The sequence below is a fragment of the Acomys minous genome (genome assembly GCF_964271855.1).
Source record: "Acomys minous genome assembly, chromosome: 9".
In the NCBI taxonomy this organism is placed as follows: domain Eukaryota; kingdom Metazoa; phylum Chordata; class Mammalia; order Rodentia; family Muridae; genus Acomys; species Acomys minous.
In genome coordinates, this window is record NC_140490.1 from 59,737,504 (window position 1) to 59,860,008 (window position 122,505).

The window sequence follows — 122,505 nt, forward strand, 5'->3', positions numbered from 1 at the left end:
AATGGTTTTATAAATCTGATGCCTGAAATAACTGCTTTTTAATCTTTCAGTCTCTCCACATACACAACCCACATACACTTAGGTCCTTGGTTCTTTATTCCCTTTGATCCCCAACCCTTTGGCTGTTCATGTCTTCGTAGAGCAACAGCGCATCGGAAGACAGTTCTGACTTTGACTAGGGTGATAACCTGGGCAAAGCCAGACGTCCTTAGCTCACTATCCCAATTCAAAAATCTGAGTCTTTCTGAGTGTCCCTAAAAGGAAATTTCTACACTAGAAAATTTTATTTCACGCCTAAGATGATTTTAAACATTCTTAAAAATTACCTTCAGCCCCAGTGTATAAGGTGTATATCACACATAAATGAATTCCATGAACACACACACAAGCCCCCTGCTTAGGATATTTCATTAACATATAGGCAACTAATCACAAGTAGAAGACATCTGAAATCCAAACCACATCTGGTCTGCCATGTATTTGGATAAGGGGTGCTTTTTGTAATGGCATGAGCCTCATTCCTGGGGGTTCCAGCCTCAGGACCTGACCACCTCCCAAAGCCAACCCTTTAGGGATTAGGACTTCTCAGGCAGTGGCACAGAGATGGGTGCCTGGCTGAGGATCTCCTAGGGAGACAGACAACAGAGGCCAGAGACTGGAACCAGAGACTAACTGGTTTAATCCTCTTTCTAGGTCATACTGAATCATCTTGGGTGGCAGCACAAGGCAGCACATTCCAGCTAGTGCTTCATTTACATAATGTCTTTGCTAACTCGCAGGGTGGCCAAGTAAAAGGAAAGGTGAGCCCCAGCAGTGTGGCGCTCATGATGTTGTGCAACAGGGAAGGAAAGTGACCCGAAGGACTTGGGCTCAATGTCACAATCCCCATGAGGCCGACAGGCTGACAATGCATGAAGACTGGCATGGCCCTTCTGTCTTTTCTCCATGTATGAGCAAGCAAAGCCTCTAGGACAGTGCCTAAATTATGGACGGGGACGAGAATGGGCCTGGAACTCCCCAGTCTGAACAGAAGAAAAGCCAAGTCAAGGTTAACATTTTTGTTTGGTTTGGTTTTTTGTTTTTTTGTTTTTTCAGATAGGGTTTCTCTGTGTAGCCTTGGCTGTCCTGGAACTCACTCTGTAGACCAGGCCAGCCTGGAACTCACACAGATCTGTGCGCCTCTGCCTCTCTGAGTGAAAGTCAACATTGTTAAGCATGCTTGCCTTGAGCTGTACAGCCTGTGGTCCAGAAGTTAGGAGTGTCCAGGGTCCAAGTTTTCAGCAGCAGCTGAAGTCTTTTTTTGGGGGGGGGGGTCCCAATGTCATCAGCCACGTTGGCAGTTCTCCAGTTAATGAGGGGCAGCTGCTAGGCTCTCGCAATGTGACCAGACAATCTGGAGAGGGGGTAATGTGTGTGTGTGACTGTGTGTTTTGCTCTCCTTCTCTCTGCACTGACTGCACATCTATCTGCCGCTTCCCAGACTCACTACTCTCTGGTGGGGACCTGAGTTTCAGTCTGGTTTCATTGTTTAGCCCAAGGAATTTCCTAAGGTTTCCCCGAGGCGCAGGGCTACTGAGAATGAAACCTTTTTCACATCCCTGGAAAATCCTCCTGTCACTTTCACTCTGACACCTCTTCTGCCTGGAATGGACAGTTGTGGGCCAGGATTTCAACTTCTCTAGATGTCACCTACATCATGGTCTAGGAGAAGTCAAGGGACCCATCCATCCCCATGTTATGCATATCTCTTCTGTGGCTTTTTTTTTTAAATAGTCATGATATCCATCACTATGAGTATGTGTGTTTTGCTCAATTTCTCTCTGTTCATCCTGCTGTAATTTAGTGAGTTTGTTTAGTTTATGAATTGATATTTTCATCAAACTAGAAATAAATTGGGGTCATTAAAAAAATCTGCCCTCTTTATTTTCTTTCCTCCTGGGATTTTAATTTTTCTCACAGCGGAACTGAAGGTCTGTTTATTAATGCCTCTTTTCTTCTCCCTGTAGCTCAATCTGATGGTCTCTGTTGAAGTGTCTTCAAATTGACTGCTTTTGCTCCTCTGTGTTCAGGCCTCTGTTACAATGCCCAGGTAAAAACCTCCATTTCAGATACAGTTTTTAGTTCATTTTATTTTCAAATGAGATATAACTCACATGTCACAATATCCATTATTTTACACCTATCATTTGTCTACTTACAGTGTTGGGTTTACTTTAAGTCCTGAGATATTTATATTAGATACGTTAAACAAATTTTTAAAATTTATGTATTATGTATACAATGTTCAGCCTGCATGTACACCTGCACACCAGAAGAGTGCATCGGGTCTCATTATAGATGGTCGTGAGCCACCATGTGGTTACTGGAAATTGAACTCAGGACCTTTGGAAGAAGAACAGTGTTCTTAACCTCTGAGCCATTTCTCCAGACTCTCAAAATCTTTGTCTTATTTTTTAAATTATTTTTAAAAAAATCTTTGTCTTTTAAAAAGGTTTATTTTGTTATTTTTAATTATGTGTACATATATGGGTCTGTGTATGGGTCTGTGGACATGAGTGCAGTGTGTGTGTGTGTGTGTGTGTGTGTGTGTGTGTGTGTGTGTGTAGCGAGTGATGTACAGGTGGATGGGAGCCGCCCAGCGCAGGTGCTAGATTCAGGTCCTCTGCTGGAGCAGTTCCCACTCTTAACCATTGAACTGTCTCTCCAGCAATACAAATCTTGTCTTTCAATAGTGTTTCCTCCTTTATTATTTCTGAATGTTTATTACTGATCACGCTGCCCTTCCTGGGCTTTCCTGTTTCTTTGCATGTCTGGCATCTCCAGGTGGAATGCTGGACATTTAGAATGTTCCATTGTTGACTCTTTGGGGCTTTGTTTCAAGCAGCACATTTACATCTAGATCAACTCAACCTTGTTGCTGGGCACGGTCATGGCAGCTCTCCGCTGGCTGCCTTCTGCCGTGTTCTGTTTTACTTAAGTGGTGCCCTTTCCACAGTTTCACCTCTATGCTTTCAGTTACCTGCAGCCAGTCAGGCTCTGAAGGTATTAAAGACAAAATTTCAGAAATAAACGAGTCACAAGTGTTTAAAACAGTACATGGTCATAATTGTTCTATTTTTATCAGTTATGAATATTAATATCTTCCTGTACCTCAGTTATAAATTAAATTTTATCATAGGTATGTTTATGTAGGTAGTATATTATATGGCTCAGTACTAGTGTGGGTTTCAGAAACCCACAGGGAGATTTTGGAGCATTTCCCTGGGGGTACTGGGTAACTACTGGACTCTGAAGTTCTGAGGTTAGCTTGAGATAGCCCAAGGTAGTAGCTCAGAATGCAGACTTCTCAGGATTTTGCAAGCTTTGATTACCCTGCAGTGGCTCTTTTTCTTGATGGTTGGTCTTTGCGCAGCCTTGTGGAATCTCATCTGCACATATATAACAGCCTAACATTCAGCCAATATTTTCAAAATATTGAGTATATTTATGGATCAGTTTGCTCATTCTTGAACCTTCATAGCTTTCCCTCAGGCATGGTTTCTCTGCAGTTCCACAAGCCTGCTGTGCTCTGATTGGATGCCTGCTCCCTCTACCACAATATGGAAAGGTCCCAGGCAGGAAGTAGACATGATTGTGGGCCCGTCTTACTATGCCCCCCTCCAAAGACTGTAGTCATTAGGCATTTGTTTTCCCAGACTAAAAAGCAATTGGTTGGAGTGTTATATCCCATTTTTTTCATTCTTAGTTACAGAATGGCACATTGTCATCAATTGCTTTTTATACATTCTTCTTCATGAAGCATGTTGTTTTCCCCCCATTATACTGTTAAAAAAAATCAGCACACTGGTTCTGGAAAATATTTGAAATCCTGTCCTTTGCAAGACCATGGATAGACCTGGAGGAAATTGAGTGAAATGAGCCAAGCACACAGAGACAAAACACATGATCTCACTCATATGTGGAAACCTAAAAATAGCTGATCTGACACAAACTGAAGGTAGAATAGCACTTACCAGAAGCTGAGGAGGAGAAAAGAGGGTGGGTAGGGAGAGGGGCCAGCAGATGCAGGTGATCAGAGGACAAAGTTGCATGATTCGACTGCACAGCCGAGCGACCACAGCTGCAGTGCTCAAGAGAAAATATTAGGGATGACTCCATCCAAGAGGCCAGAAGCCTTCAAGCCGGAAAGACCACGAATACAGAACCCATAAGAGCCACTGGTGCAAGTCTCTGAGTCCAAAGGCAGCAGCAGGGAGCAGCCACAGACCACTGTGCTCAGAGCAGAAGGAGCAGAGGTAGAAGAACCTTCCCTCACTTGCATGCTTCTCTGTCCCCATTTGGTCCTCCAGCCCACTGGATGGCGCTGCTCAAATTCTAGGAGGTCCTTACCACTCATTTTGCTCACCCATGAGCTAATGTTCTCTGGAAACACCTCTCAGACACACTCAGGAATAGTACCTTACCAGATCTCCACGCAGCCTGCCTAACACCCCAAATTAACTTTGACAGATGTCCACAAAGAGACTCATTCCTGAGTAACAGAAGCTTGTGGGCAAGCTTTGAAAAGCTTTCTGTCTTTTGACTTAGAAGGGCATAGAAGTAGTTGCCACCCAGGACAGCTAACAAGGTCATGATCCAGAAAGCAGGGCAGGGGGACAGCCCAGAAAGTATTCACACCGTAAACTTTATAGTGGGAACCTGGAAGGAAACATGACACCTCATCAGGCACCCGTATAAGAGATGTCAGGAGAGGGACTACATGCCACCAGTCTCCACAGTGGCCTGGCATTGCTCTCATCCCTGACCTGGAACCCACCTGTGGGAGACGTTGACTGCAGGCCCAACCCACACTGCCAAAGAAAATAGGGGTTCATGAGATAGAAATTAAGTAACAAAATAGGTGAATACTTTTTAGGAAATATTTAGATATTTTTATTATATATGGTACACATGTTTGTGTACTAAAACTTCACGTTCTCCAGCCATGGACGTTATCAGTTTCAAAACAGTGGCAGCTTGATGAACAACGGTATGAGTCAAAGAAAATCTGTGTTCTTTAATTATCAGTGAGGACTGGCAGCTTTAGTATATCATAGAGAAAGCATTCATTTTAAACCCACCACAGTGATATGAACGGATGGGAAAGCAATGCAACTGACACTTACAGCCTTGAATCTGCTGATGAACTCACACGTCACTTGGAAGCCACACTCTCTGAGGACTGAAGATGAAGCTCCAGGGACAGAGTGCTTGTGTAGTGTGCATGGCACTCTGGGTCTGGTCCCTAACACTGAATAAACAGAGCTACTGGCACCTGTCTAGAATCCCAGCGCTTGGGAGGTGGAGGCCGGAGGATCAGAAGTTCAATGGCACCCTAGGCTACTTACATAGTGAGTTCAAGGCCAGCTTTAGAATCCTGAAATCCTGCCAGGGAGGAGATGCTCATTAAACCTTTTGCCCATACTATTGGCTGGATGCTGGAAATAAGGCCAAATCACAAGGCCCAGCGGGACCCCAGCTCCTGTTACTGTCAGCATCATGCTTTTCTTCCTGGACCACCTAATAAAACCAGAACGTAAGCATTTCAACTAGACTCCATATAGACAATGGCAAGTAATTCTCAGTGTTGTGGTGTTTCTTTTTTATACTGAAACTGTTCTCATCTTCTCAGAGGTAAGTGCAATCCCCCCATTGCAGGCAAAGGTAATGTTCATCTTAAAACAACTTCCATTAAAAAACAAAATGGGCACTGGTAAGGTGGTTCAGTGGGTAAAGGTGCTTGCCACAAGCCTGACAATCTGAGTGTGATGGCCAGAGCCCATATGCTGCCAGGAGATAGCTGAGTCCCACAGATTGTTCCGTGACTTCCACAAGTGCCATGTGTACATGCATGCAACCCACATAACAAAAACGTAAATATAATAAACAAAGGAAAAGTAATGGTAGCCATGTCAGTAACCTTACACTCAGGGAGCACAGGCAGGAAGACCGCAAGTTCGAAGCCAGCTAGGGGCACATAGCAAGACCCGGTCTACCTAAAAGCAGAACAAAACAAAAATGTATACAGGATAAAGAATGGTACCAGGGACTAGGAAGATGAGCCACCAGGTAAGGCCCCAGCTGCCAAGCCTGAGGACCTGTGCTCCCTCCTCAGTGCCTACATGGTGGAAGGAAAGAGCTGACTCCAGAAAGTTCCTTTGACCTCATCCTCTTGCTTTGGCATATGGGTGTACACACACACACACACACACACACACACACACACACACACACACTCATGACTGTAATTACAATTTTCAAAAGGCTGTTACCTGAACCACCACTCTAGCACAACTGTTCACTCTGCTTGTGTAACACCATCTAATCCTTGATTGATTACGTATCTTGCATACTCATGATTCTGGATCATGACATAGCTCCCCCAGAATTAGCCATCAATCTGTTAGTCAGTCAGCAAACATCCTACGGCATGGAAACAATGACTTGGCTGCGACAGACTTCCAGTGTCACATCCTTCTCTTCTACTTTTGTCACTTATTCACTCACTCACTTAGTCAGCAAGTGTTTATGCTGCTAGACCCTGGGGTGCAAATATAAGTTAGGCCCTGTTTCTGCCTTTGGACTCCAACAAAAGTCCAGGCGATCAAGAGTGTCATGGACTTTCCATGCCTTTGCCCATCATAGTATAAACTATCCTTTTAATGTTAATTGTACAGAAGTGTCCAGAGATGTGTGAGTAAGGAACTGTGTTAGCTCCTTAAGGCTTTAAAAGCAAAGCCATGGGTAGGCAAGATGGCTTATGGGTAACGGCACTAGCCACCAAGTTTGACAGCCTGAGTTCCATCTCTGAGAAGGAGACAACTAACTTTTTTGTTGTTGTTGTTGTTTCATTTTTTTGTTTTTGTTTTTGTTTTTCAAAACTGGGTTTCTTTGTGTAGCCCTGGTTGTCCTAGACTCAATTCTGTAGGCCAGGCTGGCCCCCAACTCACAGAGATCCACCTGCCTCTGCCTCCTGAGTGCTGGGATTAAAGACATGTGGCACCAACTAACTTCTGAAAGTTGTCTTCTTATCTTCTTCCTCAGTGAATGCACGAGCGCGCGCGCGCGCACACACACACACACACACAATATATATATATGAAAAAAATTTAAAGTAGAATCATGCCAGATGTAGAAGACTTGTGTCCATGATGTGGTATAATCTCAACATAGCACATGTTTCTACTTCCGGCCACAGGAGGGTTCATCAGATAAAAATGTTCCTTTGAATGAGAAAAACAATTAAGCATTGAAATGGGAGAGCAAGAAAATACAAGATTAAAAATAGGCCTTACCAGCCTGCTTTATAGAACTATTTTCTATAAAGAAAATATTTTCATTTTTAGTGAGTGGATTTGGAGGTAGTGTTTTTATTCTTTTTACTCTTTCTGCATTATATATTTATGAGGAAACCAGCATGATGGCCACTAACCACACCATATATTCTAGCTAAAACTTCAAGCTACTTATGAGGAAATATGACTTATACTCCAGCTCTAGAACCAATCATTAACCCTTCTTGGATTAAAAAAAAAAAAAAAAAAAAAAGGAAACCCACAAATCAAAAGAACAACACAGTCAGTTATTGCACACTTTCCTGTAACTTCAGCAGTTACACCTCTCCATGTTTACTGGTCCCCCCTCCGCTCCCCCATCTTGTGTGTGTGTGTGTGTGTGTGTGTGTGTTGCTGAATTATTTGGAAGCAGATTACAGGTATTTTAGCACTTGGCTCCAAATATTCTACCCCACAAAGGCATCATCACCTTACATAATCTTAATGCCTTTACCACACCCAAGAAATGTATATTGGTGTTCAACAGGATCACCTTGTATTTAGCTGCCACCTCTGGGGACCTGTGAGTGTTGGTACTGCCCTACTACCTGGGCACTGAGCCCTTGTCTCTGCCTGCAACTGTCTAGGAGAGTTGGTTCAGATTCACTCTCTCCTGTGACTAAAGAGGGCTGTCTAGTTTGGGAAAGCATCTCTGTAATTTACCACATGTGAATTGGATTTAAGTCCCTGTAACATGGATGGATGGACACACACACACACACACACACACCACACACACACACACACACACACACACACACACACACACACACACTTTTCCAAGCCACACAAAATTTCCAAGCTAATATATGGAGCTGAGACTCTGAGGTGGCTACACCAAGAAAGCAGTGGCTGAGGATAGTGGAAACACAGATCCCAACAAGGACCCGAGGAATAAGCTGACAGTGTAAGATAAGCTGCTTCCTGTAGGCAGATGTGGCAGTTAAAAGCAGGATCAGCCTGCTTGGGCAGGAGGCTGGAGATACAGGCACCACTGGGTCTTAATGCCTGCTATTTCCTCTGGTATCTCCAGGCCTGTTTTTCTCCAGCTGAGATGGAATGTCTTCCTCTTCTCTGACAAGATTCCCTTGCTCCACACTTGATGGCTTCTGTTTCTGTCACACTGCACCCAGAGTACTCTTGCTTTTGCTTTCACCATTGTGTAGTGACAATAATATAGAGAGGTTAAGTAAACAACCACAAGCCAGGTGTGGTGGCTCATGACTTTCATCCCAGCACTACGGGGAGGCAGAGGCAGGTGGATTACTGTGAGTTCCAGGCTAGCCTGGTCTACAAAGCAAGTCCAGTACAGCCAAGGCTACACAGAGAAACCCTGTCTTGAGAAAAAGGAAGGAAGGAAGGAAAGAAAGAAAGAAAGAAAAAACAAGAAAAAAAAACTGACTAATGCCAACACTTTCTAGTTCTTTTAGATGTTTGGATTTTGTACGTGTTCAGATTACAGCATTTAGATCCAGTTCACATATAGTAAACTGCAGAGATGCTCTCCCCATCTAGACAGCCCTCTTTAGTCAGAGGAGAAAGTGAATCTGAACCAATACTCCTAGACGGTTGCATGCAGAGACAAGGGCTCAGTGCAATACACACCTGGTTCCACAACTAAAGTGCAGCTCCTTAGAAATCTTTCTATCTGTGGCCTTTTACCTAGCTAGTCTCACTTTCTCTTGAGCCCCTCCAAATCCAAGATGGCTCCTAAGCTTTCTTTCCTAGAATGTTGTTATACCTGGTTCCGTGAGGGCTCTTCTAAGCCAAGAAGCATGGGGTGGGGGTGTGCAGGGGTGGGGGTGTGCAGGGGTGGGGGTGTGCAGGGGTGGGGGGGAGGCTTTCAAAAGTCCAGTTGCTATGTAAAAAGTTTCTATCTCCTCCTCTACTAAACCTTTGGCAGGCTGACCATGTCACCATGTCACCATGTCACCATGATGGGGGTCAAGGCTCCAAGTCAGTAGGGTCTAAACCATTTCACCTTTATGGTGGGGAGGTTCAAGGCCACCCAGCAAAGACCACAAGACCTCTCTCAAGTAACTCGTCTTCAGATAGGCAGGAACTTTCCATTCTTTAGCATTCTTATCTATGGAGGCTTTCAAAGGCACACCCAAGTTGCTTCTATGTGGGGACACACGTAACTGCATCTGAAATCCATTTACGCTTTTATATTTTGCTAACAATTAGGTTTTCTATGTATGATAACCAAATATCCTGAAACAAGGGAGAGAGAGAAATTTAACCATCACACAAATATTAGGTTAATGGTGGACTTCCTTTTAAATTTGTAGAGGGGCAGAGGAATATAAATGCTTTAAAAGCAACAAAATGTCTATCTGTCTCCAGGCTAAAAACTTCTTTCTCATAGCTCCATAAAGAAAGTGGCCCAGCACTGCTCTCCCCTCATTAAAAATATGTTTAATTGTTTTATAGGTGTGTGTGTGTGTGCTCGAGAGCACATGTGCCCGTCACATGTGCCCATATGTGCGTGCGTGTGCATGCACATGTGCATACAGGAGCCAGAGGTGACAAGAAGGCATCAGATCCCCTGTAACTGAAATTACAGGTGGTTGTGAACTGTGGTGTGGGAACTGAACTAGAGTCTTCTGCAAGAGCAGTAAGTGTTTGTTGTTGTTGTTGTTGTTTTGGTTTTGGTTTTTCGAGACAAGGTTTCTCTGTGTTAGCCTAGGCTGTCCTGGAGTCACTTTGTAGACCAGGCTGGCCTCGAACCCACAGCGATCCTCTTGCCTCTGCCTCCTAAGTGCTGGGATTACAGGCGTGTGCCACCATGCCCGGCTGCAATAAGTGTTCTTAATGGTTGAACTATATCTCCAGTCTTTTATTTTTCTAAGGAAACAAACCTCTTTCTTTCTTCCTAAAGAACTTTCACACATTCTTAACTACTTGTTAATGGCCCTTTTCATTTTAACTTTAGTGAGACTAGCATCAAGAGGAAAGATAAGACAAAATCCTCCTGCTAGTTTGAGAAGACATGATTAAGGGGGTAAAAGCAAAAGATTCACTCTCATTGGGAGTAAAGGTCATGAAATTTCCCATACTCTAGCTAGCAATAATTAAGTCTAAGAGATCCTCCCTTTCAGCTCTACGGGTAACTTTCATCATGAAGTTTTGACAAAAACTACCAAAAAAATTCTCTTGTTGTCTGATAGGCATTAGAGATAAATTCTAAATAGGAATCTCCCTAGAAGAATTACCAGTCTAGAAATTCCATTTTCTAAAGCTAGGGGTCCCTCAGGGGAGGTTATCTGCTACACCCTTTATCATAGTTACTGTTCTATTGCTGTAAAGAGAGACCATGACCAAGGCAACTTATAAAGAAAGATTTTGATTGGTAATTTGCTTATAGTTTCATGGTAGGAATTATGGTGGCATAGTGCCTGAGAGCTCTGTCCTTATCTGTGTGTGTGTGTGTGTGTGTGTGTGTGTGTGTGTGTGTGTGTGTGAGAGAGAGAGAGAGAGAGAGAGAGAGAGAGAGAGAGAGAGAGAGAGAGAGGCTGAGAGAGAGAGAGAGAGAGAGAGAGAGAGAGAGAGAGAGAGAGAGAGAGAGAGAGAAAGAGAGCACTGGACCTGGCATGGACTTTTGAAACCTCAAAGCCAATTCCATGTGACCACACCTCCTCCAACAAGGCCACACCTCCTAATCCTTCCCAGAAAGTTCCATTAACTGGAGACTAAGCATTCAAACATATGAGTCTCTGGGAGACGTTCTTATTCAAACCACCACAACATTCTCTCTTTTCTCTGTTTTGGTTCATCCTGACTTCGGCGAGTCAATAGTCTTCAAATTGCAAATGAATCCCCCAAAATGTTACTGTCTAGATGTCTTCAATTGGGTTTGTTTTCTCTGTTGATTAAAGAATTAAAACAAAGGACACAAGTCATAGCAAGTTTTATCAAAAGTGAAAGTGCGCACACACACACACACACACACACACACACACACACACACACACACACCCAGGAGGCCTTAGGTCTTTTAAGTGTTTTTAGTGGTGTAGACCAGGTCTCCCTCCCTTTATTTTGGACTGGCCAAATTAGACAAAGAAGACTGGGCTGACTGTCTCCTCGCATCCAGGATCAGGGCCTGCCTAGAATGTATCAGGAGAGGTCAGCCAGAGGGAGTCCACCAAAGGAAGAAGGAAGCTTGCCAACTCTTTGCCCTGGGTGACGAAGAGGCCAGAAGAATGCCATCTTGTTGTTTATGCATGGCCTCTTTCCCCGTCTGTCTGCCTGCCAGAGTGTTCTCTGACTCCTGTATTCCCCCAGGCATTGCCCTTTCCCAAGCACAAAGCCGGACTCCATACCCTGTCAAGTCTGGAGGCTTTGCCAGGCACTTTGACCCCACCAATTCCAGGCAGAGTGCACCCTTCCCCTTCCCTATGGGCCGGGGCCACAGGGAGGCTGCTGCAGCTGGTGATTGGCATCTGAACCAGTAAATGAAGATGGGTCTTGTGTATATTACCGAGGGAGATGGAGTTTAGCAACATGCGGGACTTTGAATTCCATGCACATAGGTATCAGAGGGACAAGTGTGTCTCTGCGCCTCAGTCATGGGTAAAGGAAGTACGTTGGGTGGTGGAGGCAGAAAGGCGAAGGCACTGCTGACAGCATGGATGGCAGCTGCCACTTCTTCCAGCTCACCTGGCAAGCAAATTCCTTAAGTTCCAGAGACCATCTTCCAGGGCTACTGGGGAGGTGCACAATAAGCAAAGACCTGGCACTGGGCCAAACAGGATGTGCGACACAGAGACATCCTAGCCCTGTCCCCATCCTGTTCTGGGAACTGGAGAGGACACTGCAGAGCCTTTTCCCATGGGCAGGGCTGGGGGGAGGGGAGGTCTTTCTTTTCTCATGGGTTTCAAAGGGTCCCACCTCACGTGAATAAAGAGGACTCATTCTTGCTCGAAGGCCCCTCCCCCCACAAAAAAAAAGTGAGAGAAAAGGAAAAAGATGGTGTGAATAAAAATAGAAATGAGCTCAGCGTTCTTACAAGTGAGGTTCTCAATGGATCTGGACCTTCAGTGAGTAGAAATAGCTCGTTTGAAATAGAATCCCACGGACAGGCTTCTGGGCTTTCTGTTTTCGCCACATTAACACCCCAACAAAAGGGCTGTGGCATCATTGCTAAGGCAGGAAATGAGGGGGTGAGTAGACACTGGCTGCATTCCCTCCTCCTTCTGAGTTCAGACAGACAGTCCCGCAGGCTGGATGCTGGTTGCCTAGGAAACAGCTTGGATGTGAAACTCTAGAAAAAGCACTATTGGCATTAGGAGATGCAATTACTGTTTTTTTGTTTTGATTTTTCTTCTTATCTTTCTGGTATTGTGTGATGCTGGGGTTGGGGAGGAGTGTTCTTTTAACCCTTCTGAGCCAATTTCTTCATGTATAAGAAGACAATGCATATTCTCTCCCTCCCTCTCCCTCTCTCTCCTTCTCTCTCTCCTTCTCTCTCTCCTTCTCTCTCTCCTTCTCTCTCTCTCTCTCTCTCTCTCTCTCTCTCTCTCTGTGATACTGAACCTAGAAGACGCTTGGTACTTGGTGTGACTTTTTTCTCTTCTCTCCTACCCACCTCAACAGTGCACTTAATAGGCACCAACTGAATAAGCTTAGCAGAGATGTAATGGAGAAATAGGTTTGAGCCAGGCGGTGGTGACACACACCTTTAATCTCAGCACTTGGGAGGCAGAGGCAGGCAGATCTCTGTGAGTTCAAGGTCAGCCTGTTCTACAAAGAGAGTTCCAGGACAGCCAGGGATACACAGAGAAACCCTAACAACAACAACAACAACAACAACAACAACAAAGATAGGTTTAGGTTTAGTAATGAGAACTTAAATCCATTTTTGTAACTTCTGTGATAGTAAAAGCTCAAGTTTCATGATGCAGTGTTTAGAATATCAATCTTTTGCAAATTGAAAATTCATTAAAGATGCAAATGCGTCTAATTCACCACTTCTGAAAAAAATATAGTTATTGTTTTCACTTTGAACATGCATACTGCATGGTGGGGGGATGTGTTGAAGTTTCTCATAAAGTCCCTCATTTGTCCTCTACTCGTGTTTAGACCCAAGTGAGATGGATGTCAATGAAGAGCAGGAGCCACCTGCCTGGGGAACAGCAGTGAGCCTGTTACTACCACCACTCTAACAGGAGAGAAGCTACACTCCAGGCACAGGCAGTGCTGGACCGCCCCCATGGCTCCCAGACTTAGCTTGCAGCCAGGGTTGTGCTCATGCACGCTGTGGGTAGCTAGAGCATCCTCTGCAGACAGGTCACCACCAAGGCCATGCCTCACGAGGAGGAGCTCTTAGTCAGCATGCACTAAAAAAAGACTTTAAAAACTAAAAGTCTGTCCTCTGACTAGCAAAGCAGATGTTGTATAGGCTGCCAGACTTCCTCTTCCAGGCTCTGAGGCTTTCTTTACTTTCCCAGCTGTGGGGAGCTGGGGATCTCAGGGTATTCCTCAGATAGAGAGAAGACGACTGACCTTTATGGCCTCCACAAATTCATGGCCTTGATGGTCAGGACTGGGCAGAGGAAAAGGAAGTATAGGGGTTATATGCTTGCCTCATTTGGGGGCACCTATGATGAATTCACTAGGAGAGCTAATACCAGCACAGGGGGTCTCAATTCAGCTTTTGGCTTCGTTAATCCTATTTCTCCTAGTTTGCGCCAAGCTTCATGTGTAAATCTCCTTTTTTTCTCCAAGGACTGGCTTGAGAAAACTAATTTCAAAGCAACTACACTGCACTTAGATTGTAAGAAGTGGTAGACTCCTCCTCGCCTCCATAAAGAATTGCATCTGAAAACCTGTTTTCAGTCATTTTCTTCATGCATTTAGATGACCATGTTTTCTTCCGTTTTTTCTCCACTTTGTCTCTGTGGAGTTCCTATCCAGCTGGTGTTGCGCCTTCCAGACTATGTTGTTTCTCTCCTGCTTCCCAATGTCTCTCTCTCTCTCTTTTTTTAACTATACTACTTCCTACAACAGTTGTCCAGCTTTTCTTCCAGTGTTTCCACTGGATTTGGTTGACACTATTACATTTTGTGGTTCTCAAGAACCTTTTTATATTTCTTTAATGTTTAGTTTTATTATTTTATTTCAAGACAGGGTCTCCCTCTGTAACTAGTCTAGGCTGGCCCAGATTAACTTTAAACTAAAGGTAACCCTTCTGCCTCAGTCCCCCAAGAGCTAAGATTATAAATGTGAAATCCCACAGCTGGCCAGCTTTTCTATTCTCGCTATTTTGTCTTATCTAAAGATACTCATAAGATTTTTGAGCATTTTTCTTCTCCCTATATGATATCTGCATATTCCCCCTTTCTCTTTGTTACTATACTGGGCCTCCAAGTATAGTAATATCTGATTGTCTCTCCATTTTTTGAGGTGAGGCCTATTTTTATTTTTAATCATGTATCATTCATGTCTGTGTGTCAATGTGTGCATATGAGTGAAGATTCCCCAAGAAGCCAGAGGTTTCAGACCCCTTGACTCTAGAATTACAGGCAGTTGGGTTCTCGGAACTCAACTCCAATGTAAGAGCAGTCACTGCTTTTATGAGTCATCTCCCCAGCCCCGTGCATACTCATTAAAAACGTATTTTAAAATATTGTATGTGTGTGTCTACATGCATGTATGTGTACCATGTGAGTGCTTGTTGCCAATAAAGGCCAGAAGAGGTCATCAGATCCACTGGAAGTAAGTGTTATAGTTGAAAGCCACTATGTACATGCTAGGAACTGAGCTCTGGTCCTCTGAAAGCGTACTAAGTGTTCTTAGTTGCTGAATCATTTCTCTAGTTATTAAAATAGCTTTAAACAATTATATTGATTTATGGAGAAACTTGCATGTGCTGTGGCACACATGTTGAGGTCAGAGGACATCTTGCAGAAGATGGCTCTCTTCTCCTATCATGCGGGGTCCCAGGGACTGAAATCAGGTATGTGGTCAGGTTGGTGGTAAAGGTGCCTGTATTTGCTGAGCCATCTTACTGACCCATGTCCATTCATATTTATCTGAGGTATACTAAAAAGCTGACTGAAATCTCTAAGCCTGCTGGGTCACAGTCAAATCATTTGTGTCTACTTTCAGAGACTCCTGGTGCCCAGCTGTTTGGTCAAACAAAGGTTTACAATGGCTCAAGGTCCCCTAATTTAGATAACTGTAGTAACTCCTACCAATAATATAAACATACTGTCTTCTTTCTTTATCCTAATGATTCTATTACCTCTGATTTGAGTTTTTTTCCCCAGGCACCAGACAGTTCAAAAAGTCCACCAAATGGTATTATATTGCAAAAACCAAAGCAGTTGCAACTCTCGCCACCAAAGCCCTCAAGAAGGTACGTGGTCGGAAGCTCCGGGTTTGGAAGCAACTGAGAAGGCTAAAGTGCAGGAGGCCGTGGTGGATTGCTTTCGGTCTAGGACTACTGCCCAGGTCACCCCTTAAGTTCCCCATGATTTTCATACTTGCCATGCTGTGCTTTGGAAAACGACGATGTTACCAAACCCACTAACAGTACCAGAGGACAAATGAAGTCATATGTTTAGTTCTTAGCAAGTGTCAGGACATGGCCATGCCTTCCTGAGGGATGCTCTCGGAGATGATTGCCCTGTGCTCCCATAGACTCTTCACAGACCTGTGCATCAAGTAGTCACACCACAAATGGGAATCCATCAAACTCCCCCACTCCCCTCCCCCCCACCGCCAGCCCCCGTCTTAAATGCTCCCTTAAGGGACCTTCACAGCCAGCTTCTCAGAAACCTCATATCTGAATTGTATGCTCTCACTGAGCTTCAGCTTTGACATTAAAAAACCACAGCTTTCATCTTAAAGGAAAGAAGAGACAGTTTATTCTGGAGCCATTTTGAGCGACCATGGCCTGGGAGCATAGATTTCGGCTTTCTCAAATTTCATATTCCAGTGTGGAAGCTGTTTCATGAAGTTTTTTATACTTTTACAGAATAAATAAAAATTATAAATCAAGGCAAGTTTGAAACACATTCGTGGGTACAGCAGAAAAGCAAATACATCAAGATGTGGTGGTAGTGGTGGTGGTGGTGGGGCTCCAGAAGCCCGAGCTGCTAACGGATAACATGCTGTGCTCTTTGATTGCTGGAAACTAGGGTTCTGGGAAGTTAATAGATTCTAAGGGTTTGCATCGTAAGCCATGAGCACAAAGCAGACAGAACAACTGGAAGTGGCCAGACTTCAGGTTGACAATGAATCCCATTCCATTGCTAGTCTCGTTTAATAATAGGTTGGGGGAGGGTGATGAAGCAATAAAGAGAAGCCACCTCCTAGCAGCTGCCGGCTTCTTACACATGGCTTTAGTTTCCAGGCACTCAGGTGCCCTCTGTCTGCCTGAACAGCCTCAACAAAGAATCTGCTGAATAGTAGAGAGACAGCACCGTTCCCTGTGTAAGTGACCTGATTTTGCTTCACGCCTTCCCCCACTGGTTTGCCACCCAGCTCCCCCATATCCATGATTTCTGCAAGTCATTTCCCGTAAAGAAACTCCACATCCGTTTCATTCTGGACGCTTACAGGCTACTGAGCCCAGAGAATGCCTCTATTGCAACCCAATACAAATGGAGGCCTGGATTTACATTTTGGTCAGAGCATCATGCCAGGGAGGGTCCTAAATAAATTCTGTTCGCACAGGCACTGTCTAGGTAATGTTAGTCTTATTTCTGCTTATGAGAAAGCAAGTGATAGCACCGTAACTCCAGGCACCGTGGGAGATCTTATCAGGCATCGTGTGTAGCTGTGGGTGGGCATGATACAAAAATGTCTCCCCTTACTCTTTTCCTGTTGGAGGTTCACAGTAGAAGCTGCATCCTAATAATAGCCAGCTGATTCCACGGTTGCACTATTCCTACTGAGGGTCTGTCTCTTCAAATGCATCCATGATCCTATGCTTAAAAACAGAGGCCAGAACGTATGATGGAAATATACCTGTGTAGGCCAGCAAGTTGCTGAATCTGTGTCAGGTGCCTTCGATCCCCTAGTTAGAGACATTTACCCTAGTCTAGAGTGAGAGAACTGCTGCCTCTGCAGTTCTGGGAGGGGATCTGCTGTGCCCACTTCCCTCTCCAGGCTCCTCCCAGCCCAGCATCTGTGGTCACTATATGGCCAATGCACTGCGCATTTCCAATACTCTGCAGCAGCTGCTGCCCAAACACAGAGGGACCAGCAGCTCACTAGGCTCTTGCCTGCTGTCTGACCTAGACAGTTAAACCCTAAGCTGATATGATTTTCTTCATTTCAGTTTTGGGAGGTGATAAGCGATGAGCATGGCATCGACCCCACCGGCAGTTACCATGGAGACAGTGACTTGCAGCTGGAGAGAATCAATGTGTACTACAATGAAGCTGCTGGTAAGGCTTTGGGTGTCAGTTTTGCTTTCCATACCGTGGCAGAGGAAGTGGCCCAGGAGCATGCAAACAAGAAAATGCCTTTTGCATACTCACATAAATGCCATCTGAAAAAAAAATTGCACTTTGCAGTTCCCGAAGACCTGTGCGTGTCTGGTGTGATGAAGCATGCTTTGTGTCTCCATTTTGTTTTTCTTCCTTTGTCTCAATGCTGGGATTTCTGTAATGAATCCTGCTGCTACATCTGTCTCCTTGCCAAGGCCAGCTGTAAGTGAGCTCTTGTCCCCACAGGCAACAAGTATGTACCTCGGGCCATCCTGGTGGACCTGGAGCTGGGCACCATGGACTCAGTGAGGTCGGGACCATTCGGCCAGATCTTCAGGCCAGACAACTTTGTGTTCGGTATGTCGTCATGCCCCGTGAGAGCTGGCCAAATGACTCACTCCCTTCCTAGCAGCCATGGGCTATTTTACAGTTCTGTGTGCAGTGCTCAGCTGATCCTGTGTCCCACAGACCGCAAGTCCTGGCCTAAGCTATGCAGCTGAGGAGACCATGTCTGTGGTCACTCTTGACAGCTCAGAGGAGAGTGTGGGCCTGAAGAGGCTGTGAAAAGCCATGAGGCGTGCCTCTCCGGGGAGGCATGGAGAGGATGGAAGTCTTCAAAGAGGGCATCACAGGCTGTAGGTGCTTTCAAAGGACCAGTGATGCCAGGTAACCACTTTAGTGAGCAAGGTGTAGAGCAAGTGCTTACAGCTTCCTCCCCAGCCTCTTTAATTACACCTAATTAAGAGTCTTTATACAGTGCTCTCTGTGCTTATTTTCATAAGCAGCTCCTTTCCTTCACGTTGTTGAAGACAGTCTCACACAGCCCTGGCTGGCCTTCTTGCCTCTATCATCTTAGTACGGGCTTTGCAGGGCATATGCCACCACATTCAGGTCCTTGGCTTGATTCCAGCCTTTCCCCCGCCCTGAGTCATGCAAAGGTAATTTTTACTTGTAAACCAATATATAAAACCGGAACACTTGAAGATAGTAATGAGGTGCCACACTATATCTGACATACGTATACATTGTGCGATGCTTAAAACCAGGCTAAGCACTTTCATCTCAAACGTTTCTGTGTGGTAAAAATTCAGAATCCTCTCAGTTTCCTGACATGTACAGAACATTGTTGTTACTATAGCAACAGCACAGCAGGCCTTCTCCCCTCGGCTGGCCGTAGCTTAGTAACTGTGATCAACATTTCCCCAACACTCCGGATCTCAGCCTTTTTGAAAGTCATTAATCCACAGACATTTTACCTTTGGCAACGATTATCTGAGGGATCCCAAGAATGTTCCCACTTTGCCTTTCATAGTTTGAGTGATAAACTTGGGATTCCCATGTGTGTTCCTAATATTCTTTTTCTTCCAACAGGCCAGAGGAGCACAGAAATCACTGGGCAAAGGACACTACACAGAGGGCAGTGACTGACGGTGGCATCAGCTGATATGTCATACCCTCTCCCACAGTCTCAGCCACCAAGGTCAAGCCTTACAAAGCCACACTTTCTGGATGGAAAACACAGCTGAAATTTATTGCATCAATGAAGCCCTGTATGACATCTGCTTCAGCATCCTCAACCTGACCACACCCACTTATGATGACCTCACTTACCTGGTGTCAGTCCCCATGAGTGGGGTGACTACTTGTCTGCACTCCTCAGGCCAGCTGAATGCAGACCTGAGCATGCTGGCTGTGAATATGGTGTCCTTTCTGCATCTCTGACCAGCAGTGTAGGCAGCCATACTTTCTCTGGAAATACTGATGCTCCCTGGCGGAGGTCATGTTTTACCTAGGATGCTAGTGTAAACAGTAAAATAGGTAGGTGAGGGGTTAAGACATTGGTACAGCTTGCACCGAGGCACTGATATAATGAAGCCATCTTGTAGCTGGTGTGGTCAGAGCCATCCAGTGACAGCCGTTTAAACGGGTGCAGTCAAAAGAGTGACAACAACTTTGGACTGTTTCTTTGGTTCTGAGTCTAGTGCCTTCCTGGAGCAGAAGGGCTTCAAAGCTCTGCTTCATGGAGGTCTGGGAGGGGCTGAAATATATAGGCCAGGAGCATCAGGATCTGGAAGTAAACATGGAGAGTTGGTGCGACCTGCATGGAACTCATGTGGAATGTTCCAGGCATATGTGAACTGCTTTATGGAAGAGATATACATCTGCAGCTTTATGTACCGCTTTCCCATGGGTGCTGAAGGACAACCATACTAGTTCTGTATTCCTGTGTAGTACGTCACTACAAAATGAGTGGCCAAAAGTGACAGTCAATTTATAGTCTCCAGGGACCAGAAACTCATCAGGACCCCACAGAGGGGACCAGCCTGGTCTACACTATTATCTGAAGCTCAGAGGCCTGCTTCATACATTTCATCTTAGGCCTTCTCATCTCTGTGGCTATTGCCCAAAGGCTGCTTTCCATATCTGGAAGCAGCCAGGCCATTCCCCCCCAACACAGTAGCTTCTCCTTTAAGGTTACCAGGACAACATCCTGAGCCTAATGGTCCAAACCGAAGTGCTCTTCTGTCACCATCTGCACACAACCTTGATTTAGGGGCCATTAGAAATAGCCTACCCTGGAAACCTTAAGGCCAACTGATGTGAAACCTAAGTGCCTATAAAACCCACCTCAGCAGTACCTAGATTAGTGTTTGAACAGTTGGAGAAGGGTCACAGAATCTGCATAGTGCACATGGACTGTGTAGACTGGAAATAGCATGGTCTTTGGACCCAGATAAACCTATGCTTATCACAGGATAAATAGCTTAGCTCATTCGTTAGTAAGCACTATGCTTGCTTTGCCAAATGGCAAAGTTGACCTGGCTAATAAACTTTAGAGAGGTCATATAGGTTCATTATAATGAAATACATATACTTAATGAAATGTATAGGGAAATACATCTATCTATTTATCTATCTCAACCACTGCACTAGCCACAAAGTATTGGTGGTATTAGTACATTAGTAGCAACAACATTTGGGGCTATTAGACACTATTATATCTTGGTATCCAATAGGATTGGTCCCAAGATCCCTATGGATGCCAGTAAAATGGCCAAATATTTGCATATAACCTATACACTTCCTCCTGTTTACTGTGTGCTATCTCTAGATTACTGATAAACTGTGATACAATGGCAAAGCAATATGAATAGTTATTGATCATGGCAAGAAACTGTCTAACCTGTTGAGTACTGACATGTCTCTGCTAACTTTGGATATATTTCACCCATGATTGGCTGATTCCATGGATGTGTCATGTGCAGATATGGGGGCCAACTGTAGAAGAAAATTTAAAAATTCATCTTTCATCTGACACATGAAGATAGTGCTTAGGACTGTTTTGTTCACGTGGCAATGAGGCACCTATAGTGACAGGTGCAAAGGGACACACTTCCAACTAGTCAGGTATTTCTAACAGAACCATAAGAACCAAGAATGATGTGGGGTTTCTCTCAAGATCCTAGCTTCACAGTTGGGAAGGCCCTGGACAGTAGGTTTGTTTGTTTGTTTTTTCCATATCTGAAGTGCTCTGCTCAATAAACATTATTGAAACATTTATTTTAATATTCATTTTTAGCTAAAGGAGGTTCCTTGGTGTTTTGAAAACACTTCCCCTGGGCAGACCTGGGATTCAGCCTCCTTTGCAGACTGCTCTTGAGAAGGCATTATAGACCATGGGAGGGAGGGAGGGAAAGAGGGAAGGAGGGAAGCAGGGAAGGAGGTGAGAAGGGAAGGTTTATTTCCAGATCAGAGGCTGAAGTACAGCAGTGTGGCTGGCACCCATCTCTGAGCCAGGCTCTCTCTCGAATGCTTACAAATATTTGCTGCAGAACTTTCCCCTACACATTTTCAGTAAGGGCAGAATTATTAGGCTCTGTTCAAATAACTGGCTTCTTTCCCTTCAGAAGAAAAGAAAATATTGATGTCAACCTTCCCGAGTTGCTATTTGCCTTGAAAGCAAAAATGAACAGATCCTGGGCTCTGGGACATTCTGGAAAAACTGAATAGTGTTCTTTCTACACCAGCTTGGCTGGGTGGAGGTAGCCTGTTTAGCCCCACCCAAATTCCTTGGCAAGCAAATCTTGGTGAGATGTGAAAGTTGGTGTTCTGTGAATAAGTAAGGAAGGAAACAAATTTGCAAATTAGTGGGAAGGAGGTCTCTTGAGTTTTTGGTACCTTACAGAGCTGGTCTCTCTACTGCCCTGCATGGTGCAAGGAGTTCCTTAGGGACCTGCAGACTCAAGGGGCTTGTGTAGGGAGGAACATTCTAAGGATGTCGCAACTTGCTGCTTATGAGTGCCACTGTTTTGTCATTTCTACAGACCTTCTCATAGACCAAAAGGAGGGATGGTAACAGGAAGATGTGCACACAATAGCATGGAGGGCAAAAGGATGAAAAAGGTTCTCTTAGCTAGATCAGTGGTCCTCAACCTTCCTAATGTTGGAGCCCATTAATAAGGTTCCTCATGTTATGGTGACCTCCAACTGTAGTACTTTGTTGCTCCTTCACAACTGTAACTTTGCTACTGTTAGGATTCATAATATAAATTTGAATGCAGGATAGCTGATATTCTACCCTGTGAAAGGGTCATTCAATCCCCCAAGGGGTCGTGACCCACAGATGGAGATCTAGTGAACTAGAGCATCACACTAGACAGCAGTGTCAATCACCTTATGTCACTGTGACAAAATGCCTGGGATTGGGAAAAAAAAATGTAAGGAGGAAAGTTTTGCTTGGCTCATGGTTTCAGCAGTTCAGTTCGTGATTGGTTGACTCCGTGCTTTGTGGCCTGTGGTGGACATGTACACTATGGTGGAAAGGTAAGGTGAAGGAAGGTGCTGTGTGAAAGACAAAGAGCAGGTGGGGCCAGAGTTGCAATATCCCCCTCTAGGGCACTCTGTCAGTGATCTAAATTCCTTCTACTAAACCCCACCTCTTAAAGGTTCCACCGCAGTCTTATAGGACTAGAAGTTAGGAAACAAGCCTTTAACACTGGAGCATTTGGGTGATATGGAAAATACAAACTATGGCACTGAAGTAAGTTGATTCCAATTTATAAAGGAGCATAGGAGACAGAGTGAATACACACTGAATCCTTTGCAATCAGAAGCCCAAATAAAACCTCCCCAGTTTGTCTTATCAGACATTTTGATACATGGGAAGAATAATAAGAAACACAAGCTCCCTGAACGGGGGAGGGAGAGAATAGGGCAAGGGGTGGTGCTGGGTAATGATCAAGCCAGCTGCAATAGCTCAGATTTGTGTAACATTTGTCATGTGGCAGGTGGCATTGTAACTGCTGTCACACATTAGTCTGTTCAGTCTTGGTAACAGCCCCAAGGGAGGTACAGTTGTCCCTCAGTGTTCATGGAGAACCTTAGGTGCTCAAGGATGGTATATAAAACAACATAGACTCGGCACAGCCTGTGCACAGCCGCCTATGGACTGGATTGTTTCTAGATTACTAACGATGCCTGACATGCCATGTTGTATATCTGTGTGTGTCATATTGTATTGTTTAGACAATGGTAGCAAAGTTGGTGCATTGCCTAGTCAGAAACACTTATTGAAAATGTTTTTAAATCCTTCAATATAGTTAGATGAATCTACAGATGTAGAGGGCTGGTAATACGATTGTTCCCTCTTCACAGATGAGGAAGTAGGCACAGGAGAGGTTAGGCATTTGGGATTTGCATCTGCTCACTCGGCCTAAGTGGCAGGCACTCTTACCAGTCAGGGAATGGGGTGGGGAGGGATCCTTCTGCTCACACAAAACAGCCTTGGCCATAAGAGACGGAATTCAGAGGGTTCAGTAAGGTCCAGGTGATGGGGAGGATGAGAGCAGCTGGGGGAAGCTTTCATATACCTGAGACTTTGTGACATAGTATTTGATTTAAGTCAAGAAACAAGAAGACAGTATTTGTTCTTAATCACAAAGGCATAAATGTAAAAACGATGTTCAGAAGGAAAAAACGCTTCAACCCACAAGTGGAGGAAAAAGGAAGATATTACCATCAAGTACCAGTAGTGAGACACACACATCTAAGGACGAGTGGCTACATTAGATCTTTAAAAAATATATTTTGTGTATGTGCCTATGTGGAAATCAAAGGACTATGTCTTGTGAAGTCAGTACTACTAACTTTATGGAGATTCCAGGGATCCAGCTAAGTGGCCAGGTTTGCTGAGCCATCATGCCAGCTCCTTTTTTTTTTTTTAACTTTTATAACCAAGAAGTATACACATAATACACATGTATTTATGTGGTTAGAGCTTAACACGAGTTCAAGTTTGGCTAGGAGGCTCCTCTTCCATCTCCAAAGGAGATTCATACATACAAACATATATATATGGACCTTGGCACATCCTTGAAGGTGGTTGCAAACTATCGCTACACGCTTACTCTAAATTATCACTTGATGAAAATGGATACATTTGGTGGGGTTAACGCTGAAACTAATGCTTTCAAAATTTTAGGCCCCTTATAAGTGGACTGACTAACCTGTCTCAAGTACGTCTGTCACCTATGGAAGGGACATTAGTCATGGCTGCAACTAACTTGCCATTCACCCACAGAGCACGGGTCACCAAAGCTTTCTCAGTAGGACCCTTTGGTGTGGAACTTGGTGAAGGCAAGGTGAGAAACTGGGCAGGATGAGAGACCTGACTCGAGGCTCAGGCATCTGCCCTCTAGTCTAAATTTTGTCATCATTACTCTACAATGTCTTCAGGGCAGGGGGTGACGCTGGCTACAGCAGTTCTAAAGCAGGAAATGGCCTCTGATTGGAGGATACTGTCATCCCTTACCATTTATCACCTGCCCAATAGCCAGAAGAATAGGCTTCACCTTTTCCAAACCTACTTTATTTGGGGGTTCTTTAAATGCTTATACCTCCCTTCCAACCCACCTCCCCTAGTTAGGAGAGAAAGGAGGTTTAAGGGAACAGGAGAAGTACAATTTCTTGAATTCAATTCCTGAGGACAATTCCCCTGGCATTGTCAGCAGGGTTTCAGCCGACCAGCAATTCCACCAAAGTTGCTGCTGGAACCTGGAACAGCAGCCAGAACCTAGAGCCTCAGCTGGAGCCCAAAGCCTTGAAGGCTTCGCTGGAGCAGTTCTCTCTTGGAGAATCTCGAAGTGGAGAGATGAACAAGCCAACAATACTAAGACCCAAAAAACCCCCAGCCTCCTGTTTTGGGCTCATATATATATCTCCTCTCAGATTCTGTACTAGGATGTTTTTCAGCTGGCAAAAACAGAGCCCCACCCACGAAGTGGTCCTACTTCTAAGTGGATAAACATCACCTGCTCTCTCACAAGTCTGTTCCCTATCCTGTACTTGGGATCGAAACAAAAACATGTTTATATTCCCTACAGAACTGCTCCTTTTAGACAAGAAAAACAGATAAAAGGAGGGAGGGGATAATTGTTTTCCATAAAACAATCCAGAGACCTGTTCTAGATCAGGGGCGTATGTAGGTGGTTCCTGGGCTCATTTCCTCCTGTCATGCACTCTGAGCGTCACAAAGCAGCCTTGCCTTGTGAAAGTGTGATGGAGTATGGCTATTCATACTGGAGAGACAGAGCGAGGAAAGCAGACTCGGCCCTTGGATGAGTCACTTTGGGCAGGGCAGCCATTGTTTAAAAATCTCTGTTTCCCTAATAGACATCAGGGCTGGGCACCCGATGGCGATGGCGGAAGCAGGCTGACTCAGGATAATGCTCAAAGCAGATGGTCTTCAGGAGCCCCTGACTGGCCTGAGCAACACAGTCACTATCCGATTCCATAGGAGCCACTCAGGATGCAGAGCTCACGGGGTGCTGTTTGTCTCTGGGCACAGTACTTCCATCTGGTGAGGTCGGCTCAAAGGTGAGGTGAGCTGCTGGAGGACCTAGCTAGGGAGTGGTAGAAAAGCCTCACTCCCTGCGGTGACCCCCTTTGTCTGCTAGGGGACCTCACACCCCCAGGATCTTCCCTTCACAGCCATAGCCTCTCTTCCTTTTGGTCTTAGACTTCCATTACGAACGAAGCAACAAAGGCTAGTAGGCAACCATCTCCAGGAACCCTTGCTGAAATGCTACAACCAGTGACATTCTCCAGAGCAGAGCCGTTTCTGCAGAGGTTCTGGAACGTCCTAGCTGATTCTGAAGAGCCAAGATGAGGAGCTGGAGGCAGAGTGAAGAGAACATGGAGACCAGTCTTTGGCCGTGAGAAGAGCTATCCGTGGGGACCCAATAGCTTGGGAGAAAGAAGAACATTTAGGACACCCACCCCCATCCTGGGGAGGTACCAGCACTGCCTGCCGGCTAGAACGGAGGGGCCTGGAGATCTGCTTCCTTGAAGCACAGCCCGTGAAGATGTGACTTAGCCCCATGTTAATCATGAGTGAATGGCTTGTGGCTTCCACTTCAGCTAATGACCCAAGATTACCATGGCAGACAAGACCCACATTTACAACAGCATCACCTTGGACTTTATGGAGGCATTTTTTTCTCCATAAACCCAACTTGCTTTCATATATACCTTCTCATTTCCTGCTTACAAAGCCAGCTCCAAGGCACCTGTAATTATTTAATGTTTGAAGAAACTGGATCCCAAGAGGAAAAGGTGGAGGCTCCTGTTTACCTGTCCACTGTTCCAGATGCAAGGAAGGATAACTCCTGCTGGTCCACCCCTCACACTAAGCCTTTGAAACTCATCCAGCCTTTCTGCTAATAGAAAGAATGCATGTTCTTTGGGTTTCTGCCTGGTGGGATTTTAAACCTCACTTTTCTGATGGGAAGAATCAGGCTAGTAATGATGGCTACGGTACAACACTACTACCCAAGAGAAATGTAATGTGAGCCGCACCAGAGCTTTAACATTTTCCTGGTTATCTTTGTTGTTGTTGCTGTTGTTTTGTTTTTAGAGACAGGGTTTCTGTGTTTTAACTCTGGATGTCATGGAACTGACTCTGTAGCCCAGGCTGGCCTTGAATTTACAGAGACCCTCCTGCCTTTGCCTCCCAACTGCTGGGATCAAAGCCGTGCATTTGCTGCCACCGCTGCCCTCTGCTACCACCACCGCCACCACTGCCCAGCTACCTATCACATTTTTAAAAGTGAAAAAGGTGAATCATTTAAAAAATATTTCAAGCACTGAATCCAAAACATGATCACTGTGACCTGTTGTGGCGTTCTTTGGCTAACCTACTGAGCCTATGTGGCCACCTGTGGCTGGTGCACTTGACCTCAGCGCTGTTCTTAGATTTCCCCCTCTTCCCTCCCTCGCACTCCTGTTCCAGAAGGTGCACACGAGCAGAAATTTCGACTTTTAAAAGGCTTTTAGGATCTAACAGTCCAGAGCAAGACAAGTGACACATCTAGTTTCGAGCACTCTTACTTCCCCACACCCAGCAATTTGTAGAACGCATCCTTGCCGTCCTCGAAGCAGCCTTAGACCTCCTCCTCCTAATTGCTACCCCTCCTGGCGTTTAACTCGCCTTCAATTACCACCCACTCTAGAAAGAGAACGGGGTGGGAGTTCAAGCCCCCTGGCCAGGATACAGGCGCCCCTTTTCAGAAGGATTTCTAGTGGAGATGCTTCTTCAGTTTCAGGCTCCATATCCAGGAATGAGGGGACACCTGTCCTGCTACTGGGGAAGCAGGACCCCAATCTCTAGCCTCCAAGTGGTGGGAGTGAGAGGAGTGGGAGAGAAACCGGAATGTGACCTAAAGGTCTCGTCAGTGGACAAGCAGCTCAGGTGAATGTTGAGGGGAAGCCAGCAGAACCTGCCAAGGGGCGTAGTAGCGCTGGGACGCTGGATGCTGGGCGGTACCCCCCGCACCTCGCACCGCGCCCCAGCTCCCTCTCGCGGTGCCGCAGTGCCCGCCGCACCGCCCCTCGGCACTGCCCCCATGACGTCAGCGCAGCCGGGCGGGTCCCCCGGTATAAAAGGCGGAGCTGGGGGAGGGAGACAGGTCTTTGCGCTCCTTTTGCCCTCTGTCCACGCACTACTTCGAGGGCAAGCGCCTCCACCCTTTCTACAGCCAGCACCATGCGCGAGATCGTGCACATCCAGGCGGGCCAGTGCGGCAACCAGATCGGCGCAAAGGTGGGCGCGCCCCTGGGGAGGAAGTTGTTGGGGTCTCCGGCTTGGGCTGGGGTCCCAAGGTTATTGGGGGCGGGGGCAGGCCGAGCCTAGGGGATCCAGCGAACCGGGCTGGTGACGCATTCCACGATGGCTACCGGGCGGGCTGGGTCTTGAAAGAGGGTCAACCTGCCACGATGCGCGAGACAGGGTGTCTTAAATCAAGGTCCATTCCATTGCTTTGAGACAGCCCTTCTACGGGTGCAGTTGGGTCAGGGGTCACTGTTATATGTGTTGAGAACCTCATGTCAAATGTATTTTTTTTATTCTGTCGTTTGAATGAAAAAAAAATGCAATGTCATTGGATTGACAGATGTTACAGAGGCGTGCCTTTGGGCCAACAGAGCAGGGTGTTAGACAAATTCTCTTACAAGGGCTCATCTAGACGTGACATAAAATGCAACCATCGGTCATCTTTCTCCTCAGTGGGACTGTAAGGAATAGGGGCTGTGAGACCCAACGACAGTCGGGAGGCAGCTGTGGGCATTTAACATGGGTGTGGGCGGGTGCCTGGACAAGGACGTGGTCTCTTTCAGTACCGCCATATTGCCCACCCAACCTCCCCACCCTCTTTCCTGCTGCCAAGTCACAATGCAGGCTGCATCCTGAGGATGGCCAGCTATTGCCAGGGCTACCAGGCGCCCTCTCAGGATTATGCTGCCCATCCCCAAACATTCCTAGCCCAGGGTCAATACCCGGAAGCCAATATGTAGGTCAGTGGTATAAAACTGGGTTGGTGAAAGCTGCCATGGAGCCTGTGCCAAGAGCCATTGATCCCCAGAGGCGCAGGGGGGCGGGGCACCTGATCTTCCCTTCTGCCTTCTCCCATCCATCAGCCTGTATGTAGTAACATTCAGCCCTGCCTGGAGTGACAGAGAACTGCTGCCTCTGCAGTTCTGGGAGGGGATCTGCTGTGCCCACTTCCCTCTCCAGGCTCCTCCCAGCCCAGCGTCTGTGGTCACTATATGGCCAATGCACTGCGCATTTCCAATACTCTGCAGCAGCTGCTGCCCAAACACAGAGGGACCAGCAGCTCACTAGGCTCTTGCCTGCTGTCTGACCTAGACAATTAAACCCTAAGCTGATATGATTTTCTTCATTTCAGTTTTGGGAGGTGATAAGCGATGAGCATGGCATCGACCCCACCGGCAGTTACCATGGAGACAGTGACTTGCAGCTGGAGAGAATCAATGTGTACTACAATGAAGCTGCTGGTAAGGCTTTGGGTGTCAGTTTTGCTTTCCATACCGTGGCAGAGGAAGTGGCCCAGGAGCATGCAAACAAGAAAATGCCTTTTGCATACTCACATAAATGCCATCTGAAAAAAAAATTGCACTTTGCAGTTCCCGAAGACCTGTGCATGTCTGGTGTGATGAAGCATGCTTTGTGTCTCCATTTTCTTTTTCCTCCTTTGTCTCAATGCTGGGATTTCTGTAATGAATCCTGCTGCTACATCTGTCTCCTTGCCAAGGCCAGCTGTAAGTGAGCTCTTGTCCCCACAGGCAACAAGTATGTACCTCGGGCCATCCTGGTGGACCTGGAGCCGGGCACCATGGACTCAGTGAGGTCGGGACCATTCGGCCAGATCTTCAGGCCAGACAACTTTGTGTTCGGTATGTTGTCATGCCCCGTGAGAGCTGGCCAAATGACTCACTCCCTTCCTAGCAGCCATGGGCTATTTTACAGTTCTGTGTGCAGTGCTCAGCTGATCCTGTGTCCCACAGACCGCAAGTCCTGGCCTAAGCTATGCAGCTGAGGAGATCATGTCTGTGGTCACTCTTGACAGCTCAGAGGAGAGTGTGGGCCTGTAGAGGCTGTGAAAGGCCTCCGTGGGGAGCAGCCTCTGGGATGGGGAGGGGTGGAGAGGATGAAAGTCTTCAAAGAGGGCATCACAGGCTGCAGGTGCTTTCAAAGGACCAATAATGTCAGGTAGCCACTTCAATTAGCAAGGTGTAGAGCAAGTGCTTAGAGCTGCCTTCCCCTGCCTCTTTAATTATACCTAATTAAGAGTGGTTACAGAATGTTCTCTGTGTGCTAAATTTTAGAAGCTACTGACTATTGTTAAAATGTGTCTTCTTCCTCACACTTGATTCTTTCCTATGATCCCCAGAGTGTTTGAGGTCATTGATACATTGACAATATTTCCTTCCTTTAAAACAGTGTATCTAAAAGACTAAAGAATGTTTTCTAAGGCCAGTTCTCCCTTTTCCTTCACAGTCCAATGACACCACCTTAGATTCCTAAGTGTTTAAAATTCTCTTTCTCTCTGGCAGGCCAGAGTGGTGCAGGAAATAACTGGGCAAAAGGCCACTACACAGAAGGTGCTGAGCTGGTGGACTCCGTCCTGGATGTGGTGAGGAAGGAGTCCGAAAGCTGTGACTGTCTCCAGGGCTTCCAGCTGACCCACTCACTGGGGGGAGGCACTGGCTCAGGCATGGGGACCCTGCTCATCAGCAAGATCAGAGAGGAGTACCCAGACCGCATCATGAACACCTTCAGCGTCATGCCCTCGCCCAAGGTCTCTGACACCGTGGTAGAGCCCTATAATGCCACCCTCTCCGTGCACCAGCTGGTGGAGAACACAGATGAAACCTATTCCATCGACAACGAGGCCCTGTATGACATCTGCTTCCGCACCCTGAAGCTGACCACGCCCACCTATGGAGATCTCAACCACCTGGTGTCAGCCACCATGAGTGGGGTGACCACCTGCCTGCGCTTCCCAGGCCAGCTGAACGCAGACCTGCGCAAGCTGGCTGTGAACATGGTGCCCTTCCCACGCCTGCACTTCTTCATGCCAGGCTTCGCACCTCTGACCAGCAGGGGCAGCCAGCAGTACCGAGCCCTGACGGTGCCCGAGCTCACCCAGCAGATGTTCGACTCCAAGAACATGATGGCCGCCTGCGACCCCCGCCATGGCCGCTACCTGACCGTGGCTGCCATCTTCCGGGGCCGCATGTCCATGAAGGAGGTGGATGAGCAGATGCTTAACGTGCAGAACAAGAACAGCAGCTACTTCGTGGAGTGGATCCCCAACAACGTGAAGACGGCCGTGTGTGACATTCCTCCTCGAGGCCTCAAGATGTCAGCCACTTTCATTGGCAACAGCACTGCCATCCAGGAGCTGTTCAAGCGCATCTCGGAGCAGTTCACCGCCATGTTCCGGCGCAAGGCTTTCCTGCACTGGTACACGGGAGAGGGCATGGACGAGATGGAGTTCACCGAGGCGGAGAGCAACATGAATGATCTAGTGTCTGAGTACCAGCAGTACCAGGATGCCACTGCTGATGAGCAGGGCGAGTTTGAGGAGGAGGAGGGTGAGGATGAGGCTTAAGAACTTCTTAGATAACATTCATTGTGCACCCTTAGTGAACTTCTGTTGTTCTCCAGCATGGTCTTTCTATTTGTAAATTATGGTGCTCAGTTTGCCTCTGTCAGAAATTCACTGTTGATGTCATAGTTGGAACCTCCTTTCAAGATTACAGTATTGTCTAAGAAATCTATACTAATAAAAACGCATGTGTATAAAACCTGTGGTTTTCCTTGACATCACGTTAGTGTTTCAGAAATACAAAGCTTCAGGGTGCAATAGCACTGTTTGTGTTTTAGTTAGCATTCTGTATGCCCCATGAACTTGTTGAACCTAGGACTAAAGCAATAGCTTTTAATTCTCAAGCAATAAAAGTATCTTGCAAATTCAAGACATCCTAAAATACACAAACACTACAGATGATTCCCATTAGACTTATTTGAAAACAAATTATGGTAAGAATTTGCTTTTAAGAGAATGGTAGAAACAATTTAATGGTAAAAATGGCAATATTCATATTTTTACAGCTATTGAAGCTATCACATGATTGGGTATGTGATTTTTCCTGCTTGCATTAGACCATGATCCTTCACTACAAAAGCCCCCAGACACCAGGGCTTCCTGAAGTTTCATTAGAGAAAGTCTTCTACCAACTTGTTGAATTCATCTGCAAAACGTAAGTGCAGGTTATGCTTGCCTTCTGGCATCAGATGCAACCTAGAAACAAACCAAGCTTTCCATCAGTGGCATATTATTAAACATGCTTTCCCTCTTCAGCATCTGATGAGAGTCTTTCAGAAACATGAACTTTCCAAGAGTGTGACTCTTGGAAGAACTCCCTTGGAAGTTCCTACCACCGCACATGTGAACCATCAGGTAACAAAAACAGTGGATTGCTAATTACTTTAGAAATCCATTTTTAACAAACACATTTTTAAACGAGACAACCGGGAGGTGGGGGGGACGATTACAAAAATGATAGGAGTGACAAGTGTAATCCTAGGTCTTTAAAAAAAAAAAAAGACTACAAGACTGAAAAATGGTGAGAAGTCACTGGGTTGCATAGGTGAGTTTATTGGGTGGTGGTGGAGGGGGGTGGTGGGGGGTGGGGGGTGGGGGGGAGGAATCTGCATAGTGGGCAAGGCAAATAGGAATTTTCAGCCAGCAGCAGCCCTCAGCCAAGGTTCCAAGCCACTTGGCCATGTTCAGACTACAGAGCAAACAAGCCTGACTACAGCCAGCATGCAGATGGGGAGATGCCTTAGGAATTTTGAGTGGGTGTTGGGACTCAGTCGCAGCCATGTGTGCGGAACTACCTCTGCAGCTGTTACAGCGTGTCTTTGGTGGACCCCTCCGTCCCGGAAAGGCCTTTTCCATTTAATGTGATTTTGGTCAATGGGGACTGATTTGCAATTTAAAAAAAGCAATACAATTAAAATATATTTTATTTATTAGCTTCTAAAGCGTAGAGATAGAGTTTAAACAAAGCTTTTAGGAAGCGAAGATCAAGTTCAAGCCATGTTGTCTACAGTGACAAGTGGGTGTCAAAAGAACTAGACTGGAGCAAAATTCCAATGACTACATTCTGTACTTCTCTGGTCTTTTTCCCTGAGGGCTGAGAACTCTCAGAAACTGAGTGGGTCATAGGGAGCGCTCCAGAGGAAGGCAATCCTCCTCAGAAGATGCTGAGCCTCTTGCAATTCTGCTGTGCTAGTAGCAGGGGGAGGGGAGGGAAGACCAGGGAATTCAAATGAGAAGGAAATACATACTGCTCTCATCTTTTAGGGGCTGCTGTAAGGTTAACAATGCTATAGACAGTGACCAGACCATTTACATTAAAGTGTGCTTTTAAAAGGGGATGAGTTACACCATCCCCAAAGATAACCCATCTGTACTACACAGGTATGGGGCTGCAGGGATGCTCAAAGCTGCATGTTTTAGGATACAGAAAAGTCTCAGCTTCCCAGGATGCTGAGCTAACAGAAGTACAAGTGTACACCAAACTACAGCCATTTGTCTTAATTAAGCTGGGTTTGGGAGCCAAGAAACCCTGTCTTGACCATCCCGAAGTACATCTAGAGATGCTCAACTCAGCTGCCACCTGTTCTGCCCCATTTTTACAATTTGCCTCTTCCCCACAAGGACAGCTGCAACCCCCTTTTTTAGCTATATAATGAAGCCTGGTGAAGCCTACAGTTTCCTCCCCCCCAGCATCTCTAGATCTTTGGAAAGTAAATATGAGATTCTTTATATTACAAATATGAGAGACCTACTCTAGGTGCCAGATGGATGCATTAGTGGATGCGCGGCTGGGCAGTGGATGGGTGAATGAGTAAATGGGTAGGTGGATGAAGGAACAGATGAAAGTATGAAGAAAATTCTTTTCCTTGATGCATTTTCTTAGTGCAAACCCTCTCTTCACTCTGTGTGGAGCCGACTGTGGATCCTCTTGGGAGCAGGACCAGAAAAGCCAGGCAGAAACACCTGGCCAGGCAGCCACTCTGCTGCTGACCCAGTTTTTACACAGACAACAAAAGAATTCACAGGCCTCACTGAGTGGCTTCCAAACAGTCACGTTCTCCAGGAAAATTAGTAGGAAATACAACCACTCAACACACAGCTCAGATGGCAGTGAAGGGGCCCTACAGAGTGCAAGTTCCTAAGTGTAAGGCAGGGGCCCTGTAGCACGTGGTGTCTTTAGAAAGACTCTACAGCTCTTGGGGAGAAGCTGTTAAATTGGAGTAAACCTGGTGGCCATCTTAGTTGTGTTCACTTCATTATTTCCAGCTTTCAAAGAAACTGTGGGAGCTGTCCAATAATGACAAGGCCATAATGAACATGCTATAGCATCTTCACTCTGAACGAATGTGGCAAAATTCTCAGTATCTTATGAACCTATACATCAGCCAGGAGAATATGTGCACTTTCTGCTTTCCCTGGAGACCAAAGGAGCGGCTGGTTCTTTGTGATGAGCTCTTGTCCATCATGAAAATGGACATTGGCAGCAACACAGGCCTTTTCTTCATCCCTAGATGTGAGAACTGCACGTTTCTTCCAACTGGTGACACTAGCAGGCACCACCCCCAGACTTTATCCTACTAGATTTTTGGGGCTAGGAAACACACATCTCAAGGGGAAGTTTATTTTCTTAAATCTAATAATCATGTCTCATGCTTGAAAAAAAAATTAAATCACTGTGGCATCCCCAATCCACCCTCAATGGAGCGCTTCTGCCAGGTCTGCAGGATTAATGATCTATTGTGGTGCATGGAGGCCAAACCTGCTGAGACTCCAGGGATCTGGCCTTAGCCTACCAACTGCAGTGAAAGATGGACATAAACTGTGGGGGCCATCAGTGGGTGACGGGCTTTATGGAGGCAGCACAGCCTCTACACTGGCAGTTACACAGCCCCCTAACCCCCGTACCCTGCCAACTGAGCCACCACTCTTCACCTGAAAAATGGGGGTAGTAACAGTACCCCTGAGACCAAAAGAAAATGGTAAGACACATGTACTAGTCTGTAGGCATTTTACTGATGTCTGCTGTTGATTTTCTTTCTTTGGTTGGTTGGTTTTGTTTTGTTGTTGTTTTTGTTTGTTTGTTTGTTTGTTTTTTGAGACAGGGTTTCTCTGTATAGACTTAGCTGTCCTGGACTCCCTTTGTAGACCAGGCTGGCCTCAAACTCATAGAGGTCCGTCTGTCTCTGCCTCCCGACTGCTGGGATTACAGGCATGTGCCACCACGTCCAGTGATGGTATCTGCTATTGTTTTGTTATATATTATACTTTGAAAAAGTCCTTAGGAAGGTTCTGAGCACAGGGTATTAGTGAATATTCTGACTCAGGGAGAACATTTGTTCCCACTCGTTGGCTGACATAAAGTCTCCAATTGGAAGATTTTTTCTCCCCTTAAGAGAAGTTTCGCAAAGTGTGTTTAAGATTTGCCTGGCAAGGGTCAGTCTCTGCTCCTTTCGAGTCGAGGAGGCCTCAGCCCTGGGGATTTCTACGCTGTGGCTACCGGGGAGTCTAGCTGACTGCTCTCCTCTGCTAAGGGACCCATCTAGGGGAGAAGTCACCAAGGCATGAGGGAGCGGGAGCTCTCAGCAAGATGGCGTAATATAAGCACAGGCAGCAGCAGGTAGGTACCTTCCGTCAGCCTCTCCCTCCTCCAGGACCCCGGGTCTTGCTTTGCTATCTGGCTGAGTAAAGGAACTCAGAAGCTGCTGTGAACTAGTTCTACCTTCATGCTCCAATTCACCCAGCTCCAGCAGCCTGGGGGGGGGGGGACACCTTACATTGGGGGATAGACTTAAGAGAGCCAAGGAAGCAGCAGACTCCAGTGACTAGGACAGGAAGACAGTAACTAGCCCACCACCTGCCTAGATGGCCACTCCTGCCTTCCCACTAACATAACCGCCAGGAAAGCCACCCCAAGGTCAAGAAGCCTGTGTCCAGGACCATGTGTCTATCAGCTCTTCCCCCACAACCGTGGTTAATTCCACATAGCAATTTGACTGGGTCTCGGGGTGCCCAGATACTGATACTTGTTCAGACATCATCGTGGTTGTGAGTGACTGTGCCGGGGCTGACATTAAGATCTGAATCCATAGGCTGGATAAGGTAATTCCCCCCCCTCCCACCGCCACCCCCCACCCCCGCCCAGTATGAGTAGAGCTGGTTCAATCTGTTGAAAGTCAGGTTGAGAAGCTACCTGGCACCTACATTTTATATACCAGAAAACAAGCTAGAGATCTCATGTGCAATTCTCAAGGGCACAACAGTCAAATGACCCTCCAGTTGCCCTTAATCCCAATGTTACAAGTGCTACTCAGTGTCCTTTCATTTCCAGAGAAGACTCCGTAAGCCTCTCCCCACGGCTGATACAAACCTGCAAAGTCATTCTGTATACATCGATTGTACCACTGTTCTCTTTTGCTTGCCTGGCTCTCACGCCTGCCTGATGATGCAGCTGGGCCGCTGCAGAGTCTGACCTCTCCGTGCCCACGGCTCCCTGCCTGTGTGTATCTTTCTACCTCCTCCCTCCCCCGACATGCACAGAGCCTTTAACATATGCTAGATTATATCCTGAGAGAGCTATCCAGTGAGATGAAAATTAAATCACACACTGAAAGCTGTTTAAAAAGGTATGAATAGGAGCAGGGCGTGGTGGTACACGCCTTTCATCCTAGCAGTGGGGGAGGGGGAGGCAGGCAGATCTCTGTGATCCAGGCCAGCCTGGTCTTCTACAAAGTGAGTCCAGGACAGCCAAGGCTACACAGAGAAACTCTGTCTCAAAAGAACAAAACAAATGTATGAATAAGGAACAATGTAACCAAGTAAGGAAGCTTCCCTGAGGCGGGAGGTGCTGGGCCATGACATAAAAGATTGTATACTGGACAGGCAAGGAGTGGGTGAGGCGCATGGAGGCTTGCTGCTGGAGCTGAAATGCAGAGTCCAGTTTCTGAGATCTGAAGCCTCCTCAAAAACCACTTTCATGGAATGACATCCTCCGGCCCCACCCCTTCCTATGCTGAAATCTCAGCATCTTTAACAAAGTGACTTAGTTAAAAATGTGGTCATATCCTGATCGGTTATGACTGGTGTCCTTATAAAAAAGCAAACTGGGTCAGAGGATCAGAGGAATGATTGTCTGTGAGCTAACATCCCCATCCTGGGCTCTGGAACTGAGAGAAGATGGATGTTTGTGACGTAATGGAATTACGTCTTCATAACTACCACGTGTTGACAATACTGAGGCCGAGGGTGTTGCTTAGTGGCAGAATACCCTGACCTCATCCCCAGCAATGTAGGGGAAAAATACCATAAATAAAAAAATGCACCTGCTGGGCAGTGGTGGGGCACACCTTTAATCCCAGCACTCCAGAGGAAGAAGAAGGCAGATCACTTAGTTCAAAGCCAGCCTGGTCTACAGAGCAAGTTCCAGGACTGCCAGGGCTACACAGAGAAACCCTGTCTGGAAAACCAAAAACTAGAAGCCAAAACCAACCAACTAACCAACCAAAACAACAACAAAATGCACACAGTATACCCATACTGCCAAACCCCACGGCTTAGCCTTACCTACCTTAAACATGCTTGGAACGCTTACATCAGCCTACAGCTGAGCGAAATCGTCTCCTATGCCACGGACCCTGATTTGTAATAAAGTGTTGAGAACTTCATGGAGTTTAGTGAACTCTGAACTGAACATGGAAAGCCAATGGCTGCACAGATGTTCTGATATCAGTGCAGAACCAAGCTAGCTGGTTCACACACAGTGGCTTGACCTAGCTGTGCGGTCACAGTCTCTCCGGTCAGTCCAGCTGGGCTGCCTCCAAGAGCCTGTTCACACCAACTCCACAGTATGAGGGCTGCCACTGACCATTTGACAAGATTTCCCTGATGGGTGCTGGAGCTGCTGCATGCTTTGTAATGGGAAGTGTCCACCCAGAGGCTGTCAGACAGGACAGGCAAGAAGCCTGTTGGCCAGGAGGGAAGTCTGGTATCACAGGAGCCCTGAAACTAGGGTCAGGCCAGGAGGACTCCAAGGACAGGGCCTGTTCACCTCATTGCAGCAGTCAGAACAGCCCTCATTGTGGGTTTTACACAAGAGCTTGTGTGGGAGAATGTAGCTGCCTAAAACTAATCACAACACAGGCCTCTTTGCTTTTAAGAGACTATGGCTCCTCTCCTATGAAGAGAGAAAAGAGGGGGAAGGAGTCAGACTCACAAGGCTGGAGGCTGGTCTACTTCCAAGAAGGTAAAAGCAGCCTTGTGTGACTCCTACATAGTAAGTGCTTCTTGGTAAAAACCGGTGAGCAAGTCTACGTCTAAGCATAGTAAGAAGTGTCTGGCGAGGCATGCTGCTGTCCTGCCTCACATGGCATGGCGCAGATGCTCAGCAGGGACATGCTGTTCCGAGAACCCAGCTTTCTTTGTGCTCCCAAGGAAACCACCCATGGTCTTGCAGGTTCCCACCCAAATAAAGGGCTCTTTTAGTAAAAGGGGTGGAAAATATGGTCATTTTTAGGGATCCGTTGCTAATAATATTTTACCTCCAAACCGTCAGTTCCAGAGAATAACAACATAAGAAAACGATTTTCCACCAAATGCACAGGAAGGGCATGCTTTTCTTCAATATTGATGTATGCTGTTGCTAGGAGATGGGTTTGGGACAGAATTCCTAGGGCAAACTTCCTCAGAGGCAGACGTTTAAATGAGGTTGGCTTTTGAAGGGAAGTCCCTGTATTTATCATGAGGGCCAGTATATAAAAGCAGAAACCACGTCAGGCCACCAGACATAGCTAGCTGTCCTACCATCTCTCTAAGGGCACATTCATAAGAGGCAGTTGTGCTATGGTGAGAAAAAAAAAAAACAACCAAAACCCTGTTTTAGGAAAATTCAGGACTTTCCAGCCTTTACCAACTAAATGGCTTGAACTACTGCTTAAGAACACCAACCAGCCTTGAGTTCTCACCTAAGAAAATGAACTATTTCCCCTAAGTTTGTAGTAAAGTTTAATTAGATATTTTATAAGAGTAAAAGATCTCCAAGCTATAAAATGCTATGTGGGAACATCACATAGCTTACTCTAAATGTATGGAGTTTAAAAACTTAGAAAATGAGGTGCATAGAAAACATCTGGGAGACTAGTAAGAAAGTCAGCTATTTGAATTTTGTGCCACAACCATGGCTTAGTATTATAATTTTTATAATAGTCAAGTTTGAAAATGCCTTATTTACTATGAACTTCTAAATTTTTATAAAAATCTCTATGTTTACCTATAGTGTAATTTTAATGTTACTTCGACCTTTATTCTCCACTTTACTCTACATTCTTCCCAAAGCCGTTGCTATTTCCTGCTCGTATTCTTGTATTTGTTCACCTTATGGTTGAACTGATATTAAAAAAAATGTATGGAATGAAGAGAGGCTTTTGGATGTAAAGAATTAGAAATATATACATATAATTTATATATCTACATATATGAATTACTATGTAACTGTATTTCGCTGTGGAATAAGAAACAACCCCTCCACTTATTTCCAAAACCCAAGGGAAGTGTTGAGATGCACTGAGGAGACTCACCCACAGGCAGTGGAGCTGTTAGGGCACCAGCTTTCCCTTCTGGGTTTCAGGGACTTTGAGGATAGGGACCTAAGCTCAGTGATCAGTGTGCTAAGCAGTTCAGGCCCTCCACAGGCATTAAAATCAGGCACGTGGAGGGTCTGAGGACATACTTAAGGTGGTTATGACTGGTAAAGTTTTACAATATTATTTTAGTGAAGAAAAAGTTTCAGAGGTGAATACAGAATATGACTATACGTATGTGGCTGGCTACCAAAGGCCAATTTACTTTCTTGGCTTGGTTTTATGAGTGTTTCTTATTGCTTTGGTTTTTTAAAATGAACTAAAAATCCTCAGGTATGTCAAATTGTTATCAATGGTTACTACAAATCTGAAGTGATGCTCTTGTTACAGAACGCAGTGCCCAGGAACACACTGGCCTCACCGAGCTCAGAGCTCAGGTCCTCTGTGCCTGTGGGGTTCTAAGCACTGTGGTACTTACTCTCTGACCAAATGAGGACCAAGTGTCCTAAGCTCCACCTCTCCCCCGTCTTTTCCTTCCTACGGCCTCTCTCATTTCCTCAGAGGCTTTGTAGCATGTAGGGGCTGTGAAGCTGTAACAAGACTCACCGTGACCCTTTCACATGCTGGAGAAGGAAGTCTGCATGAAAACGTGGGACCAACGGGTCCTTCTCCCCGTGCACGATGAGGGTAGGGCACTGGACCAGGGGCAGCAAGTGGCGGCAGATGTTACCTGAGATGAGGAGCACAGGGAACAGCCTTAGCACAGGCACTCTGCGGGGACGAAGGGGAACTCTGCAGAGACTTTGGACCTTAATGCTCCCCAAAGGCACCAAAGGCTTCATCTCCAGAGAGGCGCCATTAGGAAGTGGTGAAGGCCTCAGGATGTGGCCTTGTGAGACATCCTTAGTCACGGGAGACATGCACTTAAATCAGATTGTGAAACCCTAGCCTACCCTTTCTTACTTTCTGTTCTTTGACTTGGGAAGTGACTGGCTGCCTCACCACAGACACAAAGCAATATGACCATATGCTCATGGGCTGGACTGTCCAGAACAAGCCAAGGTATGCCTTTTCTATTGTCTTAGGTGGTTTTAAATCTGCGGACACTCACGTCCCTCTGCATTTTGGCTTCCCTGTCAGTGGAAGCTGGTTTGATCTGGAGTTTCTTCCAGTTTTAACATTCTTAGGCTTCTCTCCTCTATTTCTGTGCTCTGTCTGTGTTGCTGCTGTACTAGTAAACTCAACAGTTTTTTCTGAGTCAAATTCATTATTCATGTAAAATGACAGAAAAATCAAATAAGCAAGCAAAACCTCCACAAGTCTTATATTGCAAAGAGATGGCCTGTCAGTCACATGGATGATAGCTGGCATTTGAAGCCTTTTCCCTTGAGATTGTGTCTCAATGGCTAAAGCCTAGCCAGTCCTTGGTGTGGAGACTTCACACTGAAGTCATCCTGACATAGGATGCAAGCTACTCCTCCGTGCTTGTGTCTTAATGACACTCCTGACGACCACATCTTGGTGGCTCCTTGCCAGCTAGAGCTTCCGTCTCAAGCAGCAATAATCACAGTTGCCGTGGCTGTTGCGAGGCTACACATATGGTCAGCTGTATGGAAGGTTCTAGGTGTCTATGCCACTAGCTCCTTCCTTCACTCTTCTCCCATCTCTGCCTGTGCTATAGCACTGAGCTGGCTGGGATCCAGTGCATGAGGCACTACCCACTGGGCACCAGGCCTCTGCCCTTCTCTTGGGCTGGGGGTTGTTCTCCACCAAGGGAGAGTGACCATTTGACTGGGTCTCTGAAGCTCTCCTCCTCAGTCACTGGGCAGCACATACCTGCCAGCTGTATGAGGTGATATTGATGATGCCGGCTCTACAACCGCTTGCTGTGGCAGGACCTGTTAATGCTTACAGCACTTACTCTTTTTGGTTTTGTTTCTGTTTTTTGTTTGTTTGTTTGTTTGTTTGTTTTGTTTTTGAGACAGGGTCTTGCTGGACTGGTACTCACCATGTCTGGTCTCAAACTCACAGATTCACCCGTCTTTGCCTCTGAAGTGTTGTGATTGAAAGCACACACCACCATGCCAGGCTAGCACGGACAGTTTAACTCATTCAGTGCCAACAAACATTTATAAATTAGGTACTTTAAAAAAATACATAAAAGTGATAGCACTTTCATGATAACTAGTGTGTATTATTCCACTTAGTCCCCACAGAACCTCTAGGAGTAGGTAGTAGTATGTTCTTCAGAAACCGAGTCACTGCTCAAAGCCATCCTGGCAAGCCAAGACCTCAAACTCAGGCCTAGGTGACTCCGCCCTGTGCAGTCACCCATGCTGGACCAAGTGTCTGTAAACCTGCGCACACAGCCACGAACAAAAGACTCCTATCAAGTCAGGGAATACAGCCGGGAGATGAACTACATCCTGCTGTCAGGTGATTTCCATATTGGATTCTCTGTATCACAATGTGCTTCTGAATTGTCCATTTAACACTATTTCCACCTCTTCACTGCCTTCTTGCACCACGCTTTGCACTTTCATGGGGGAACTGTCTCATATCATTCTAGTTTTGTTTGTTTGTTTGTTTTTAAGAACACCCCCCTCCATTGTTTTAAGGTGCAAAGAAACACGTTTTAAAGATTTATTACTATGCATGGAAACTGCATTTCAACAGGACCACTGTAAGGCGTGGATTTGTTCTTTTGAACATAAACCAGACATGTGACATTTCCAAAGCCCCTTTCATTGCAAAAGTTTACAGATGCTTCATGCTGGAAAGGATTACCTAATAGATTAAACTGCCCCTTCAGACACAAGCATTCTGTAACCGAACTTCTCCAGGCTTAAATCTTAGCTACTCTATTCTTGCAGCAATTACAAAAATAAAAAGAAGAAAGAGGGAACTAGAGTCATTCCACGTAGCTTGCAGCAGGTTGGATGTTAGCATTCCCCACAGGCTCTCATGTAGAGCGTGTTCCCTCCTGCGGAGCAGACAGAGCAGACAGGAGGTGGCGGAACCTTCAAGAGGTGGGGCCTAGTGAAAGCACATAGGTCCAGCTTATTCCTCTTTCTCATCTTTCCCTTACCAAGCTCTCCTCTCAGGATTCACGGCACCACCAGCCTTAAAGGCAGTCATGGACCAGAAAGAACTAAGTCACAATACACTTTCCTTCTCAGTAAGCTGATTGTCTCATGTGTTTGACACAGTGACAGAAAGCTGACTAAACACAGAGCTATGTATACACTTAAAGAGGTTAATTTTGTTGGAAATCTTATTAATTTTTCAGATAAACAAAAGGAGATATTTATCCACAGCTAAGGTTCTATCACCTGGTTCTGAAGCTGGAAAGAGAACTCAACAGTCTCCCCCACCCCCACCCCCATGCCTACCCCCTGGCTCTGCTGGGGCTGAAGACCATGGATGCAGAGATTTCCTCCTGCCTTGTCCTAGAAGTAAGATGAGTCCCAGGAGGACCCATGCAGACAGGGGAAAAAACTCTCTATGGTGGCTCTCTTTCTAATGAACCTCCTCTTCAATTAGAAAGTATAGACAGAGGTTTCTGGAGGTTTCTGCAGCCACACATGCAAAGGACTTGAAGGAAAACGAACGCTGTAAAAGCGTCAACATGAACCTTTATTCACATGGTCCTGTCTGGCCTTTACACTTATTATACGAGGACTCATATGGTGTATGATAACCAGTCTCTGTCTACACAATAACAGTGTGAGGATAACGGCTGCATTTATTCATCATGGAGGAATGCTGGAAAGCCCAGGGAGGAATTCAAGCCCTGCAATTAGCAAAGGAACCATTAGTCCATGCAACGTACCATCCGGCAGATGCTTAAACTGGCTTATGCTGTCCACCCACTTCTCACAGGTTTTGGCAAGGTAGTCATATCCATATAGGGCTTCCAGAGGTTTCCTTGCCTTCTCACTCCATTTAGAAACATCTCGGATACCTGGAAAACCAAAGTGTGGACAGGAATGAGTCTAGTCTCATACTAAAGTATTTTCTGGAAGTAACCTCAGCCCAGGCCACCTCTGGGCATCATGTTCACTGTCACACCTGCTGGGAAGACCTTTCCCAGTACCTACCTGGCTCACTCACATCCTCTAGCTCCCTACTCAGATGTTAGAGAGCCTCACCCCACCCACATGCCCTCTGTGACTTTCCCTCTCCATCTGCCCTGCTTAGCACTTATGGCCACTTTGCAGGGCCTTGTTCCTGATTGTCCCGCTTCCCCTAGGGATGCATGCCAGGTGCAAGGGTTTTTGCTCTAGGCTGGACCTGCACTGGAATAACATGATAAATCATTAGTGAGTGAATGAAATCAGACCTGAGTTGAATGTTTTCTGCTAAAGACAGTAAAAGGAAACATTTTTCTAACTAGTGTCTCTGGAGTGAGAATGACGTTATAGTTTACTTTTGGTTCCTAGAATGTTTGTATAACAGTTTCCTCCAAGATTGAAGCATTTCATCCTGGAGAAAGCGCCTTAAGCAGGAAGGTAAACTATTCAAAATACCTTCAGGAAGTCCCTGAAACTGATCAGATTAACCAGGTGCCTACCTGCCAGAGTAAGCAGAGTCCATTTCAGACTAACGAAAGCTGAGCTGCAAAGAAGAACCTCAGAGAAAAGCTGCGAAAAAGACTCCGAGACTAGGCCAGTTGCCTACAAGGAGCAAAACCCATCCCAATTGCATGGAAGAGATTTGAACCAACTGAGGTGCTTGGAAAGGACACTCCCCAGCCTGCTGAATTACTCATGGGCTGTGCAGTGTGCTCCAGGTCCCCAGCTTTGTGAGTGGTCACCCATACTGGGGAGGACTCTGGTGATGCAGTTGTCTTGGTGTCATTTCTGTCCCTTGGAAAGTGATATATTGGTATAAAGCTCATGGTTCACCAGGCTGGACTTTAGCGGTGTCCATACTTTGGTCTGTCATGGAATCTGTGTCTGGGGTGAGGAGACCTGTGTATTGCATCTCCCCAGGAACTGTTTTGTCACACAGCATAGGGGGAAATTGTTTCTAGGAACCCCTGTGTGCTCCAGACCCTCTGGATGCTCCAGCCCATGACGCAAAATGGTAGAGAATGTGCACAGTTCCTCCCACATACTTAAACCAGCTCTACATTATTTAATTTCAACTCATGTAATTTAAATGCTATATAGGAATTATACTATATTGTGTAGGGAAATCATGACCAAAAATGTCTGTATATGTTCAAAGCAGAGGTAATGTATTTTTCAGCCATTTTGGCCATGGTTGATTGAGCCACAGATGCAGGGAAGGGTCAGCTTTTTAGAGAAGTTTTTCTGGTACATTGAGAAACAAACAAATGGTACACGTAAGTTCTTCTGTTGAAGAAATAGGTTGTAGAGATAACTACTAAGTCTAAACTATATTATAGGTAATTAATTCATAACCTCTACTTCCTCTTCACCCTCCCCCCCTCCAGAGTTTCTCTGTGTAGCCTTGACTGTCCTGGACTCACTTGGTAGGCCAGGCTGGCCTCGAATTCACAGCAATCCACCTGCCTCTGTTTCCTGAGTGCTGGGATTACAGGAGTGTGCCACCACGCCTGACTAACCTCTACCTTTAAAATAATGCAAAAAATGTGATTTACTCAGCCTGATCTTTTCTATATTTCCTTAAGCACTGTGGTCAAGATCCTGGTGTTCCTGAGCATATTAAACGCTGTGTAAGAAAGCGTTTAGCACATGCACTGTTAAAGGACACACCAGAAAGGTCAGGTGACATCAGTACCACACACTGATGTCAGATGGTAATTTCTGCAGAGTACTGACAGTGGCCAGCACCTGGCGTGCTCTCAAGGTATCCTGGGTGAATGGACATACCCAAGCGAGGAAATCATTGTGATTTACAGCTATACTGCCTTCTGAAGAGGTGCCTGCCTCTAGCTCTGAAGACTGGTCTAGATATCCAAAGGGAAGCCAGGGTGAGTTGACTGCAGAGACTAGAATGGTTGAACTGTTGGGCAAACAGAGAAAAGACTTCAGGGAGTGGTGTGGTGAGATGGGTTAAAAAAACAAGAGGGAACTATCAGGAAGAGGAAGATTTCAAAATAAGGAAAGGGGAATTGGGAAAGCGGGAAAGGGAAAGAAGCTAGCAAGATGTGAAGGAAGCCGGAGTGGAGGGGGGGGGAGAGTTCAATGGTAAAACCCCTAGCACATCTCCTATTCCCCCAAATACAACAACAACAACAGCAACAACAACAACAACTTAAAAATTGGTTGTGGGTACCTACACTGCAGACTACCTGGCAGACCACACACTATGAGGGGCCATCTTGCAATAGAACAACCCTGTCTTCCATGGAATATAGTTATTTTAAAAAATTCTTTTCTGGGGGCTTAGTGGTTAAGAGTACCAGCAGTTCCTCCAAAGGGCCCAGCTTCTACTCCCAGCACCCACATGGCAGCTCACAACCATCTGTAACTCCAGTTCCAGGGGACATGCTGCCTCTTCTGTTCTCTGTGGGCACCAGGCATGCACATGGAGACACGCATGGATGCACAACACTCACACACATAAAACTTTTAAAAGTGTGTGTGTGTGTGTGTGTGTGTGTGTGTGTAGGGATTGTATGTTTGTGGACAGGTGCACCTGAAGGCCAGAGGACAGTACTGCGTGTCATTCCTCCTCATACACTGTCTCCCCTGTTTTATGAGATAGGGCTCATGGGTTAGGCTAGGCTGGCTGGTGAGGGAGGCCTGTCTGCTTTTACAGCACTAAGGATGCACCACTACACTCAGCCTTTCACATGGGCACTAGGACTAGAAGTTAGGGCCTCATGCTGGCATGGCAAGAACTTTACCAACTGAGCTTTCTCCCCAGCCCCACAAAATACAATTCCCGTGCCTTAATAGTCATAGTAACTAGTGAATATGTGTGAGTGACTCCGTAAGAGATAGCAAACTCTGACAACAAGGCCAAGGAGGGAGGGTGAGTTGGTGGTGTGTGTGTGTGTGTGTGTGTGTGTGTGTATGTGTGTGTGTGTGTGTGTGTGTGTGTGTGTGTGTGTGTGTGGCAGTCATCAGTAAGAGGAGCCAAGGTCAATCTGAGTTCATGCTCACTGTTTCCAGGCAAGAGTGACAAGCTGTCACTTGTCATATGGTCTGTGAAGCCAGCAGTCATCAGTTTCATCCACTGGGGCTGGTAGAAGTGTCTCCACCAACATGAGGTAAACCAACCATCCACGGGTAACAGAGTGCACAAACTAGCAGGCAGATTTTCCCAACAGCATCTGTAAATATAACTCATGGGTGGAAACCACAAGCAGCACCATGAAAGAGCCTTCGCAGTGCGGTGGACAGGAAGGGAAGGCAGGGAAGGCAGTGCATACAAGAAATCACAAGTTGTATGGCCTGGTGACAAATCTATGTTGCTTGGGAGCATAAGCCTATGTGACCAAAGCTCAATGAGGGGAGGTGGGGTGAGCGGGGATGGAGCACAGGGAGGAGCTGGAGAGAGGCAGAGGGAGCACAGGGAGGAGCTGGGGAGAGGCAGGGGAGCACAGGGAGGAGCTGGGGAGAGGCAGGGGAGCACAGGGAGGAGCTGGGGAGAGGCAGGGGGAGCACAGGGAGGAGCTGGGGAGAGGCAGGGGGAGCACAGGGAGGAGCTGGGGAGAGGCAGGGGGAGCACAGGGAGGAGCTGGGGAGAGGCAGGGGGAGCACAGGGAGGAGCTAGGAAGAGGCAGGGTGAGTTGGGATGAAGCAAGGATGTCAGCAGCATCTGTCTGGGAGGCTCCAGCAGGCCCACAGATAACATAGTTCAGGAATGCCAGAAGAGCTGAATTAAAATGACTAAATATTATATTTTTAAAAACCAATGAGGAAAAACATGTTCCTTGTGATGTGAAGGCCGAGAGCTTTTGAGAACCCAGAGCTCAGCACAGTGTCCCCTGCTGAAGCACACGGACTGCTGTGGGAACAGCGCTCGGCCCTTTAATACACTGACTTTACGTAGAGTTTTGGAATGAAAGGTGCCTGTGAGAATTGTCAGATCTGCATGAGTCTTCAGGCAGCCTCCCAGATGAGGAGGCACAAGATCTCAGGGCAGGGAAATGTAGCTGCTGCCCGGGAAGCCAGAGGTCTTATAAACAGTGCTTGAAGCAGAGGCTTGGAAGTCAGACGGAGTGGGTAGGAGTCCCAGCTCTTAGATTTACTGTTGTGTGAAACTAGGTAAGTTACTTAACCTCTCTGTGCTCATTTCCTAATCAGAAAATATGAATTATATTAACACTCTGAAATAAAGAGTAAGCAACTACATGAAATTTGCTGATAATAGTGCTTGGCATAGAAAACATACTCAAAAAGATCATTTGCATTTATATATTTACTTCTGTTAATTTATTTCAAGAGGGAGCCATTTCTGTCCCAAAGCATAATAACTACCCAAAATTAGTAATTATGCTTCATAGGAAAATGCCCAGAGTAACCAATTGAATCAAACTGTTTGTTGATTCAAAACAGAATTTGGATCCCCAAAAAATTGATGTGTCCCCTCTCTTCCTTTTAGAACATAAGAGCCATGTTAAACACTATAACCATAATGAAAACTAATTAAGCTAACTCAGTAAGCACCAAGAAAGTCTACTAAGTGCCTGTCCCCACCAATATAAACTTGGATAATGTGGTGGTTTGAATGAGAATAGGCCCTAAAAACTCATATATTTGAACACTTAGTCCCCAGCTAGTGGAACCCTTTAGGAAGGATTAGGGGTGTGGCCTTGTTGGAGGACGTGTGTACTTGGGGTGGCTTTGATGTTTCACAAACTCATGCTATTCCCAGTTAGCTCTTTGTGCCTCCTGCTTCTGGACCAGATGTGAGCTCTCAGCAACTGCTCCAGTACCATGCCTGCCTGCCTGCCTTGCCCCTCGCCAGATGTGAGCTCTCAGCTACTGCTCCAGTACCATGCCTGCCTGCCTGCCTGCTGCCATGCCGCTGGCCATGGTGGTTGTGAACTGGAACCCTCTGGAACCCTGAGCCCCAAATTAAACACTTTCTCCTATAAGTTGCCTTGGTCATGGTGTCAGAAAAATAATGAAGACAGACGGAATATGGCTTTCATCTTAAGAGCCTTACAGCCAAGACCTTGCAGACGGAATCCATGGCACAGAACCTGACCCTGTCACAAGAAACGCTGCCAGGACTCCTGGTTTCTTGAAGCCGCAGAGCTCTGAACTTTACAATGCTGTGCTCTCCGATAATGACATTTATTGCTAAGTAGGCTCAGTAAAAGAGACGGTAATAACTACCGTAAGCCAGAACAACCAGAATACACTGTAGTGGGACTGCCAGCATCGCTCCTCACTGCGTGAAGTGTATTAAGTAAACCAAGCACACATGGAACGCAGGGATGGTTTGTTATCTGGGTGTAATACAGCAGCACCAGGTGTGGCAGAATGTTTCAGGATTCTTCTCACCCTGGCACACAATTTAAAGCTTAATGATTGATTTCTCTGGAATTTTCCATGAAAGATTTCGGAGCATAGCTGAGTGAAGCTACAGAAAGCAAAGCCAAGGTAATAGGTGGCTGTGTTCCAGTCTGAACCCAGTGTGTGCTATGCTTCCGGGTGAATCATTTACCAGGGTAAGACATTTAGCAAGAGGAATAGGCCAAGAGGAAAGACTGAGCTCAGGTTTTAGACATACGGAGCTATCTGTATGGCAAGCAGATAAGAAGAATGAAACAAAGAATCCAATATGTGGGGCTCAGAAGCCAGGAGAAGACAGAGAAGGGCACAGAGTGAGCACAGAGCTGGCGTGGTGGAGTGTGCTTGCAGTCTAACTACAATGGAGGCCGAGGTAGGAGGCCTGCTGGAGCCCAAGGGTTTGAGGCCAGCAGGAGCAACACACTGAAATGCTGTCTTTAAAATTGGGGGAAGGGCTGGAGAGATGGCTCAGTGGTTTAGAGCACTGTCTACTCTTCCAGAGGTCCTGGGTTCAATTCCCAGCAACCACATGGTGGCTCACAACCATCTGTACTGGAATCTGATGCCTCCTTCTGGCCTACAGGTGTACATGCAGATAAGATCAGTCATATACATAAAATAAATAAATCTTTAAAAAAAAAAAAAGTGGGGGAAATGAGGCTTGTGGGATACGTTGCTCAGTACAGGGCTTGTCACACAAGCTTGAGGACCCGAGTTTGATGCTTAGAACCCACATAAAAAAGCCTGAATGTAGCAGTGCACACTTGTAATCCAGGTTCTGAGGAGGCAGAGACAGGCAGATCCCTGGGGCTCCCAGGCCAACCAGCCTCATCTAAGCTGGGAACTCCAGGTTCAGTGAGAGATCCTGTCTCAGAAAACAAACCACACCCCAAGTAGACCACTAGCCTCCACGTACGTGGGCACATACACACGCACACATGCCGGTACACCTACACACACAGACACACAGACACACGCACAGTGAAAGAGGAAAGGATCAGAAAAGAAGGATGACACTTGAGGATCTCAATGACACTGCCCCACGTATCAAAGCCAGAGAGCAAGCAGGGAGAGGCCATGGAAACAGTGGCCAGAAAGCTGACCCAGAGCAAGCCTGAGAAGAGGGTGTGAGCTGGACCACGCACAGCCCGAGACTGCTTTCAATGGCCACAGAGAGGGCGGCAGGCGAGCACAAAGCAGCCAAGGGTTTGGTTACACGGAAGGCACTGTTTCCACTGGACTGCTGGGTCAGAGGCCACCTTCCAGGATGAGGAAGTAGCAATGGCAGTTTGGGGTGGGGTGGGGAGGGAAACGGAGATATCCCAGACAGTGAGGAGTATTGTGGGACTGAGAGAGCTTTTACTTTGTTTCAGAAAGCAGGGAAAGAAAGTCCGAGCCGTGGTGATAGGAAACTTATTCTACAGGGACTAAGGCAAAGGAGTAAAATTTGCCCAGGACTAAGTACTACAGTGTGGGCTGTGCAAACAGGGTCCACGAGGCTCATGGGCTCAGGGGCACCCTCTCAGAGGTGGTACCCTGGGAGCTGGGTATTGGGGTGACTACTGAGAAGGCAGCTCGTCAGTGAAGGATGCCCACAGAAAGATAGAGACAGGACAGTCAGAAGGTGGAGTGGAGCCAGACTGGCGGGTACCGGCAAAGCTGAGTGGACTTCTTTGAAGTTTCTAAAGGTTTTTTTTTTTTTTTTTCAAAGTGGGAGATGGAATCACTTGATTTTTGCCTTACAAAGGATTTTTTTGCTATGGAGGACAGACTATCCCAAGAAGCCAGGGTTCTGAACTAGGAGGGTGAGGGGGATGGTGGCAGTGGGAGATAACACTCAGGAGTCAGTGTGTGGCATCAACAGAACCAAGTCACCCTGGGATGCAGAAGGAAGAGGACTGAGCCCTCCAGGGAGGCGAGGGCGGTCAGCTGAATGACTGGGGAAGGGCAGTGAGTAGAGATGGGGGCGGGGTTCAATTTTAGAGCAAGGTAGTCCATGTCCCAGGGTATAAAATAAACCTTCACTTAAGAGACCTGGAACTGTTCAAATGTTCCCCAAGTCTAGAAGGAATTAAATACTAGTAGCAGGAAGAAATCTAGGAAACCCCAAGTATTTAGAAATTAAACATTACATTTCTAAAGTACCTACAGGTGAAGGCACAGCCTGAAGAGATACTAGAAAAGATATTTTGAAACATCTTTTGATGAGTGAAAATGTAACACAGTAAAGTTTGTAGGTGCTGTGATGGCTAAACTCGGTTGTCAATTGACTGTATCTGAAACCAACTAAAATCCAAGCTGTTAGGGACTCCTGTGAGGGATTTTCTTAATCAGATTATTTGAAACAGGAAGACCCATTCTACACATCAGTGGCAGCTTCTGATGGTAGCCCAGATAAAAGGGCAAGAAAGAAGGAGATTTCTTTTTGCCTGCTTGACTTTACTCTTTCTGGCAAGTCCATCTATCCTGTTGCTGGTTGTGTTGGCTCGTTTTATGTCAACTTCACACAAGCTAGAGTCATTTGGGAAAATGGAACCTCAGTCGAGAAAATGCTCTCACCATATTGCCTGTGGACAAGCCTGTGGTACGTTTTCTTTATTGATGGTCAATGTAGGAGGGCCTGGCTCACTGCGGATGGAACCCCCCGGGCTGACTGAGCAAGCAAAGAGAAAGGAGCAAGCCAGTAAGCAGCATTGCTCCAAGGCTTCTGCTTCAGCTCCTAGCCCCAGCTTTCTGCCTTGAATTCTTGTCCTGATTTCCCTCAGTGACGGAGTGTGACCTGAAAGTTGTAAAGTGAAATAAACCATTTTTTCTTCCTACTTGCTTTTGGTCATGGTATTTTATCACAGCAATAGGAACTTGTAGTGGAAGTTTTGGCTTCTTTAAAAACTCAGTTATGTTATGTAAATATGTTTTAGTTTTAATTCCAAGTGTGGGATATGAAGCTGCCTTAGTTTGTCTATAGCTGATAATTGCCTCACATGGCTCAGAGAGGGGGAGTGGTCCTTGCCATCTGGAGTTAGTGGAATTCTGAAGACTCTGGGAGAGTATAAATATCAGAGCCCAGAGAGAGGAAGGAAGGAAAAAGAAGGCTGCTTGTTCATCCTGCTGTGCTTGCTGTTTGCTGTTGCTGGACTGTTAGATATTCTGGTGACTGAGATTGATATTTTCCCAAAGAACTCGATGATCCTAACCAGCTGGAACTAAGTCTAAAGAGGTCTATGTCCCCTGTCCCTTCTAACCTTCTTTCTCTCCTACCTAGGGCTGGGGATTGAAAGGGAGATAGAGGCATTAAGGAACCCCAAATAAAAGAGTTAAAAACTAGTGCTTACAGGAACCCTAATTAGGACACTGCAGCATTCCTTCATCAATATTCAAGCCACCTTCCACAGAATTCCAGTGTACACTGAAGACCAGCAGTCAACCAAGAATTCCACAGGCCTTCAGAATGGGACTGCTAAGATGTCCAGCCTTGTCAATGGAGACATTACTAGATTCTCAGTTGCTCCAGGGTGAGAAAACCCTTGTTGGGCTACTCAGACTGCCTCCTGTAAGTCAACCTAATCCCTTTATATACACAGGGGCTTAGCTCTAGCAGCTCTAGAGGAAAATTTACATCTCAAATCAATAATCCAAGAGTTTTATTTTGAGATCAGAGGGAATAAAGCAATTCAGAACCCAGAGCAAGCAGAGGGAGGTCAGAAACAATGGAAGACAGGAAAAGAAAACAAACAAACAAACAAACGAAAACAAACCAACCAAACAAACCCTGTGGACACTAAATGCTGCTGCTTGGAAGAGATCAGTGACTGACCAGGCAAAGGAGAGGTGACACACATGTCCAATGTGGATATGGGAGGTGTTTTTACAGACCTTCCAAACCTAGAGAGTGACTCAAATATCTAGAGAGTAGTGAGCCAGTACCACCTACAAGTCCACAGTATCCACTGTCTGTGGCAATATTACACTTGCTATAGACAGAACTATTCAGCAGGGAGGACCAGAAGGACCACAATGCCACTGAAGGAGAGAGACCACATATGCCTATTTTAATACAGTTGTGCGGCAGGATATAGCATAGTGAGGAGGAACAGGAAGGAGGAGGAGTAATGTTCACCTGTTGAGGCAGAGACCAAGGGCCCAGTAAGAGAATGCGGAAGAAGCAAAGCCATCTAGTGCCAGAGGCAGCAGGGGCTTGTGGATGGCAATGGTGGAACAGGCTACCCTGCACAAAGCAGACTCTGAGCCAGGAGGGAGGATGGTGAGGACAAGTGGCGGCCAGATTAGGATTGCTTTCTAAATCATCTGTCATGTCCGGATTTCAGAAGGCTCTAAAAAACAGGAAGAGCACAGAGAAGTAGGATTCCAGAACAGAATGTAGCCTCCAAGTAGCTCACAACAGGAATGGCAGAACACCCGGAAGAGACTTAGCATGAATAGGGCTCCGCAAACTTTTCTGTCTGGGCCAGAGAGTAAATTGTTCAGGTTCTGAAGACCAAGATGCCCATCAAAGACACAATATAGCCACAGTGGAGGAGAGAAAATGTACCCGCTGGGACTGAACCTCTTCTGTTAGGCCATCTACAGTTTAGTAGAGACACAGGAAGCTTCCAGTGAGAAAGAGGGGCTCGTGAGGCAGGGAGGCAGGTAGAAGTGGTTGGAAGTCTGGATAGCTTCTCTTTTGCCTCAGTCACCCCTCCCCCCACCCCCACCCCCCCAGCTCTGGGGAACCCCTCTCTCCTTCTGAGAGCATGATCCTCCCAACTTGGAAGGTATGCTAGAGGTTAAACAATGCCAAGACTGGGTGCCTAGCAATTGCTAACATGCCGATATGCTCTGGCTATTGGTGCAAGTCAGGCAGCGATGCTGGGAGAATAAGAAAAATGAGGAAGAGTTAGGACGTAGATGGCCCAGTTTGGTCTCCATCTCATGAACTAACTTTTCACTGATGCCTCAGATTGACAAAAGCAAGAGGAAGGCTGAAGCCGAACCACCGGCTGCAGGTCACTGGCCCCACTCTTGTGCCCCTAAAAACCTCCAGGAGAAGCTTAGAGTAGACTTTAGTCAAGAAAACTGCACAGACTGTTGGAATCAAAATAGAGGTTCATTTTTCAGCCTAGTGCTTCTTTTAAAACTCATTCTATTTCATGTATTCATTCATTCATGATTTTATTTTAAGACTAGGCCATGCTACGTTGCCCATTCTGGCTTCAAACTCAGGACTTCTTCAGCCTTAACCTCCCAAGTAGCTGAGACTGCAGGCATGCACCACTGCAACCAGCTTTCACATACTTTAAATGAGGCAATGAGTAACACTTCTCAGCGCCCCCTCCTTCCTTCAAGCTCACTACCCGTGGTTGTGACTGTAAACACCGCTTTTCCAGAGCTTTAGCTTGAGTCATCCAAGTTTCACTTCTGGAAATAGAAAAGTATCCATTTCTAGGTTGGTTAAATTATATGACTTTCCTGCAAACTCATTCTTCTTGTGACCTTAGAGCTGAGAATTGGAAGTGGATGAGATGTGACTTGTCAATCAACACATATCAAAACAAGAGATGAGGAGGGGGGGTCGTCATGACAACGTCTAAGGCTGCAGAACTTACCCTGGTAAATCCTGCTGTCTTCCTCACTGACATAGGCATTTGCTCCCCAGATCACCATCTTGTGGATATAGGATGGGTACTTTGCAGCAGCAATAAGCGCAGTTATGCCGCCATCACTCCAGCCCAGGAGGGAGACCTGCTTGAACTGCAGTGCCTGTGGGCGATGGAGCAGAACACAGAACATAGTTACTGCTCCGTCTTGGCCAGCACAGCAGAAAGCATGGCACAGCTGCCACTCCATCTGCTGGAAGAACCTGGGTGGTGATCAAAATTCTCCAAGTCTGCCACCCGGAGGCCTGGTGTCAGTTACCTTTGCTACAGTGTAACTGTCATAGAACCTTGAGAACACAGTATTAGTTTAACTTACTCGGGAATCACATCTTCCGGTTGGATAAAATGTCAAACAGAATCAGCAGCAACCTGCTGTATTTGGGTGTGGCAAGCACTGTGTGTGAATGCTCCTGAGCAAGGCTGGGAGGGCAATTCTGTAGACTGGGGAGGAGCTTAAGATAAAACGAGACAGGGTATCCGCTGAAGCCACAGCTGTAACTGTGGGAAAGAGCTGGCTGCGGACAAGAGGGAGCATGGTGTCATGGCAAAGCTGCATCTGTCCTTGGATGAATTAACCAGGACCCTGAAAATGTGCTCAGCAGAGAAAGTTGACAAAGGCTTCTAGAAGTAAAATGCAGTATCAGAAAAGACTAAAGTTAAGGAGCTAATAAATGTTATTTAGTTTACTTGGTAGGATCACACATGTATGTACATACTTTGGATAATCATTTGACTTTAAGATGCCGAATGAGAGTATGTATTTTCCATAGCCTTGCACTGCCTCTTGCATTCCTTTACCAGGAGACACACTCAGGACATACACAACATTGTTTATAATCACAAAAAGTGGCAAATATTCATAAACAAGTCAGAACAAAAAGTGGCTTTAAATTAACTCAGTCATTTACCACCAGGTGGTGCATGGAATAAAACAGTGCATGCACCTAGTGAAACACAACAGCTCTCTTGTATCTGCTGCGGTTATCTCACCAAGGATCCCTTGTAACACAGATGGTACCAAGAACTAGCTATACCTGTTCATGCAGCACAGAGTGGATATGCCGGGCAGAGGATGTCTTAAAAACTGGGTAGGATGGAGGCAGGAGGGGTGGGCAGCATCACACTTCACTATACCACTCAAAATGTCATAGGATTTAAAACTCATGCTAGAGAGCTACAGATAACATTAATGAGCTTGCATTTCAGAAAGACAGGAAGGAAATATTTGGAAAAATTTTCTCATAAGGAAAAGATAAATGTTGGGGAGGGGGATTGATGCATATAGTTCTCTTGGCAAAGTGTTTGTGGTACAAAGCAGGAGGATCTGAGTTCTCCCCCAGGACCCATGTCAACAGCTAGACTTAATGGTGCATGCCTGCAACCCCAGATGTGAGGGGGTGAAGACAGGAGGCTCCCTGGGGCTTCCTGGGCATCCAGTCTAGCCTACTTGCTGACCTTCAGGCCAATGAGTGACCTTGTTTCAAAAAATAAGGTGTAAAGCAACTGAACAACAACAATTGATGCAACAGACATGTTTAACATTATGCAGGATGGACATGTAATGGAACCTTACTTAAGCCCCTGGCTCGTACAGTTTGCTTGTTTATATTCTAATGTATAAACTAAAACTACACCTAATTTAAATGATAAAGCATTACAAATTATGAAATAATTACTTCTGGACTTTCCACTTAACATTTCCAGACCACGGTTGGCCATGGGTAACTGAAATCACAAAGCACAGAGAGGGGACAATGACAGCAAGAGGAACCAGCATCTCCTTAACACATCTTCAGTGGAAGCAGCAAATTGGAAGAATGTGAGGCAGGTGTGATGCCATCAGTACCACATGACTGCAAGCCCCTCACCACTCAGGAGGCAGAGGCCACCCTGCTACCCAGTGATTGTGAGGCTAGCCAGCAAGGTCCTGACTCTGAAAACCAAAATAACGAAACAAAATATTGTGTCTGCTAAAAAGCACCGACCCATTCCTCACCTGGGCCTGCAAGATAATTAAAGACAGGATAAAAAAATGGATTTCTCCACCTCCATTTTTTATCTTCTTCACTTCGGGCTGGATTCCTGCTCAACTCTGCATTGTAGTAGGCATGTTAAACATTCAAGGAGAATCTGTCTCAAGGCAGGTGCTACCTAGCCAAACTTAATCCCTGCACTGGCTAGTTTTGCTAGAGTCAACAGAGAGCAGGCAGCTTCAATGGAGAAAGTGCCTCCATAAGATCAAGCTGTCGGCAATCCTGTTATAGTATTTCCATAATTAGTGACTTATGGGGAAGGGCTCAGCCCATTGTGGGTGTGCCACCCCTGGGCCAAAGGTCTGGGGTTCTATAAAAAGGCAGGCTGAGCAAGCCTCGAGGAGCAAGCCAGTAAGCAGCACCCCTCCACGGCCTCTGCAGTAGCTCTTGCTTCCTGCTCTGCCTGAGTTCTTGCTTTGACTTCCTTTGATAATGAACTGTGATGTGAAAGTGTAAGTCAAACAACTCTTTGCTTCTCATGTTGCTTTGGTCGTGGTGTTTCATCACAGCGATGGTAACCCTAATTAGGACAAACCCCTCAAGGCTGAAGGCACAGACATTAAGAGCAGTGGTGGCATCTTTTATAATGTCCTGTTCCAGACCTGTGCACACTGTCCTGAGCCTAGACAATGGACAGAACACTCTCCACAGTAGAGTGGAGAGTGGGATATTACTTTCTCACATACTCTGGTGCCTCACCTTTGACCATGTCCCCTGGAGGGGGAGACCTGGTGGCACTCAGAGGAAGGACAGAAGGTTACCAAGAAGAGACTTGATACCCTATGAACATATACAGGGGGAGGTAATCCCCCTCAGGAACAGTCATAGGGGAGGGGAATAAGGGGAAAATGGGAGGGACGGAAGAATGGGAGGATACAAGGGATGGGATAACCATTGAGATGTAACAAGAATAAATTAATAAAGGAGAAAAAAAATGGAAAAAAAAAAGATTCCAGAAGGGCAGAACCTTACACACAGATCAGCCGCAGGTGAGACTACCCCCAGCATGGGCAGTCATGACTTCCTCAGGCCACCTTGCGGAACCAGAACTGAGCTAACAGCAGACCACGCCTTGACAAGACTGCTTAACTATGCAGAGTTCTTGCAGCCTCTCCAGTTCTTGCTCTGCCTAAACCCAAGGCCCATGTCAGTCCCCGTGGATGGGCTGAAAGGCTTCCCCTCCATCTTCTCCAAATGACACTTTTGTTCAAAACGCTTTCCTAACTCTGTACCACCTGTTGTTGCTTTCTTTGGGGTGAGTGCCTACACCTGGCACATTGGAAGCTGTGGGGTTGAACCACAGCTTAGGACTCCAGTGTCATCTGTATAAAACTGTGTGTTTTGCTGTGTGTGGTGTTCCAGGCCTGCAATCCTAGCAGGTCAAAGGCTGAAGCAGAAACGACTAGAACTCACGGCCTACTACGACTACATGATGAAAACCTGTCTCAAAACAAAGGAACGCAAAACAAAACTAAAACTGCACTGACGTGTGCCATGAGACTGGCGGAGAAGGGGGAAGAGCCTTGGTGTCTTGGCAGTAGCATCGTGAGATGGCATTGCCTTCGTAGAAAGAAAGAGCACCAGGAATTAGGACCAATGAAGATGGGCCCAGTCATCTGGCCCCGACTCCAACACTTCTTGAATCTCACCTTCATCAAGTCAACAGCATCCTTTGCGTCCCTTTCAAAAAAGTCCAGAGGGAAATCTCGATCTGGGGGTCTGGACTGTCCGTATCCTCGAGGGTCCCAGGCCACCACCGTGAAGCGCTTCTTATTTAGACTCTGAAGCTGAGGTGCAAAATCGGTCTTTCCGCTTCCTGAAAACAGCCACTGGGTTACATTCTACTGCATGTCCTCAGTGTCGCCAACACAGCAGAGCGAAACAGAAGCAGCAACAATCTCAAAACACAGTTCTTGGTTCTCTTCAAAGCTAGCCAGGAGAACTCTGGGAAAGTTGTCACTCCTCATGGAGTTAGGACCTGCCTCAGGTCTCCCCCTAGCGGTGACTTTGAGGAAGACTTCAGTATCAGTATTTTTTGTAGCATTTTTGATACCCTTTCAGTTTAGTTCTCACACTCAACCGTATTGAAATGAACGTTCATATTTGATAGTTTCTGGGTATCCTCTATCTCTCTTTTCTCTAAGGAAGGTGACTTAGAAATGGTGGAGATCCCAACGACATACAGTTAGAAAGTCTCATACTCCAGATGTTTTTTCATTAAGCTTATATGAATCTCTCTCTCTCTCTCTCTCTCTCTCTCTCTCTCTCTCTCTCTCTCTCTCTCTCTCTCTCTCTCTCTCTCTCTCTTTGAGACAGGTTTCTCTGTGTAGCCTTGGATGTCCTGGACTTGCCTTATAGACCAGGCTGGCCTCAAACTCACAGAAATCCACCTGCCTCTGCCTCCTGAGTGCTGGGATAACAGGCGTGAGCCACCGTGTCAGGCTGATATAAATGTCTCTTAAGAGTTTATATTTTAGGTACAACCAAAACAGAGAAAAGTAAATTAAAACACTGAACCATGTGCCTTTAAGAAATCAAATTGTATTTTACCAAACCAGCATAAAGGAGGCTATGCCAAGAGCCTGTTTGTGGTGGCCCTGACTGGCAATTGCCATCTCACTGGTAGGCCACCAGGGGTGTGGTGTGCTCACATCCACTGTGTGTGTGTGGAAGGTCACTTGCTAAGAGCTCCATCCAGTGGCAAGGCAGCACTGACTGCGCAGTTTGTGTGACTTCTAAGCACTCAGCACTCAGGCCACAAATATACAGGAAACGCTGCCTGACCAGACAGCTAAGCTCACTTCCTGTGGTCAAGGTCCATTGCACAGGTCATTCAAAAACCCAGGCCGAAGGCAGACTAGTGGATTTCCAGACCGAGTATATTGCTCTCTCACAGGAGCTTCTTGTATGCCCCTGAGCTTGAAGGAACCGTGCTGAGGGAAGGGCAGGAAATAAGGGATTCGGGGGAGGGCTACTCACGTTAAAATAAACAGTTTCACAAAGGAGGAAACATTTGGTTTTTTGACCTGTGTGCATGCACCTGAAGACTAGGCCAAGAGTACTAAAACCTTAAACAAGTGTTTCGACGATATACATAATTATTAGTACATGATTCTGAGTGGCCCATGTGGAATGGAGGTCAGGGTAGGAGAGAGAGAGAGACTCCCCCTGTTCCACTTTAAAGCTTTGGAATCGTGGTAATACTTCACAGAAATGAAGAATTATATTGGTAGATGCTCTGTGTAGTTAATGACTGCAATGATGAAATAATAATAATAATAATAATAATAATAATAATAATAATAATAATAACAGTAATAATAAACATGGTAAATTGATTTTGCTGATGACTGAACATAAACTGAACATCAGCTTTTAGAGTAACTATCTCTTCGATTATGACAGTTTAAGATAATGGTGCTAAGTATCCCAGCACTCTCTCACTTGCTGCAGTGGTACTGTATCAGCGGAGGCCCGGCAAGTAGGACCGAAAGTAGCTGAAAATTTTAGCATCTGACTTTTAGGAGAAAGAGGCAAGTCACAACCTAAGTAGGTTTGGTGTGTCCCAAGATCACTGTAAACTCTCTCCGGAACATCCTAAGCCTGGACTGCTCTTCTGTGAGGTAGGACTGAGATCCAGCGGCTTTACTGTGCTCAACACACTGAAGGCGCTAATGTGCTAATGTGAGTTTGATTTTGAAAATGACTTTAACTGGCCAGGTATGGTGGCACAAACCTGTCAATCTCAGTAGGTGAGCTTAGCTTTAGAGTAAGATCCTGTTAGGAAAAGAAAAAAAAAAGGTCTTTTAACAACCCCCCCACCCCCGCCAACTTACTCTTATTAAACAAATCAAAGATAACTGGTTCAGCTGTCTCCTATCTTCAAGTCTTACACTCCAGAGAAGCCCTGGATACCAGGCAAACTAACTGGGGTCACTGCTCCCCACCTTACTATCTTTATCATCTGCTCCTTCTTTGGACCCCCTGTTTCCTTGACCCCTGTAACCCTCCCAAATAGTAGGAAAGCATTTTCACCGTGTGCTTAAATGGGGGGAAGGAAATGGGTAAAGACATAAAAAATTAATACAGTAGAAAGTTACTTACTTTCCTAAACCACTCAACTCTGAGTGACGCAAATATCCCTTTAGAGCTTTTAGCAAGCCCCAGAGTGAACAATCGATGCTTGGCATCTCGCATCGAGATACATCAACGAGAATCTACAGCCTGCAGGAGCAGTCCCTGACGGTTAAAATCCATACATACCCAACATCCCAGGAAGTAGGAGGACTGCATGCTCCCCTTCGCCCACTCGTTGGTAATGCAGGTGAACGCCATTCACAGCTACCTTGGCAGAAGTTACTGCAGTTCTGGAAGAGAAAGAAATTCCCAAAGGAAGACTTATTTATCCTGCCAAACTGACATATTTACTATGACAAAGTAGCATCAGTATCCAACTCAGGCACGTAACACGGCTTTGCTTTGTGCCTCAGTTTTCCAATCCAGGTTGTGTCTTCAGAACAGACTGCAAATCTGAACAGTGTCTTCCTGTTTTGACCACACTGCGGCACCCAGGAGTTTGCCCTCTGTCCTAGTTAAGATTTTTCTTTTTTGTCAACTTGACACAAGCCTGGGTCATCTCAGAAAAAGGAACTGCAACTGAGACAATGCCTCCATTAGATTGGCCCAGAGGCTAGTCTATGGGGCACTTTTTAAACGTTCAAGACTGATGTGGGTGTCATAAAGTTCTTCTTGTAGGTTTCCAGGACCCTGTGGGTCCTACTATTTCCCCATTCTTCCATGCTACTCTCGCCTAAAGTCTCAATAGAATGTCCTCTCCTCTGACCCACTTTCCTGGTAAGTAAAGTTTTTCATGGGACGTATCCTTTGGACTAGTGTTTTGATATAAGTGAGTATATACCGTTTGTCTCTTTTTGCTTCTGGGTGAACTCACTCATTATGATAATTTCTAGGTCAATTCATTTGTCCACAAATTTCGAGAATTCCTTGTTTTTAATAGCTGAGTAGTATTCTATAGTGTGAATGTACCACAGTTCCTTGTCCATTCTTCTACTGAGGGACACTTAGGCTGTTTCCATGTTCTGGCTATTCTGTATAAAGCAGCTATGAACGTGGTTGAGCATATGTCCCTGTTGTGTGTTAGGGCATTTTCTGGGTATATTCCAAGGAGTGGGATAGCTGAGTCTTGAGGAAGCCCTATTCCCATTTTTCTGAGAAAACGCCAGATAGCTTTCCAAAGTGGTTGTACTAGTTTGCATTCCCACCAGCAATGAAGGAATGTTCTTCTCTCTCTACATCCTCGCCAACATGTGGTGTCATTTGAGTTTTTGATCTTAGCCATTCTGATGGGAGTAAGGTGGAATCTCAGTGTCAGGCAGATCTGGGTCCTGGGGTCCTCCTCAAACTAAGGCACCAGCCAAGGAGAGATAGGCAGTAAACTTCGAACCCCTACGAAGACCTAGCCAATGAACATGGTATTCTCCACCGTTGAGTGGAGAGTGAGATCTGACTCTCACACGAACTCTGGTGCCCCTTTTCTGACCACGTTCCCTGGATGGGGAGGCCTGGCAGCACTCAGAGGAAGGATAGCAAGTTACCAAGAAGAGACTTGATAATCTTAGAGCATATATAGGGGGAGGAGGTCTCCTTCAATCACAGACATAGGGGAGGGGAGAAGGGGGGAAGTGGGAGGGAGGGAAGAATGAGAGGAAACAGGGGAATGGCTAACAATCAAGATGTAATATGAACAAATTAATAAAAAAAAGGTTAAAAAAAAAAAGACTGATGTGGGAGGGCCCCACCCACTGTGGGTGGTGCCACTCTTGGGCAGGCGGTCCTGGGTTGTCCCAGAAAGCAAGCTTAGTAAGCTGGTAAGCAGCATTCATCCATGGTCTCTGCTTCAGTTCTTGACCTTATGACCTTTCTGCTCTGTTCCCTGATGGTGGGTGGGGGTGGGGTGGGGTGGGAATAGATGCCAGGACAGATGCTAAGAGGAATCACTTTTCTTGTGGGCGTTTGAATCAATCACTGGCTTCCTTTTTCTTCTACACATCCCACGCCATCTCTGTCCTTGGTTAGAATGATTACCAAAATGTGGCACTTTTGAAAACACAAGGTTTTCTGTTCCTTGTGCTGGTTTTATCTGATTCGGTAAGTTCAAGTAATAAAGAGTACAAGCTGAACACAGGGGCATACATGAAATCCCAGCACTTGGAAGGCACAGGGAGGAGGATTCAAAGTCAGCCTGGGATATGCACGGGGACTCTGCCTTAAATATTAGCAACAAAATTAATTTAAAAAAATGGTAGCACGTGTGTTGACTATTGGTACATCCAATATTAGCATATATTTCCTGGGAATTATATGGCAAAATTGGGAAATAAAAAGACCTAAAATAAGCTCATGTACACAAACATCAGAGGAGTAATAACAAAGCCATTAAGTAACTACCAATGAGACCAATTTGTTTTTGTTAGCATCCCATTCTTCCAAAGAATTGAGTTGTATTGTTAGGATGGCTTTACCGCATCTTAGAATCAAGGCAGAAGTGAATACACACTCTCTACAAACAAAGATTCACTTCCGCACGGTTCGCCTATTAACACATCTGCTTTGCTCAGCTGGAGAGAAAACAAAGACCAGGAGGATTTGCTCAGGGAGGGCTGGGTGATGCTGGAGGCACCTGGGCCAGATACAATTTCCTTTCTGTGCTTCTTGCATCTGATACTAACTGAAGCCACGCCCTAAGCAGCTGACTGGTGTTTACTGGGCTCATGTTAGCAGTAAAGCACACAGTGCCATCTTCTCCTTTTACTGCTCCCCTGTGCACTAAAGCTCTTTTAGGAGCTCCCTTCCCTGCAGTACCAAGAAGATGCTATTTAAGCCATTTTTGCCCTATGCAGGTACTCTGTACAAAGGAAACCCTTCCCCATTTTCCTCAGTGTACAGAGCCAGTGGGTTTTAGGGACTGATGTGGCTGCCAGAGCCCTGAGTGCCACAGTCTCTCCCTGGAGCGCTGGTTCACAAAGGTATCTTTCCTTCAACTCCTTTGATCATACCCAAGCCTCTTTGGTTAAAAAACAAACAGAAGAAGAAGAAGAAGAAGAAGAAGAAGAAGAAGAAGAAGAAGGAGGAGGAGGAGGAGGAGGAGAAGAAGAAAGAAAGAAAGAAAGAAAGAAAAAGACAGAAAAAAAAAACACCCCAAAACAGGCAACAAATCTAACTTCTTCCTGCATCTGGCTGGCTCTACGTTTTCGTTTCCCATTCCAAATTTCTTTCTAAATTATCACCACCTAATGGGAGTAGAGGCAGAGACGCCGGGTACCTAGAGTTCTGCTTACTAGAAACCGCAGCAGGGGAAGATTTGCAAAGGCTTGGACTTGGCTTTGGTGGCGAGAACAAGAAAGGACATCTCAGGCTGGGCAGAGAGATCTGAGAGGAGAGAAAAGTGTCTTTAAAGAAATGCCACAGGAAAGTAAAACTAAGTAAGAACATTACAGGACAGCCCTGCTGGGAGACCACATGGCGTGTGCAGAAGCTCATGTTCAGCCGGGCAGAGTGAGAGGACAGAGCCACAGGGGCAGGCAGCAATAGAAACCCTAACTAGGACAAACAAGCATCTTGTTTAGAGATGAAAGCGGAGATTGCTTAGCAAGATACAGCCTCACTTTGAACGGCTTTACTGAGTATACTCTGCTTCTTATAGAATAACCCTGAGTCACCGTATGAGCTGCTTGATTACACAAAGTTTGGTAACCTCTTTTCTATACTGTGCTATAATTTATATGTGTTAAATTTCAAACCCTGGACAAATGGCCGAGGTGTCTATTGCCACATCCAAACGGACCTGGCCTCCAGGTTCTCCCAGCATCCCTTGTCCCTACTTGTTACAGGGTATGGCTGCCAAACTCTGTCCTCTACCTTGAACTATCCAGGCTGTGGTTAGCTGCCCTTTCTCCAGAGGCTCTTCCTTATATAACCCAGATATTTTGGGTACCTGCCCCTTTTTTTGTACCTTTGACCTCCTGGCTGTTGTACTTGGGTTCCCTTTCTCACTTTCCCTCCCCGTCTCCCCACACGGCTCAGGGTCATGGCCACCCTGGACTATCACAGATGTGTCTGTCTCTGACTAGGCTCTCCCACATATCTATAATAAACTTTCCCCTGTCATCATACCTAGGGGCAGTCACGTCCTTTCCTTTCCCTTTTTTTTTCCTTATTCAATATGCTCACTATTTACATCATTAATTGTACTTGCTAATTATTTTTATTTATTCTGTGCTAGGCTTTCCACAGTCATTGCTTCAATTACAAAACCTGCAAGGCTGGAAATCCGAGAGGTTGAGTTAGTGTACACACAGCTAGGAAGGGTGGATAATACAGCTACTTAAAACTGTGTGAACTGAATATGATTTCTCTTTAATCTCATGGCAGAACTGAGTCCCCAGCAGGGCAAAAGTGCTGGGGTGGCAGTCAGTCTGACTGCTTCAGAGTAAGAGGTTGGGCCTGATTCTCTGCCTGGGCCTCCTTAGGCCAACTCAGGAGATACTGTTTTCAGACTGTCAGATTCAATCAATTACTAATTTGTTGAATTAAAACTCCCCACAGAAAAGACTTTTTGACAGATCACAGAGCTCATGAAGTAAGGGAAGGGTCAAAGTTCCAAGCAGCAGACTTACAAGCAACTCTGTGGCTCACAACTCAACTAGCTGCGGCCTGGACACTGGTTGGGAAGAGGTCTTCACAGCCCATTGTTGAGCCGCTGCCTGGGGCTGCAGCCTGGCTTCAGGCTTAACCAGCCAGAGCTGTTTCTCAGATTACAGGCCACGTATCAGTTGTTCTAAAAGGCAGGGCAAGACCTGGGGACACCTTCACAGAGATCTTTCAGGAAGCGTGGTCTGCAGTACAGCTAAGTGAATGGGATTCCGAACAGCCATAAAGTCGCCTATGACTACGACATTAACACAACCCCAATAGCCTCATTCGACCCTTTCGTGCAGTCAGGAAACTGGGTAAAATGCCTACTATTCACTGGCAATTTACACAACCATAGTCACCGCCGTGTTTCTCCACTTGTTCATTAAAAAAAGTGCGGAGGTCACATAATCCCACAGTGAGAAAAGAAACTTGAACAGAACCGACGAGCTACACAATCATGCTATGAACGGTTAAAAACTGGATCGATTTCTTCTTTCTACTTCTAGATTATGTGCTCAAACGATCGGTTTCTAGTAAAGTTCTAAACGCCAGTCACCAGTTGTCAATGGCCCGTTGACAGTAAACTGTACCTGTGCACTGCATATGTCTGCATGTATTTATGGTGGCAAACGCACAACTTCAGCCTGCTCTATCCACGTTTTCTACTCAGATTCTCTTGAGACGGAGCACCGAGTCTCAAGACAGCAGGTCTCCATGAATGTTACTATTTTATCAAAAGGGCTGGAGTGGAGCTTGGTGGGAATTGGAAGGGAAGTCGCAGTTTTCTGGCCATCCCGCACCCCCACATTAGAGAACTCTGGCAGGAGGGCCCGGAAACTGAATTTACAGTTTCCCTAGCAGCCTCTCTTGCACAAAGAAGTTCAAGATTAGCAGGCAAAAGGACTCAGGAAACTTGGGCCCTGCCACTGAAGCATGTTAGGTAGCTTTCTGACGAGGCAGGAATAATTATTGTTCCCAGCAATTAGCTAAAGACATCGGGGTTGGGATCCGTGATTACCCAACGTCCCTCCCGGTCGCTTTGCTCCGCACTGAGGAGGCTGGACAACAGCCCAGCACCTAGAACCAAACCCCACGCACCCAAGTGCTTGCATTAGCTCTGCGGGATCTGGACACGGATTTGAAGAAGGGCCATCGGCGCCGGGACCCCCTGTCCCTCCCCAGCCAGCGGCCCGCGCACCCCGCTGCCCGGAGCGCGCCATTACCCAAAGGCCGCTGCGGGCTCGGCCTGGGGCACGCGGATCCGGGACTTCAGGGGCGAGAGGAGCAGCCGCAGCCGCAGGGCCGCGGGGTAGCCTGCCGCAGTCGCCATAGTTCCAGGACGCACCACCTGGCAGAAGGCGCATGCGCCCAGCTGGATGCCACTCACCTTGGGCTGAGCTTGAAGCCCCGCCCCCGGCCCGTCTTGTCACGCCCCCATCCCGCTACTCCCTTTGTCCGGCTTTCCTAGAAAGGAGCCTGTCCACTTCTCCCTGCTCTCCCAGGGTGGATAGTCAGTAGGCACCACTCCATGCTTGCAATTGCTATAGTGTGGAAAGCTATAAGGAGACGGGGCCACCTGTTGTCCTGCCCTCACCAGCTGAGAAATGAGAGACGCGTGCACTGCAGACCACCACTGTTTACTGTCCTTTGTTGAGAAAGGATCTCATGTAGCTGAAGCTGGCCTAGAGTTGTAGCTGATGTTGACCTTGAGCTCATGCTGGGATTACTGGCCTGCCTCACCACACCTGGCTCCGTTGCACTTTCCACGTATCTCCCTATTTCCTTGCTGCTAGGCAAGCTTTTAGGTTACCAGTGTCAACATTTATTATGTAACTCTTCAAGAACTCATCATCTGTACATCTTATTGTGCTAGCTTTATGCACAACTGTGACAAACATCTGAGAACAACAATTTAAAAGGAGGAAATGTTCATGGTTTCAGAGCTTTCAGTCCAAGGTCATCCAGACCCATTGTAAAACGTGGGCAATGGAGATTATAGGTGCGTGGCGGAGCTGTACAGAGGGGTGGAATCACACCACGCAACAGATCCACCTAAGAGGTTTAATAGGGAGATATAGGAACCATCTCTAGAGACACACGTGGAGGGAGGGAGACAGAGAGAGAGAGAGAGAGAGAGAGGGGGGGGGGAGAAAGAGAGTGTAAAGGGTAGAGAGGAGTTAGAAAGGTAGAAAAGTAGAGAGATAAAGAAGCAGAGAGAGGTAAAAAGAGATAGAGAGCCACGTGGAGGGTCTGTTCTTTTATATGGCCCTGGGCAGGGCCACACTCCCGTGGCAGGTAAACACTGACATCACAGATAGGTGGACTGTCACAGAATCCTAATACCCATAGCTTTGGGCCTGAGGCAAGGCAGCACATGGTGGGAACATAGGCCAGAACACTTAGCAGAGACTGACAAAGAGTTAAGAAAGGGCCAGAAGAAGTTGTTCAAAGGTATGCTTCCAGTGACATGCTTCCTGCCATCAGGCCTTGCCTCCTATCATCTTCCAATAATGTCATCAAATCATCAACGCATTAGATCAAAGCCCTCATGACCCAATCGCCCACCAATGACTGGTTCCACTAATTGGGGACAAAGCTTCATACCCAAATCAAAACTACTGTCATTTTTGTGCTGGGCATCTTAAAGTGCTTCACTTTACTTTTAATTAGTATATACTCTCTCCATCCCTACCTCTTACCTCCAAATTATAGATGAGGAAATGGTGGCAAGGGAAATTGAAAGCTTGGATCACACAGCTGTGGGAGATTCAGGACTGCTTGGTTAATAGTGCTACATTAACACACCATACCTGTCACCTCAATCATGCTAGTTCCTAATTCTTTGTAACCAGCTGCTTGTAAAATGTCACAGAGCCTGCCCTTCTCCATTTAAAAAATTTGCTTTTTTCTTTTAAAGTGAGAAAACCATGAAGGTCACCTTGATTTCCTCCCCTCTGCCCTTTCCTCAGCTTCCAGAGCCCTGAGGCATCGATATGAGGAGACATCATCAGACTAGGCTGCTAGATTTTAGCCACAAACTAAATGTCAACCTATTGGGCAACTTCGTAAATTGCTTATGCAGAAGCCTAGGGTGAAGCCTGCCTTGGATGCTTGATCCTCCTTTCTCAGCCTCCTGAGTGCTGGGTGTAGACAGCCGAGGAAGTATAGACAGTTAAGGGAGCATCCAGATATGTGGACAAGAGTTGACAGTCTGGAATTCTCCCAAGGAACTGATGTGACAGAATAAAAACTATGCCGTTGGTCTCATTATCAAATGGCATTTAGCCCAACTCATATAGAGAATGGATTCCCATCAGGTGGCCTCTGCCCTTTATCTACACGGGTGCTGTAGCACATGTGCACACAAACAAATAATAAATATAAAAGAAAAAGGGCTGAGTGGTGCGTTGTTTTATTTGCGAACCTTCATTGACTCAAAGTGAAATGGTGGAAAGTATCTATCTTGTTAGAAAAGGCTGCATCTTTTTGTCAACAACTCTTTAAAAAGCAAAGAGAAAACTACGACAAGATAAATGGTTAAGACTGGTTTTTTGAGGTGGAGCCCCTTTTCTCATCCCTGTTCAGGAACTACATGACAGATGGAAGGCAGGAACACAACCACAGTGAGTAGAAAACCTGTGCTTGGGAGCAACTGGGAAGTCTCCTCCCTCTTTCTGGTCTGGCTTCCCCCTGCCAGGTTTCTGGCCAGGTATAGTAGTGGAGTGTGGCTTGGACTGCAACCCTCAGAGGCAAAGGTGGCTTTTTTTCCAGGGTCTCACTTAAAGCAGAACTGAAGGAAAGGCCTCTGAGCCATGTGGAAGGATTATGGTGGCGCTGGTCTCTTAGGGACAGAATGTCATGCTTGGGAACATCCTTTCACTATATTCCTTTCTGCCAGCAGAAGAACAAAAGGGGGGAATGCACTGGAAATGCCAACATATTCACACAGATGTCAGTACCCTGTATGTAAATATAAAATTTTATTTATTTATATATGCATATATGTATATATATACATATATATGATATCTTATTAAAAACAATATCAAACAGAACTCTGGGACGCGGGAGCATGGTTGGTCTCCTAGGGCCTTCAGTGTCTTGGTGGTTGCCATCTTGCATTCTCCAGTGATATGGGCAATGACACTCAAGCCTGACTTGCACCTCAGTCCACAGCGTGCTGCATGGCTTAGAAGGTGGCTTTAAAGAGGTGTTCTAACTCCATGTTGAGGTTGCAGAGGAACTCCTGTAACCCACACACTTGTTTGGAGCAGGCACCACTGACTACAAAGTCATCAGTCATCATGGTGCAACCGATGCAAATGGGTTAAAGGTTAAAGGTCTTCGGGTCTAACCTCTCAGTGACATGGATGTAGTGGGTCCAAATTCCCTCATGTACAAGGGCCTGGCTAGCACATTAAGAGGGTACAAGGCTTCATCTACTTACTGTCCTTCAACTCATATTGGTTTAGCCCCAATTCAAGGTTCCAATCAATTGTCTGATGTCAGTGGTGAACCTGGCCAGTCACCCATGGAAAGGATCTGGAAGCCTGTGGTCACAATCTGGGCTTGGATGTGAAACACTCATCTTTAGCAGTGGACACACAATTCTTCACTTACAAAACACTAGTAGACACAACTTTAATACTAGGACCCTGATTTGCTACTGCAATTCCAAAACCAGCTCCGCCTTCCCTTACCATTTTTTCCAACCTAAACTCCACTAAAAGTATGTTTAATTCTGTCTTCTTAAAACAGCATTAGAATAGAGGTTAAGAGGAAAACATTTAAAGATTACCCAGGCTCCTCCAGGAAAGCTTGGAACCTTCCCTGCTCCAATGTGCATGCTCTATGCAGTTAAGGCATGAGCCCAGACTGTGTGACAGAAGTGAGGCATATGAAGTCACAGTAGGAAGCTGGGTGGTGCACACATTTAGCCCCAGCACCCAGGGAAAAAGAGCCAGGTGGATCTCTGACTTTAAGGCCAACCTGGTCTATAGGTCAACCTAGTCTTCAGAATGAGTTCTAGGACAGCCAGAACTACACAGAACAACTGTGTCTTGGGGAAAAAAGAAATATAGTTACAAGAGAATCCCTCCAAAGAATATGTAGCAATGTCTACAGACATTTTTGTTATATCTGGTGTGTGGGGTTGACTTGTACCATTAGCACCATATAGATGGAAGCCAGGAATGTTTCCAGATTTCCTACAGAGGACAGGATAGCCTGACAGAGGAGGATGAAGTGCCAACAAGTGTTGAAATGCCAACAAGGCCGATGCTGCTTTGCAGCCATCGTGGGAGTGCTATGTATCTGCTGAAGTTGGAGGGATTCAGAACCACAATGCGCTGTTGTCAACCAGACAACAGAATCTTTTCTAATAGCTGACTGACTGTCACTGCATAGCCTCTGACCAGCAAGTGGCAGCAGGTGGCTTCGGTCTTTTATTTCTTTCACTCACTTGTAAGTTGCAGGTGTGTAGGCTTTCACCGTTTCCAAACCTCATTTGGGGTTCTTTAGTGCCTGTACCTCCCTTATAAACCACCTACCCTAGATAGGATAGAAAAGAGGTTAATGGGAACAGGAGAAGTAGACCTTTTTGGACTCAGTTACTGGGAGCGATTCCCCTGGCATAGTCTGCAGGATTTCAGCAGACCAGCAATTCAACCAAAGTTGCTGCTGGAATTTTGGCTGAATAGCAGCTGGAACCTGGATTCCTGAAGTGTTCTCTGGAGTGGTCGCTCTAGGAATGCTCTAGCAATGAACAACCAAACAATACCAAGACTCCCCCCCAAAAAACACCCCAGCCTTCTGTTATGGGTTCTTGTGTAGATTTCTCCTCTCAGAGTCTGCACTAAGATGTGTTTCAGCTGGCAAATACCAAGCCCCCACACGAGGTGGTTCGTCTTCTAGTGGATAAACATCACCTGTTCTCTCACAAGTCTGTTCCCCACCCCACACTTGGGATCAAAGCAAAAACATGTTTACAACCACTACATATCCCACACTTGGGATCAAAACAAAAACATGTGTACATCCATTACACAGGTGGGCTTGCTAAAGGCACAATGACCAGACTCTAAAGCTGTCCTTTTTTTGATTCATGGCACACAGAAGAAGGGTATTTCTACAGTATATTGGGGTAAACTGAGGAAACAGCTTTACAGTGAGCAGTGCTAAGGTGCCAATCACATCCAGGGGGAAGAGATGGTATTTCCTGATTAGTATTTCCTGCACACCTATTCCCTCTGCAGGGTGCAAAGGCTAGGAAACTGTATGAAATACCAAAATGGTAGGAGAAAATTTAGAAACTTAAAGAAGTTTTTACAGTAGTCATATCAGCAGCAGTTCTCAGTGATGACAGCCACAATCTGAAGATCTCCCTCTGCCCTGTAGCTTTTTTTCTCCTCCTTACAAATTCCTCATTGATTGTTAATTTGATAGATTAGAATTGCACGTGATTCTTAAAGCTTAAGGTGACAGTATAGCATTGGATGCAAAGTTAACAGATCCTATAGTTTTCAGAAGAGCTGTGCCTCACATAAGGCGTGCATCTGAGCAGAATGTTACTGCGCTTGCAGTGCACGAAGTAGGAAGCCAGCTGATTTTATATTCTTTGAGTGTTCCTCCCTCGACACACCCAAATGATACCACAAGAAACTAGGAAAACAGCATACTTGAAGACTACGACACAAGCTGAATGAAGACCATCTTTCTCCTCCAAAACCTCTTCTCTCCTTTTCAAAACCTTTTATTCTTTCCCCCCAAGTGGTCTTGGACCATTCGCCAGTCTTCATGCTTGTACTTTCTGAAGAATCATTGGGGGTTTGAGATTTCTCTTCCCATTCACCAGTTCTAAATTGCATGCTCAGACACAGAGCTCATACTGAGATAGGGTTCCAAAGGCCAGGGAGCTGAAGGGCTTTGCACCAGCCCAAGAGTTTGGTTCGCAGAGCCCACCCAGGCTTAACTCTGGGTGGCATGTATCAAATGGTTGAGCAGGTCTATCCTGCAACACTGGTTAAGTGCCCGGGCCAACTTTCCTACTGTGGCTCCCTTGGTGCCTTCCCGCATCAGCCACTTCTGGAGCATCTGGTAAACTTTTTCTTTCAGCCCGTCTCTCTCGTAGTCATGATCAATTTCATCGATCTGGGACTCAGTGAAGCCCAGCTTGCGGGCACAGTTTTTCCACTGCTTTCCCAAGTTTTCTCTGACAGGGTTCAGGTGTTTATCAGTCAGACTAGTGGGGTTATCTGTAAATAGAAAAGAGAAGAAGCGTCAGGCTATAGGCCTTTTGACCATGCTAGTATCTTGTAATGCTAAGGGCACAGGAAAGTGAAGAGTACAAAGAGATGGGGGTGGGGGGAGAAAGAAAGAAAGTTAGTTTTTTTGTTTTGAGACAATCTTGCTCTGCAGCCCCTTTGTCTCCCAAGGATTATAGGTGTGTACCACTATGCCTGCTAATAACTTCTTAACTGCTACTGACTTGTTGGATAATACTTGACCTAAACTGCAGCCCTTAAGGAGTCGTGTATGACTTAAAATAGGTGCCCTTTCCTTCTTGCTGCATATACAGGTTCCTGAGCCACAATCAATGGCTTCATGAACAAAGCCTTATGTGGCTAATTGTTCTAGTCAACTCCCACTTGAGTCTAGTTCTAGTTAGACTAACTGGATATAATGGAGTAGGGGAGGGTTGTTTCTTTGGGATATTGTAAACTTGGCCATAGTCCAAGGCTACCCACCTCTAGACAGTTCACTTTCCTCTTAACAAGGACACTGAAACCAAGTGTAACCCTCATTTAATAAGTGCCTTCCCTTATCTCTCAATGGAAGAGGCACATACACCTTTCAAGGTTTTCTCTCCCTTCGTCAAGTTGCTGAACCCTCATTTTATATATACATGGCCTTTCTCTTGTCACTGGCTTCATCACCTTAGACCATCATAAAAAGGGAACACATGAAAAGAAGAAATGGCCCAGGGTGGTGTCTTATTCCTTTAATCCTGACACTTCAGAGGCAGAGGCAGGTGGATCTCTTGAGTCTGTGTGTATGTGTGCCTGTGTGTGTATGCATGTACACACACACATACACACACACACACACACACACACACACACACACACACACAGAGAGAGAGAGAGAGAGAGAGAGAGAGAGAGAGAGAGAGAGAGAGGTCAAAAAAAGAAAAAAAAAAAAAAGAAAAAGTCACCATAACAGTCTTTCAGTCTTTGGTCCTCACCCTATCTTAGAAGGCTGAATCTAAGGGAGAAAAGCCCCCTCCTTTCTCCCTCAGCTCCCAGTCTTTCCTCAGTACCACAGTGCAGAGTCTGTCAATTGTGGCAGCAGACTAAGACCCTTCCGAGATAACTGTAAATCGCCAGGTTTGTAGGAGAGTCACAAAGGTAACTTTGGTTCCTCAAAAGGTAAGAACCCTTCTCCCAGGCATTGTAAATGTCACTCCTAAAATGGAATAGTCCAGAGCTTTATGCAGCCTGTGGACCAATGCTGGTTTGGGCTTTTTGTAAATAGTTTCATGGTCTATATCTGTACTAATTCATGCGCAGACTATCTGTAGCTGCTTTTGCACTCAGGGCCAGCAGAGCCTTGCCTATTAAGTTCCCCTTCATAGAAAACAAACGCCAGCCCACAAGTAAATCAGAAAGCCAAATTCCAGTTCCTTTTTGAGACAGGGTCTTGCTATAGCCAGGCTGGCCTGGGACTCACAATCCTCCCACTTCAACTGTCCTAGTGATGGGATTACAGGCATGTATCACCTTAGATGGCAGAAAGCTGTGGACACCTATGAGCGCTCTTGTTCTTATTAGGGAGTGCTACGGAGGGCATGGTCTTCTGTGTTTGACAGAATCCTTTGCTGCGGAGCCCCAAGTCTGAGAAGGACCATGGATGAGGACAAGAATAACATTTACAGGCAGTGCCCTGTGTTTTCAACTAGCTTAAGCTTCACAACACTGCCACCAATTAGACACTGGGATTCGCCCTATGTTAAAAAAAAAATAGATTACAGAAGATTAAAAAGTACTGGATAGGGGCTGGAGTAGATGGCTCAGCCATTAAGAGCACTTGCTGTTCTTGCTTGGGTCAGTTCCCAGAATCTGCAGTCACAACAGTCCCTTTCCTGACCCCTGTAGGCATGAGGCACACATGTAGTGCATGCAGACAAAACAGTCATACAAATAACATATAAATCTAAAACAAAAAATACTGAAGAGACATGGAATAACTTTCAGAGAGAATCTTAAAAGAAACTTTATGATTCTATTATGTCCTCTCAAGAAGGAAAAATGGTTATGAGACGTCCATGTCATAAGGCATGCATACTTTCTAAAAATGCCCTTCAATGCTGGGGACTGAATTCAAGGCTTCATGCATGCTAGTCCAGCAATCTACCATAGCTAAACCTCAGCCCAACCCTGGTCCTTAATAAGCATCTTACCAAAGATGGCTTGGTGCTCGGAAGCTGACTCTTTTTTGCACGCGTTGTCTGCTGAGTGTGAACTCAGTCCAAGGTCCATATAATTGTACTTTCCAATCTGAATACTAGAACTATTGTAGATAGCACATGTTATAGACTCATCTGAATAGAGAAAGGTATATAGGTAAGTGAGTGAGATTGAAAGCAAGAGAAGATATTACTGCATATAAAGGTACAGGGCTTTATTACAGATGTTCAGCTGCTTATCCTATGATACCCTTAACAGTCATTTCTTTATAACACTTTATAACGTGGCTACTTGATTTCACAAACATTATATCTATCATTAAGAAAAAAGACATCAGTGTTGGCAAGAATGTGGAAAGACGAAGCTCCTATACATTATTGGGAATGAAAATGATATAACCAAAGTGAATGACAGTATTGGGTTTTCTCACAAATTAAAGATAGAATCACCATATGATTCAATAATTCTACTCTAGATATATACATACACATACACTCACATTCTCTCTCTCTCTCTCTCTCTCTCTCTCTCTCTCTCTCTCTCTCTCTCTCTCTCACACACACACACACACACACACACACACAGGGGGGGGGCGAGTGCTAAGACTTCATTCTTACTATGATAAAAGAATATAAGAAAATACTTTCAATTTACTGGAGAGGTTGGGTGTCCTATCAGTCATCAGGATCCATGATGGGTCACAGGCCAAACCCAGTGACAGCCTGGGTGGGTGGATGGAGACCACTTCATCTTGGAGGGCTGCGTCTGCCAGGTGAAGGCTCTGAGTAGCTTACACTTTGTCCCCATCAATAACTTAGAATCAGTGACGATGCTAGTGGTGGTTTCATTTCCGGGGTGGGTGGGTGGGTGGGAAGGAAACGGGACACAAGATAGAGACAGCTAAAAATTCACCTACCTGTTGTTGGAATGGAGATGAACGGAACGGTGGGTGTGTTTTCTGGAAGGTTGGTCTCAGGCACGGGAGTTTTATAAGTACCGTACATTTGGCTTGGATTTGGCCCATACCAAGCTCCTCCACCTGCCGCTTCAAACCCATGCAGATTATACAATCCGTTGTTCCAACGTGGCACCTGTGCTTGGCTGGCTGGTGGCTGGCGTGCTGCATTCCCATGACTGCTTGTGCTGGGATTGGGAAGACCTTTTGCCCCTGCACTCCTAACATTCTCGTGAGCTCTTGGCTGTGCAAAGGGGTCATAGGAGACCCTTCGTTTCCTCTCCTCCTCTCTGTTGTAAGGCATGTCCTGCCTCGGCTGCTGTTTTGTCTGTTTCTCCGTGAATCTTCCAAAAGCATGATAGCTGGCTTCCTCCTGGAGTTTCGCCTGCACACTGTTCTCATTCTCTTCCTGTGGGTACGCTGGCGAGGAGGAAAACCAAGACTCCTCCACAGGCCCCATCTGGGGTCCCTGGGAGCTGTGCAGCGAACCGGGTTGTTCTGAAGCAGAGAAGAAACGGCCGATATAAAAGGTAAATAGAACTTAAGCATTTCCACGAACCTGTCCTTGAGCAACATGCTGAAAATAAGGATCGTGAAAAGAATAAACAGGCCCCTTCCTGTAAGTTTCAGATATGATCAGCAAGAGCCCTGGCTGTTGGGGAAGAACACAGGGAAACAGTCCCAGGCAACAGAAGAGAGAGTGTTGCCTGAGTGGCCTAAGCAGAAGGGGACTTGCATTTTGAGGTGGTGACTATCACCTTGGAGTGGTGTGGGCTCTAGAAAGGCAGCACCTACATCCTGTGCACATCCTGTTGTTTTTTTTTTTGTTCCTTAATGGCCTGTAGGGGGGCTGGAGAGATGGCTCAGTGGTTAAGGGCACTTGCCGTTCTTGCCGAAGACTTAGGTTCAGTTCTCAGCACAGGACCTACATTAGGTACCTCACAACAGCCTATTAACTCCAGTTCCAGGGGATCTGATGGCCTCTTTTGGCCGCCATAGGCACTGCCCATATGTGGTGCACAGACTCAGTCACACATAAACTAAAAAAGGAAAACAACTTCCGGGAGTGCAGGTCGTTATATTCATGACTGGATGAGGTTAGGTAATTTGCTCCAGATCAGATGAGATGGCAGTGACCTTGGCATCTCACACTATGTCTTCCCTTTTGTCGTAATAAAAAAGCATCCCCCAAAAGTGAATATGAGACTAACTTTTCTGCAGTGCTCTGATCTCTAGAACTCTGTGCCCACATGTGTCCCTGACTTCCTCCTGAGCTGTCACTATCTTCCTGTGAGATGCATCAGATCGCTTGTATCAGGACACCGTGATTTTGTTGAGCACATACGTAAGACATATTTCCAAGATACACGGCTGGATTCTAGAGTACACACAAATCCTTTTAGGGCAGCTGTGTGACCTTATGTTTCCTGAAGTACTTTAGGGGCTGAGGAGAATGAGCGAGAGAGCAAATGAACAAGTGGCAGCAGCTTACCTGAATTTGACCTGCTTGGAGGTAAGGGCACACAGTCATACTGGAGAGAACTCATTCTCTTCAGTGCTGTGCTTTGAACTGAGTACTCTTTCTATAATCGAGAACACACACACACACATACACTTTAGTAATCAGAAGGAAATTATTCTGAAAAGAATCCCTCTTCAAACCATCTAGACATTTCCTATAAATTTAATAAGCAGTAGCCTTTTTTCACAAATTAAAAGATTTTTCCAATAAATAACATGATATGTCAAATTAACATAGTTGGAGGGCTCATATTTCCTGATTTAAAAAGTTACCACAATGCTACAGAAATCAAATTGTTGATATATAAATCAGAAACACAGATCAAAGGAGCAGAACAGGCAGCCTAGAAATACTCTCCACGCCATCACATCATCAGCTGGTGTTTGACTGGGGTGCCCTGGAGCACTCAGTGAGAGAAAAGGCTTATACACTAGTCAAAATGAACACAGGCCCTTACCATATAAAAAAAAATAACTCAAAATACATCAATGACCCAAATCCAAGTGTTCAGACTACAAGACTCTTAGAAGAAAGCGCAGGAGAGCGTGGTCACATTGCTGGTCCCTGAACTGATTTCCTGACACTGACACCAAAAGCACAGCCAACAAGTCTCATGAAATCACCAAGTTTATACTACATCAAAATTAAAGCATCAAAAGAGACTATCAAAGGAGTGAAAAGGCAATCCACAGGATGGAAAAATATTTGTAAATCATACAAACTTGATGAGAGATGAATATTCAGAATACATAAAGAACTTCTACACTCAACAACAGCTACTATCCTCATGCACACCCCTACAAATAACCCAATTTAGAATGTAGAACACTGCCCAGCATGTGTGAGGTCCTGGTTGGGTCCCAAGCACCACATATTTTAGCCAGGCATGGAAGTGGAGTCAGGTGGCTCATCAGTTGGAGACATGCTTCGGCTATTTTGTTTGACACTGTCAAAAACAAAAACAGCATACAAATACCCACAAAGTGGGGAAAAAATTGGAATCAATGTTTCGCCAAAGAAGATTTATAAATGGGGACAAGCATCAGCACAGGGAGGAGGCCCAGCAACCAGGAAATGTTACTTCATGTTGAACAGAATGGCTAAGCAGAAAACAAAAAGAATGACAACTGCGTAAAAGTAGCACGTGTTTGTGAGGATATGGCAAGAGAACACGTTTAGACTGCTGGTGGAGAACATGAGATGGCTCAATGCCAAGGAAAATGGTTTAAAGGCTCTTAAAGAGTGAGACAAGATATCCGTATGGCCCAGTCATCCATTCCTAAGTAAGCACTACAAAAAACTGAAAGCACACAACAGTCTGTATGCCAGTGTCTCCACAGCATCACTCGACAACAGCTGAAAGGCACAGGAAAGTGCACAGACAAATGTAGTACTATCCACACAGTGGGAGGCCACTCAGCAACAAGATGAATGGTAGAGTAGATAAAATGTGTCTACAAATGGGAGAACACTGAATGCTTTCCTTCTGTGGGCTACCTAAAACAGAGACGGAACATAATGGCTGCCAGAGGCTGGGGAGAGGGAGAAAGACGGACTTAAGCAAGTAGAGTTTGTGTTTGTGATGATAAGATTCTAGAAATGGAAAGTGGTGATGGCTATGCAACCCTAGACTATACACTTAACATGGCTAGAAAACTCAATTTTGTGTATTTTATTCAAAACATAGAAAATAGGGGTGGAGATACAGCTCAGTCATAGACTTCTTGTTTAGCATGCGCAAGGCCCTAAGATCAACCCTAAGATCAGGATCAGGGGAAAGTGATGAGAGAGAAAAATTCCTTCCTTCTGTAAGTAACATTTTTATTAAATAAAATATGAAAATGTAGGAAATTATATATTTCAAAGCCTACCAAAGGTATATGGTTACATTTCCATAACTTTCCTTCAAGATTTTTTTCCTACTCATATTCCTATTTTTTTTAACAGAATGCTAACATCAGTAAGTAGCTCAAAATCATTTGCTGAATAAATGCTCTCATTATTTGGGAAGGAATGCTGCAATATATTAGTATGTCCATACCTTGTAGCATTTTAAATACTGCTTTTCTTTATCATGAAATATAGCTTTCAGTTTGGTTTGTTTGAGTTAGGGTCTCACTATGTAGCCCTAGGTTATTTGGGATCTAACTTATATAGACCAGGCTGTCCTTGAACTCATAGATCAGTCATGATTTGGGGCTGCTACTTAAGACATTCACATTGTCTCCAAGTTTTGACTTGTCAGCTAAAGTATAAGCAACTTTTGATAATACATGTTTAAGTGTGTATGGCAGGATGGGCCTGAGGACTGCGAGAATTCATGTGCAGACAGTTTCACAGTGCTTTGAGCACACATGTGAGGACAGGCTTTGACAATGCCTGATAGGTAATCAGCTTCCAAGAAACTTCACCGAAACTGTAAGTGATTCAGTTTGTTTTTCTGTGAGATCACATACAGTTCTGACATTTGCTGGTCAATGAGATGGAATTTCTTCCTATCATGATGATTCTTGTTCAAAAACATTGTTTTAGCTACTTCATCAGTTTCCTGGGGTGGATATCCTTGTTTGTTTGTTCCTTTGTTTCTTTTTCTCACATACCAACCTAAGTCTGTTGAGTTCCCTAGAAAATTTGGTTGGGATTTTTAATTAGGCTTGTACTCTCTGCATCAATGACATGGGGAGAGTGTTAACTTTAGTAGACTGTCTGCTTCTTTCAACCCTCAACCATAAGCCAGCATTTATTTAGCTTTCTATAACGTCTTTTTGAGAAGTCTCTCTTTGTCTGCTCATTCTGTATCACCTGGTATGGCTTTAGTTTGCATTTTCCTGGTTACTGGTAGATTACAGACTTTGTTGATGTGGTTGCTGGCTCTCTGAATATTCTCTTTGGTGATCCAATGACTTCAGTACTTCGTCTATGCATTTTTTATTTTGCTTTTTGGGGGTTTGTTTTTATGTTTGTTTTTGAAACAGAGTCGACTATATAGACTTGGCTAGCCTTAAACTCATAGAGGTGTCCTTGCGTCTGCTAAGTGTCTTACTACGTCTTGCTTCTGTGCATGATTTGATGCAGTAGCATCTTTCTGACTCATAAGAGTCCTCTGGGTTCTGTGCATCTGAGCCCTCTGGAGGAACAGTAAGAGCTCTTAATCACCAAGCCATCTCTCCAGTTCCATAGTATAATCATTCTAAATGTTTATACTGCTAATTAAAAAAAAAAAAGTCCGTGTTTTTGAAAAGCATTTAAAGGTGTCATGGTTAATTTTACCTGTCAGTGTACATACTCTAGAATCACTTAGGGAGAGTCTCAGTAGGGGACTGTACATGAGACTGGCCTGGAGACACGTCTGTGGGAGATTATTTTGATTACTAAGAAGATCAGCCCCCTGGGCACTACACCCTGGCCAGAGGATCCTAGAGAGTGGAAAAAGCAAGCAGAGTCTAGCATGGGTACATGAGCTAACTGCTCTTTGCTCTTGACTGTGGCTTACAGTGTGACTAGCTGCTTCAAGCTCCTGCGACCTTGACCTCACTGTACTTGACTGTATCTAGAATTGTGAGGGAGCCACGTAAACACTTTCTCCTTTAAGTTACTTTTGTCAGAGTATTTTTATCACAGCAAGGAAATAAAACTAAGACAACATTTATCTGGAAGTTATTAGACACAGAGATTTATATGTTTGTATTAGGTCAAGTGTGTTAAAAACATGTGTTTCTAACAGTCTCACTCCTTACTGACTGTCTGGACCTGTTTGCTATATCCATTAAACAGGATGCATTACTATCTCTAAGCATGACTGGGCATTTGACTATTTTTCTTTGAGTTCTGTCAATTTTTGATTTGTGCATTTAAGAAAATGTTCCCATGGGCACGTCCATATTAAAAGTACTGTATCTTTCTGTGAACTGACCTGTTTGAGGTAGTGCTTTTTTCCCCTTAGTAGCTATCTTGGTTATTATATATCTCTGTGATAGCATAAGCCCGAAATCTGGCAATTTTTACTAGTTTATCTATCTATCTACCTCCTACTCCTTATTGACTTAATTGGAAATCAGTTTGCTTGCCTGGTCTATTTACTGAAGTTTACTTTTCACATCTATGGGGGTATAATCCTGATATACTTATGGCAACATAGTGATGCCTAAGGGGGGGGGGGAGAGAGAGAGAGAGAGAGAGAGAGAGAGAGAGAGAGAGAGAGAGAGAGAGATTGAGAGAGAGAGAGAATATGAATGAATGACTATAAATACTATATATTTGTGACTATAAATATGTGTATGCAGGTTTCTGTTCCTCCTAGCTGGAACCTGGGCTTTGATGTACCTCTCAGACTCTAAACCCACACTTCAATCTTAGATGCTTAACATGAAGTACATGGAGAAACCAGATTTTCTTGACAGCATGTATGTGGTTCTCAAATGACTATTCCCAGGAGTGCTTGCTTGTTTCTCCATGACTCCTCTCTCAGCATTAACTTGTAGATTAGTATTTTTATTTTTATTTTTTTATGCCTGTGTATGTCTCTCTATTTGGGCATTTGTGTGTGTGTGTGTGTGTGTGTGTGTGTGTGTATGTGTATGTGTGTGTGTGTGTGTGTGTGTGTGTGTGTGTGTGTGTGTGTTGGGGGGGGTATGTGTGTTGTGGTGCCAACAACAGAATTCAAAACCTCACGCACGATCTATCACTGAGCCATATCCCCAGGAATATTTTATAAATTCCTCAGAATGACTGAACCATTTGTAGTACATTTCAGTCTCCTAAGCGATGTTGGGTGTCTTCTTTCTTTTTTTGTATTGTTACATATACCTCCCTTTTATTTCATGCAATTCCATGTAGAAATGGGCCCATCTGCCAACACGATGCTTCATATCACACTAATTTTGTTTTCTGTATTTCTCAAGCTAGCTTACTTCAAATCTCAGTAACAAATTACACTGCTTTTGTTTCTGTGATCAGTTTTTGTATGCTGATGTTCTGCACACTTGCTATTTCACTCACCTTTAAACTCGCCACATCCTCTTCTACATATTCTTCCAAGTGACTTGAGTAAAAAGGCTTAAATTCTTTTTCAATGCCTGTATGAAAAAAACAGTCCTTTAAATTTCTTATTTGTGCATGTGCACATGTGTTTGTGTGTATGAGTGTATGTATGCTCACATGTGTGTGAGTGTATGTAGGCCCAAAGACAACATTATGCCATCCACCCTCCTTTTTCAGACATGCTCTCTTGCTGGCTTGGCCTTGCCAAGGCTGGTCTGGCTGGCCAATGAGCCTCAGCATCTGCCTGTCTCTCCTCCCTGGCACCAGAATTACAAGTACTTGTCATCACAAATAACCAAAATAAAAGGCTCAGTAAAGGTTTAAAAGTGAAATGGAAGGAGCAGAGAGTAAGCAGTGAGCTGCTCATTCTGAGGAGAGGGGAAAGTTCATCGGAATAAAAGAGTAGAGCATCAGGGGCCTGTGGTACTGCCTGGTATTTATGTCATTGGAGCTCTGGAGGATGAAAGAAAGATGGAGCTGAAAAAAACACTTGAATGAAAAAGCAGTTTAATGTTTCTGAAATAATGGTGAGAGAAAAATCTGTGTATTCAGGGAACTGAGCAGACCTCAGCATGAAGACACAGAGATCCACACTAAGACGAATAACTAACCTGAAAGGCAAAGGCAGAATGCTAAAAATAACCACAGAAATATAAGGGAAAATACTACCCACAGGAAAAAACAGATACATAGGTAGGTAGGTAGGTAGGTAAGTAGGTAGGTAGATAGATAGACGCCCCCACATCCCCCAACCCGCCCCCCCATGATTTCTCAACTGCAACCCTGGCCTTTGTCCTGCTTGGTTTATGAAAGGAAGCTCTTAAAATACCTGAAAAATACCTCTTAATGAAATAAAGATGTCACTGGGGCAGAAGCAGGAGGAGTAATAACCTTAGAACAGAGGATCACTAGAAAAGTCAAGCCACTGATTAGGGTTGGGATGCTGGGTACCACCATGTGAGCCCTGGGGAGATAACTGGTGATTAAGTTCAGTTACTAATGACCAATGATTTATTTGCTCAACTGTGCCCACATAATAAAACTCCTACACAAACCCATAAATGGCGGGGTCCAAAGAGTTTCTGGGTTGGTGAACAAAAGAAATGCTGAGAGGAAGGCATGCCTGCGGAGGGTCTGGAGCAGCCCCTACCTGAATATACTCACTATACATCTCTTCTATTTGGTTGTTTATGAACTTAATATTATACAACATATAGATATACCTAAATGCAGTATTCCTTGAGCCAGATGAGGCTATTATCAAACCTGAGATGGGGTATGCATACCCAAACTCATAGTCAGCTGGGCAGAAGCCTGGGTACCATATGTGTACAATATGGGTGACAGTCACATGAGACTAAGCATAAATGTGCTCAAATGTGGAATTTCATGATAGCCTATATAGTGTCAGAAGTGTAAATATGTGTAGTATCAGAAAACTGACACAAGGCAATCAAAACAATGGGTAAATGAAAGCAAAAGGCTTTCTTTTTGAATTTCTTTAACTATGAAGACTGAAGCAAAGCTGCAATGTGGTCTGATGTATGCTACATGTATAAAGGAAAAAAAAATAAGAAGAAAGTAAAAGTTTCCATGCTTCATTCGGGGTACTAGAATGGCAAACTGGAAAAATAAATGATGTGATGACAAATGCATAATATAATGCCTAGAGTGTCCATGAAAACCACACAGGGAAAAACACTACAGATAAATCAAACTAGAATTACAAAGCAGGTTTAAGAACCTACAGGAGAACGCTACAGTCTGAATGTTGAACAACCTCCAATGTTTGGCTTGGTCCTCAGCCTGCAGCACTGTCAGGAGTTGTGGGACCAATAAGAGGTGGAGCTTTAGCCAGGCATGGTGGCCCCATCCCTTTCATCCCAGACAGCAGAAGGCAGAGGCAGGGGATCTGTAAATTGGAGGACAGCCTGGTCTACGCAGTGGTAGTGGGTGGAACTCCAGTTCTGTTTTCTCACAGAAATACAATCGAATGATGCTCTGTATATTCCTGCCAGCCGTCTATTGTATCTCTGCTCCTCTCCTTCAGCCTACTTCACACACTCCTAGGTGATCTAGTGGCTGGGATGGGTGTAAAGATCGGCCCAACACTCATGCCTCCTTCATTTTCTCAATTACAGGGGCCAACCTAAATAGAAGAGTATATTTCTAAGGATATCAATAAAATGCTAACCAAGGAGAGGCAAATAAATGAAAGAAGCTAGAGATGGTTAGGCCAAGTGTTTATCAACAGATGAATACATATAAAAAAAAAACTGTCTATCTACAGAATGGGATACTATTCTGCAATGAAAAAGGAAATTCTGACACATTTTACAACCTTAAAGACACACTCAGTAAAACAAGACAGGTACGAAACAGAAGTATTGTGCATTTTTGCTTACATGAGACACTCGGGGCAGTCAAATTCTATAGAGTGGTGACTGCTAAGGTTACAAAGGGGAAAGAGGAAGTGGAGTTAATGCTTCCTGAGTACAAAGTTGTGCTTTGGATTGAGGAGTCTTGGAGATGGACGGTGGTAACGGTTGCTGAAAAAGGAGAATGGGCTTCACACCACTGGACTGCGTACTTACAAGAGCTGAAGTGGGAAGTGTGGTATGTGCTTCAAAACAATAATAATGCCGATCCCCCAAACTGGAGAAGGAAACGAAGAAGCCCATGCTTTGGGGGAAGGAAATGACAAGATGCTTGACATTTGTCAAGTCACTTTGAAGCCACATGTGAAATAGTACTTAAAGCATGTTCCTAACTGTGAGGACTGATTTTTATTACCAACTTGGCTGGATTTAGGGTCACACTTCTAGGTGATTCTAGGAAATGCAGTTCTAACTGTGCCTGTGAAGGTGATCACCAGGAACAGCCCATCCTGAATGTGGGCGGTGTTATCCCATGGGCTGAGACCTTGCACTGAACACAAAGAGCAAGCAAATATAACTGCCAGCATCCATGTCTGTCTCCTTCCTGACTCTAGGTGCAATGTGGCCGGCTGCCTCACACTCCTGCTGCCATGCCCTCCTGCCATCGTACATGGTACTCTTGGTCTGAGCCAAAATAAACCCTTCCCTGGAGTTGCATTTGTCCGGTATTTTATCACAGCAACAGAAAAAGTAACTAAATTACCCGTGCCACTTTACTGGAGAGTGTCACCATATGGGGTGCATCCTAAAAAGGCACACAAGCCACTCTTACCAGGAAATGTTGGCCGGTCTTCTGGGGTCGCCTGCCAACACCGCTCCATGAGGCTGATGATCTCCCTGGGGCAGTGCTCAATGATGTCCTCCACATTTGGCCTGTTGCCAGAGTTTATGCAGATCAAGAGCTGCTGGGCACAGATGGCATCTGCAAAGAGGGATGAGCTTCAGCTGCGGCGCTCAGTCCCGCTCTACTCTAGAGCAGGAAGATGACAGGACCTGGACAATGCTGCTATTTTGTCTCTACCTAGGGTGGTGCTTTTCCCACAGCTGTCTCTCTCCATAGAGCATCAGCCCTGTGATGAGGAGTTGACGTAGTCTACTATAGAGATGATAGGATATTTTGATTTTTGCAGATGAGAGACAAAATTCAAAACAATGCTACTTCTTCATGGAACAAACTGAATGCATGGGTAAAGACCAATGCTACTTCTTCACAGAACAAACTGAATGCATGGGTAAAGCCAGGGCATCCCCCCACAGTTCAATACAGAGGTAAATACAGGACAGCTTGGGCTTTAAGAAGTTCAGTTTAATGAGAGTGACTTAAAATACACCCTGATAACCGACATTCTAGAAGGAAGAACGAGAGATTCTAGTAAAACTATCACAATGAGAACAGAAGGTCTGAGAAGGCTTTGTTGAGTCCATAAGTGAGGAGTTATCCAGGTAAAGAACCAGGAAGGAGGACTCCCGAGGGAAGCGGGAAACTGACAGGATGGGATTGACAGAAGTCATGAAGTACACCAGTGACTGTGCCCAGTGTCAGTGGGCATACTGGTGTGAGGGAGACCAGAGAAGAGGGTAGAGAAGCCAAGGTGGAACCATAAAGGGCCTCACACTTTCACTGAGAAACCTGAAGGCTATGAGGGTCTTTGGAGGATTTTAAAAGGTCCGATCCGCCTTCAAATTTTTTTATTTCCTTGATTTTTATCTTATGATTATGGGTGCTTTGCCTGCACCATATCTGTGCACCACATGTATGCAATGCCCATGGGGCCACAAGAGGATGTCAGAGGCCCTGGGATTGAAACCAGACAGTTGTGAGCAGACACGTGGTTGCTAGCAATCAAGAGTAGCTAGTACTTTTCACCCCTGAATCGTCTTTTCAGCCTGTCTTGTCTGACTTTTAAAGCAGATTTGGGCACAGGGGTCCCGCTCAAACTAAGGCACCAGCCAAGGACAATACAGGCGGTAAACCTTAAGCCCCTACCCAGATCTAGCCAATGGACAGAACATTCTCCACAGTAGAGTGGAGAGTGGGATATTACTTTCTCACATACTCTGGTGCCTCACCTTTGACCATGTCCCCTGGACGGGGAGACCTGGTGGCACTCAGAGGAAGGACAGCAGGTTACCAAGAAGAGACTTGATACCCTATGATCATATAGAGGGGGAGGTAATCCCCCTCAGGAACAGCCATAGGGGAGGGGAATAAGGGGAAATTGGGAGGGAGGGAAGAATGGGAGGATACAAGGGATGGGATAACCATTGAGATGTAACAAGAATAAATTAATAAAGGAGGGGAAAAAAAAGAAAAAAAAAAAGGTGACCATCTTGGCTACTGTATGATTGTGGAAGGCTCAAGGATCCTGCAGCAGAAATAATGAAGGATTGAACTAAGAAAAGGCCAGTGAGGACAAGGAGATGTTCACAGAATTAATGTTTACTCATCATGTATGTGGTGCATGCCTTGGAGAAAGGTATGCAGTTTTTCAGGTAGTGCTGGGGCTTGAACCCAGGACCCTGCACACGGCAGATAAGTGCTATACCACTGAGTTCAATTGCTAGCTGCTGAGTTCAGTTTTTGAAGTTTTACTGAATGTAGGAGATAGGGACAAGGTTGAGTCTTGGGTGATGGCAAAGTAGCTTCCTGTGCCACCCAGATCAGGTGCTACGGGAGAGTGCAGATAAAGTTGAGAACTTGTTCAGCAGATGCTCCTTGGAGGTTCCTGTGGTATACATGTTGGATCTAACAGGTAAGCGGATATCTTGGTTATGGTCAGGAACAGATTTAAGAGGCATCAGCAAAGAGATGATGATCTCTGATCTACTTACTGGTTCTGCTAATCAGGAAGAATCCAGAGAAAGCAGCCAGCTATTCCTTTCCACACTTAACCAAACCCAAGGATGACTGTTCCCTTACACAAAAAATGACTTACTCATCTTTACGTTCCCAACTGACTGAACTGCCCACAGTAGGTAATGAAAAAGGCTCATTCACAAATAGAATCAAGGACCGGGGTTTATGCCTGCTGTTATGAAAAGCTGCCCCTATACAGGAAGAAGCCTGCAGTTTTACAGCAACTCCCGAGCTAAGCTATAGTATAAAGGAGTCTATCCAGCGGAGCGATGAGCTCATCCTAAACTGGATAACTAACTCAGCAAGTCTTCTGAGTAGTTAATGTATTTCAGTCTCTCTCTCTCTCTCTCTCTCTCTCTCTCTCTCTCTCTCTCTCTCTCTCTCTCTCTCTGTGTGTGTGTGTGTGTGTGTGTGTGTGTCTTTGAAATAACAGTGAATAAATTACATGTGGAACTAGCCTTTATGACACTACAGAAAGCAATTAAAATAACAACTATAGATTTTTAAAACAGAATTCAGTAAAAACCATTATTTCATGTAAAGGTTTAAAAAATTATCTCATTTAAAAAATTTAGTGTGTGTGTTTTTGTTTGTTTCTCTGTGTGTGTGTGAGGGGGTGGGGTGGTGGAGAGAGAAGATGCACCTGTGTCCTGCAGTGCATGCGTAGAAGGGAGAGAACAGCTGCTGGAAGTCAGGTCCCTCCTTTTCCATGTAAGTCCTGGAGTTCGGACTGGACTCAGGCTGTCGGGCTTGGTGGTAAACACCTTTACCCTCTGAGCCATCTCATCACCCCTCATGTATTAGTTTTGGCTCCTATCAAAATACCATGACTATAAATGTCTTACTCTCATAGGGCTCCTTATTTGCAAATATTGCCCAAAGCACTATGCCAAAACTGTACACGTCTGACTTCTCTGTGGCCTTTGTATTGATGTCACTCAGGTGTTCGGGGGCCATGTAGTAGAGGGTGCCTCCGTTCTTCTTGGCGGTGCAGTTCACTTCCCTCTGCTGGTTGTGTTCCTCTTTAGTCAGTTTGCTCCATGTCTTAAAGGAAGCCACACCAAGATCAGCTATCTGTAAAAGAGGAGGGGGGCGACATGAAGACTGCAAGTAAATCATGCTGGATTTTCATGAAGTCAAATTTGGGGCTTATCAAGTACCTGTGTGGCACAGCCAACTTTCTAATGGTTGCCCTGGGCCTACCTAAAATAGTTACTTCTCAACACTCTTTCGTAGGATCTTGGAATGGTCATTTAAAATTCTGGCATCTCAATTATTTATTCAAAGTTTCTTTTTAAACATTTATTTACTTAAGGAGTGGGCACATATGCCAAGATATGTGTGTGTGTAAGTCAGAAGACAAGTGGCAGAAGTCTTTTCTTGCCATTCACCAGGTGGGTCCTGGAATTGAACTCAGGTCTTCAGGCTTGGCAACAAGTACCTTTACTAGCTGAGCCATCTTGCTGGGGCCTTGGCATCTCAATTCTTAAGCAATAAAGACTGGGGACAAGACAACAAAACTGTCTTTGTGCTAATTTATCATTTACTTTGCATATTATATTTTTGGGGAAGACAGAGATTGGTTACCACACCTTTTATTTTCTCAATAGCATCCAGAGGATGATGGCTGTGTTTCCAAGCATCTCAAAGCCACCCTGAGGGTAAAACCGTTGCTGCTACTTATTTTGAGTTGGCAGTCTAAACCTAAGAGAAGACAGGATGGGGAGAAGAGAATCGAAACACACATAAAGGCAGAGAAAGATAACAAAGTTAGATGCAGAGCAAAGAAGAAAGTGGCAGGGTGAAATACGAGGGCAGGACAGTTACAGAAAAAAATCCAAAGAGGTGGCCCCCTTGTGTCTCTTAAGAAGCATCTGGGGAGGAGGTAGGTAGAACATGCACTTACTTGAAGTTCTCAGATTTTAACCCAGAACATAAAGGGTTAATTGAAAGAATTGACAGTCATAACAGACATTGGGATTAAAAGCCACTTAAGACACAAATGGTGGGCTGGAGAGATGGCGCAGAGGTTAAGCCCACTGACTGCTTTTCTGGAGGTCCTGAGTTCAATTCCCAGCAACCACATGATACCAACACATGGTGGCGCACAACCATCTATAATGTGATCTGATACCCAGTTCTGGCATGCAGATGTACATGCAGAAAGAGCACTGTATACATAATAATAAATAAATAAATCTTAAAAAAAAAAAAAAAAAGACATGAATGGTGCCTGACAGGGATCTGCAGGCAGGCGCTAGCTCTTCCCGGGTTCTCTTTATTTCTTGTTGGTATGATTCTGGAGATGAAATCCAGGACTCTGCCCCTCAGCTATCTGGTCCCCCTCCTGGTTTTCGGCTTGGATCCTAGCTGCCAAGACTAACTATATGTGCTGTTGTTTCCCTTGTTAAATGTAGCCCCTGAGTAGGCAAAAGATGGGCATCTGTTTCCTTACTATCTTTACCATAATGAAAAGAATTTTCAAAAGGAAATTGATTGTTCAAATGAAAACAGAAATAAACAAAATGTCAAAGGCAGTGGAGCCAGAATGGAGCCCAGGACCTCAGATGTGCGAGACTACTATCCCCGCACTGAACCATGCCCCTAGCTCACCAAGGCAGAGGATTCTGAGACCAAAACGGCTGCTATGAGTCTTAAGCCATTTCTGAATTCTTAGAATATTCTCCACATACTTCCATACGTCCTTTGTCTCCCGGGTGGAGGAGATTTTCTGGGGAAACTGGTGAGCAGACAGCCCACTGCAGAGTGAAGACAGCAACCCTTACGTGCTTCCATTTCCAAGTCTAATCAGAGGGAATTAAAACCCAGGTAGCTGGGGTGCGATTGTTTTCACCACTGTCTCTTTACAGCTATCTCCAGATGCCATCAAAGCTGCATCTGCCCTTTCGGTGCTGAGCGAGGGCCTCCTTTATCATGGCGACCTACAGGAATGGATTTCTAGTGGGAATGTCAACTATGATCACTCAACTTCCTCAAAGTGTACAGGTTGTAGATTACCTTGATATGAAAGTCACGGTCCACAAGGATATTTTCAGGCTTCAGGTCTTTGTGTATCACGCCTTTGTCATGTAAGTAACACATTCCCTCGATGGTCTCCACAATTATCCTTCCTTTTACAGAGAGTGGGACACAGATCTGAAACAACATATTTGGTCCATGAAATGGAGAAGTCATCCAATAGGCAAGAGCAACTGCTCCATCCAAGAGAGTGGGATGTGAGCCCAAGGTTGGTGATAGCAGGCTCCTCCCACCAGGCTGTGTGCAGCACTGCCGTCCCTGGGAAATAAGCCTCTTCCAAGAAAGATTTTACTCGGGGCCCACAGGGTAACAAAATACTATTGCTGTACTTTTGTTCAGCACAGAAAAATAAAAAAATTCTGGATGCATATAAAAATACTGTAAGAAAAAGAGGCCATGAATTTGAGAGAAAGCATTCAGTGGGGTGGAGGGAGCACATGGGAGTACTGAAGGGAGGAAAGGGAAGAAGGAAAATGATGTAATTATATTTTAATTAAAAAATAAATTACTTATAAAAGAGTATCCTGGGGTCACTTGAGATTTTATTCATTCTATGATGTCCTCTAATGCATTATGTAATAAAGACTCACGTTTAAAAAAAAACATGAAATAAAAAATCAAACTCCTAGCAAACAGTGACATTTATTTATTATTATTACTATTACTATTACTTCTATTCATACAAAAAATTGCCCCTTGTATGCCTAAAGTGATGTCAAGAATATCGGAATGACAGCAAAATCCACAAACACTTCCATTGCATACTTATGTGATATGACATTGTTATTTACATTAAATATAGGAATAACACCAGGGAAATGGGAATGTGAAATGACATTAAGGTAGAAAGAGTACAAAGAAGGATGTTTACACAGTTGACAGCTATATAAACATCTCTGCCACAGGCATGATTCTAAAACCATGCTGGGATCCATTAGTATTTACATAGTAACCTGGCAGCAGACACTTCAAACCTTTGTAGAATCTCAGGTCACTTTTAAAATTTTACTCGATATCAGCCTCAATTTCATTATTAAAAAAAACAAAACCTCATGTTTATATTTAAGTAGTAAAATTTCACTTTTCTTTTCCTTTTCTTTCCTTTTTTGGTTTTTTGAGACAATGTTTCACTGTGTATGCTTGGCTGTCCTAGAACTGGATCTGTACACCAGGCTGGCTTTGAACTCACAGAGATCCACCTGCTTTATCTCTCGAGTGCTGGAATTAAAAGGCATGAACCACCACCACCTGGCCAATTTCAGTTTTTCTTAATACTAAAACTGGCTTACAGCTAGAATGATTCCTAAACCCTGTGTGTGTGTGCGTGTGTGTGCGTGTGTCTGCTGCTGGTTCACAGGAAGAGGTCAAGGGGATAGAACTTAGATTCGCAAACCACAGCCTTCACACCGCATTTATCCACATCGTGATGTAATGAACGACAGCATCAACAGCCTGACCTTTCAGGAAAGCCTTGTTAGCAGGCTTTCCAACCCAACCTCTTCTGCTTCTCTTGGGTCCTTGCCTTTTCTTGTGCTCTATTCTTAGAAGCTTACCATTGGCTGGCCCCACAGACTGCCTTCCATCACAGATGCCTTATCTCTGGAGCAAAATGACTACTTCTGTCACAAGGCTGACCTTACCTGGTTTGGGGGAAGAGAACCATCTGGTCAAACTACAATGCCACATCATCTTCTAGCCTTCCCACAGGTATTCGTATTTCTGAGCGATCTGTTGCTTTGGCAGTTGTGAGGTGTGGGGAGACGGAGGGAAGGGAGGCATTTGCTACAAAGGCAGCCAAACGCTTCAGCCCCTTACATGCAATCTGTGCTCGGGCCCAAGTCAGTGACTGGCAGCTCTACAAACTGGCATCCTCTGACTCCTTCCCACATGTCACTCTCTGTGCCTGGAACGCTTACTCCCTACTTATCTGCTTCAGCTTGTCCTTCTGCAGGCAGCCTCTCTTGCCCAGCTCAGGTTGGGGTGGGCGCCTCGCTGACGGTCCACAGCGGGCGACTGTGTGCCTATCAAACACCATCATATCATGTGCTCACTGGCTTGAGGTGCGTCAGCTGTGTGCTCCTGATGAACTGGCACAAGACTCAGATCTTACTAGGTACAGAAGTTTAAAACCGTTATCCAGCTTTCACGAATTCAGTTTTCTCCATTTTAAAATTTTATGTTGCTGTGGTTTATAGTCTAGATTTAACCTATTATAACTTCTTAAACGGTCTAAAAGTACAATTGCTAATATCCCACCTTCTCTTAGAATCAACAACAGTGTCCATGCTCTTGTTAATCACTGTCATTTATAACATATAAATTTTCATCAGTCAACCCAAACTTGTTGTCACTTACGCATTTACCTCCTCTCAGATCACGTGCTTCTGAAGCTAGGCCTGTCTGTCAACTGTCGATTAGAGAGAGGCTAGGAGGTACAGTAAAGAGAGAACCTTGAAGTGGTAACAAAGAATGTGGGGAGACACCCCCAAGGCAGGAAGAGGCACAGAAATCCAAAGGAAGGCAGATGTGGTGGGGGTGGAGGGAGCAGAGGCAGTTGAATTTCTGTGAGTTCGAGGCCAGCCTGGTCTATATATCGAGTATCAGAAAAGTCAGAGCTATATAAGAGAGAGATCCTGTCTTAAAACAATGATAAAAAAAAAAAGCCTCAACAAATAAACAAACAAAAGAATGAAAGTAAAAAAGAATGGAAGGAAGGAAGTCCAAACCATGGAACAAAATTGCCAACCAGAAAACTACAAAGCCTCAAGAGCAGCCAGCGTCTGCCATATTAGCACAGACTGCCTTAAGACGCCACCCACCTCGGCCTTTAGCACGTGCATCAGGTTGCCTTTCTCCATGTACTCCATCACCAGCGAGTAATTCCCTTCTTCTATGATGATGCCCAGTAGCTTCACCACTCGGCTGTGTCTCAGTCTGTGCATCATCTTCCCCTCCTCCAAGAGAGCCTCGTTGTACCTGTGGGCAGGAAAGGCACTAGGCTGAGCAAGGGGGCGGGGGCGAACCCTTCTACCCAGGTGCCTGAGAAGCTCCAGGGTCCCTGCAGTGTTTCATGTTGCAGACATTTGTCACAATCAGGTCTGTTCTTGTCTCCTCCAGACAGATGGGTCCTGGAAGGCAGAGCGGCTTCTCCTCATCTTTATATTCCTCACACCAGCCCTGTCTTAGGAGCTGGCAGTTGGGCACTAATGACCAGCAAACCAATTATAAAAAGTGTAGCACTGACCTTGCCCGAAGGAAACTGAGCTGGAAAACACAACAAAATAAAAAAGGCATGACTCTCAAAACTAGTCTGAGGAGGAGAGAAGCCCCCCGTTGACTGCCTTTTACAGGGTTGCTGAGAGTTTTCACAGCGGACATTTTTATTTCCAGCTAAGGTGTTTTTATGCAGGGCTCCGTTTTCCTCTCACTGCCTCCCTTATTACCCAAGTTTCTGTCTTCAGTGATGCCTTTCCCGTACATTTCTCAAGCATTAATATCTTTTCATGAACCCCAAAGTCTTCATCCAAAGTAATAGTAAGAGGTAGGTCATCGTCATCCCTCATATAACTAGTATGTCAAGTCTCTCAGCAAGGCAGCCTCATTTAGAACTCCACGTGCTTAGCCACTCCAATGGAGACAACTACTTTCTGAGGGCAGCTAGTGTAAGGCCAACACATCTCTGCTCCAGACTCACTCAGCACGGTTGGGCCCTGTGTACACTTTTTTCAAGATGACAAATCCATGGCTTCTGTGTAAACACAAGGACACCTTCCCGAAGCCTCCACTGTCTAGCTCTTTGCTCTCCAGCAGGTCACTGGATGCCATCTTAATATTGTCCAAGGACAAGTCTGGTTCCATTGTGAATGCTCAGAATCCCCAGCACACCACTCTCGGTTCTTGCTTAGGGCTGTGTCCTAGAACGGAAACAGAGGATATCTTAGGGCCATGATGTAAGAAAACAACAAAACAAGACAAAAAACAAAAACAAAAACAAAAACAAAAAACACCACACATTGCAAGGCATAGTAGTACGTGCCTGAAATCCCATTACTAGGAGGCTGAGTCAGGAGAACTGAAGGTCTGAGGCTAGCTTGTACTCCATGGTGAGTTTGAGACCAGCTTGTCTCAGAAAACAAGCCCCCCCCCCAAGGTACTACATAGGTGGGCGCCTTTTTTTTCATTGAGGACAAACATAATCTGTAAGATGAGCTGTTCACTTAAGAGTTACAGAAGACTTTGATTTTTATTCCAGTGAATATTTCCTTTCTGGCAGCCTGGAACACTAGAAAAAGTTAAAACATCTTTGTCTCAAAGCTATGCATATTAGACAATATAAGTCAAGCATCCATTGACATTCATAGTTTATTTAGTACAGTGGAAAGGAAACAAAAAGACTGAGCACTGGATAAGGGGTAATGACTCACATGGTGGCAACTTTACCAGTGTGGCCCAAGGTTAAAAGTGGAGGTGGTATATAATACAAGAGGGTTGGGATGAGGCCTTCCTCATCACTTGGGCCCCCTCAGTATACTACTTCTCAGTAGTATAGCAAAAGATGAACTAAAAAAAAAAAAAAAGCAGTCACCTGTGTCTATGAATAGAAATGAGGTGTTAAAAATGCTCTGTGAATTCATAACCCTCAGGCATCTCCAAATAAGTGTGGGTTTTGTCTTTAGAGGATCCTAGTCATTCTCTTTAGGGCAGGATCCCCCAAACTAAGAATGTTTATGTAGAAAGAGGTCATAGTCTGATGACATGCTCAGATTATAAGGTTAAAGCAAACAAAAGAACTTCAAGTGACATTAGACAGAATCTGTCATCTCGCTAGGTTACTATAACATAAGCTCCCTTCCAAAAAGTATAAATAACAAAATCAAAAATTCCCTATGAGCTAGCCCTGCGTGTATAACCCTGAGTATGTATAACAGTATATAACAGATAGCACTATCAAGCACTGAGTGATAACCTAAGACAACTAATTTACTGAATAATATTAGGAAATAAATATTTTCCAAGTAATTGTGAGCAAAATTGGGTTCCGGAAAGAAAAATACTAAATAGAAAGATGTGAAAAAGAATGAGGACTCAAGAGGTCTGCCCATTTCTACTGAGTAGCATTTACTGTTTTCAGGGTAAGGACTTAAAGGAGCGTGCTCTGCTGGGTTGGCATGGAGCCACAGTGCCAGGATAAATGCTGCGGCCACCCACACATACAAGGTTGCTCGCTATACCCAGTGCCCATTCAACACAAGCAAAGTTGATTCCCACTCTGAATGCGGGGAAAAGAAGACAGAAAACTCTAAAGTAAAGAAGATGAAATGTAAGGAAACAAGTTTATGGGTTGCAGTATATTCTTATTTGGTCACTTAAAGTGACCAAAGAGAAAATCCATGAGACTGAAGAAGTATACATGGAACACGTTGAAAGTAATGTCTTTAATAAGAAAGGGTGGAACTACGATGGTCATCTCCCATGGGGGTAAAGGCTCTTCCCGAGAGCTCCGTCATCCCCAAGGAAATTGTTCACAGTGGAAAACATAGCCCTGGAGTACTTCATTCTAGGAGAAGACCTACGATCTTCCACAGTATCAAGCAATACAGAGGTACCACTAATTATCAGGCCTGGTTCTGGGAATCCTCTTAACACTGTGTTAAAGGTTTTTGGATATTTTAAATGAGATTTTTTTTTTGTTATTAAGAACTCATAGGTCTACAAATTGCATACACTTTATTTTACAGTTATTCAAGGAATAGATAATATCTTAAGGCTTGTAATCTTGTCTAGTGGCCTGTGGCAGAATGCTTGGGTAAGTGAATCTCCTACACTGTACAGAGGCTCCCTAGAGGACACCAGCATACCTGATATCAGATGGACACCACAAATGATCTCTTCCATGTCTTAGGCATTGCCAAGTGAGAAGACTAGCTGTGGGGTATGGGCAGGGAGAAGAGGCGGTCCAGATGTTGGCATGAAGGTTGAGGGGTGAGAAAGGCACTCGATGCGTGCTGCAGGAGCCATTCAGGCAGGGTAGAGCAAGGACCTTCCTCCTGAGAGTATGAACTCTTAATTCGTTTGCCTTGTGATTTTTTAAGGAACTTACTTATGCCTCCATTTCCTCCTCTGTGAAAAGAAAGTAACAGCCCATCTCGGGACTGGCAAGGGATTTTATGAGAAAACAACACATGAAAATACATTTGCCTGCTTCACGGCTGTGACTACAGTTATGTGTGTTGTTTATATTTGTGAACACCAGGGCTCTGAGAACCCACTGTGTCACTGGGCCTGGGTGCACAGGGGCATTTCCAAGTGCACAAAAAGACGATGTCTAATGAGAAGGGGTAGAAATACAATGGTCATTTCCCATTGAGGTGACAGCTGTCCCTGAGGGCTCTACCATCTTCAAAGAAACATTCTCCTTGCAGTGGAAAATAGGGCCCCAGAGCACTACTTGTTTACGTGTTGAATTAGGATGTATACACTGAACTGAGACAAATCGGGAAGTCCCTACTGACAATCGATGACAACGGAATAGTGTGAAGACAGAACGGGTAAAGATTAATATGTGTTCCAGGTCTGATTCCTCATTTCCTATAGATGCTCTGGGGCACGAGGACTTGCCTAGGCTTCCCCATCTCATGGTGTGCCTCCCTCCCCAGCCAGGAAGACTAGAGGTCGCTGGTCTGCCAAGGTGTCTAAGGACTCTCATTTCCTGGGAGAACCCATTTAAGTCTCTTCCTGTTATGAGCTGGTTACAGAGCCTGAACTTCTCTCCTCAAACAGTTATTTTAAACAAATAAACAAAACCCTGTTTTCCCACTGTCCCCAGTGCCAGTACAACCAAACACAGGGTAAGCAATTGTTAAGTGGCAATAAGTAAGTAAGTATATAAATAAATTATCAAGATCTATTTAGTTGTTAAAGAATAAAGGATATTGTTAAGCAGATTATAAAGTGTAAAATAGATTATATGGCAATTCAATACAGAAAGAAAAAAAGACATAGAGAAAGGCACTAAAATATTCACTAGTATTTTATTTACATTGTAGGGCAAATGTTTACTTTCTTCTTTATGCTTTTATTAAGTTAATGACTTGTGTATGCCTAGGCTGGCTTCAGATTTGTGATCTTCTTCCCTCAGCTTCTGCTGTATTGGGATTACAGTAGTAGTTCACCAATCTTTACATTTAAAAAAAATGTAAATCTTTACATTTAAAAAAAATTACATTTTCTATAATAAACACAAATTACATTCTCAACAAAATTGTGTTTTGAAAGAATCACACCTTAACTCAGGAGCTGTTTATTCTGAGGAACCAAACACTGACAAAGTTATGCACAGTGACGTTTCTCGTCTGTTACACATAGCAGCAAAGGCATGTAGGACAACTCGCATGTACAGAAGAGCTGCTACAACTCACTAGTGGTCAGAAATACAGCTGACAGTTTCAAGAATGATCCAGGATGAAAATGTCTTATGGGTCTGGGTGGTGCACTCTTTAATCCCAGCAGAGAGAGACAGGTGATCTTGTTTGAATTCAAGCTTTCAGGGCTACCCTGTAAGACTCTGTCTCAGGAAAAAAAAAAAAAGAAGAAGCAAAAGGAGAAGTTTTGGTGGTGGTGCCGCAGGAGACATGACTTAGTGGTTAAGTGTTTGCTGCCTTTGCATAGAACTCGGCTTTGATTCCTAGCACCCACGTGGCAGTACACAATCATCTGAAACTTCACTTCGCAGGGATGTGAGCCTCCACATTAATGGAGCACACATGTGGTGCACATATATACACATAGGCAAAAACGCTCATATACATCAAAAAAGAAAAAAAAAGAATGTTTAAGAATGCAAACACACACACACACACACACACACACACACACACACACACACACACACAAAGTGTTCACAGCAAATAAACTACAACCATGTCCTGAAATATTCCGATTCAAGTGCATGATTTCAACCTACTAGATCAGCTCTCCTACCTAGCCAGGCCTCCTGAAACCTACGGCCATCGTCTGGCTCTCCAGAGCCTCCTGTGGTGGGGAGCCCAGAAGGCCTCTACATCCAAGTCAGTTCTTCCAGTCTTCCAGGCAAAGCCCATTGTGACCTGTGAATTATTTTATCAGGGCTTTATTAGTTTGGTCTGGTCTCAGCACAAATCCTCTTTTGATGGATTTTCAATGATTTCTTTTGTATTGTTATTTTTCCCCTTGAATGATTTAAGCTTAAGCTATTATTTTCTGGCAATGCTGGGCTCTACACATGCCAGTCAAGTGTTCCACTCATGAGCCCCATTCAGCTTATTAGCAGTGTGTTTTGAGAGAGCCATGTGGGCAGTTTACTAAGGTAGACCCAAGGACTGTAAAAACACTGAAGGTAAGGTAGGAAGCCAGCTATTCAAACAATGTTTTAAAGAATTAACTAAGCCATGTTGACCTGTTATAGCAAGCCACAACCAATGTTAACTAATCCTTTTCAATGGGATTTGCTAATGCTTTGAGATAAATGCTTTTTAATTCAGAACCACAGAGAAGTAAAAAATTTCTGCTAGAATGAGTAGGGAATTCCAAGAAATTTCAAAATTAACCCTGATAAAGTAAGTCTACCTTATATACACATATAATAGTGTTGGAGTTCAAGCTTAGTGAAGACTAGCCAGGGCTACACAGTGAGACCCTGTCTCAGAAAAGTGTGAGTGAGTGTGTGTGTGTGTGTGTGTGTGTGTATGTGTGACTTGACTTGGGTAAGTGACACGATCAGAGGCCATCTCCATGGTTCTTTAATTAAACAGCCTGTGCTCTGACCACAAAAAGGGCCACAGCAAGGAATCAAACCACCCCAGACAGGCAAAGCACATTGTGACCTGTGAATTATTTTATCAGGGCTATTTTCAACTTAGAAACAAAGAAACGAAAAGTGGAGGTTAAATGATTCACCTGAAATAAACAGACTCAAACCTTCCTCCTCTCAGACTTCCACTCTCCCTTCTCTACTACATGCTATTTTTTCTATAAAGACAAATAGTAATATAACTTTTAAAAACACCAGGTGCAAAGACCAAGTTGTTGCCAGGCATAGTGATACACACCTCAAACCCAGCACCAAGGAGGCAGCGGCAGGTGCATCTCTGGGAATTCAAGGCCAATCTGGTCTTCTATATAGCTAGCTTCAGGATATTAAGGACTACATAAAGAGACTCTGTCTCAAAAACAACAAACAAACAAACAAAACCATGCAGACTTACCCAGATTAGAGACTATTTATTCTACATTAAAAAACATGGGGGGGGGGAGACTAAAATTTAAACATATAGGAAAACTGTGTTTAAAAAAATTACTGAGCCAGGCAAGGTGGCTCACGCTTGTAATCCCAGCACTTGGGAGGCAGAGGCAGGTAGACTATTGTGAGTTCAAGGTCAGCCTGGTCTACAAAGCGAGTTCAGGATAGCCAAGGCTACACAGAGAAACACCCCCCCTCTTTTTTTTTTTTACTGGAAAATCATTAACCTTTAATTCAGTGTAAGTAATTATAAGCATTACTACAGATAAACATGGCTGACATTCAGAATTTATCCTTAATTAGTGGATTTGTCTGGATTTGTTAAAATATGTCAGAAGCTTACAGTGTGACTCACATGATATCTAGATAAGAATGAATTATTGATGCTATACTTTTAACTATTTTATAATCAGTCTATAAAAACTATGTGATTTCCCTCAAACACAGTTCTCTCAATAAAATTTTTAAAAAGATGCTGACCATTTTTATAAATGAGGTAACTAAGCCATCTTGAGAATCCATGGTAAAACTGGGCATGAGAAGAAATGAGAATATGCTTAAGAAAGAACTTAACCTAAAAAGTTAGCACTGCCTGCTGAGATCTAACATCTTCTGTAGTTGAATGTGCACTTTTCTTTAGGAGAATAATTCAGGATTATTCACTGGGATATCTTGCACCTAACTATTCATCTATAATAAAACACAAGTCCAAACCTTGAATGTAGTATTTTTCAGCTACCTGATGTGGCCAGTGTTTTTACTCAACTTAATTAGGTTCCCAATACAGTTTCATGGCACATTTAGCAATTCCATTATGGCAGAACTACAAATTGAAATAGTTTTCAGTTAAAAGTACCTGGTCTTCCTTTTTCATGAACACTTAAAATCTCTCCTTTTCTTTGCCTAGATTTCCTTTTACAAAGTAAATCACCCATAAGCTTGGACTAAACCACTCTAGACATTTTTTGTATTGAAAATATCTATAGAAAATATGAGGTATGTACTTGTGAACGACCAGAGAACACAGTTGGCTGTAATGTGTAGACTATGCATACATCCAGTCCGAGTATCCAATGTTACTGTGACATTGACAGTATTAATTTATCTGTCACTTTTGATATGGCCATCTGTATATGAATCCTTCTTTTCTGTTTTTTAAAAATTTTTATACATGTACATTTATATTATTACACATATATACAATAGATTACCTATAGCAAGAAGAACCGTGACACAATCAGGAATTATATAAATGTTACACACTTAGTGTTTTGGCTGTTTGTATTTGACAGCCTTGAAGAAGACATTTTTCCTATCTTGGTGCATCTAAATTTCTTAATGTAAATCAATCTCCATCACATATTGGCATTATTAATTTAGAACTCCTATCTAGACCTAAAAACATCTTAACCCCTAAACAATTAAGCTTCATTGGAAAACTAAGCTACCTGGTCTTTAACCCCCTCAGAGATGTGAGAAGCAATCAACTTGATTATCTGAGTATGCCGGGAGTGCAGGTTAGTAGCTTTCCAAATGAAAAGATGACAGAGACAGTTTGCTACCTGAGTAGTCACCCAAAGAAACCCCATCTCTTAAAAAAAAAAAAAGTATTATATCCAAATTTATATAGTAAGACACATCTGCCACAATTATATCCTGCTGAAGCTAGGAAGGTATGGTTTTTTTTTATTCAATTCCCACATCCTACTGGAGATATCAACATGTCACAAATTAATAAGCAGCAGAACTGTGGCCAGTTTTTGTTTCCTTGGGCATATTCCTTAATACAATCCTGAAAGCATAACACTGTATGAGGCTGAAAATAGCAAAAAAAAAAAAAAAAAAAAAAAAAAGGGGGGGCGGGGAAGAAAGAAAATTCAAGTTGCTAATCATTACTGCTATTTTGTCAGTAACTTAAAAAACAAACAAACAGCCGGGCAGTGGTGGCGCATGCCTTTAATCCCAGCACTTGGGAGGCAGAGGTAGGCGGATCGCTGTGAGTTCGAGGCCAGCCTGGTCTACAAAGTGAGTCCAGGACAGCCAAGGCTACACAGAGAGACCCTGTCTCGAAAAACCAAAAACAAACAAACAAGCAAACAAAAACTCCCAAATTTCGTTTTAGACAAGACTAGTATATTTTCTGTATACAGCAGAGCTGTGAAAGTTGACCTTTTAAACAGGCCTTATTGTGGCTTCCCAGTACCTACATAGTGACATAATTAAGTAATTACACCTCAAAGTTCACTCTGCCGTCGAGTCTTCATGTGTTAAGAAAGAATAGTTTTCTAAATGACTTTTGTGGAATTTCTTGATTTAAAACTCTTTACCCAAAATAAATGAACAAGAACATCACATGATTTGTAAGAGACAAAGAAAGAGCCACCCTGGTCTGAACCAACCATCCAACCAACCATCCATCCATCCATCCATCCATCCATCCATCCTCAGAAGGCTGTGCCCAACGCTTAGGTGAGGAGGGTGCGGCTATCTTTTTCATAACCCAGAGCAATCCATAAAAGCGACTGCTTCCGAGAACCAGAGAAGCCTTGGATCCTTGAGGCTCTTGCTGAGGTCATAGTACGTTCCTCATTTGCCAGCTCGCCTCAAAGATAGTGATGAAAGCTACTGATTGCTCTACAACCTTCTGCTGCCCCAACAACAATAAAAGAGCCATTTAAAGGGTTGGTAGGTTACATTTATGTGACCTTGTTAGGGCACTGACACTTCAATAACCCATCATCCCTACCGAAAGAACAGTGCGCGAAAAACACCTGCTCTACAGTCACAGCGTAACCGTGGCCACGGCCCAGGTGTCCACGTTAAACATGTCCAACTTTTGTCGCGACTTGAGCTAAAACTACCTCAAGAAGGGTTCAACCTTCTGCTAAATGACAGCAAATCCCGCGCTTTTCGATTTCCGGGTACGCTTGCGGCCCCGCCCACTAAGCTGCTTCCGGAAACAGCGAGCCCCGCCCTCTGGTCCAAGCGCTGGAATCCCGCGCTCCCCGCCCCTTCCGGGAAGCCAGTTGCCGAGAAAAGTAGCTGCGGCCCCGGCCTCGGCCCGGCACTGGCTTACCTCAGCGTCGCTTTGGTTTCCGCCGCCACGTTCCCGGGCCCAGGTGAGGAGGGACGGGCGGTGGGCGTCAGGGGCTGCGCCTTGCCGTGGCTGCCCGGGCAAGACTGCTCCAGATCCCTAAGGAGGACGCGGTCGAGCCCGGAGCAGAAGTGGCGCCCAGCCACTCTCCGCCTCACCTCCTGCTGCGTCCCCTGGGCTCCTCCAAGGGCCTCGAGCCGCCGCTCGACACCCGGGAGGTGAGCCGCACCGACGACACCCGCGCTCCCGAGGCCGCTCCGCTCGTCCGCCGGTACCGAACTCCTCTGGGGCGGTGCTGGGCTTCGTCAGCCGCGTCTCCGCCTCTGCTCACGCCCCGGGGCGGTGTATTCGGGCGGCGACAGCCTCCCAGCTGGGCACTGAGTTAGCGGGTTAGCGGGAGGAGCTCGGTGCCAGCGAGAAGAATCGCACTTCTGCCTTGTTTTCCAGCTAGTTCCTAGAGAGCCTTTAAAAAGAGGCGACCATAGCTGCTGTGTGTCAGGGCGGAGACAGCTTGGCCCGCTGGAAAGCACTGGGTGCTGCAGTGGAATTGAGAGTTTCGGGGGTGCAGCGGTGATAGAACCACTGGCAAACTATCGTTCATTTACCACGGCAGGCTGTCGAGGAAGACATGTGATTAATTTGTAGCCATCTTAAAATTGTAATTGTGAAATCTCAAGCAAAAAATAAGTGTTGCTACAGGTGTCATTAAGCAAGTTGCAACAAACAAACAAAAAACCAAACCAAACCAAACAAACCCAAAACAACAACAACAACAACAACAACAAATAAACAAAACCAATAAAGCCAGGCTTGATGGCACATGCCTGTGATTCCAGTACTCAGGGAGGCAGAAGCAAGAAGATTGCTGTGAGTTCGAGGCCAGCCTGGTCTAGAAAGTGAGTCCAGGCAGCCAAGCCTACAAAGAGAAACCCTGTCTAAAAAACAAAACAAAACAAAATAAGAGGAAGAAGGAGAAGAAAAGCAGCAGCAGCAGCAAGTTGCACAATACTACAATGATCACTTATTGTCAAAACATAAATATGTCAAGAGAGGGAGAAGATCACAAAAGACATGTCAAAGAAACCGCACGCCCTTAATCTAATCTCAGCACTCGGGAGACAGAGGCAGGTGGATCTCTGAGTTCGAGGCCAGCCTTGTCTAAAAAGTGAGTGTAGGACAGCCAAGGGTACACAGAGAAACCCTGTCTCAGGGGAAAAAAAAAAAGACAAATCTTACTAAAGCATGCAACCCATCACTTTAAGAAAGTTCACAGCCCTTTTAACAGATACCTCATTGTACTGGCTGGATTTGTATGTCAATTTGACAAACTAGACTAATCAGAGAGACTCAGGTGAGGAAATGTCTCCATGAGATCCAGCTATAAGGCATTTTCTCAATTAGTGAGCAATGGAGCTGCCCCAGCCCATGGTGGGTGGTGCCATCCCTGGGCTGCTGTTCCTGGGTTCTATAAGAAAGCAAAGCCATGGGAAGCAAAGCCAGTAAGCAGCACCCCTCCATGGCCCCTGCATCCGCTCCCGCCTCTAGGTCCCAGGCCTGCTTCAGTTCCTGTCCTGACTTCCTCCGGTGATGGACTATGATCTGGAGGTGTAAGCCGAATAAACCCTTTCCTCTCCAACTTGCTTTTTGTTCCTGGTGCTTTGCTGCAGCAATAGAAACCCTAACTAACACACAATGCAGATAAGCATTTTAAAAGATGCCCAGTGTCATAGGACATTAGGGGAATCTCAACTTTGACATAAACTACACATAAAATAGCCCAAATCCCAACATTCACAAATGCTGATGAAAATGTATAATAACTGAAAATCACATATATTCCTGCAAAGAATACAAAATGTTGCCTTTATGATTATAGTTTGATTTAGAAGTTTCACACACACAGGTATGTACATACATACATCTAAAGTATAAATACATGTACCTAAGTTGGGTTTGAGGTGGGGATTGGGAGTTGGGTGTGTGTGTGTGTGTGTGTGTGTGTGTGTGTGTGTGTGTGTGTGCACGCGCGCAAAACTGCACATATGTGGAGGACTGAAGTCAATCTCCAGAAACTTCTCTCACTATGCATCTTTTTCTTTTCCAGACAAGGTCTCATTGTTTACCTTTAGCTTGTGGAGTAGGCTAAGCTGGCTGGCCAGTGAACCTCAAGATCTTGCCTCTCCGTCATTGGTATCAGGAGTGTCACCATGTCCAGGGTTTTTAACTCAGGTGCTAGGGATTGAATTCAGGTCCATATGTTAGGAACCATGAGCTGTCTTCTCTGGGTCCCTGTACCCAAGTTAGTTGTTGTTTTCTTTTTGAGTGTGTATAGGTGAGTGCAGATCCTCCTGGAGGCCACAGAAAGGCGTTAAGGTCCCTTGGAGCTGGAGTTACAGATGAGCTGTCTAATGTCGGTCTGGGAGGCAAACTTGGGTCCTCTGGAAGAGAAACAGCTGACTCATGTCTCCAGCCCCTGTACCTAAATTGATTTTTTAAAGGTTTATATGTATGAGTGTTTTCATTGCATGTTTGTGTACCTCTGGCAGGCATGCCTGGTGCCTGTGGAGGTCAGAAGAGGGCATCGGAACTCCTGGAATTAGACTTATGGATGGTGGAGAGTCATCTTCTGAGTGCTGAGATTGAAAACCAGGTTCTCTGCAAGAACAAGCACTCCCATTCCTGTGTCTGAATTTTTGCAGCAGCTTTTCATAATTGCCAAAACTTGAAAGTAAATGAGTTACTTTTCAGTAGCTCTAGTAAATCTACACAATGGAGTACTACTTGGCACTAAAATGAATTACAGAATTTGTTAGCATTGAATTGATAGTTTATTGATTTAAGACTTCCTTTTATAATAAAAACACTTTAATGCTATATTAATGCCTATTTGTAATTCACCATTGAAAAGGGTTTTGTTTTGTTTTTTGTTTTGTTTTGTTTTGAGGTTTTGTTGTTTTGGGTTAAACAACAGAATTTCATTGTCTTACCATTTTAGAGGCTAGAAGTCTGAAATCAGGGTGTCACAACGTTAGTTCCTTTCAGATTTTCTGATTCTCCCAGTTTATGGTGACTTTAGGCAATCCTTGATGTTCTTGCCTTTTCACTTTTGTTTGGTTCTTCCTCAAATGGCCTTCTTCTGGATCCCCCCTTTCCCTCACATCTTCTATATCCTTGTAGAATGATACCAGCCATTGAATTTAGGGTCCCCATAAGTACAGGATAGTCTCCCAAGATCCTTAATTACCCCTGTAAAGATCCTCTTTACAAATGTAGGTAATTTCTTGGGTAGTAAAGGTTATGGATATCTTTTTGGTAGTACATAGTTAAATACACCACAAAGCATGCATTGCATATACACATACAATTTTAAGTGTTTAATTTGCTTCGTTTTGACAGATAGATGTAGTAGCATACCTGCCACCATAATCATGATTCATAAACCCTCCAGCAGCCTTAGGAAGTTCTCCACAATTTTACGGTCTCTCACCTCAGTCCATAAATCTTTCTGTTAGTGTAATTAGCCTTTTCCATAACTCTCAATAAGTGAAATATAAATACATATACAGTGTGCTGTCCTTTGTGTCTGGATGGCTTCTTTGACTTAGCAGAGTGCTTCTGTGAGTCATCCATGTTATCCACGGCTGTGGAGTCAATGGTTTGAAAATGTTTGAACTTTAGCGTAAGTTGCAGAAATAGTACAGTGAATACCCTGCGCTTTAGCTTACAGTTGTGAACATTTTGCCATGCTTGTGTTGTTTTTCTCTTGTACTTCATGCACCTTCATTTTTCTAAGTTATTGCCTAAATCATATTTTAAAAGGGCAAGGATATTCTATATTAACACTTTTATAACTGCTACAATGAATGTATTGCAAAGTTTTTATTTAAAATCTGCCATGTGAGTATAACTCTTCTGTATAAATATCAAAAAAGAAGGGCCAAAACTACTGTTCAGAGATGAGTAATGCCTACTTAATATATGGGTTAGCATCTTGAATTTTTTTTTCTTTCCATGCAAGTTGAGACTTACTGGCACTTTGAATACCAAGTGATATTAGATTGCAAAACATTATGAATTAATGTTATGCAAGGCTGAGTGCTAGTCAGTATCTATGAGGAATGTGGTTAGTTTTGTTTTATCCAGATACCAATGTGGCGAGGGTCAGGCCACAAGTTACATCAAGTGCATATATGGTCTGATCTTTGTTCCATGCACATATTCAGTGGCCCAAAACTTTATATTCAGATACTTTTACTGGTGTCTTAGTTAGGGTTTCTGTTGCTGTGAAGGAATCCCATGACCAGAGCAACTCTTATAAGGAAACATTTAATTGGGGCTGACTTACATATCAGCAGTTTAACCCATGGTGGGAAGAATAGCAATACACAGGTAGACATGGTGCTGGAGATGTAGCTGAGAGTTCTGCATCTGGATCAGCAGGCACCAGGAAGAGAGAGTGACACTGTGTCTTGCTTGAGCTTCTGAATCCTCAAAACCTACCCCCCACTGACATATGTCCTCCAACAATACCACATGTCTTTCAACCAGTCTACACCTCCTAATAGAGTCATTCCTTATGGGCCTATGGGGCCAATTTTATTCAAACTGCAGCTGGTGATTGAAAAAAAAATAATCAAGAACAAATGCTTTAATTCTTAATCCAGCTAGTTCAGGGTAAAAACAACAACAACAACAACAACAACACACACACACAAATTTTCCAGCTTATTCTTTGAGACTGCTCTTCATAAAATTAGACAAGGATTAAAAAGTGAAACTACTAACTCAGCAGCATCAATATAAAACTTTTTTTCTCGTTAAAATTTATTCTTCTCTCATGTAATACATCCTGACCAAAGCCTTCCTTTTCTCCACTCCTCCCAGTCTCCTACACACCCCCTCCCCTTTCCCCTAGATCCACTGCTCCTCTATTTCCCTTCAGAAAAGAGCAGGCCTCTGAGGGATATCAACTAAACTCGGCATAATCAGATGCAATGAGACTAGGCACAAACTCATTTCATGGCTGGATGAGGCAACCCAGTAAGAGGCAAAGGGTCCCAGGAGCAGGTAAAAGAGTTAGGGACACCCCACTCCCAAGGTAAATTATCATAACATAATGCAGAAGACCTAGTGCAGACCTATGCAGATTTTGTGAATGCCATTTCCATCTCTGTGATTCCGTATGAGCCGTGCTTAGTTGATGTTTGGGGCGTACTTTCCTATTGTCCTCCACCCTCTGGCTCCTACCATCTTTCCTTTCCCTCTTCTATGGGTTTCACTGAGCTCCACCTTACATTTGTTGGGCTGTGGGTTTCTGCATCTGCTCCCATCAGCTGCTGGGGAAGCCTCTCCAGTGACAGTTGGGCTAGGCACCAATCCTTGAGCTTAGCAGAATATCATTAGGAATCATTTCATTGACTTTTTGGGTGGGTGGGTGGGGCAGTCATGTTTGGTTCTACCCTAGGTCTCTGGGCCCTCTAGCTTCCTGCTCCTGTTTATCCAAGCAATATTGGGCATGGGCTCCCGCTCATGGCATGGGCCTCAAATTAGAACAGTCATTGGTTGACTACTCTCACAAGCTCTGAGCTACCATTGTCCCAGCACTTCTTGCAGGCAGTATAAGTAGGTTGTGGGCTGAAGGTTTTGTGGCTGGGTTGGTAACCCAGTCCCACCACTGGATGCCTTGACTGGTTACAGATATTGGCTGGCTCAGGCTCCATAATCCTATATTACTAGGAGCTCTTCTTGCTAGGGTCACTCTCATAGGCTCCAGGAAGTTCCCACTGCACTAGGTTTCCACACTGACCCCCAATTCCAGTCATTTCTCACCATACTCTCTCCCTCTATCCCTCTCTCCTCCGCCTGGTCCTGCTTGTTCCCATCCCCACCTACTCCAATCCACCACAAAATATACTTTAATTCTCTTTCCTAGAGAGATCCATGTGCCCACCACCACCACCACCTCAGAACCTTCCTTGTTACTTAGCCTTTCTGGATCTGTGGATTGTAGGATTCTTTACTTAACACCTACTATTCAGTTATAAATTAGTACAATACTATGTTTGTCTTTCTGGGTCTGAGTTGCACTCAGGATGGTTTGTTCCTATTTCTACCCACTTTTCTGCAAAATTCATGATATCATTTATTTTTAAAAGCTCAGTAATACCCACTTGTGTAAATGTACCACATTTTTTTTTATCCATTCTTCAGTTGAAGAACATCTAGGTTGTTTCTAGTTTCTAGTTATGAAGGAAGCTACTATGAACATAGATGAGCAAGTGTCCTTGTGGCATGGTAGCGCATCTTTTGGGTATATACCCAAGAGTGGTATAGCTGGGTCTTGAGGTAGACCAATTCTCATTTTTTTCAAGACAGTATTTCTCTGTATAACCACCCTGAATGTCCTAGAACTCGCTTTGTAGACCAAGTTGACTTGCAATTTACAATTTTTGAAGATGTGCCATATTGATTTCCATAGTAGTTGTACACATTTGCACTTCTGCTAGTAATAGAGGAGTGTTCCTCTTGCTCCATATCCTTGCCAGCTTGAGCTATAACTTGTATTTTCGTTCTTAGCCATTCTGACAAGTGTAAGATGGGATCTCAGAGTCATTTTGATTTGCATTTCCTTGATGGCTAAGGATATTGATCCTTTCTTTGTTTCTAAGCCATTCGATTTGCTTTGAGAATTCTCTATTTAGTAGATCTGTACCCCATTTTTGAATGAGTTATTTGGTTTGTTGGTGTTTAATTTCTTGAATTATTTATATACTTTGGATATTAGGCCTTTGTTGGATGTAGGGCTGGTGAAGATCTTTTCCCATTCTGTAGACTGCTGTTTGTTCTATTGACAGTGTCCTTTGCCTTACAGAAGCTTTTCAATTTCTTGAGGTCCCATTTATTGTCGATCTTAGTGCCTGAGCTGTTGGTTTTCTGTTTATGAAGTTGTTTCCTGTGCCAATGAGTTCAAGACTATTCCTCACTTTCTCTTCTATTGGGTTCAGTGTATCTGTTTTTATGTTGAGGTCTTTGATCCATGAGACATGAGTTTTGTGCAGGGTGACAAATAGGGATCTATTTTTATTATTCTACACGCAGACATCCAGTTAGATCAGCATTTGTTGAATATGCTTTCTTTGTTCTGTTGTATAGTTTGGGCAATATATAAATATATATATATATATATATATATATATATATATATATATATATATTGTTTATATTTATATAAACAAACCCAACAAGAAACCAGGTGTTCTTGAGTGTATGGGTTTATTTCTGGGTCTTTGATTTGATTCCACTGATCTACATGTCTGTTTTTATGCCAATACCATGTGTTTTTATGATCTTCATTCTTTAGTTGCCAGTAGAACCTTTTTTTATCCAAAATTGTAACCATCAAAAAATGTTGAGAGTCAGGCGGTGGAGATGCACACCTTTAATTCTAGCACTTGGGAGGCAGAGGCAGAGGCAGGTGGATCTCTGTGAGTTTAAGGCCAGCCTGGACTAGAGAAGGAGTTCCAGGACAGCCAAGGCTTTATAGAGAAACTCTGTCTCAAAAACAAACAAACAAACAAACAAACAAAAACAAAAAACAAACAAACAAACAAAAAAGTTTGGAGCCATTTTACTGACCGCAGCGCTAAGTTGGATGTCTCGTTTGTGACTCCTGAAGCCGTGTGTGTAGGCGTGGTATAGAAATGTAGAACTGTGTGGGTGAGACTGGGATCTGAGTTCACATAGACTCGTCCTCAGCAAGCATTAAGAGTGACAAGGTATGACGTACATAGTACTCTGTCCCAGCCACGTGCTAGAACACAGAGTTGAGGCACAAGCTGTTTAGGACTTATAGTCAACTGATGGACAAGGTTGATTCATATTCAGGTCATTCAAAACACCCTATAGCTTGGATAAGAGCATGCAAGGGCCATGGGAGTGAGAGTAGGATGGAGGTAACAACACAAGGGCCAAAGCCCTACTGCTGGGTTCATTTCTGAAGAAAATCACTTGGCTTTTCTGTGCCTGCTCTCCAAGACCCCCTGTCCTACAGGTGGAATCTAGAACTTTCCATGTGGCCAAACAAACACTCTGTGCCTGTCAAATGGGATGTGGACAGGACTGTGTGGTTGCTGTGGCATGTGATTAAGTGCACAAAGCACCTTTGTTGTGGACAGTGTTCTTGAAAATGTATCATGGGTCATTTAAATAGAGAGAAGATGAATCTAATCTTCAGAGAAGGCTTACTTGAGTAACTCTTTGACTGGCATCTTCTAGGAGAAGCAGTAGACTGGGGGAAAGTATTTAAGGTTTACAAAACAGCATGTTTCAATAACTGGAACAAAAGTTGACACCACAAAATAAGCACTGTTTTTAGTGCTTTATTCACATACTAACGAATGACAGTCTCCTACTCCTACCCTTCTTTTGTAGCAATAAAAATACTTGCTTGTCAAATAAATACATGAGTGAGCCTGACCCCCAAACTTCTTTGGCTTTTTGCCTTACCTACGATCTCTTCCTCACATGTTCTCACCACAGTAACACCATCTATTTTGATGCATTCATTGAAAGTTAAAGACATGGGGCCACCCAATATTGAACTTTTAGCTTCCCAAACTATGAGCTAAAACAAAACAAAATACCAAGACTAACTTTTCTTTATAAAGTACTCAGCTATGTATTTTTGTTATAATAAAAGAGATGAAGATAGAAACTAAAGAAAAATTTTACCACACTAGCAAAATTATTTTTATATTTGTTTCATTCTTTTCAGTTTTTATGGTCTATGACTAGTTTTTATGTTGCTGGGAAAGACAGTCATGTGCCACTTGCACATCTGTAGAGTTCCTGCTAGCTTGTATTGGTCAGTTTTTCTCGATGCTGTGACAAAACAGCTGACAAAGCCAAGTTAAGGTGGGAATCAAGGAGCCATTTTGGCTGAGCATTTGAGTACAATCTACTGTGGCAGGGGAGGCAGAGTGGCAGTGATATGGGTGGCTGGTCAGCTTGCATATGTAGTCAGGAAGCAGGGAGAAATGAATGCAAGTCCTCAGCTTCTTCCCTTTTCTCTGTTTAGTCAGTCTCGAGGTGGTGCTGCCCACATTCAAGGTGAACCTTTTACTCATTAGTGAAACCTCTGGAAACACCTTCATGAGTAAGGCTAGATGTGTCAAGCTGACAGTGCTTGCCATGACAAATGAGGTGGTGCTGCCCACATTCAAGGTGAACCTTTTACTCATTAGTGAAACCTCTGGAAACACCTTCATGAGTAAGGCTGGATGTGTCAAGCTGACAGTGTGCGCCATGACAAGTGAACCTCTAGTCAGTTTACACCGGTGCACCTCACTTTCCATCATACATTTCCACCTTTGTCTCTCAAAGATTCATGTTCATGCCATACTCTTAAGGCAAAATGCATTTGGCTTATCTCTAAGAGTCTCCAAAATCTTAATCCCAACACTGTACAAAAGTTTACTACTAGGAAGCTGCAGGAATAAGGGTCCCAAATGCAAGGTCTCCAGTGGAAGGGCCAGGAATGAGAAGTAAAGACAAGCAATAGGACAAAGATGGGACCAGGAGGTCTCCTAAGCTGATAATTTATGCCAAGCAAGCTTATTAAGAAGTACATCAACTTATAGACTATTTGCAGGGAGGAAAATGGCTAAGGTCAACAGAGAGTTGGTAAAGAGAACACAGAATCTTCAAACACAACTGCCTTAGGACTGATACCCACAGCCCAGGAAGAAGAGTCAGGTGTAAACTTGACTCCTCAGCACTGGCTGCAATGTCAAACTGGCCATTTCAAGTCTTTGCCTAGAGGAGGACACAGAACTAAAGTTCCCTTTGGGCTCCTAGGAAAGTCTTTGGCTCCTTACAGTCAATTGTTTCATATGAAACTCAAGGCACTCTCTTAACTGTGAACATCTCTAAAGTAAACAAAACAAAACCAAAACCATTGTATACTCTCATGTACATTGGCACAGAATAAACATTTTCATTCCAAAATAATAGGAGGTTAACGAGGAAAACCAGGCTAAAGCAAGACCTAAACCAAGCAGGACACACATCATTTCCTTCACTCCACAACTGACACCTGAAGCTCTTGTCGGGCTTCTCCTCTCTTTCTTATTTAGTGTGGGACTCCAGTCCGTGGCATGGCATATTGACCACATTTAGGGTGGGCTTTCTTAAACTTCTAGAAATACCTTCATTGTCAGGCCCAGGAGTGTGTCTTAGGTGATTCCAAATCCAGTTAACTGTTACACTGAGCATATCAGAAATACTTGACTGCTTTACCTGGACTGTTTCTTAGAATATGTTTGCAAGGAGCAACCTCGAGGAATGAGCCAACATCTATCTCAGCTCGCTCCCACAGAGAGCAGATTTGAGAGCAGAGACCTCCCAAATTCAGTGTTCCTTCCTGTAATGTAACATAGTCATCCCCATGTGCATATCCTATGAGGAAGCTTTGGCTTGCTTTCCATGGTTTGGGAGGTCTAGGGAACTAACACAGGATGATATGGTAAGCACTAGCTACTGCTTTGCTGGAATCATTTTGTCTCTCTCCCCCACAAAATTCTGTCTTCTATTAGTATCCTTGGAATAGAATGTAATAGGCAAGCTTGAGACAAAGAATCTCAGAGCCAGGTCTGTTGAGGTGCCACACACCTATAATCCCAGCACTTTGGAGGCAGAGGCAGGCAGATCTCCATGAGTTGTAATGAGTCATAGTCTGGTTTGAGACCTCTGGCTTCTGCTACACTACCAATACTGGATCCTCAAGGGGACTCCTTTAGGATATTCAGTTGTTGTCCTGTGTCATGGAGATCCTGCAGCTTTGGATCTGCAGGACTGGCCCTTTCATGAGCTTTAGAAGATGGGGTAGATGTTGGGGTGGGCCAACTCAAAGCCCTAAATCTGGACCTGGGTGGTCAGCCTACCAGCTCTCCTGTACCCACACCACCAGGGCCAGCTCTCCCGGACTGCCCCAGATAGCTTACCCCAGTGATGCGGCAGGCAAGGAGCAGGACCAGCTCACCCACATCTATACTCACGCCCCCTACATCACGGTCAGCTCTGTTGTGCTTCCCAGGCAAGTTACAGGCCTTACTCTCCTGGGCACTGTAGTCAGTGAGGGACCAGGGCCAGCTCTCCCACTTGCCTCAGGCTCTAGGGGTGGAGGAACATCTCTCCCTTGCTCATGCCACATCACTTATGCACACAAGATGTGTGGACAAAGGAGTATACTGTGTGACACATTGACACACTACAGCTTCCAAGACAAAATGTTTTGTTGTTCTCTATCTTATTTTGAGGGGAGGTTACACGGGTGAAGGGCAGATATGAGGGGATGGGGAGATGAGTGGGACAGGGGTGCACGATATGAAATTCACAAAGAATAAAGAGTTAAAAAATTATATACTTCATTCCATTTTTAATCTTTTCCTAGTTTGGAAATATATACTTAGAAAAATGTAGACTATATAATTAATAACTAGAAAGGAAAATCCTAAATTCATACTCGAGTAGAGATATTTGCAGTATTGAAGCTCCTGTGAGGTTCTCGCTCATAAGCTTATCCTTCCCAGAATTCCATTCTCCTCAATAATCACTTTATTGCTAGCATTTTTATTTGTAAACGATGTAAGTTAGCTTTATGTGATTATTGAAATCTGTGTCCTTGTGTTTAAAATCCCAAAGCTACAGAATAGTAGCAGGTGATACAATGGACTCTTGCACACTCTTTAGCTAGATTCTAAATTTTAGTGTTTTACTATGTTTTTCTTTGTGTCTTAATCTCTACATATGTATATATGACATGTATGTGCATGTACATATGTGTGTATATATTTGCTGAACTATTAAAATAAATGTGAAACTCTGGTCTTAAAAAATATGTCATGTTTTTGGAAGTGAGTAAAAATCTATGATTTTGTTGTCTTGTTTGTTTTGTTTTGTTTTGGGGGGGGGTTCAGGAGGTGGAAGATGTCGATTATGTAACTCTGGCTGCCCTGAAACTCCCTATGTAGACCAGGCTGGATTTGAACTTGCAGAAGTCCACCTCCCTGTCTCTGGAGTGCTGAAGGTGTGTGCCACCTCAGCCAGCCTAACTGAAAATGTTTACTGTGAAGAGTAACTATGGTAACAGAGGGACCATAGACAGAAAGACTTTTAAGCAAAGAGGAAAGCACCCAGGGGAGGGCTTAGCTCTCTTGGAGTATGCATGGCTCAGCCAACAGTAGGTTTGCTAAGACTAGTGCTGGTCTAAAGTGGTAGGGAAAGCAATAGGCTACCATGGGAAGTGCAGATGGGCAGGCAACTTTCAGAAAAGGCTCAGGGGCCAGGGGCTAGGAAGGGTGTGGTAGGTCTGTTAACCCCTCTGACCTGGCAGAAAAGGTAGTATTAAGGTGTCTCTGCAGAAAGACACCTGGACGGGGAGACCTGGTGGCACTCAGAGGAAGGACAGCAGGTTACCAAGAAGAGACTTGATACCCTATGATCATATAGAGGGGGAGGTAATCCCCCTCAGGAACAGTCATAGGGGAGGGGAATAAGGGGAAAATGGGAGGGAGGGAAGAATGGGAGGATACAAGGGATGGGATAACCATTGAAATGTAACAAGAATAAATTAATAAAGGAGGAAAAAAAATAAATGTGCAAAACCTCAGGAAGTACTCTACAGGGAGCTGGCCCTGCCGTGTTCCCTCTGCCCCATAGAAGATGAACCCGAGGCTCCCTTCAGACTGCCACCAGAGGGCAGCAAATGCACACTCCCAAGTATTTAGGAGCAAGTGTTACGCTGCTCTGGGGAGCTCTTTTGTATCCTCAGGCACATCATGGACCAAGTGGCCTTATCAGATCAATGCGACAAGTATTTGGAATTCGGTTCTTGTTATTTCCAGAGCTACTGGAAATAACTCTTATTCAGAAACTCATCACTAATGTTTAGATCCTTTAAGCGTTAAAATTATTTAAGAGTGTGTGTGTGTGTGTGTGTGTGTGTGTGTGTGTGTGTGTGTGTGTGCTTTAGCAATCTCAAAGTTTCAGGTCTTATATTTAGGTCTTTAATACAATTTAAGCTGCATGGTGACAAAGATATAGTTTCATTCTTCTACATGTGGATACTAGAGGCTGAATATCCCTCTCATTTTCTTTGTCCAGGATCAGGTACCTGTAGTTGCTTGGGCTTATTTCTGGATCCTCTGTTCTGTTGCATTAGTCTACTGTCTAAGGAGTTTTCCTAATCTTTTAAGGGATCTCAACTTAGGCCAAACTAGGATTTGTGGCTTACACACAGATACACACAGACACACAGACACTAATAATAATAATAATAATAATAATAATAATAATAATAATAATAATAATAATAATAATAATAATAATTGTTTTGTATTGTATATAATTATATTATTATAATTATTATTACTATTTCAGGACTAGTCAGTATGAATCAGAACTGGGGTTTATTTATTTAGCATATATGTATCTGTGTGTATATACATGTGTGTGAGTAGATGCATGGGCGCTATGGCATGTGTGTAGAGATCAAAGAACGACTTTCAGGAATTGGGTTCTTGTTTTCCACCTTATTGAAGTAGGGTCTTTCTTACTTGGCTGCTGCCAGGATAGCTGGCCTGCAAAACTCCTATTTCACCTTAGGAGTACTGGGATTACAGATGCATACAATCACAACTAACTTTTTATATGTGTACTAGGGATCAGACTTGATCATCTGAACACTCAACAGTTTTGTGTGTGCTTCTCTTGAGTCATGCTTCAGTTCTCTCTCCTCCCTTTCTTCTCTCTTTCTTCCTCCCCCTCTGCTCCCAATAAACCTCCCAATAAATATGATATGTGTACACACACACACACACACACACACACACACACACACACACACACACACTTTCCCCCCCTACTTTCTAGCCTCTGCCTTGGACCCTACAGCCATGGTGAAGCTGATGCCTAAGAACCAGATTGACACTTAGGAACACTTGTGGTATGTTACTGAGGAGAAAGGGATTCAAGGTAAATGGGTATTATGGTGAGAAGCTAGCTTCCTAACTCAACAACTGCTGTACTTAGGGTGCCTGGAGATGTTTTTGTTGGCACCTTAGAAATGAGGGTATCCAGTATCTCTGAGATTACTTCCACTACCTCTGGAGATTATGCCTGCCACAGACTGCACCACTGCCATCTTGCCACTAGCAGGCCTCAACCCAAAGGTCTAGAGGGTGAGCCACCTGTAAGAGTCACAAGAGAGGAGGCAGACAAAGACACCTACAGGGTGTCACTGTGCCCTCTGTGCTGACAAGAAAGCAGATACTGGAGCTGGCTCAGCAACCAAATTCCAGTTTAGAGGGTGGCTTTGGTCATGGGCATGGACATGGTCAGCCACTTCAGTGAAGTTGAAGATTGTTTTGTGTTGAACAAACTTTGTTGTCTTTTCTGTAGTCATATACTGGCTTTTAAGGGGTGTGGTGGTTTGTTTGTGAAATGTCCCCATGGGCTCATACATTTGAATACCTTTTCTCCAGTTGTTGGTACCGTTTGGGAAGTTGTGGAATCTTAAGTCAGTGCAGCCTTACTAGAGGAAGAACTTCACTGGGGTGTGCTGTGAGGGGTTAGTCTTGCCTCACTTCCTTCTTGCTTCCTCTGCATCCTGCATGTGTATGCAATCAGCCATCTCCTTCAGGCATGCCATGCCTTCCTCACAACGATGGGCTCTTTCTCTGGAACCATAAGCTAAAATAAACTCTTTCTCCTCTAAGTTGCTTCTGATCATGGTATTTTGTCACAGGGGAAAAAAAAAACCTAACACAGTGGGTTTAAAGCTTTTTTTTTTTTAAGAGTTCCTAAGCAACGTAACTGAGATCTGAGGTCGCCTGGCAGGATTATAACTGATAAGGCAGAACTGTAGTCTCAAGGATGGTTCAGATCAGGGCATCCTACCCAGGAACAGAGAGTACATTTTTCATTTGACTATATGAAGGCCAAATTAGTAGAGGGGAAGGACTGGTGCTTAAAATGAAGTCATCTAAAGGAAGATGAGAACGGAGGAAAAAACAGTAAAACCAGGCAAGCTGAAAATGAAAAATACTATCAAAGGAAAAATCCTAATATGTGTGGATCCAAAATAAAGAAATGGACCAGAACATCAGCCAAGACAGACAAACTTAATTTCAAAATTACAATCTGTGTCTGTGTCTATCTGTGGCTTATGGGTTATATCTACATTGAAATCACCACAACATCACCACAAACACAGGAGTAACTGTTACAAGCTATGCTGTCTGTCATAATAGGAATTCTTCACCTCCACAGTGATCTTGGGGGACCACCATCATGTATGTGGGCTGTTGTATAAGAAATGTTAATATATTCTCTCCTTTACTTTCTTCCACTCCCCTTCTCTCCCTCCTTCCACCCCCCCCCACACACATATCCCAGAGATCTACTTCATTAAATCTCTTAAAGCATTTTAATTCAACCAAGTTACCTTTCAGGGTTAAGGTTACCTATGCCAGGACTGGGGAAACACTGGCTTCTTGCTTATTAGGTGGTATCATAACGGAAGGCCAGATGCCTTTACATCACAGATGGGGAAAGTGATATCCCAAAAGGCTGGGTGTATGCTTAAGGCCACTCAGTCATACCGAGACTAGATGATGTATTAAGCCTCTGCCTACCCCACCAGTTTGATGCAATGACAGATAGTTCATCTTTTTTCTCTTCTCCTTTTGCTTATTAGGTGTTAGAAAACACTGAACCCATCTGGGGAGAAAACAATTTCCACAAATTGTATGGCTTTAAAATTTGATAGTTTTTAATATAATGTCATTTGTTGAATCACTCAGGTTTGTTTATATTGTAATTGATACAAATCTAACCCAAACCAGTTAAGACCCAAAGGCAGTCCTTTGCCTCACATAATGAAGCTGATGACTAACCCTTGCAGACAAGTGTAAATCCATGTGCTCAACAGATGCCACCAGAAGTTATCATCTCTCTATAGCTTGGACAATCTTTTCTCATCATGGCTTTGGTTGCAGGATAACATCTTTATGTATGGTTTCTCACTTAGAATCTCACCACTCCTGGTTCTACAGCAAGAAAAGGCTTTCTTTCTCCGTCCCTGAATTAAATTTCCTTGATGCTATTTTTGGGTCATAACATGGATTGGTCAGGTCTGTCTGATGCCACAGACATGGTACAAAGGATGGATGACCTCTGTGAAAACAACATAGCTCAGCATAAGGATGTGATACCCAAAGGGAAATCAGTGTTGCCACTAGAAGACCAGGAACATGTGTGACATAAGCTAAGTGTCCACGGTACCACATACCAGCTCAGTGGAGGGCCATGTCTAGGTTCAAATTCTACATCTGCCTTTCTACAGCTGTGACCCTTGAGCAAGAGTCATACTTTATCTTTGCTTCAATTTCTGTATAAAATGAGACAACTGTACTTGCTCACAAGGCTATTATTAGGATTCATTGAGCTACCACACACCTAAAAAGTTTTAGCAGCTCCTAGCACATTAAACATCATATATGTATATGTATATGTGTATATATATACACACACACACACATGTATGTTAGATATTTTCCCTCGTCATTATAACTAGTATTGCTAACAAATAACAAAACCCAAAAAGAAGTTAATTTCCAAAATGCTTTCACTTTCTCTGTATTTTCTTAGAATCCCTGTTTGTGATTGGAATGTCTGGTCAGAGAACCAGCCATAGAGAAGCTCTTGGTTTTCTTGCCTGATGGCTCTCAATGGTGTTGGGCCAATTACTGTTGTCCCAGATAAGGGGGCTCTGGTGTAATCCAAGTGGGGTAATACTTTAGTGGCAACACTGTTGGCCTAGCACACTCATCAGTGAGAGGGCCTCACGGAGTAAGACTGGTTTCTCCAAAGGTGGTTTCTATACCACCTCCATTACTGAATTGCTCATAGACCACCTCATTCCCAATCCCTGCATTTTGCCATTTTTTGGGCCTTGTTTTCTCCACCATGAGACTTGTGCCAGCATCTCTGTCCCTTGGACACTGGAGCTACTAGGATATCCTCCTATTCCCCCTACTTTCTGACACTGAGCTGTTTGTAGAACAGCAATTCCTACTGCCCTGGTGATGCAGGGTTTAAGTGTAGGTGATGTAGCAGATGTGAGCAAAGTCTTAACTCTGGAACTGCTAGTGATTCTGCTTGGGAGGCAGAATTTATAATGCCCTTAGGTATGGGAGGCCAAGCTGAGGGTACCATCTCCAAAGGTGTAGTGACTTCTGAAACCTGGGAAGGCAGCAAGGTTCCCTCCATTCAGAACTCCTGTCTTCTCATCCAGTACTGAAAATGGGGAGCTGGGGGACCAAGGCAGAATTCCTACTTCCTAGCACTCTGGGGTCCAGCAATTCAGAAGGGCCCCAGAATGAGGCTCTAAAGGTAAACGTTGCTGTCTTTCCACCTTCCAGGCTCACTGTGGCTACAGTTCACAAACTGAAGGATCTGAATTGTCAAACCCATTCCTGAGTCACGAGAGATAAAGAGATGTGTATCTAGGGCATCTGTCCTGGGACTGCCTAATTTTCCTTGGCCTCCTGCACCTGCATTTCTTTATAGTAAGCTTAGACCTATTTCTGCAGTCATAGGAAATGAGACACCAGAGCAATAGCCACTGAAAAATTCCAATTGGTCAGAAGCCCAGGATTAACTTCTGCATGCTGGGGGAATGTGGGGCCAGCAAGTCACTGCAGTCAGACCTTGGATGGAGGTCTGGTAGCTTGGAAACCCCCATCAAAGCATGGAATGAGTTTATAGAGGACATTATGAGGAGGCCAGGCTGAGATGATGGGAGGATGCATTAACTCTTTCTGCCGCCAACACAGACATGCAGTGTTTCCACTGCATCTTAGCTCTTACACAGCAGGCTTTCTAGAGTAGGGGTTCTTTGGACATCTCAGCATATGGAGAAAGACTACCTGAAAAGATACCCCTGAAATGGCATTTCAAGAACCTACACATAAAAAGATGCTTGGAGGACAAACAGTAGATAAAGAGATATTGAAGATACTTCATATGTTAAAATGCTCTAAGAAGGAGGACCAAGAAGATCCAAGACAGGCTTGAAAAATGTCTAGACATATCTTGAGAGGAATCCTAGTTAGCATTAACTGTCAATTTGGCACAGTCCAAAGTCATCCGGGAAGAGAGCCTTAGTTGAAGAATTGCTTAGATATGATTAGCCTGTGGCATGTATATGGGGCTTGTCTTGATTGATAATTAATGGAGGGCCCAGCCCACTGTGGGCAGCAGCATTCCCTGTATAGGTGGTCCTGAACTGTAGAAGAAGTCTTTCTAAATCTGGGCATAGTGGCACACACCTTTAATCACAGCACTCAGGAGGCAAAGGCAGGTAGTTCTGTGAGTTTGAGGCCAGCCTAGTCTATGTAGAGAATTCCTCTAGGCCAACCAGGGTGACATAGTGAGACCCTGCCCTAGAAAAACAAGAAGAAAAATACACAAAGCTCACTGAGTATAACTAGTAAGCTATTACTAAGTGTCCTCCTCCATGGTTCCTGTTGTACTTCTTGGCTATGAAATGAATTCCTCAGTCAGGGCTAAGGATGTATGGAAAGGCAGCAGGCCTGCCCCTCACCTTGCATTCCTGCCTTGACTTGCCTAACAATGAGCTGTGACCTGGATTGTTTTTGTTTTGTGTAAAGATTTATTTTATTTTTTAAAAAGATGTATTCATTATTTATATAGTAATCTGCCTGCATGTGTGCCTGCATGCCAGAAGAGGGTACCCGATCACATTATAGATGTTTGTGAGCACCCATGTGGTTGCTGGGAGTTGATCTCAGGACCTTTGGAAGAACGGCCAGAGCTATTAACCTCTGACCCATCTCTCCAGCCCTAAAGATTCATTTTTTAAATGATGTGTTTATGTGTGTATCTTTGTGTAAGTTTGCACACATGAAAATAAGTGCTGGGGAAGCCCAGAAGAGGGTATCAGATCTCCTGAAACTGGGGTTGTAAGCCGCCTGGGGTGGGTGCTGGGAACCAAACTTGGATCCTCTGGAAGAGGAACAAATGTTCTTAACTGCTGGACCATCTCTTCAGCCACGTGTTGTGTATTATAAGCTAAAACAAACCTTTCCTCCCCTATGGTGCATTTGGTCAGAGTATTTTGTCATGGCCACAGAAAGGGAACTACAACAGAAGGAGAATCTCAAGACGGCTCTGAAAAGCAGCGTGGGGCTAGTAAAAAGTGCTTAAAGGCTGGTGATGTAGCTCTGTAGTAAAGGTGTCCGATAACCAGAGTTCAGTCTCTGAACACAATGGAGGAGAGGCCTGACTCCTAAAAGTTGTCCTCTCAGTTTCATGTACTCACTTCTCCCAAAAAAATATTTAAAAAAATTTTTAGACCATGCTAGAGAGGCGGTTAACTGGTTAAGAGGAGTATGTACTACTCTTTTTTTCCAGAGGACCTGGGTGTGATTGCCACTATCCACATGGCTAGTCACAAATGTTGGAGGATCCAGGGCCCTCTCCTGGTCTCTGCAAGCACCAGACACAAGAGTGGTGCACAGAC

General features: G+C 44.6%; 3 protein-coding genes and 1 long non-coding RNA gene across 5 annotated transcripts; 2 read left to right on the forward strand and 2 right to left on the reverse strand.

Moving 5' to 3' along the window:
* Nucleotides 1–899: 899 nt before the first annotated feature.
* LOC311605595 lies at nucleotides 900–19,249 on the forward strand. Its single transcript, XR_014782022.1, has 5 exons — nucleotides 900–1,048; nucleotides 2,007–2,089; nucleotides 17,665–17,773; nucleotides 18,062–18,481; nucleotides 19,187–19,249. It is a non-coding gene; the product is annotated as an uncharacterized lncRNA (long non-coding RNA).
* Nucleotides 19,250–27,754: 8,505 nt separating this feature from the next.
* LOC311605561 (tubulin beta-2A chain) lies at nucleotides 27,755–31,480 on the forward strand. Its single transcript, XM_084796213.1, has 4 exons — nucleotides 27,755–27,914; nucleotides 29,056–29,164; nucleotides 29,453–29,563; nucleotides 30,224–31,480. Exons 1-4 carry the CDS (start codon nucleotides 27,858–27,860, stop codon nucleotides 31,282–31,284), a joined length of 1,338 nt encoding a protein of 445 aa, XP_084652339.1. The 5' UTR covers nucleotides 27,755–27,857; the 3' UTR covers nucleotides 31,285–31,480.
* Nucleotides 31,481–31,722: 242 nt separating this feature from the next.
* Nucleotides 31,723–66,597, reverse strand: BPHL (biphenyl hydrolase like). Its single transcript, XM_084796214.1, has 7 exons — nucleotides 66,440–66,597; nucleotides 60,765–60,868; nucleotides 58,151–58,317; nucleotides 54,418–54,571; nucleotides 43,186–43,317; nucleotides 39,960–40,083; nucleotides 31,723–31,977 (listed from the first exon to the last, which is right to left on the reverse strand). Exons 1-7 carry the CDS (start codon nucleotides 66,544–66,546, stop codon nucleotides 31,893–31,895), a joined length of 873 nt encoding a protein of 290 aa, XP_084652340.1. The 5' UTR covers nucleotides 66,547–66,597; the 3' UTR covers nucleotides 31,723–31,892.
* Nucleotides 66,598–69,174: 2,577 nt separating this feature from the next.
* RIPK1 (receptor interacting serine/threonine kinase 1) lies at nucleotides 69,175–103,770 on the reverse strand. Of its 2 annotated transcripts, XM_084796411.1 has the most exons (12): nucleotides 102,885–103,770; nucleotides 98,512–98,636; nucleotides 94,226–94,445; nucleotides 93,351–93,507; nucleotides 90,511–90,648; nucleotides 88,338–88,566; nucleotides 85,408–85,557; nucleotides 82,156–82,232; nucleotides 77,128–77,218; nucleotides 75,597–76,133; nucleotides 74,674–74,814; nucleotides 69,175–72,469 (listed from the first exon to the last, which is right to left on the reverse strand). In XM_084796411.1, exons 3-12 carry the CDS (start codon nucleotides 94,387–94,389, stop codon nucleotides 72,183–72,185), a joined length of 1,971 nt encoding a protein of 656 aa, XP_084652537.1. In that variant the 5' UTR covers nucleotides 94,390–94,445; nucleotides 98,512–98,636; nucleotides 102,885–103,770; the 3' UTR covers nucleotides 69,175–72,182. The 2 variants fall into 2 exon arrangements, with proteins under 2 accessions (XP_084652537.1, XP_084652536.1); XM_084796410.1 differs by lacking the exon at nucleotides 98,512–98,636 and having other exon boundaries at nucleotides 102,885–103,769.
* Between the last annotated feature and the right edge of the window lie 18,735 nt (nucleotides 103,771–122,505).

Excerpts from the sequence above, each read along its gene's own strand:
- BPHL (XM_084796214.1), bottom strand. The coding sequence starts at position 66,546 with ATGGCGACTGCGGCAGGCTACCCCGCGGCCCTGCGGCTGCGGCTGCTC. Across the intron at positions 60,869-66,439 it reads GAGCCCGCAGCGGCCTTTGG|AACTGCAGTAACTTCTGCCA; the intron begins GTAATGGCGCGC and ends TTTCTCTTCCAG. Across the intron at positions 54,572-58,150 it reads ATGCTGTTGACTTGATGAAG|GCACTGCAGTTCAAGCAGGT; the intron begins GTGAGATTCAAG and ends CATCGCCCACAG.
- LOC311605561 (XM_084796213.1), top strand. The coding sequence starts at position 27,858 with ATGCGCGAGATCGTGCACATCCAGGCGGGCCAGTGCGGCAACCAGATC. Across the intron at positions 29,165-29,452 it reads GTACTACAATGAAGCTGCTG|GCAACAAGTATGTACCTCGG; the intron begins GTAAGGCTTTGG and ends TTGTCCCCACAG. Across the intron at positions 29,564-30,223 it reads GCCAGACAACTTTGTGTTCG|GCCAGAGTGGTGCAGGAAAT; the intron begins GTATGTTGTCAT and ends TCTCTCTGGCAG.
- RIPK1 (XM_084796411.1), bottom strand. The coding sequence starts at position 94,389 with ATGGAACCAGACTTGTCCTTGGACAATATTAAGATGGCATCCAGTGAC. Across the intron at positions 88,567-90,510 it reads ACCGTGACTTTCATATCAAG|ATAGCTGATCTTGGTGTGGC; the intron begins GTAATCTACAAC and ends CCTCTTTTACAG. Across the intron at positions 74,815-75,596 it reads CATCTCCATTCCAACAACAG|ATGAGTCTATAACATGTGCT; the intron begins GTAGGTGAATTT and ends TTCTCTATTCAG.